This window comes from Papio anubis, chromosome 12 (assembly GCF_008728515.1).
Source record: "Papio anubis isolate 15944 chromosome 12, Panubis1.0, whole genome shotgun sequence".
NCBI classification, from domain to species: Eukaryota; Metazoa; Chordata; class Mammalia; order Primates; family Cercopithecidae; genus Papio; species Papio anubis.
In genome coordinates this window covers 111,075,748-111,213,859 of record NC_044987.1, presented here as the reverse complement: position 1 = coordinate 111,213,859, position 138,112 = coordinate 111,075,748, and the positions used below count along the sequence as shown (strand labels likewise).

Below are 138,112 nucleotides of genomic sequence, written 5' to 3'. Positions count from 1 at the left end.
GAAAGCTACAATTGAAGATGAGATTTCGGTGGGGACATAGCCAAACTATATCAGGCCACATAGTGAGACCCCATCTTCGCAAAATTAGTCAGGTGTGATGGTGCTGGTTACTTGGGAGGCTGAGGCAGGAGGATCACCTGGGCCCAGGAGATGGAGACCAGCCTAGTCAACAAAGGGAGACCCCATCTCTACAAAAAATAAAATAATTAGCTGGACCTGGTGGTCCCAGCCGCTCAGGAGGCTGAGGTGAGAGGACTGTTTGAGCCCAGAAGGTTGAGGCTGCAGTGAGTCATGATCACACCACATGACTCCAGACTGGGTGACAGGGTTAGACTCTTTCTCTGAAAAAAAAAATTTTTTAAACTTTAAAAATTTAAAGTTATAGGCCGGGCGCGGTGGCTCAAGCCTGTAATCCCAGCACTTTGGGAGGCCGAGACGGGCGGATCACGAGGTCAGGAGATCGAGACCATCCTGGCTAACACGGTGAAACACCGTCTCTACTAAAAAAATACAAAAAAACTAGCTGGGCGAAGTGGCGGGCGCCTGTAATCCCAGCTACTCAGGAGGCTGAGGCAGGAGAATGGCGTGAACCCAGGAGGCGGAGCTTGCAGTGAGCCGAGATCCCGCCACTGCAGTCTAGCCTGGGCGACAGAGCAAGACTCCATCTAAAAAAAAAAAAAAAAAATTTAAAGTTATAGCTTTAAATTCAAGTAACCAGCATAGTGAACCCCTTTTCTCAGGAAAAGGCCATACAGCAGAGGGGTTAAGCAGGTTGGCCATGCAACTAGGCTGCCTGGCTCCAAGCCCCACCTCCCCCACTAACCAGCTGAGCCACGTTGGGCAAGTCTCATGACTTTTCTGCACCTCAGTTTCTCAGTTCAAGGGGGGCTGACAAGAGTGCCTTTGCTCTTCCTTATGAGAAAGAAAGGAGGTAAATTAGAAGCGTGCTTCACACACAATAAGCGCATATTATTAGTCTCAGGATAAGACTAAGGAAGATACTGATTGGCTAAAGGAGGCATTGTCTTGGGTATCTTCCTGACACTGACTGGGACACAGAGCATGTGACCCCAGTTCCCTGAACCTCCCAAGGCACTGTCAACGGACGATAGATGTGGCAGGGATGTCCGGTGTGGATTTTTGAGACCTGAACTTAAGCACACGTCACTGCAACAAAGCATTACCTCTGCATATTGATGACCTCTTTTTTTGTTTTGTTTTTGACGGAGTCTCACTCTGTTGCCCAGGCTGGAGTGCAGTGGTGCGATCTTGGCTCACTGCAACCTCTGCCTCCCGGGTTCCAGTGATTCTCCTGCCTCAGCCTCCCCAGTAGCTGGGTTAACAGGTGCCCACCATCACACACGGCTAATTTTTGTATTTTTAGTACAGACAAGGTTTCACCATGTTGGCCAGGCTGGTCTCAAACTCCTGACCTCAAGTGATCTGCCCGCCTTGGCCTCCCAAAGTGCTGGGATTATAGGCATGAGCCACCACGCCCGGCCTTGACAACCATTTTTTATGTGACAAACTGATAAGTACTCAGAGAAGGCAGTTAAAATCTTTTGCTCTCTCCACCCACATGCATATAGCTTTGGCATTCTCAATCCTGGTTAATATCAAAGTTCAAAAAGAACTTTGTCTTTTGATGAAGAATTTCATCTTCATTTTCGATATAAATGACATCAAACTGAGCATCCTTTTATTACAGCCTAGTCACAATCAGTTCCATTTTTCTCAGTGAGGAACTGATTTTTAAACATGAATTTTTGTAACTCAGACTACTTTTACTCGTGCTTTATTTTCACTTAATTTATTTTTTTTTCCCCCGAGACAGAGTCTTCCTGTGTCGCCCATGCTGGAGTGCAGTGCTGTGATCTCTGCTCACTGCAACTTCCGCCTCCTGGGTTCAAGCAGTTCTCCCTGCTTCAGCCTCCCGAGTAGCTTGGATTACAGGTGCATGCCACCACACCCAGCTAATTTTTGTATTTTTTAGTAGAGATGGGGTTTTGCCATATTGGCCAGGCTGGTCTTTGAATGCTGGACCTCAAGTGATCCACCCGCCTTGGCCTCCCAAAGTGCTGGGATTACAGGGGTGAGCCATCGCACCCTGCCAAATATTTTATTTAAAAAAAATGTATGTGAGACAGGGTCTTGCTCTGGCACTCAGGCTGGAGTGCAGTGGCGCAATCACAGCTCTCTGCAGTCTGGATCTCCTGGGCTCAAGCGATCCTCCCACCTCAGCCTCTGGAGTAGCTGGGACTATAGGCACGTGCCACCACGCCCAGTTAATACATTTTTAAAATTTTTTGTAGAGACATGGTTTTGCCATGTTGCCCAGATTGATCATGAACTCCTGGGCTCAAATGATCCACCTGTCTTGGCCTCCCAAATTGCTGAGATTATAGGGGTGAGCCACTGTGCGCAGCCTAAACATTTCAAAAAAAAAATAAATAACTCGTTGTAGTTGTTTTACATTTGTTTTTATAGTCACAGATATGTTTTTGTTTGTTTGTTTGTTTGTTTTTTGAGGTGGAGTCTTGCTCTGTCACCCAGGCTGAAGTTCAGTGGCGTGATCTCAGCTCACTGCAACTTCCGACTCCCTGGTTCAAGTGATTCTCCTGCCTCAGCCTCCCGAGTAGCTGGGATTTACAGGCATGCGCCACCATGCCCAGCTAATTTTTGTATTTTTTTTTTTTTAGTAGAGATGGGGTTTCACCATGTTGGCCAGGACGGTCTCGACCTCCTGACCTCATGATCTGCCCACCTCGGCCTCCCAAAGTGAGGAGATTACAGGCATGAACCACCATGCCCGGCCACAGATATGTTTTTTGATGAGATGCCAAACAATCCAATAGGAAAATAAGTTTTTAAAAATAAATGATGGGGGAAAAATAAAATAAAATAAAAATGATGGGGGCTGGGCATGGTGGCTCACGCCGGTAATCCCAGCACTTTGGGAGGCCAAGGCAGGCAGATCACTAGAGGTCAGGAGTTGGAGACCAGCCTGATCAACATGGTGAAACCCCATCTCTACTAATAATCCAAAAAAAAAAATTAGCTGGGCGTGGTGCTGTGCACCTGTAGTCCCAGCTACTCGGAAGGCTGAGGCAGGAGAATCGCTTGAATGTGGGAGGCAGAGGTTGCAGTGAGCTGAGATTGGGCCACTGCACTCTAGCCTGGGCGACAGAGTGAAACTGTCTCAAAAAAATAAAAATAAAATAAATAAATAAATGATGGGGCTGAGGCAGAGGCTCAGGCCTATAATCCCAGCACTTTGGGAGCCCAGGGAGGAAGGATCCCTTGAGCCCAGGAGTTTAAGGTCAGCCTGGGCCACATAGTGAGATCTTGTCTTCACAAAAAAAATGTTTTTTAATTAGCAAGGTGTGGTAGTGTGTGCCTGTGGTCCCAACTACATGGGAGATGGAGGTGGGAGGATCACTTGAGCCCAGGAGTTGGAGGCTTAGTGAGCTATGACCATGCCACTGCACTCCAGCCCAAGGCGTGACGAGTGAGACCCCTATAAGAAGGCAGGGCATGGGCCGGGCGCCGTGGCCTGCCTGTAATCCCAGCACTTTGGGAGGCCGAGGCGGCGAAGGTGATCACGGCAGGTCAGAGAGATCAAGACTATCCTGGCTAACACGGGTGAAACCTGCCTCACTAAAATACAAAAACTGGGGCCAAAAGCGGTGGCGGGCTGTTTTCTGTAGTCCCAGTGCCACCGGGAGGTTGAGGCAGGAGAATGGCGTGAACCCGGGAGGCTGAGCTTGCAGTGAGCCGAGATCCCGCCATTACACACTCCAGCCTGGCGGCAGAGCAGACTCATGCCTCAAAAAGAAGGCAGGGCAGGAAGAAGGGAGAAGTAGGGGGAAGGTGAGGGAAGGAAAGAAGAGGGAAGAGAAGGAAAAGGGAAGGGAAGAGAAGGGGAGGGAAGGCATGAGGGGAGGGAAGAGATGAGGGGAGGGAAGAGGAGGGAGGAAGGAAGAGGAGGGGGAAGAGGAGGAAGGAGGAGGGAGGGAAGAGTAGGAGAAGGGAAGGGAGAAGGAAAGGAGAAGGACAAATACTTAACTGGGCAGAAAGGATTTCCAAACAGCATGGCAAAAGGACTGGTATGTAAGATATATAAAGAATTGACTCCCACAGCTGGATGCAGGTTCACTACCAGATCCCAGCACTCGAAGACAGAGAGCAGGCAGATTGCTTGAGCTCTAGGAGTTTGAGACCAGCCTGGGCAACATGGCAAAACCCACAGATATGGTTTGAATTTGTGTCCCCACCCAAATCTCCTGTTGAATTGTAATCCCAGTGTTGGAGGAAGTGATTGGATCATGGGGGTGGATTTTGCTGTTCTTGTGATAGTGCTCTCATGAGATCTGGTTGTTTAAAAGTATGTAGCACCTCTTCCTTCACTGTCTTCCTCCTTCTCTCCTCTCTGGCCATGTAAGACGTGCTTGCTTCCCCTTCACCTTCCTCTGGGCTATGATGGTAATTTTCCTGATAAGTCTCAAGCCATGTTTCCTGTAAGCAGCTTGCAAACTGTGAGAGTCAATTAAACTTCTTTTCTTTTTCTTTTCTTTTCTTTTTGAGATGTAGTCTGACTGTTGCCAGGCTGGAGGCAGTGGCATGATCTCACCTACTGCAACCTCTGCCTCCTGGGTTCAAGCAATTCTCCTGCCTCAGCCTCCCAAGTAGCTGGGATTACAGGAGCGGCAGAAAATCACCACCACACCCAGCACTAATAGGATAGACAAAACCAGAGATAAAGTTGTCTGGAGCTAATGTGTGGTGAGGCACGGGGATGGAGTAGGGAGGGAACTTTCTGGGGTGAGGCAATTTTTCCATTTCAGTAAGAGTCTGGTGTGTAGGCCTTTTGTCAAAATTCAGCAAACATACACTTAAGATGTGTGAATTTCATCGTATGTAAATTTGCTGTTAAAAGAATAAACTTTAAATATTGAGACTCCCAGTTAATAAATATACATTTGTGGAAGCTTTTTAGCCAGAGGCTCTGATGTCTGTAATTTGCTTTTAGAACATACCAAAAGGAGGTGGATTACGGTGGAGAGAGGGATTGGAAAGATAAACTGGTATGTGAAGGGTATCTAGCAGAGCAAAAATTAAGGGTAGGTCAGCAGTAGCTCATGCCTGTAATCCCAGCACTTTGGAGAGGCAGAAATAGGCTGATGGGTTGAGCCCAGGAGTTCCCAGACCAGCCTGGGCAACATGGTAAACCCCAGGTGTGGTGGTATATGTCTGTAGTCCCAGCTTACTTGGGAGGCTGAGCTGGGAGCGAGACTACTGGAGCCCAGGAGTGGAGGTGCCAGCAATGAGCTGTGATTACCATCCCGGGAGCATACAGAGTGAGACCCTGTCTCAAAAAGTTACGGGGTAGAATCTAGGTTTAGGAGGCTATACCAGTGCTCACTGTAAAACTCTCACCTCAGCTGTATGTTTGAAATTTTTGTCAAGGCTGTGGCTCAAGCCTGTAATCCCAGCACTTTGGGAGGCCGAGACGGGTGGATCACGAGGCTGAGTGATCGCAGACTATTCTACAATATGTGAAACCCCGCTCTACTAAAAATACAAAAACTAGCCTCGGCGAGGTATGGAGCCTGTAGTCCCAGCTACTGAGGCTGAGGCAGGAGAATGGCGCGTGAACTCGAGGCAGGAGCTTGCAGTGAGCTGAGATCTGGCCACATGCCACTGCACTCCAGCTCATGACAGAGCAGACTGTCTCAAAAAGAAATTTTTATAGTAAAATGTTAAAAATCCTGACAACATTGAATGTATTTGTTTTTAGAGTTTTAATTTAAGTGCCCAGATTTATTGATGAGATTTTTCACTTATAGTTGTCATGTGTAAAAAGCCTTTAAAAGTAATTCATTTAAATAAAAAAGGGGCTCTATTTAAGAAAAGAGACTAAGTGAATATCGGTATAAATGGTCACAGATCCGCAGTGCTCATGAAGGCAATGAGTGAACGGAGTAAGTCTGGGAGGATGAGTAGGGAGTTGGGAACACCACCATCTCTAGGGCAACCTGGGTTTAAATTTCAGCCCTGCTGCCTCCCAGCGGTGTGACCTTGGACAAGCCTCATGTAGGAAATGGGATGATACAATCTCCGAAGGGAGGTCTGCGAGTATGAATGAGAGAACCCAGGGAGAGCGTAGTTTGGAGGCCTCAGTAAGCGGCACCTCCCTCGCACTGAGGGGAGAAAGGCAGCGGACATTCTCTTCTGGGAAAACAGTTTGAGGAATACAACTGGAGCAGGGAGTATATGTGTGTGCACTGGGGCTAGGCAGTGGGAGAGAGTCAAAGATGGCCCACCAGATTGAATGGGGAGTAAGGAAGCAGAAAGAGCTAGTACAGAGCACCCACACCGTCACTTAGATGGCCAACTATTTCTGCTTCTCCAGCACATCCTCCTCGTGAGAAATGTAATGCCCACCCTCGGCGGGGGTGGACGGATCTTGGAGCCCCAGGTTCCAGGACTATGTGATGCAGCTTCTATTTCCTGGAGCACACCTGGGTTTGGGAGTTTGCTTCTTTTAACATCCCAGGTCTTCCAGAGGCCTGGGCAGAGAACCAAGAACTCTCCCCTTTGCACAAGAGAGACAGACCTATGGCCGGGCACGGTGGCTCAAGCCTGTAATCCCAGCACTTTGGGAGGCCGAGACGGGCGGATCATGAGGTCAGGAGATCGAGACCATCCTGGCTAATACGGTGAAACCCCGTCTCTACTAAAAAATACAAAAAAACTAGCCGGGCGAAGTGGCGGGTGCCTGTAGTCCCAGCTACTTGGGAGGCTGAGGCAGGAGAATGGCGTGAACCCGAGAGGAGGAGCTTGCAGTGAGCTGAGATCCGGCCACTGCACTCCAGCCTGGGTGACAGAGCAAGACTCCGTCTCAAAAAAAAAAAAAAAAAAAAGAGAGACAGACCTAATTCATTAAAACTCTTCTCCCCAGCCACAGGGCATCCAGCCACCTGGAAAGCGGGACTAATGCTCCAGGCACACTGAACTTGGGAGGGGAAAAAAATCTGTTATCACAGCGGGAGGCCCAAGACGCCTGTGACTCCTGCACCCGTATAGCTCTCACTGTTAGAAAGGTTGACTCTGAGGTCTGAAATCAGATGGATCCATCAACTGATTTTTTTTTTTTTTACTTTTTTTTTTTTGAGATGGAGCCTTGTTCTGTTGCCCGCCCAGGCTGGAGTGTAGTGGTGCAATCTTGGCTCACTGCAACCTCTGCCTCCCGGGTTCAAGCCATTCTCCCGCCTCAGCCTCCAGAGTAGCTGGGACTATAGGTGTGCACCACCATGCCCGGCTAACTTTTTGTATTTTTAGTAGAGACGGGGTTTCATGGGGTTTGACCAGGCTGGTCTTGAACCCCTGGCCTCAAGCAATCTGCCTGCCTTGGCCTCCCAAGGTGCTGGGATTACAGGCATGAACCATACTCGTTTCTTAAACAATTAGGAACACCCTCTATATGCCAAGGGCTGTGCTAGGCGCCAGGATATAAAGTCAACAAAAAATAGATCTAGTCCTTCCTTGTCTTCATGGGGCTTAAAATTCTGGTGGAGAGACAGGCATTCACGGGAGAACCACCATATGGATTTAAAATGGAGACTGGGTATGGTGGCTCACATCTGTAATCCCAGCACTTTGCGGGGCTGAGGCAGGTGGATCGCCTGAGCTTAGGAGTTTGAGACCACCCTGGGAAACATGGTGAAACCCTGTCTTTACAAAAATACAAAAAATTAGCTGGGCATGGTGGTGGGCGCCTGTAGTCCTAGCTACTTGGGAGGCTGAGGCACGAGAATCACTTGAGCCTGGGAGGCAGAGGTTGCAGTGAGCCGAGATCATACTACTGCACTCCAGCCTGGGGGACAGAGCCAGACTCCATCTCAAAAATAAATGAATGAATGAATGAATAAATAAATAAATAAATAAATAAATAAATAAATAAAATGTAGACGTTAGGCCAGGTGCGGTAGCTCATGTCTATAAGCCTAGCATTTTGGGAGGCCAAGGCAGGAGGATCAGTTGAGCCCAGGAGTTCAAGACCAGCCTGGGCAACATAGTGAGACCCCCATCTCTACAAATAAAAAAATAAATAAATTAGCCTACTTGGGAGGCTGAGGTGGGAGGATTGCTTGAGTCTGGGAAGTCAAGACTGCAGTGCGCCACTGTAGGTTGTGTTAAGAATTTTCATTTTTTTAAGAGCAATGAGCAGCCACACAAGGGTTTTAAGGAAGTGGAAGACATGTTCAGACCAAGGGATTGAAATTCAAGTGACCCTTTGAACAGTAAGTTTGAACTGCATGGTCCACTTATATACCTGCATTTTTCTTTCTTTCATGAAACAGGGTTTCATTCCCATATAGACAGGCTGGCATGCAGTGGTAAGATTATTGTCAATGGTGGCCTACAACTCCCATGGGACTCAAGCACCCACCTAATTCTCAGCCTCCCACGTAGCTGGGACTACAGGTGCAAGCCACCATGCCTAGTTTCTTTTTGAGACGAGTCTTGCCTTGTTGCCCAGGCTGGAGTAGTGGTGCGACTTTGGCTCGCTGCAAGCTCCCACCTCCTGGGTCTGTCATCAGCTATTCTCCTGCCTCAGCCTCCCGAGAGTAGCTGGGACTACAGGCTCGGCCACCACACTCAGCTAATTTTTATTTTTAGTAGAGATGGGGTTTTCTGACCATGTTAGCTGATGCTTTCCCGGGATCTCCTGACCTCGCGGATCTCCCCACCGGCCTCCCAAACTGTCAAGCTGGGATTATGCATGCGTGAGCCACTGCACCTGGCCTTTTTGAGAAGACAGAGTCTGCTCTATTTATTGCTCCAGGCTGAGGCAGTGGCGCGATTCAGTTTTCACGTAACCCTCCGCCTCTCCCAGGTTCAAGCGATTCTCCTGCCTCAGCCTCCCGAGTAGCTGAGACTACAGGTGCACACCACCATGCCTGGCTAATTTTTTGTATTTTTAGTAGAAACAGGGCTTCACCATGTTAGCCAGGATGGCCTCGAACTCCTGACCTCAGGTGATCTGCGCACCTTGGCCTCCCAAAGTGCTGGGATTATAGCTGTGAGCCTTCACACCCGGCCATGCCTAGCTAATTTTTTAAAAAATATTTTTTGTAGAGACAGGGTCTCTCCAGGTTATCCAAGCTGATCTTGAACTCCTCGACTCAAGCAATCCTCCCAACTCAGCCTCCCAAAGTGCTCGGACTACAGGTGTGAGTCACTGCGTCTGGCCTTATACACTGATTCTCTTTCACCTCTGTCAGCCCTGAGCTCCCATCTTGGCCTCCCAAAGTGCTGGGATTACAGATGTGAACTACTGTGGCTGGCTTATACACAGATTTTCTTCCACCTCTGTCACCCCGAGACAATAAAACCCACCCATCCTCTTCCTCCACCTCTTCAGCCCACTCACTGTGAAGACAACACAGATGAAGACTTTTATGATGATCCACTTCCACTTAATGAACAGTAAATGTATTTCTTCTTCTTTATGATGTTTTTAAGAGACAGAGTCTGACTCTGTTGTCTAGGCTGGAGAGCACTGGTGTGATCACAGCTCACTGTAGCCTCGACCTCCTGCCCCAGACCCCCAGTAGCTGGGACTACAAGGTGTGCCACCACACTTGCCTAACTTCAAAAATTTTTTTTGTAGAGCTGGGGTCTCATGCTGTCCAGACTGGTCTCCAACTCCTACCTTAGCCTCCCAAAGCTAATTACAGGTATGAGATGCTGTGCCTGGCCTGATTTTCTTAATAGCATTTCTTTTCTCTAGCTAACTCTCTTCTAAGAATACAGTATATAATACATGTAACATAAAATATATGTTAATCAACTGTTCTCAGTAAGGCTTTTGGTCAACAGCAGGCTATTAGTAAGGTTTTTGGAGAATCAAGGTATACGCAGATTTTCGACTATGCGGGGGTTGGTGCCCCAACCCCTGTGTTGTTCAAGGGTTAACTGCACACTCATTTGGGAGCTGCAGGCAGAGAACAGATTCAAGGGAATGCCAGATGATGAAGGCATATCAGATAGCCGTACCTGTTGTCCATCAGAGAGATGAGAGTACCTTTGACTACAGTGATGGTGCTAGAGATGGGAAGAAGTGATGGATTCAAGAACTATTTTGGAGCTAAGTCAACAGGCCTTGGGTGATAGCCATGGAGGGAGGAGCAGCAGCATAGGACAATTCCTAGCTTGAGCAACTGGATGATTGGTGATGCCATTCACCGAGGCTCTCACGACGAGGGAGTTTTTGGTGAATAGAACAGGGAGGGAGGGTGGCCTGGCTGAGTTTGAAGGGTTTTTCAGCCTCTTTCAAAGGAGGAGTCAAGTTGGCACTTAGATATGCAAGCTGGAGCTCAGAGGAAGACGTGAGAACTGTCCACATATAGGCGGTGATGGTTACCCTGGTATGGGTGAGATCACTAGAGAGAGTATCCAGAGGAGAGAGGAGGCTCCTAGGAGAGCACTGTGAAGAACTCCAAATAGAATGACTGGGAAGACGACGGTGTGCCTCACAGAGGCAGAAGCATGGCTGGAGAGGCAGAAGGAAACAGAATAATGAAAATCAAGGGAAGTGGAGGTGTCCATAATTGGTCGGCGGCAAAGACAAAATTTTAATAAAGCCTATTGGATTAGCAACACGGAAGTCACAGGTGACTTTAGTTAGAGATGCTTTCATAGCATAATGAAGTGGAAACATGGATAGATTAAGATAAAGAATGAGTGAGATTTTAAGAAAGTAGAGACGAGTATAGTCAACCCCTTGGAGAAGCTGGATTACGAAGGGGAGGAAAGGAAAAGAAGAGTCAGCCAAGCGCGGTGGCTCACGCCTGTAATTCCAGCACTTTGGAAGGCCAAGGCGGGCGGATTACTTGAGGTCAGGAGTTTGAGACCAGCCTGGCCAACATGGTGAAACCCTGTCTCTACTAAAAATAAAAAATTAGTTGGGTGTGGCGGCACACGCCTGTAGTCTCAGCTATTCGGGAGGCTAGGGCAGGAGAATCACTTGAACCCGGGAGGCGGAGGTTGCAGTGAGCCGAGATTGCACCACTGCACTCCAACCTGGGTGACAGAGTGAGACTCTGTCTCAAAAAAAAAAAAAAAAAAAAAAAAAAGAAAGAAAGAAAGAAAAGAAAAAGGAGAGTCACTGGATTTGACAAAGAAGCCGGGGCTTGGGAGTAGCACTGAGCCAAGTGGGACAGATGAGCATACAAGAGGCAGGCTGCTAGTGATGGTGCGGAACAAGGTAAGGGTAGAACCCAAAGTCCCTGTGTCACAGGAGAATGGGTGTGCAGATGTGGGAAGGTAAGGGAGTTCCTGAGGGCTTCAATGTCCTCTGATGGAAGTCAGTGAGGTCATGGGAGAATGGAGAGAAGGAAAAGTCACAGGTTTGAGGAATGGGTGGGAGGTTTGACCCAGTCATTGCGGAGCATGGAAGAGCAGACTGGCCAAAGACATACAGCATGTACAAAGGTCCTGTGTCAGGAAGAATTCTGAAACGGTGAGGTTGAAAGACTGACTATCTTAGAGGCTGGACCACAGAAACTGAGGGCCTGGCCAAGATGAGGTCTGATATACTAAGATGTGCCAGCGATATCCTATGAGCCTGCTACACTAAGAGGTACTAGTCAGGATCGAATAGACGATGATGAGGAAATGAATAAAGCATGAAATCCCCCTTGACTTAACACAATGAAGGCTTACTTCTCATTCACAAGTAGTTTGCAAGAGTTTAGGTGGCCCTCCTCCTTCGTGTGCCACATTGTCTGGACGTGTGGTCTCCGGGATGTCTGCAGCAGGGTAACAGCGGGCTGCAACTCAAGATGTTTCCCAGGACCAGGCCTGGAAGTGGCTTTCATTGCTTTCACTTACATTCTATTGGCCGGACCCAATCGCATAGCACCAGCCTTGTTATCAGGGCGGCTCCTTGTTTTTTTTTTTTTTTTTTTTTGAAACAGAGTCTCACTTTGTTGCCCAGGCTGGAGTGCAGTGGCACCATCTCAGCTCACTGCAACCTCTGCCTCCTGGGTTCAAGCAATTCTCTTGCCTCAGCCTCCCGAGTAGCTGGGATTACAGGCACCCGCCACCACACCTGGCTAATTTTTTACATTTTTGGTAGAGACAGGGTTTTACCACATTGGCCGGGCTGGTCTAGAACTCCTGACCTCAAGTGATCTGTCCGCCTCAGCCTCCCAAACTGCTGGGATTACAAGTATTAGCCACTGCACCTGGCCCGGAGAGTCTGCTTCTAATTTCCCACATGCTCAGGGCATTTCCTGGATGCTACAGGAAATGGTCTTTCTATATGCTCAGGAAGAACAAATGGTGTGGCGGGTGGACACCATCATCTCTGCCACAATCCACCCTTCTGTTTGCCAAACCATCAAGTTTTTCTTTTCACTCAGGGAACACACTCACCCTCTTCCTGAGGGACCCAAAGTCCTATCTAGTCCTTATATCTGGCTCAAAGCCCAGGGTCTCCGGTGATGTGCAGTAGTCACTTCTCATCCAGTGTGGCTCTTCTCAGTCCAGTGAGCCATGACCAAAAAGACAGGCAAGTTGCCCCCCTCACCCCGTGCCACACAGTGGTGGAGCAGGGACAGGACTCAGGGGAGACCCGTTCATTAAACGCCAGTGCTGCTCCCCAGGAGACACTCTCCTTATCCACTCTCCACACGGCCCTGGCTCTTCCCTCTGGGACATTCCTCCTTTTCCATCACCCTCTCTGGCTACAGCTGAAATGGGAGTGGCAGAGCCTGTCCTCCCTGGGGGCTGAGCACCGTCCCTCCTGCTCATGGATGATTGGAGGCCCAAGAGTTGTTTTATAGCTGGAACTGTCCAAAGGGCTGGCTCCCGGTTCCTTGGCGATACAATTCTTTACATAGTGAGTGTCTAACCTACTTGCTCTGGTCAGTTTTGTGGGCCAGTGGCCAAGCTCACACGCGCCACGTCTTTTCCTAGATCCAGCTCTTAGGTCCGTATGTTTTGCCTGTTCATCCTTTCTGCCTGGCCTTTCTACTCAACGGCCAGCTTGGGGCTATGTGGAACAATAAATAGGAGGCCCACCTTTAACCTGCCCCTTGTCCTGAGTAACTGCATCCAAGAGAAAAGTTTTACCCGGCTTTTCTTGCCCAGATGAGTCTCATATCTCATCTCTTCCTATCTGGGGTGTAGCAGATTTTCCAACCCCGAAAGACCCTGGGTTTCTGGACTTTATTTCCTTTCATTACTGCTCAAACACCAGGCAATCCTCACCTGAGCTCATCCCTTCCTTATAAATCCTCAACAAATATCAACAAATATAGCCTACAGTAGCCAAGAGAGATGACAAGTTTTCTGCTTTCCAACCACGTTGCCTTTGGCTGTCAGCCTGGAAAGCACATGGGACACCCTCCCAAGTTACAGCAGGCAGTAGTTTTACCAAACATGTTGCTAATGCATAACACAGATATCCAACTTTCCAAGGGTCCTACATCAGTTTGTTTGCTTCTGCCCAAGTGCTAAGCCATTGTCACCATAGGTGTGTAACTCAGTCTCTCTGGGCCTGTTTCCTCATTGGCAAAATGAAGACAATACAAGCAACTTCATCAGACTGCTATGGAATTCAGCAGAACAAGCCACGTATGGTGTTAGCCTAATGTCTGCTCTGGAATAAGTGCTCAGTAAATGTTATTGCTGCTGTTCAAATAGATCGATAGGAATCACGTGTGTTCATATGCGATTGCTATACTAAGTTCACTAGAGTCTGATCTATACTAGGCAGCTGCCTTTTTAAAAATTCAAGGGCGGCCGGGCGCGGTGGCTCAAGCCTGTAATCCCAGCACTTTGGGAGGCCGAGGCGGGTGGATCACAAGGTCAGGAGATCGAGACTATCCTGGCTAACATGGTGAAACCCCGTCTCTACTAAAAATACAAAAAACTAGCCGGGCGCATACAAAAAACTAGCCGGGCGCGGTAGCGGGTGCCTGTAGTCCCAGCTACTTGGGAGGCTGAGGCGGGAGAATGGCGTGAACCCGGGGGGCGGAGCTTGCAGTGAGCCGAGATCGCGCCACTGCACTCCAGCCTGGGAGACACAGTGAGACTCCGTCTCAAAAAAAAAAAAAAAAAATTCAAGGGCCTGGCATGGTGGCTTATGCCTGTAATCCCAGCACTTTAGGAGGCCGAGGCGGGTGGATCATGAGGTCAGGAGTTTGAGACCAGCCTGGACAACATGGTGACACCCCGTCTCTATTAAAAATACAAAAATTAGCTGGGCGTGGTGGCACATGCCTGTAATCCCAGCTACTCAGGAGGCTGAGGCCAGAGAATCGCTTGAATCTATAAGGCGGAGGTTGCAGTGAGCCAAGATCGCACTATTGCACTCCAGCCTGGGCAATAAATAGAACAGACTCCATCTCAAAAATAAAAATAAAAATAAAAAATAAAGAAAAAATCAAATGAGAGATCGACCCATCCAAGGGACAGGATGTTCACTCATGCTGGCCAGTCAGTGATTTTTCTCCCTATAAAGCAAATCTACATGAAAAGCTCTGTTGCCATCTGTATCTGTTACCAATTGCTACAATAATGCTGCATAACAAATGACCCCAAAACTTGGTAACTTAAAATAATAAGCATTTCCTTAGCTTAAAAGTCTGCGGGTTCACAATTTGGACTGGGTTTAGCTGGGTAATTCTTCTGGTCTTCACTGGGCTCACTTAACTGTCAGCTGACTTTGGCTGAGGCAACTGGAGTGACTGGGACACACATCTCATCCTCCAGAAGTCTACCATGGGCAGGTTCTCAGGTGGTGGCAGGGGTACAAGAGCTAAAGGGGAAGTGCTTTCTGAGCCTGTGCTTGCTTCCCAATTATTGATATCTCATTGATCAAAGCAATGAGTTGACCCCAGCGTCAGGGCGGAAAGCCCTAAAAGCTACATGGCAAACAGCAAGGACACAGGGTAAGAATCTACCAGACAGACCTGGCTTAGTGGCTCATGCCTATAATCCCAGTGCTTTGAGATTGCTTGAAACCAGCAGTTCAAGACCAGCCTGGGCAACACAGCAAGACCCTGTCTCTACAAAATAATTTTTTTTTTTTGAGACGGAGTCTCCCACCCAGGCTGGAGTGCAATGGCGTGATCTCGGCTCACTGCAACCTCCACCTCCCAGGTTCAAGCGATTCTCCTGCCTCAGCCTCCTGAGTAGCTGGGATTACAGGCACGTGCCACCACACCCGGCTAATTTTTTGTATCTTCAGTAAAGACGGGGTTTCACCATGTTGTCCAGGCTGGTCTCAAACTACTGACCTCGGGATCCGCCCGCCTCGGCCTCCCAAAGTGCTGGGATTACAGGTGTGAGCCACTGCACCAGGCCCAAAATAAACTTTTTTAAAAAAATTAGCTGGGTGTGGTGGCATGCGCCTGCAGTCCTAGCCTCTCGGGAGGCTGAGACAGGATAATCCCTTGAGCCCAGGAGTTGATCACATCACTGTACTCCAGCCTGGGTGGCAGAGTGAGACCCTGTCTCTATGAAAAAGAAATCTACCGAGGCCGGGCACGGTGGCTCAAGCCTGTAATCCCAGCACTTTGGGAGGCCGAGACGGGCGGATCACGAGGTCAGGAGATCGAGACCATCCTGGCTAACACGGTGAAACCCCGTCTCTACTAAAAAAAAAAATACAAAAAACTAGCCAGGCGAGGTGGCGGCACCTGTAGTCCCAGCTACTCGGGAGGCTGAGGCAGGAGAATGGCGTAAACCTGGGAGGCGGAGCTTGCAGTGAGCTGAGATCCGGCCACTGCACTCCAGCCCAGGCGACAGAGCGAGACTCCGTCTCAAAAAAAAAAAAAAAAAAAAAAAGAAATCTACCAGACAATCATAACTGATTGCTGAGGGTGATTTCAGAACAAAAGAAATTATTTCTGTATTAAAAGTAGGTGTCTCAGAGCTCAGTGGCCTGGTGTCCTCATCTGTGCTGTGAGGATAGACCTGGCATACAAGGCTAAATGTCCTGCTGTCTGCTCTCACAGGGTCAGTACCTAAGACCCATAGAGAGATCCTTGCGTGCCTTCCATTCACTTATCTCTTCTTCAGAGGACCTCTGGGGCACGAGCTCTATCTCACTGATCTCTGCGTCTTCGTGTCTGGCACTGGGTGGAGCACACTGTGCTAGTGCAGACAACTTCTGCTGGGCAATCAATGAAATAAAGCACAAAGAACAGTGAGTTCCTCAAGGACAGACAAGATGCATTCTTCTCCACCCTCAGCATTTAGTGAAGACCATGACAGTGTCTTTCCAATTAGCTTTTGTTCTTCTTTTCTTTCTTTTTGAGATGCAGTTTCACTTGTTGTCCAGGCTGCAGTGCAATGGCGCCATCTCAGCTCACTGCAATCTCCACCTCCCGGGTTCTAGTGATTCTCCTGCCTCCGCCTCCTGAGTAGCTGGGATTACAGGCACGTGCCACCAGGCCTGGCTAAATTTTTTTGTATTTTTAGTAGAGACGGGGTTTCACCATGTTGGCCAGGCTGGTCTTGAACTCCTGATCTCAGATGATCCACCCTCCTTGGCCTCCCAAAATGCTGGGATTACAGGCATGAGCCACTGTGCCCAGCCTTCAATTAGATTTCTAAGCATCACTTTTCCAATTTGGACCAAGACAACTACCTGTTTCTGCTTCTGCTGGAAACACAGTATCTCACACACCATCTATAAAAACCTTCTCACCGCTGCATGACTCTGCTGAGATGGGAGCCCCGAGAGACAGGTGAGTGAGGGTCCTGCTCACAGAGGGCCTGGCCCCAGAACCTTGGGCCTTGGGAGGAACCAGCACCAGTTCATCAGCAAAGGCACTGGAGCCAGTGGGTGCGATAGAGGTTGTGCAACTCATCTTGGGACGTGGAATGAGTTCTATGTGGGCTTCCTAACAGGCACATCCAACTCTCAGAGGCAGCCTCCCACTTGGATAGAAAGGACAGCCAGTGATGGGAAGGCCAGAAAGCATCAGAGCTCATTTCTACTGCTCAGGGTAAGGAGAAAACCCTTGAAACAGGGCAGAACTTGAGCCCTTCCCTCTGGCTCCCCTCCAAATCCACAGGAAGTCTCTGAACTCCAAACTCTCACCTGGAGAGCTAGGCTGCATGTGTCCTCCTTGTAAGGCTCAGGTGGTTAAGTCTGGAGCAGCTGAGGCTGTGACATTATGAGTCATGGTCCCCAGGTCCGATAGGGAGCCAAGAGAGGGTAGCCCAATCTGTGCAAAGTTGTCCACGCCAGCAGTCTTCCATGGACCAAGACAAGATTCAGGATGAAAAGTCGTTAGAAGAGAGATGATGATGGTTTTCATGTTTTGAGGCACGGTAGCACATGGTACCTAAGTGCAAGGGCCCTGGGGCCCACTGCCTGGCTTCAAACCCTAGCCCCACCGCTTCCTATCTGTGACTTTGAGCTGGCAACTTCATCTCACCAAGCCTCAGTTTCCTCATCTCTAAGAGGGGAATCATCATTGCACCTATCTCACGGTATTATGGGATGAAATGATGTAAAGCACTCAGCAGTGTTGGGTACACAAGCCTAACCATTAGCAGTTACTACTACCAAGTGTTACTTGGGGCACAGGGGCTGTACGAAGCTCTCCAGGGGCAGGACTTTACTTGGTCCTTATACCCACACTGTGAGGTCGGGTTCCTTTTCTTTCCTTTTCACAGATGAGAAACAGAAGCTTGGAGAGGTTAAATGACGTGTCTGAGGCCACCCAGCTGATCAATGGGAGCTCCAGGATTCTAGGTTAGGCTTGATTCCTAAACAGCTCCTCTTAACTACTCTATTTCCCCTGAACACGTGTTCCAGGGCATCACCAGAGGAGAACATTTTGTTAAACATTAGCCAAATCACCTGAAATCCACTGGGAAACAGAATGTACATCTTAACGTCCTCACTTGCTGAAAGTTCCATGCTGTGATGTGTTGTTACAGAAAGTGATATATCCACCCTCCCCCACTTTTTTCCTTTTATACTCTAATCTCATGACAGATTATACAATCCCCTTCTTAAAGAAACATTCTCCTCTTTGAAAGGAATATTTGGCACTTTGGGAGGCTGAGGCAGGCAGATCACGAGGCCTGTAGTTCGAGACCACTCTGGCCAACATGGTGAAACTCTGTCTCTACTAAAAACACAAAAATTGGCCAGGCATGGTGGCCTGCACCTGTAATCCCAGCTATTCGGGTGGCTGAGGCATGGAATCGCTTGAACCCAGGAGGTGGAGCTTGCAGTGAGGGGAGATCCTGCCAGTGCACTCCAGCCTGGGCGACAGTGAGACAATGAGACCCTGTCTCGGAAAAAAAAAAAAAGCGTATCTGGGGTCTGAGATCCAGGATCCAACGAAAGGCTTTAACTCTTCTTTTGCAGCTATAGGTGATGATAAATCTACCCATTTCCTTTAAAGATTGATGTTGTCCTGGATAGCTTAAACTTTCTACCACCCCTCTAACAAACTGCTAACAACATTTGTTTCTTAAGTCACACAAAGTACTGCTGGCCTGAAGCCACCTATCCTACCAATGCCATCTTCCCTGACAGGAAAATTCGAACACCACTCCTCATTTCCAGAGGGCTCACTGGGAAACTGTGGTGTCAGGAAGTAGCTTAAGTGGGTACTCATCAGTGTCATCAACTTGATAGCTGTGGGATGGTGAGTCCACTGTCCTCAGATACTACAGAACATACTATTAAGTGGGGCTGTCAGGTCAAAAATCTCACAGACCTGCTTGCCATTTAAGGCTGTTTAGCTTATCATCAAACCTTCCTCTCTTTGTCTAGCCACAAATAGCTACAGATGGACTGAAGGATAAATGTGAGCCCTCAACCATCCCAGCGGAATCTTTTCCCGGTGATGTTTAAAAACATGAACCAGGTCTGTGCTGGTGCCACCCTGGCTGGAGCAGAAGAGACATACCAGATGACCTCCAGATAATGCTCAAAGCCAGTAAGAGGTACTGGTAAGAGGTGCTTCTACAATGACCCCCAAAAGACATACTCTATCTAAGGCACAGACAGCTCCAGCACAAGGTGTTTGGCTCATGGATTTTTAAGACTTAGGATGATTAAAAGGAAACGATGGGAAGAGAACAGCCTTTCCTGACCCAATTTAAGGTGTCACGCGGGGAGCCTGTGCAGGAGGACTCACAAGACCACTTGAGTCGGTCAGGACAGGGCCAGACGCTCATCTGCCCCACGCAGGCTCTGAATGAGGTCAGTAAGCAGGGATATGTCAAAGTAAAAGGAGTGAGTCTAGCTTCTGTTCATCAGGGGTCCTTCGAGGGCTGCTGGCCCTTGCTATATGTTTATTAATTTCTTAAAAAATGCACTGTGGCCAGCCTAGTTTCACTTAATGCCTAATGAAGGGAAAAACTGTTTACATAGCACCCCTGGGCCTGACAACTGAGCAGCTGAACTTAGCAAGATCCTTCACTTTCAAAGATGACACAATCCAGCAGCCTGGGAGGAAAACAATTCCTCTAGAAGCATGCCATTCCCAGGTGAAAGTGGCAGCAATTGAACATTGTGTTAAATAAGACAAAATCAGGCTAAGAAGGGATCAAACCCGAGGGGAAGAAAAGTTCCAACTACATCCTTGGCTACTGGGGTTTGTTGTATAACATGCAAAGGATAAATGGTGCCCGATTCATGTGCACTTCGTACAGTCCAGATCTATGTCTATATATAAACTCTGGGCCTGCTTAACATTCTCCCCAGGGTACCTCAAATGCAGCCCGAGAGAATAGCCAGAGTCTTCAGCAAGCTCCCAGGGAGACGTCTCCTCCCTCGCCTGCCCTGCTTCTGCGAATCTCACTTCCATTCCTCGCTTAGGGGAGAGTGCTAGATTTTTCCATCAAAGGTCTCGTCACCAGGGTCTGTTTTCTCTCTTGTCTTCACTGGGAGGTAAGACACTCTGTGCTTCTATTAATAGGCTCAGCTTTCCAACCTGCAGATGAGACACCCTGGATGTAGCTATGGTGACCTCACTGATATGCCAGGCAATTTGTGTTAGGGACAGGTTTTAAGTCTCAGACTGAGGCTATGACTAAATGCTGACATTCACATCTACAGAGTACGTACTGTGCAAGTTACCATGTAAGAGCTTTGTGTGTTTCATTTCATCTCATCAACTAGCTGAGACAGGAAGCATTATCATCCCCATTTTATAGAAGAGGCAACTGAGGCTCAGGTCAATTCATGTATCCAGCAGGTAAGCAGCAGAGCCAGGATTTGAATGTGTAACCAGTGCACTGCGCTGCTTCCTGAGTGGCCAAGTTCAGATCTACTCACTTGACGAAGCACCTGGCAGATTCCTACCCACCGTGTAACACAGAGGTCATGTCTCAGAACTGTCACGTTTAACTTGCCACAGCTTCTCCAAACAGAGACGTCTATTAAATTTCCAGCAGTAAAGCAGTGTGTTCTAGTAGACAGTTCAGGAGCTTTGGAGGCAGACTGAGCTATACTAAATTCTGCTTTTTCGACTCAATAGCTACCTGACCTTGGAACAAATTACTTCCTCTCTCTGAGCCCACTTTCTTATGTATAAAATACAGATACCACCACCAGTCTGGAGGAGTGCTGAGGCTTTACTGTGATTATGTAAAGGCTACATCTCTTCCCTTTCCTCCTGAGCCAGGGATACTGAAGGGCAGGCAGGAACCATGAGGTGGCTCTGTAGGAACCCTGCAGCTCAACAATGCTGGAAACATGTACGTGTGTCTTTCCCTTGTGCGGCTCCTATAATCACCCACCACCTGCTCATCAAATCTGGCCGACCTTCTGGTCAACACCTTTAGATGCACCTGGTCCAGTTTGGGTGACTGATTCTACTGCCTAGATTACAGCTCTGAGGGCAAAACCCCTCCAGGGAGGGCACCACTAGCAACACAGAAGTCACACAGAGCTTTTAAAAACACTTCTAACTAATTCATTCTAATATATTATTTCTTATGTATTATTATTTAGTCAACTAAAATAACTGTGAAGACTGTAGGAATGAGGGGGAAAGTTTTCTATAGTGCTACATGGAAATAAAACCTGTAATTGTGAATTTGTAAAACTCCATAAACATATGACTATGGGTTATATGAAAACAGACAAAATTAAAATTAATTGTGAGGGCTGGGAAATTGTAAATTTCCTTTTTTCAGTATTCTTTAATAATTCTCTTTCAACTTACAAAGTGTATGTTTTAAAGAAAGCCCAATGATGAAGATGTTGACTCTTAAGCAGCGTGCCTACGCCATTCTTGCCTGTGGCCCTCATTCTGCCTGCTGTGCCTTTGAAGGATTTGGCTCAGGAGGCTGGGATCAGCTTCCCTTCGCAGAAGGAGCCATACCAGGTTGGAAGTGGGGAGTTCCACTTCAACAAAACCCTGGGCCACTGAGGGCAGGGAGCTGCAGGGAGGGCGGGCGGCTTTCCTTATCGCACGCACAGCTGGCTGCCTCTTTTCTTTGAGTACACTTGGGCTGAGGCAATGAGCAAGCACAATTGCTTCGCCTGCAGCGCCCTCTCGTGGCAGACTTCCTCTAGAGATAGCAGCCAGGCAAGGCCTGCATGCCAGCATTGCTGAGAAATCACTTTTGAGGCTCACAGTTGAACAAAAAAGTATGAGAATGAGTCACATTGCACATTTACATGTATGTCCTGGGAAAGGGTTGTGTCCATCACTTGAGGCAGGACCAATGGTCTGGGGTGGGGCAGCTGGGCATCTAAAGAGAAGCTGGAAGCCAAGGCTAACGTCCATCGTAAGTAGTTACCATCCGCAGACTGAACCCCTATGCCAGGCTGTGCAGCACAGCTCAACGTGGCTTTTCAAAGAGGTATTCGAGATCTGGGGCACGCAGTCTCTGCTCTTTGTTTTTGTTTTTAGCAAAGTCTCTCAGCAGGGCCATGACTTCATTTTCAAATATTTCTGGGGCTGGTTTAGCTTCTGCAAGAGAAGAGTGGGCAGAAAAAATTATGCCATAATCAGTCAATGCTCAGGTATGAGAATCTTAAAACTTGAAACATTGGCCAAGAACCACAGATGGATATATAGACTGTCTCCATCCTTCTTCTAAATATACACGATGTTAGCCTATACCAGGGGGTGGCAAACTGTGGGAGCCTATATTTGCAAGTCGTTTTATTGGAACAGCTGCTCCCAATGGTTTACATATTATCCATGCTGCTTTTGTGTTACGACAGCAGAATCGGGTACTTGCAACAGAGACCATATGACTACAAGTAAAATATTTACTATCTGATCCTTTATGAACAAGTTTGCTGACCCCTGGCCCGCACAATCTTAGCCGTACTACTTTGCTTTGCATTTGTCAATTCCATTGTTCCCCAGACATTGTGTTTTCCCTTGCAATGTATACCTTTCTTGAAACAAAACCTCTTTCTCCTTTGTCAATCAGTTAGAGGTCCTCAGTTTTAAGAGACAGAAACTAACAACTCTAGTAAACATAAGCAAAAAGGAATTTATTGGAAGGATATTAGAGGCACACAGAACTGTCATGGGCCTAAAGAACCAGATTTCAGTGAACGGGCAATGAAGATACTGAATCAGAAGAATGAGAAGGTCAGCCTCGGTCTACGGCAGCAGGTCTGGCAGTGCACTGCTCCCTCTGACCTTTCTCTACACCCTCGGGACACTTATTTAAGATGCCAATTACAAGCAAAGCCTCCCACTGCCAAAGCCGAGGAACTGTGCTCCAAAATTACCCTTCCACCAACTCTAGGTATGATGCCAGAAGAGAGAATTCCTCAAAACCAAGTCAGATTCTCCCTTACTCGGCACAGGGCCTGGCATCTAGTGAGGGCTCTGTTTTCATGTGACAATCAAAATAAGATCAAAGAGGTTTTGGCTTCCTCTAAGAATGCAGAAAGTTGGAAAGAATATCACACTCACTGTAACAACAAAAAAAGCCACATAAACTACAAATATCATGACTCTTCTCAAAGATATCAGAGAGCTGAGGTCACAGGGTAACCCAACAGATGAAACCTAAGGAAAAAGAGGCCCTTCAAAGGAGAAACGAGAGCTGTGTACTTGCTCACCTGTGGCAGGCACAGGAATAAGAGACACTGGACATCATACAAATGGGTAAAAGAAATTCAGCTAAAAAAAATTTTTTTTTTTTGGCCGGGTGCGGTGGCTCAAGCCTGTAATCCCAGCACTTTGGGAGGCCGAGATGGGCAGATCACGAGGTCAGGAGATCGAGACCATCCTGGCTAACACGGTGAAACCCCGTCTCTACTAAAAAATACAAAAAAAAAAAAAAAACTAGCCAGGCGAGGTGGCGGGCGCCTGTAGTCCCAGCTACTCGGGAGGCTGAGGCAGGAGAATGGTGTAAACCCGGGAGGCGGAGCTTGCAGTGAGCTGAGATCCAGCCACTGCACTCCAGCCTGGGCGACAGAGTGAGACTCTGTCTCAAAAAAACAAAAAAAAAAACAAAAAAAAATTTTTTTTAAAAATTAATACAGACAGGGCCAGCCTTATGTGGCCCAGGGTAGACTGCAGTAGCTAGTCAGAGGTGCAGTTCCACTATTGATCAGCACAGGAATTCTGATCTGTTCCACTTCTAGCGTGGGCTGGTTCACCCCTCCTTAGGGAATCGGGTGGTCACCTGCTTCTGAGACGTCAACATATTGATGCCAAGCTTATTACAGCAGACACCTGACCGGTATAGTGCACTGCAGCCCAGAACTCCTGGGCTCCAGCAATCCTGCTGTCTCAGCCTCCAGAGCAGCCGGGACTGCAGGCCTGTGCCACTAAAATTTGCAATGAATTGTTAAAAGCCAAGTGTGGAGGCTGGGCGTGGTGGCTCACGCCTGTAATCCCAGCACTTTGGGAGGCCAAGGCGGGTGGATCACGAGGTCAGGAGATCGAGACCATCCTGGCTAACACGGTGAAACTCCGTCTCTACTAAAAATACAAAAAATTAGCCGGGTGTAGTGGCGGGCGCCTGTAGTCCCAGCTACTCGGGAGGCTGAGGCAGGAGAATGGCGTGAACCTGGGAGGTGGAGCTTGCAGTGAGCTGAGATCGTGCCACTGCACTCCAGTCTGGGAGACACAGCGAGACTCCGTCTCAAAAAAAAAGCCAAGTGTGGGCTAGCATGAGTGTATAAAACCACAGATACAGGTTGGGCACAGTGGCTCACACCTGTAATCCCAGCACTTTGGGAGGCTGAGGCGGGTGGATCACCTGATGTCAGGAGTTCGAGACCAGCCTGGCCAACATGGTGAAACCCGTCTCAACTGAAAATACAAAAATTAGCCAAGTGTGGTGGCGGGCGCCTGTAATCCCAGCTACTCGGGAGGCTAAGGCAGGAGAATTGCTTGAACCCAGGAGGCAGAGGTTGCAGTGAGCCAAGATTGTGCCACTGCACTCTAGCCTGGGCTACAAGAGTGAAACTCTGTCTCAAAAAAATAAATAAATAAAAATAAAAATAAAACCCCAGACAAATGGAATATGCACCCACTCACAGGTTCTTCTCACAAAGGTGTGCTCTTGACAAAGACTGGGTAGAAAGCAGGAGGCTAGAAAGAACCTCCCTCATTGATAAAGACCAGGAGGAGGGGAAAAGCCAATGCGGCCAAAAAAATGCACATCCCAGTGCTTTGGGAACCCAAGGCAGAACTGCTTGAGGCCAGGAGTTTGAGACCAGCTTGAGCAACACAGTGAGACCCCATTTCTACAAAAACAAACAAAAATAGCTGGGTGTGGTGGCATGCACCTCTAGTCCTACCTACTTGGGAAGCTGAAGCAGGAGGATTATGTGAGCCGAGCTCGAAGCTGCAGTGAGCTAAGATTGCACCACTGTACTCTAGCTTTGGTAACAGAACGAGACCCCGTCTCAGGAAAAAAAAAAAAAAAAAAGCATAAAGCCCAGCCTGGACTCTTTTCCTCTACCCCTATGGGAGAGGCCCTATCACTGAGAAATCCCAGCTCCAAGACCCAGGACCACATGGGCTACTTGGGACTAAGGCTAGACCAGGACAACAGAGAGTGCCATCCCAACCTCTCCTCTCCTGAACCAAGCATCAGGTGGAAAGCAACAGGAAGGCTGCTGCACTGGGGGATGACAAGAACACGGACAGAGATTCCCTCTGAGACACAGAAATGCAAGGAAGGCTGAGAGCTGAAGGTAGAATAGGGTTTCTCTCAAGAAACCCTTGGCCGGGCGCGGTGGCTCAAGCCTGTAATCCCAGCACTTTAGGAGGCCGAGGTGGGCGGATCACAAGGTCAGGAGATCGAGACCATCCTGGCTAACATGGTGAAACCCCGTCTCTACTAAAAATACAAAAAATTAGCCAGGGGTGGTGGTAGGCACCTGTAGACCCAGCTACTCGGGAGACTGAGGCAGGAGAATGGCGTGAACCCGGGAGGTGGAGCTTGCAGTAGGCCGAGATCGCGCCACTGCACTCCAGCCTGAGTGACAGAGCGAGACTCCGTCTCAAAAAAAAGAAAAAAAAAAAAAGAAGAAACCCTTTGGAGGCCGTGCGCGGTGGCTCACGCCTATAACCCCAGCACTTTGGGAGGCCCAGGAGGGCGAATCATGAGGTCAGGAGATCGACACCATCCTGGCTAACACGGTGAAACCCCATCTCTACAAAAAATTAGCCAGGCGTGGTGGCACGCACCTGTAATCCCAGCTACTCAGGAGGCTGAGGCAGGAGAATCGCTTCAACCCGGGAGGTGGAGGTTGCAGGGAGCCGAGATGGCTGGGCGACAGAGCCAGCTTCCACCCTAAGCACATGTTAACTAACACTAGACACTGGTAATGCAATGAAGGTAACCAAAGCAAAAACAAAACCCAAGCTGAGCTTACCTCCCAACTCACTGACTTGATCCCCATACTAACAGTAAAGCAGAAGCACCCCAATTGTAAGCATAAATACATACCTCAGTCTTTACTGTCTTACCCCAATGTCTAATAATCAACACAAAATTACTACAGACACATACACGAAAGAAGGAAAAACAACACACTGTCAAGGGACAAAGAAATCAACAGAAGCAGATTGAGGGATGACCCAGACGTTAGAACTATCAGACAGGGAATTTAAAATGACTATGACTAATATTAAAGGCGCCCGTGGAAAAAGCAGACAAAATGTATGAACAGATGAGAAATTCTAGCAGAGTTAGAAACTCCAAAAGTCAAACGGAAATGCTAAAAATAAATACAGTAGCAGATATGCAGAATGATTTCAACAGGCTCATCATGAGATTTGGCATCATCAAGGAAAGAATTAGTGGAAGATAAGTCAAGAGATATTATCTAATACAAATTACCCAAACTGATATACAAAGAGAAAAAAGAGTGAAAAAACACAAAACAGAGAACCCAAAAGCTGTTGGACAGACTGAGCACAGTGGCTCACGCCTGTAACCCCGACACTTTAAGGGGCTGAGGTGGATGGATCACTTGAGGCCAGGAGTACAAGACCAGCCTGGCCAACACGGTGAAACCTGTCTCTACTAAAAATACAAAAAAATTAGCTAGGCATGGTGGCATGTGCCTGTGGTCCCAGTTGCTCAGGAGGCTGAGGCATGAGAATCACTTGGACCCAGGAGGCAGAGGTTGCAGTGAGCCAAGATCACGCCACTGCACTCCAACCTGGGTGACACAGCAAGACTGTCTCAAAAAACCAAAAAACCAAAACAAACAACCCCCACAAAAGCTGTTGGACAATATTAAACCATTTAACTAAGTATAACTAGAATCCTAGAGGGAAAAGAGGGAGAAAACAAAGCAGAAGAAATATCTGAAGGGATAATAGCTGAGAATTTTTCAACAATAATAAAAGATGAAAACGCAGATCCAAAATGCCCAGAGAACCCAAAAGCACGATAAATATAAAATAAATACCTACATATATAATATTGAAATAGCTAGAAACCAAAGACAAACTATTGAAAAGATTCAGAAAAAGAAGATACACACAAAGGAACAAAGATACAGCAGACCTGGTCACAAACTATGGAAATGAGAAAACAGCACATGGTAACACAAGAGGGAATGTGAAGCTGGCGACACACCGAAGGTAACCAGAGCAAAACCAAAGCCCAAACCCAGTGGAACTCTTGACTACCTGATCTTGTACACTAAGAGCTGGAGGTAGAAGTATATCTATTTAACAGAAGAAAAAACATTGTGACCCTCAAATTCTATATCCAGTGAAAGTATCTTCCAAAATGGAAAATCTGGCCAGGCATGGTGGCTCACACCTGTAATCCCAGCACTTTGGGAGGCCAAGGCAGGTGGATCACTTGAGCTCAGGAGTTTGAGACCAGTCTGGGCAACATGGCAAACCCTCATCTCCACAAAAAATACAGTAACAACAACAAAAATTAGCTGGGCATGGTGGTGCAGGCCCATAGTTCCAGCTATTATGGAGGCTGAGGTAGGAGGATCGCTTGAGCCCAGGAGGTGGAGCCTGCACTGAGCCATGACTGCACCACTGCACTCCAGTCTAGGTGACAGAGTGAGATCCTGTCTTAGAAAAAAAAAAAAAGGGGGGGGGGGGGGGGGGGGGGGCAAATTTGAAGAGACACGTCACCAAATATACATAAAGGGCTGATAAGCCCATGAAAAGATCCTCAATATTATTAGTCATTCCAGACATGCCAATTAAAGCTATAGTGATATACCAATATATACTTCTTGGAACGGCTAAAAACAAAAATAAAATCCTGATAATACAAAGTGTGGGTAAAGATGTGGAACACCAACCCCTCCCTTCAGGTCCAACACCCTGGCAATCACTGATTTGTCCCTGTAAATTTTGCCTTTTTCAGATTATCATGTAAACAGAATCACATTCTTTGAGCCCGATTATGTACTGAGTATGTACTCTTTGAGTCTGACCTCTTTTTTTTTTTGAGATGGAGTCTCGCTCTGTTGCCCAGGCTGGAGTACAGTGGCATGATCTCAGCTCACTGCAACCTCCGACTCCCCGGTTTGAGAGATTCTCCTGTCCCAGCCTCCCAAGTAGCTGGGATTACAGGCACCCGCCACCACACCCAGTATTTTTAGTAGAGACAGGGTTTCACCATGTTGGCCAGGATGGTCTCGATCTCCTGACTTCATGATCCACCCACCTCAGCCTACCAAAGTGCTGAGATTACAGGCGTGAGCCACTGCGCTCGGCTGAGTCTGACCTCTTTTGCTTAGCACAGAAGTTGGCAAACTATGCCCTGTGAGCTAAGAATGAGTTTTAGAGATTAGATCTCACTCTTGCCCAGGCTGAAATGCAGTGGCGTGATCATAGGTCACTGCAGTCTCTGAACTCCTGGGCTCAAGTGATCCTCCCAAGTAGCTGGGAATACAGCGTGCACCACCAAGTCCAGCTAATTTATTTTTATTTTTGGAGACAGGGGGTCTATGTTGCCCAGGCTGGTCCCAAACTCCTGGCCTCAAGAGATCCTTTGCCTCAGCCTCCCAAAGCACTGGAATTACAGGTGTGAGCCACTACATCCAGCCAAGAATGATTTTTCAATGGTTGGGGGAAAAAAATCAAAAGTATATTTCATAACTGGTGAAAACAGTATGAAATTCAAATTTCAGTGTCCACAATAAGGCTTTATTGAAACACAAACATATTCTTTTGTTTATCCGTTGTCTGTGGCTGCTTTCATGCTACAAAGGTCGAGGTTTGAATAGTTATGAGAGGCTGTATGGCCTGCAAAGCCTAAAATATTCACTCTCTATATTTACTATCTATATTTACCTATTACAGAAAAAGCTTACTATCTATATTTACCTATTACAGAAAAAACATATTAAAAGTTTTATTTATTTATTTTTGAGACAGAGTCTCATTCTGTTGCCCAGGCTGGAGTGCAGTGGCCTGACCTTGGCTCACTGCAACCTCTGCCTCCCAGGTTCAAGCGATTCTCCTGCCTCAGCCTCCTGAGTAGCTGGGACTACAGGCACCCGCCACCACACCCAGCTAATATTTTGTAGTTTTAGTAGAGACGGGGTATTGTCATGCTGGCCAGGCTGTTCTCAAACTCCTGGGAGGCAGGAGTTTTGTATCATTTCTGATACAAATATTGAGACACAAAAACAGCAGTTGCAGAGTGTGGCAGAAATGAATGACACATCCCCTAATATCCAATTTTCATCGATAACAGAATCTCCAACATAGCGGGGCAGATGGAATAGAGTATATTATTTTTCCTTATGGTCAGATGTAGCCAAGTAACTAAGCTGTGGCCAATGGCAAATAAGTGGGAGTATGCTGGATAATTTCCTGAGCGGGATCTACCAAGGAGGGGTATGCACTTCCACACACTTTTTCTGGGCTGAAATGTGAACAGGACAGCTCCAGCAGCTGTCCTGCATCAAGAAGTAGACAATACATGCTAGGATGAAAGAGCAGCAAGTTGGGGTGACCTGGACCCATGACTTTTTGACGCCCCTCTGTGAGCTCTGGAGTGTGCCTTCCTCTGGACTTCCGTCATGAGAAAGACCGTTCTACCTGGTTTAAGCCATTATTGTTTTGGATTTTTTTTTACTCATAGCCAAAGTTAATCCTAACTATACACAGTTAGAATTCATTCCTCATAAAGGCTGTGTCTGAATGAAACTTTTTTTTTTTTGAGACAGTCTCACTCTGTTGCCCAGGATGGAGTGCAGTGGTGCAATCTCAGCTCACTGCAATCTCTGTCTCCCAGGCTCAAACGATTCTCTTGCCTCAGCCTCCCAAATAGCTGAGATTGCAGGTGCCCGCCACCTTCCTCGGCTAATTTTTGTATTTTTTGTAGAGATGAGGTTTCCCTGTGTTGGCCAGGTTGGTCTCAAGCTCCTAACCTCAAGTGATCCATCCGCCTCAGCCTCCCAAAGTGCTCAGATTAGAGGCATGAGCCACCGCGCCCGGCCAGAATGAAACTATTGAGGAGCTCTGGCTATGCAGACTTAGTTGTCTGATTCCATTCCATTTCCAGCATGGTTCTTCTTCAACCTTTGACACTGTGAGCGTCACATACCCTTCCACTAAACTCCTGTTTGCTTAAGTGAGACAGACAAGTTTCTACTCTGTCTTACAAATAAAGAACCTTAACTGTTAAAACAAATTTTGGCCGGGCGCGGTGGCTCAAGCCTGTAATCCCAGCACTTTGGGAGGCCGAGACGGGTGGATCACCAGGTCAGGAGTTTGAGACCAGCCTGGCTAACACGGTGAAACCCCGTCTCTACTAAAAAATATAAAAAACTAGCCGGGCGAGGTGGCGGGCGCCTGTAGTCCCAGCTACTTGGGAGGCTGAGGCAGGAGAATGGCGTGAACCCGGGAGGCGGAGCTTGCAGTGAGCTGAGATCCGGCCACTGCACTCCAGCCTGGGTGACAGAGCGAGACTCCATCTCAAAAAAAAAAAAAAAAAAAAAAAAAACTACAAATTTTATACACTTAACAAAAATTTGAACAGTGTTTGGGTTGAGTGTCTACTTCATGAATAAAAGAAAAAAATTATAGGCCAGGCACGGTGGCTCATGCCTGTAATCCCAGCACTTTGGGAGGCCGAGGCAGGTGGATCACCTGAGGTCAGGAGTTCAAGACCAGCCTGACCAACACAGAGAAATCCCGTCTCTACTAAAAATACAAAATTACCCAGGCGTGGTGGCACATGCCTGTAATCGCAGGTACTCAGGAGGCCGAGGCAGGAGAATCGCTTGAACCTGGAAGGTAGAGGTTGCGGTGAGCCGAGATTATGCCATTGCACTCCAGCCTGGGCAACAAGAGAGAAACTCAGTCTCAAAAAAAAAAAAAAAAAAAAAGAAAGAAAGAAAGAAAAAAATTATCTAGGATACAATTCTAGACTCAAATCAGCCTATTTTCACATTATGCTGCTTATCGTGCCCAGTACCTGTGGCCCAGTAGTAAATATCCCAGTCATTACTAGGCTCATTAATCAGGCGGTCATAGAGATTCAGCTGCTTCTCTGTCATGTGCTGCAGGTGTTCTTTAGCAAAAAGGCTAAAAACAAGAAAGAGAAAAAGAAGAAGAGGTTGAGAAGGCTATGTCTAATAAAAGAGAAGTGACACCAAGAATCCTACTCCCGGGAGTCTCTCTGAACCTACTCTGGCTCAGGAGGCTGCCTGATTTAAAAAAAAAAAAAAAAGGCTCCTAGTCCCATACCTAAGAAGAATGCAGTTTTCCAACATTCCCCTCTTTCTGCTCTCATAGAGCAGGCGGGCTCTTTTGGTTTCTATGGATTCATCAGTTCTCTCCTGCCATGGAGGCAAAGGGATTTCAATCATGTCCTTTTGGGAATCTGTTGGGCTGTCACCTCTGTAGAAGCGTCTGAATGATGTCACGCTGAGCAAAGGAGACAACAGGCTGTGCCTTGACAGAGCAAGCATCTGAAAAGAACAAACCACAAACATCTTTACAGTAATGACAACTATCATCACTATCATTTACTCAATGCTTACTAGGTGCTGAATGCATTCAATCACATTTAGTCATGAGGAAATTATGCTGCTGGCCAGGCATAGCGGCGCATACCTATAATCCCAGCACTTTGGGATGTTGACGTGAGCATGATTACTTGAGTTCAGGAGTTCGAGACCAGCCTGGGCAACATAGTGAGACCCTGTCTCTACAAAAAATACAAAAATTAGTCAAAGTGGGGTAGTCCCACCATGATGCCTGTAGTCCCAGCTACTCAGGAGGCTGAAGTGGGAAGACCATCTGAGCCTGGGAAGGTCAAAGCTGCAGTGAGCTGTGATCGTACCACCGCATGCCAGCCTGGGCAACAGACCCTAGCCCCCCGAAAAAAGAAATTATGCTGATATTGTCCCCACTTTACAGCCAAGGAAAGAGAGGCTCAGGAAGGTTCAAAAACTCACCCCAAATCATCCAAATAGTAACTGCAATTAGAATTAAAATGCAGTCCCAACTGCAAATGTGTCCTTAACCAGTTCCTTTCCAGAAACTATGCTGGCAGAAACAATTTTTCCTTCCTTTGCACTCCCTTAAAATTCTTACTGTATGGTTTATACTCTACTCACTCACCTGTGTCAAATCCTGAGCACACAGAGACAGCATGATCCCTAATCCCCCAAAGGCTCCCAATCCAGAGAAGTGGATAAACTATCAAGATATGATGTCAAGGTGGTGACCTCAGCAAGAGGTGAAGATGGTGGAGTAGGAAACCCCAGATCTTCCTCCCCTGATGGAGACACTGAGCCAACAGCAACAAACAAACCAATTCCCTATGAGAAATCCAGAAACCAGTGAGAGGCTCCTGCTCCCCAGGTGAGCACAAAACCAGTTGCATCAAAGCCAGCAGAACAATTTGTAGCACTCATATGCCAGTCTCTCCCCTCCCTGCCCAAGCATGATCATGAGATAACCCCCAGCTCCTAGCTTCTACCTGAGATGGAAAGAGAAGACTGAAAAGTATGTATAATGTTCGGACCTTTGGGGGGGATCAGGTTTCTGTTTTGTTTGAATCTAAGTACTGACAGAAAAGGGCAGCAGGTTGAGGGAGAACAAAGAACCATGGAGAACAAAGGTGACAGTTTAGACTGGCAAGCACTCACTCCCTCATCACTCATCCTTGGCTCAGTGCAGAACAAGCAGGAGAAAACTCCCACCTCCCAGCTTCTCCCTAGGGAGGGAAAGAGGTGCAGTGTGCATCCAACATTCTAGCTTTTCAGGGGCTCCCTGGGGAACTGGTTTCTGTCTCTAAGCACTTGAAAGGATCTAGCACACTCTAAATGCCTGGTGGCTTGCTGCTGATCCAGAGCTTCCCTGAAACCGCAGAGAAAGGCCAATACAGCCCAGTGGCCTCTCCCAGGGTTAGGGGGAGTGGAGTGTGCATCTAACATTCTGACTTTTTTTTTTTTTTTTTGAGATTGAGTTTCGCTCTTGTTGCCCAGGCTGGAGTGCAACGGCGTGATCTCAGCTCACCGCAACCTCCGCCTCCCAGGATCAAGCGATTCTCCTGCCTCAGCCTCCCAAGTAGCTGGGATTTCAGGCATGCCCCACCACGCCCGGCTAATTTTGTATTTTTAGTAGAGACAGGGTTTCTCCATGTTGGTCAGGATGGTCTCGAACTCCTGACCTCAGGTGATCCACTCACCTTGGCCTCCCAAAGTGCTGGGATTACAGGCGCGAGCCACCACACCCTTGTAACATTCTGTCTTTTGGAGAAGCTACCAGAGGGACTGGTTTTTGTCTTGCCCAGCTTGGGGCACTGATGGGACATGGCATACTCTAAAAGTCTGGAGGCCACCAAAGAAGACAGCTGGGAGACTGCAGCAGCTCCAGAGAAACTGCAGTATCACAGGCAGACACTAGAGGGAGCAAGAAATTATGAGCTCCTGCAAAAGGAAACCGGCAAGTCCCTCTCATTGGGAATTTACATCCACAAGTCCAGAAAAGACACATCCTCAGGAAAGGATCGAGAGGCCCTCAGAATCTCTATCCATGCTGACTGGTGAAGGCCAATCACCAGTATAAAGACGAGGAGAGACAGATGATTTTTCAAATGTAGAAATCACCAGTACAAGTTACCAAGTACATGAATAAAGAGGGAAACATGGTCCAATTAAAGGAATGAAATAAATCTCCAGAAACGAACCTTAAAGAAACAGAAGTATATGAATCACCTGATAAAGAATTCAAACTAGTCATAATAAAGATGTTCAATGAGCTTTGGAAAGTGATGCTTGAACAAAATGAGAATACCAATAAAAAGACAGAAAACATTAAAAAATAACCAAATGAAAATTTTGGAGCTGAAGAATACAGTAACTGAATTGAAAAATTCACTAGAGGCCAGGCATGGTGGCTCACGTCTATAATTGTAGCACTTTGGGAGGCTGAGGCTGGAGGATCACTTGAGCTCAGGGGTTCGAGAACCAGCCTGGGCAACACAGTGAGACCCCGTCTCTAAAAAATAAAAATATATAAAAATTTGAAAATTAGGCCGGGCGCGGTGGCTGATGCCTGTAATCTCAGCACTTTGAAAGGCCGAGGCGGATGGATCACGAGGTCAGGAGGTGGAGACCATCCTGGCTAATGTGGTGAAACCCCATCTCTAATAAAAAATACAAAAAATTAGCTGGGCGTGGTGGCGGGCACCTGTAGTCCCAGCTGATAGGGAGGCTGAGGCAGGAGAATGGCGTGAACCTGGGAGGCAGAGCTTGCAGTGAGCCGAGATCGCGCCACTGCACTCCAGCCTGGGCGACAGAGCGAGACTGTATCTCAAAAAAATAAAATAAAATAAAATAAAATAAAATAAAATAAAATAAACACAAAAATTTACTAGAGAAGATCAATAGTAGACCTGATCAAGCAGCGGAGTCAGCAAACTCAAGGACCAGTCATTTGAAATAAGGGTTTTTCCTAAAAAAAAAAAAAAAAAAAAAGAATGAGAAAGAGTGAAGAAAGCCTTAGGGACTCCATCAAGGAGATCAATATACACATTATGAGAGTCCTATAGGAGAAAGACAGGGGCGGAAAGCTTATTAGAAGACATAATTGGCTGGGCTCAGTGGCTAATGCTTGTAATCCCAGCACTTTGGGAGGCTGAGGTGAACGCATCGCCTGAGATCAGGAGTTCTAGACCAGCCTGGCCAACATGGCGAAACCCCGTCTCTACTAAAAATACAAAAAGTAGCCAAGCATGGTGGCGGATGCCTGTAACCCCAGTTACTGGGGAGTCTGAGGCAGGAGGATTGCTTGAACCCAGGAGACAGAGGTTGCAGTGAGCTGAGACTGTGCCTTCGCACTCCAGCCTCGGTGACAGAGTGAGACTCCATCTCAAAAAAAAGACATAATGGCTGAAAACCCCCAAAGTTGGGGAAAGAAGTGGACATCCAGATTCAAGTCCAACAGATCTCAATTAGCACGAACCCAAAGAAGTCCACACTGAGACATATTTTAATCAAACTGTCAAAAGTCAGAAAAAGCTGGGTGCAGTGGCCTGTGCCTGTAGTCCCAGCTACCTGGGAGGCCGACGTGGGAGGACTGCTTGAACCCAAGAGTTAAATTACAACCTGAGCAACAAAGCAAGACCCTCTCTCTTTAAAGTCAGAAAAGAGACACCAGGGATGTGCATGCACACAGAAATGTGAGGACACAGTGAAAAGGTGGCCATCTGCAAGCCAAAGAGTGAGGCCTCAAAAGAAATCAAACCTGCCAACACCTTGCTCTTGACTTCTAGCCTCCAGGCTAGAAATTTCTATGAGAAAATTAATTTCTGTTTTTCAAACCACACAGGTTATAGCAGCCCCAGTAAACTAACACAGCATGCAATGAAAATTCAGATTACCAAGCCCCACCATAAACATTCTGGATCAGAATCTCTAGGACTGGGCCTTGGTGAATGAATTTTTAACAGCCCTCTAAGAGATTCTGATGCAGACTGAAGGCAGAGATTCCTACTTTCTGTACTAAAATAACATGGTTGAGTAATTTCTACAGAAATAAATGCGGATGGGGAGGACTATCATCATCAGTACAAGGTAGTTATTCTAATAATTGGGATGTCTTATTATTTTAGCCAAATTTCACCCTTTTTTTCCTGTTAGTATCAAGGCAGCATTCCATACAAGAAACAATAATGGCTGTCACATAGTTCCAGGGAATTGTGTGACACTGTTACGAGTGGCGTTAAATAAATTATCACCGGAAATTTCTATTGGAATATATTTGTCTTTGCAGGCAGGAATAGCTCTCTAATTATAAAAAATAGCTGGGCGCAGTGGCTCACGCCTGTAATCCCAGCACTTTGGGAGACTGAGGCGGGCAGATCACCTGAGGTCAGGAGTTCAAGACCAGCCTGGCCAACACAGTGAAACCCAATCTCTACTAAAACACAAACATTAGCCAGGCATGGTGTCCTGTAGTCCCAGCTACTCAGGACGCTGAGGCAGAAGAATCACTTGAACCTGGGAGGCACAGGTTGCAATGAGCTGAGATCGGGCCACTGTACTCCAGTTTGGGCAACAGAACGAGACTCCATTTCAAACAACAACAACAAAAAAATGCAGCCTAGATAGAGCAACAATAACAACAACAAAATCCCCAAAACTCTAAGAATAAAGGTTTCTAAGACATTAAAAAAAATTTATGAAAAATAATTGTATGCTTCTCTGGCTCATGTTTTATATCCTGTCAGTTAAAGACAGTTATCTTTCCAAAAACAAACTGTCAAAAGTCAAAGACAAATTTTGGAAGCAGCAAGAGAAAAAGCAACTTACCACATATGAGAAGGCCTCCAAAAGACTATCAGATTTCTCAACAGAAACCTTGCTGGCTAGGAGTGGGATAATATAATTCAAGATGTTGAAAGAAAAGAATTGCCAACCCAATATACTTATATCTGGCAAAGCTGTCCTTTAAAAACGTTGGAGAAATAAAGACTTCACCAGATAAAAGCTAGGGAGTTCATCACCACTAGACCTGCCTTACAAGAAATGCTAAAAGAAGTCCTCCAAGTAGAAAAGGAAAGACACTAGACAACAAAAGAAAATCACGGCCTATAATCCCAGCACTTTGGCAGGTCAAGGCAGGCGGATCATGAGGTCAGGAGTTAGAGACCAGCTTGGCCAACATGGCGAAACTCTGTCTCTACTAAAAATATGAAAATTAGCCGGGTGTGGTGGCACACGACTGTAATCCCAGCTACTCAGGAGGCTGAGGCAGGAGAACTGCTTGAACCCGGGAGACAGAGGTTGCAGTGGGCTGAGATCACGCCACTGCACTCCAGCCTGGGTGACAAGGCGAGACTTTGTCTCAAAAAAAAAAAAAGAAAGAAAACATAAAGCTCACTGGTAATGGTAAATATATAGACAAATACAGGGCTGGATGTGGTGGCTCACACCTACACTCCCAGCACTTTGGGAGGCCGAGGCAGGAGGATCACGAATTCAAGAGACAGAGACCATCCTGGCCAACATGGTGAAATCCCATCTCTACTAAAAATACAAAAATTAGCTGGGCCTGGCGGCACGCACCTACACTCCCAGCTACCCAGGAGGCTGAGGCAGGAGAATCGCTTGAACCCAGGAGGTGGAGGTTGCAGTGAGCCAACATCGTGCCACTGCACTCCAGCCTGGCAACAGAGCAAGACTCCATCTCAAAAAATATATATATATATATATATCTGTGTGTGTATATATATATAGACAAGTACAGAATACTGTAATACTGTAACTATGGTATGTAAATCACTTTTAATTTTGGTATAGAAATTAAAGACAAAAGTATAAAAATAACTATAAAAATTTGTTAATGGAGACAATATAAAAAGATGTAATTTGTGACACCAATAACATAAAAGGGGTCATAAAAGAGCAGAGTTTTTGTATGCAATGGAAATTAAGTTATCAATCAAAACAGATTGTTATGTTTTACATAAGCCACGTGGTAACCACAAAGAAATACCTGCGTAAGACATACAAGGAAATGAGAAATTCATTTCTCAAACTATGTGACTACAAAAAGAAAAAAAAGTCAATGAAATATAAAGGATGACAAGAGTGGAAAAGAGGAGCAAAAAAGTTGTAAGCCAGAGAACAGTTTACAAAATGGCAACAGCAAGCACGGTTGGCCCTCCATATCTGTGGGTTCCACACCTGCAAATTCAACCAACTGCACACTCAACCAACTGCACACTCAACCGTGGATCAAAAATATTCAAAAGAAATAACAAATAATACAACAATTAAAAAACAACTGAGATATAGTATAACAAGTATTTACATAGTCTTGACATTGTTTTCGGTATTATAAGTAATCTAGAAATAATTTAAAGCATATGAAAGGATGTGTGCGGTGGGGGAGACATACCTAATGTAAATGACGAGTTAATAGGTGCAGCACACCAACATGGCACATGTATACACATGTAACAAACCTGCACGTTGTGCACATGTACTCTAGAACATAAAGTATAATTTTAAAAAAAAGGAAAGAAAAAAAAAGAAAGGATATGTGTAGATTATATGCAACTACTATGCCATTTTATATGAGACTGAGCATCTGCAGATTTTGATATCCACAGAGGGTCCTACAACAGTCATCCCATGGATACAAAGGGATAATTGTACTTCCCTATTTTATTTTATTTATTTTTTGAGACAAGGTCTCACTCTTAATGCCCGGGCTGGAGTGCAGTTGCAAAATCACACCTCAATGCAGCCTTGACTTCTCAGACTCACTCCCACCTCAGCCTCTCAAGTAGCTGGGACTACAGGTGTGCACTACCACCCCTGTAAATTTTTTTAGTAGAGAAGGGGTTTTGCCATGTTGCCCAGGCTGGTCTCGAACTTCAGGACTCACATGATCCACTCACCTCGGCCGCTATTTATTTTAAGTATAAATGGATTAAACTCCAGGCCAGGCACGGAGGCTCACGCCTATAATCCCAGCACTTTGTGAGGCCAAGGTGGGCGGATCACGAGGTCCGGAGATCGAAACCATCCCGGCTAACACGGTGAAACCCAGTTTCTACTAAAAATACAAAAAATTAGCTGGGCATGGTGGCGGGCGCCTGTAGTCCCAGCTACTCGGGAGGCTGAGGCAGGAGAATGGCATGAACCCGGGAGGCAGAGCTTGCAGTGAGCTGAGATCACACCACTGCACTCCAACCTGTGCAACAGAGCGAGACTCTGTCTCAAAAATTTAATAATAATAATAAAATAAAATAAACTCCCCAATCAAAAGACATGAAATGGCTGAATGAATTTCTAAAAAAAGATTCAACTATATGCTGTACAAGAGACATTTTATTAAAACCTGGAAATCAATGGCAAAAGAAAAGCTGAAAAATTCACAAATATGTGGAAATTAAACAACACACTCTTGAATAATCAATGAGTCAAAGAAGACATCAAAAGGAAAATTAGAAAATATCTTGAGACACGCCGGGAATGGTGGCTCACGCCAGTAATCCCAGAACTTTTTGGAAAGCTGAGGCGGAAGGATCACTTGAGGCTAGGAGTTTGAGACCAGCCTGAGCAACATAGTGAGACCCTGTCTCTCCAAAAAAAAAAAAAAAGAAAAAAGAAGGAAAACAACAAAAAACAAACAAAAAAGAAACATCCTGAGACAAACTACAACCCAACATATACAAAATTGTGAGATGCCACAAAAGCAGTACTAAGAAGGAAGTTTATAGTGTAAACGCCTACATCAAAAAAGAATAAAGATCAAGTCCCTGGGTCTATAGGAAAAAAAAAAAAAAAAGAACAAAGATAAGGATGGGGGTAGGAGGGGAAGATAGAGGCAAAGTTCGTTACTTTGTAACAGCAGGATAGGAAAAAAGAATAAGTTCCAGTGCTCTATTACATATTAGAGTGACTACAGCTAGTAACACTGTACTGTGTATGTCAAGATGGCTAGAAAAAGATCTTGAAAAGTTATCACCACAAAGAAATGATAAAGATTTGCGGTGATGGACATGCTAACTACGCTGATTTGATTATACAACGTACACATGTATTAAAACATTACACTGTACCCCCATAAACACGTACAATTATTATATGTCCGTTATAAACAAAACAGAGCTCAAGATACTATGTGAAACCACGAAAGGCATTAAAGACTAAAGAATGGGGAGAAGGGGCGTCCAGAGGAAGTTGGGCTAACCCCGCCTGCGACGTAGGTGAGAGGTGAATTGAGTCTTGGACGATGACTTATCGTTTAAGCAGTTATTTCCAGACCGGCACACAGTAGGCTCACCAAAGAATGGAAGCGACCTTTATTTCCTGAGCTGCAGAATCGGCCTCTCCCTGGGCCTGCCCTTGCCCTAGGCTATCGGGCAGACGAACGCTCCCCAAGATAGAGACCACAGAAGAAGACAAAGCGTAATCCGCGCTGCCGCCCGCCCCGGACGCTAGAACGTTCTCTCTCCTCACCCGCGATGAAATCGAGAACACTGTGGACACCGCCATTTTCCCCACCTGCACCGGAAACCGGCTGCCCGGGCACTTCCGGGAACTCCTAGCCTCACGGCCAGCCGACTACGGCAGCCACGGAGGACCTGAGGCGGAAGGTGCGTCCTTGCGTATGCCGGAAGTGGCGGTGCGTGTGACGCCGGCGGCGGGGGGGCGGGACCTGGGGCGGAGAGCGGTTCGCGCGCTTCGGGCCTAGTCCGGACTCGCCGCTGCCGCCGCCATATTCCCGGTAACGGGGGCGCGCGGCCGGGGGCAGGTTGGGCCGGAAGAGGGGTCCGGGCCGGCGCTGAGGCGGGGAGGGGGTTGGTTGAGATGGGACGGCCGGAGTCTGCGGGCGGAGGGAGGCGCGGGCCTTTGAGGGAGGGGGCAGAGAGAGCGCCGGGCCGGGTGTGTGGGGAGGGAGCGGGGCGGGCCTAGCTGGGGGCGAAGAGTAGGCCTGGGTGGGGAGCAGAGGCGGCTGGAGTAGCTTGACACCCGGGGGCCCTGGCCGGAGCTGCTTTGGGGCCTAGGCAGGTGCGACGGACAGGGGATGCGGGCTTCGCCGCGGTCTTTCTTCGCAACGCGGTCCTAGGGCCCCTAGGAGCCGAAGGTGGGACTTTTCCGTCGCGCCATAGGCAGCTGCGGCGCCGACGCGGCGCTACCCGGGTCGGGCCCGAGGGTGATGGGCAGCGACCCCCGGCGGCCTGGGAGAGCGGGGGGCGGCGCGAGGCCGGGGGCGGGGCGGAGCGGGTGGGGCCGAGCTCGGGCCGCTAGGATGCTGCGTCTCTGGAGATGGGAGGTTAGCAACCATTGCCCTCCTCCCAGGCCAGGACCCTCATGCCTTCTAATTCTTGCATTTTTCCGAATCCCGCAGTGGCATCTTCCTTACTTTGTCCATCCTCCGGGCTCGCGATCTTCCTTCCGGAGCCATGTCAGAAGGAGTGGACTTGATTGATATATATGCTGACGAGGAGTTCAACCAGGTGAGGGGTCATCAGGAGCTTTGGGATTTTCCTTGATCATCTGAGGAATCATTTTCAGCAAACTGGCAGTGGTTTCAAGCTGTACCAGTTCTAGGCTTGAACACGCGTCTATCCGGTCTAAAATTTTTCCCCTGCAGAAACTTTAAAGACTACACTCCGTTCCTCTTTATGTTAGTTTGAAGCTCCAGGCTTAATTTTAAAGGCTTTGATTTAAGAGCAAATAAAAAGCAGGTGTAATAGAATGGTGAATCAACCTGTAGAATTTACTCCCCAGGAAGCCAAAGTTGGATGTCAGACTAACCACACTTAAAAATCGAAAGTACATTTGCTACAGTATTCATGAGGACAGTGTTGATACCTGTTCCTTTACATTTTCAGCCTGCAGCTGGAGAAGTATAGTCCCCTCCACCGAAACAGTGCAAAGACAAAGTAGAAAAGATAACTTTAACATTTAGTTTCAACTCCATTCCAATTAAGTTTTACTTGCTTTTATAAGTAGTTTGACTCCAGTCATGAGAAGTCCACAGGCATTTTGGTATAATAAATTGTATTGATTAACTTTAGTCTTTATCTAGAGCTGGGCACGGTGACTCTTGACTGTAATCTCAGCTGCTCCAGAGGTTGAGATGGGAAGATTGCTTAAGGCCAGGAGTTCAATACCAGCCAAGGCAACATAACAAGATGCAATCTCTACAAAAATGTAAAAAAAAAAAAACACAACCAGATGTGGTGGCTTGTGCCTGTAGTCCCATCTGCTCTGGAGAGTGAGGCAAGAGGTACTCCCTGAGCCCAGGAGTGCAAGGCTGCAGTGAGCCATGATTGGGCTGCTGCACGCTATCCTGGGCAACAGAGCAAGATCCTCCTGACTCTTAAAAACACAAGAAAAATTCTCTCAAAGGAATAATCTTCCATGCAGTTCAGTTTTTCCGTCTTGAGGTCAGTTCTCAAGAATGTTCCAAAGTTTCTATTGAAAACTTACTAATACGTTGCCTGGGTTATTTTCAGCACCATTCTACATAAGTTAAGCTGGCTCTTCCCATTTGCATCTTCCAGTGGGTACACATAAGGACCTGGTAAGAGCGAGTAATGAATGTGCTAGAAAAGGAATGTTCCCTGGTTGGACCCTGACTTTGATAGAAGGCAACAGAAGAGGCGGATACATGCCATTTATTTTTCACTTGGCATAAGTTTACATTAAAGTCAATTTTTTGATGCATTATGGATTTGTAACGTGGAAATTATAAACCATACACAAAAGTAGAATAATACATTGTACCCATCATACAGCTTCACCAATTATACATTTTAATGGCAGGTTTCTTGTCTCTGCTCTGGCTAACTATGGTCCTTTAAATATAGCTGCTGGTTGTCTTAAATACATGAATTTTCCTCTTTTTTTTTTTCTTTTTTCTTGAGACGGAGTCTCTCTGTCACCCAGGCTGGAGTGCAATGGCGCGATCTCGGCTCACTGCAACCTCTGCCTCCCAGGTTTAAGTGATTCTCCTGCCTCAGCCTCCTGAGTAGCTGGGACTACAGGCGTGGGCCACCACGCCTGGCTAATTTTTGTATTTTTGATCGAGATGGGGTTTCACCATGTTGGCCAGGTTGGTCTCGAATGCCTGACCTCGTGATCTGCCCGCCTTGGCCTCCCAAAGTGCTGGGATTACAGGCGTGAGCCACTGTGCACAGCAAAACAAAATTTTAATTTTAAATAAATCGAATAGTTATGGATAAAAAAGTTCCAGATGTTAATTTAGTTACAAAATCATTGTTTTCCATATTCACTTGAATCAGACTTTTACTACCTTAAAAAAAAAAGAAACAGTCTTGCTGTGTTGCCTAGGCTGGTCTCTCAACTCCTGAGCTTAAGTGATTCTCCCACTTCAGCCTCCCAAACTGTTGGGATTACAGGTGTGAGCCACTCTGCCCAGTTCAGACTTTTTGCAGATTATGTTTTTCCCCCACTAAGATAACAAGAGCGCTCCTTAGTTCTTCTCTTTTTTTTTCTTTTTGAGACAGAGTCTTTCTTTGTCGCCAGGCTGGAGTGCAGTGGCACCATCTTGGCTCACTGCAACCTCCGTTTCCCGGGTTCAAGTGATTCTCCTGTCTCAGCCTCCTGAGTAGCTGGAACTACAGGTGCACGCTGCCACGCCCAGCTAATTTTTGTATTTTTAGTAGAGAGCTTCACCATGTTGGCCAGGATGGTCTCAATCTCTTGACCTTACGATCCGCCCACCTCGGCCTCCCAAAGTGCTGGGATTACAGGTGTGAGCCATCACACCCAGCCGCCTTCTCTGTTATTAATGAAAAGTTTTTCCCCTTCTAATTTCTTATCTGTGGATTGATAATGGTGCCATTCATTTCATTTTGAGAAATAGGCAGAATCCATTGTCCAGTGGAACTGCTTTGTTAGAGTAGAAGTTATTGACCTCGACAGTTTGTTCTCTGGGCTCCTCTGTTAAAAAGGACTTTTTTACAGGTCTAAGACAGGCTAAAGATAGTATGTGGACTTTAATAGATGTATATATCCAACAGGCAATATTTGACACGGGGCAAGCTGAAGAAAGTGTGAATTTTGAATATCTTATGTTTTGTGGAAGGTGATGGGATGAGTGCTTCCCCCCCACACACATGCAAATTAGTTATTTTTGACAAAGTTAGCGTTAGTGTCATCTGGAACCTACAGAATTTTTTTTTTTTTTTTTTTTTTTTGAGACGGAGTCTCGCGCTGTGTCACCCAGGCTGGAGTGCAGTGGCGCGATCTCGGCTCACTACAAGCTCCGCCTCCCAGGTTCAGGCCATTCTCCTGCCTCAGCCTCCGAGTAGCTGGGACTACAGGCGCCCGCCACCACGCCCGGCTAGTTTTTTGTATTTTTAGTAGAGACGGGGTTTCACCATGTTAGCCAGGATGGTCTCGATCTCCTGACCTCGTGATCCGCCCGCCTCGGCCTCCCAAAGTGCTGGGATTACAGGCTTGAGTCACCGCGCCCGGCCGGAAATTATTTTAAAAAAAAACAAACTTTGGCTACAATTGTTAGAAGCTGGCTTAGTCTGAAGGCACCCAGTACAAATTGTGTTTTAGAATGTTTTAAGAATGTTACCGATTTCGCCCCAGGCTGGCCTATGCACAGGAAGCCTTTCATGTGCACTTTGCTCCCCAAGGAAAATTAATATTTTTCCTAGATGGAACCCTATGGTGCTTATTCCCAGATCTCTTAGAGCATTTGCTGCAAAAGCCTTTTTTGCCAGAGCTACTTTATTCCTGTAACATAGGGAGTCCTGGGATTCACACTGGCTCTCTTGGACCAGGGAGAACTCTGGAAAGGTGACTGAGATCAGTTGCTCTGCTGGGAGTTTTGGCTTCTCATACTGAGACAGGCTTTGCACAGTGTGCCCAGTTCTCTTCCTTACGTCCATCAACAAGTATTTATTTATTGAGCTACTTGTGTTTGCTAAGCGCTGTGCCAGGACTAGTGAAGTAAAAGGAAAAAAAAGGGTCCCTGTACTCAAAACAGATTCCACTCCTGGTGGGTAGGGGTGGTGGACAATGGCAATGTACAATGAAGGAAAAGGAGGGTGTAAAGTGAGAACTGTGGAAATGGTCATTATAAAGCCAAAATTTTTGATTAAGCCTTGGTTACAATTAAAAGAAAAAATGGTATCAAGTTGGTTGCTCTGAGAAAAATAAATCCTAGGCTAGTTACTTCCCTCAGTGGGATATCAGGAAGAAGGATGGAGGGTAGGAACATTGAGCAGACAAGTGGAGAAGATCTTACTTAAATTGAAAATCACACACCTCTTTTGTTTACAGAGAAGCAAGAAGTTTCATGAGACAGTCACAGTTCTTTCTGTGCTATTGAACACAAAATTATTTGAGATAGTCGTTCAATATTAAATATATGTTTCATGTTTAATCTCCCTGGAATGAAACTTTGAACATCAGTGCATGTAAAATGTACTTTTCACTTAATTTATAGAATTTGATTTTAGTTTAATCTATCACTGCATAAATCGCCTGAGAAAAATCTCTGGCCCTTAACTGTGTTTCTGTTTTACTAGCTGAACAAGTAAAATGAATTATGATGCTGGGGGATTAAAATCCAAACAATTTGATACCTTGTTTCTTCAGTAGAACCCTCAACAGTCTTGCCCTGTGCAGTTCCCACCAACTTCTTTGAACTGAGACTCTATGGCCCACAGAGACCATTTAAATCTTGTGATAATTTTGTATTCATTCAATCCTTTTGTTTCTAAAAGTGGTAGCCATACCAAGATCCTCCAGGATCTAGTCTATCCTATTTTTTAAGGGATCTTAAAACAGTAGATTGGTTGCCTAGGCTTACAGTATGAAGGGTTTCCTGGTGATGCATTTGGTCTCTGAGCTGTCCAAATCTGCATGTTAGTCCACTACTCAATTTTCAGTGATGATTTTTACATTAGAAATTTTAGACACATATATCTGAATTACAGATACTGCATGGAAGGGAGTCTCAATTTGGTTCCATTTGATTATCTGAGATAATGTGTCTCCTTATTCCCTTTAAGTTTCATTTGAAAATCCTTGATTTAAAAAAAAGAAGGCTGGGTGCGGTGACTTACTCCTGTAATCCCAGCACTTTGAGAGACTGAGGTGGGAGGATCACCTGAGGTCCGGTGTTTGAGACCAGCCTGAAACCCCGTCTCTACTAAAAATACAAAAATTAGCTGGATGTGGTGGTGCACACCTGTAATTCCAGCTGCTCAGGAGGCTGAGGCAGGAGAATTGCTTGAAGCCAGGAGGCGGAGGTTGCAGTGAGCTGAGATCTCGCCACTGCACTTCAACCTGGGTGACAAACTGACACTCTATCTCAGAAAAAAAGAAGAATCTTGGTGTGAAGTAGTGCTTTCTAAGGATTTGAGCGTTGGATAGGATCAAGTGATGTGTATAAATCCTTTCTCTACCTTGAACCACAGAAGCAACTCACCATACCTGGTACATGAATAGAAGAGTGATTTCGTCTAGAGTTAGGATGGTTTGAGACATACGAGCTATGAAATATTTTATGGTGATTACTTACACACAAAATGTTTTCCAACTTATTAGCCCTAGCTGACCTCATCTTACTTTATTATCCACCCTGTCCTCTGCAGTGTTAGCTTCTCTCCTCATTCTTTATATGCTGATCCTTTTTGTGTACAATCCTTTCTTATGGGTTTGACTACATGGAACAAGCTTCCTGTGCTTATTTGCCTCACTGATTCCTTTTCTTGTTAAGTTGCCCCCTAAAAGTTTACTCTCTCTTGCTATTCTTTTTCTAACATTTTTAGAAGGGTTAAGCTCTCCTGGTGGGTTTCCTTTTTTTTTTTTTTTTTTTGAGACAGAGTCTTGCTCTGTCGCCCAGGCTGGAGTGCAGTGGCCGGATCTCAGCTCACTGCAACCTCCGCCTCCTGGGTTTATGCCATTCTCCTGCCTCAGCCTCCCGAGTAGCTGCTCCTGGTGGGTTTCTTAGAGTGTTTATAATATTTGAAATTATTTATATGCTTCAGGAAGTAGAATCCTTCCCCCTTCTCTATCAGAACAACCCAAGATTATTCTCTTAGTGTGCGTTTTCTTCCACTGTACTTCACATAAACTAAAAAACTAAAAGATTGTTTCCAAAGGTTCTTATAATACAAGGATTGGTCTAAGAGTAAATTTTTTAGTGAGTCTTTTTCAGATCACTTCAGAATTAGCAGTTCTTGCCGTGATATTGGAGGGAGAAAGTTATGGGAGTTACCTGTCTTTAGTTGCCTTGAAGAAAGTATTTCTTCAGGGTACTGGACAAGTGGCTCAACTTAGGTGCCTCCTTTATTCTCTCTTTAAAAGAATAGCAATGTGAAACTGCTGTAGGACCCTTAAAACACTGAACTACTTGCTGTCTCTGTCATTTTGGCAGCATTGTCTTTAGCATTGTTTGAATGTTTTGTCTAATTCTTGCAATAAAAATAAAATATTTGTCTAATCCTTAAAAAGATTTCTCTGAGGCTAGGCACGGTGGCTCACGCCTGTAATCCTAGCACTTTGGGAGGCCAAGGTGGGCAGATCACGAGGTCAGAAGTTCGAGACCAGCCTGACCAACATGGTGAAACCCCATCTCTACTAAAAATACAAAAATTAGCTGGGCATGGTGGCGCGCACCTCTAATCCCAGCTACTCAGGAGGCTTAGGCAGGAGAATCGCTTGAACCTGAGAGTTGGAGGTTGCAGTGAGCCGAGATGGCGCCACTGCACTCTGGCCTGGTCAATGGAGCAAGACTCTGTCTCCAAAAAAAAAAAAAAAAGAGGCCGGGTGCGGTGGCTCAAGCCTGTAATCCCAGCACTTTGGGAGGCCGAGACGGGCGGATCACGAGGTCAGGAGATCGAGACCATCCTGGCTAACGCGGTGAAACCCCGTCTCTACTAAAAAATACAAAAAAACCTAGCCGGGCGCGGTGGCCGGCGCCTGTAGTCCCAGCTACACGGGAGGCTGAGGCAGGAGAATGGCGTAAACCCGGGAGGCGGAGCTTGCAGTGAGCTGAGATCCGGCCACTGCACTCCAGCCTGGGCGACAGAGCGAGACTCCGTCTCAAAAAAAAAAAAAAAAAAAAAAAGACAGAAAGATACGATTTCTCTGAGATAATTACGTTGTAAAATCCTGAACACTTTTTTTTTTTTTTTTTTTTTTAATAACAGGGTCTAACTCTGTTGCCCAGGCTGGACTGCAGTGGTCCACTCATGGCTCACTGCAACGTCAACCTCCCAGGCTCAAGTGATCCTCCTGCCTCTCAAGTAGCTAGGATTATAGGTTTGTGCCACCATGCCCAGCTAATTTTTGTATTTATTGTAGAGATAAGGTTTCACCACGTTGCCCAGGCTGGTCTGAAACTTTTGGGCTCAAGCAGTTTGCCTGTCTCTGTGTCCTAAAGTGCTGGGATACAGGCGTCAGCCACTGCACCCGGCCTGTAAAATCCTAAACATTAAGGTCCCATATTGTAGTAGTAGTAGTAGTAGTTGTAGTTTAGGGGTTTTGGTATATAGTAATATATCACATAGGCAGAATGTATAATTTGCACATCTTCTGTAATACATATTCATATTATAAATGCTCACTGTGATACAGTTTATGGTATAGGTTCTTGTCGTATTTTCTGGCCCTTATATTTTAGAGAACTTTAACTGTTTTTTGTACATCATTGAATATCGGCTGGGCATGGTAGTCACCCCTGTAATCCCAGCACTTTGGGAGGCCGAGGCCAGTGGATCACTTGAATCCAGCAGTTCCAGACTAGCCTGGGCAACATGGTGAAACCCTGTCTCTACAAAAAATTTGAAAATTAGCTGGGCATGGTTGCGCATGTCTGTAGTCCCCAGTTACTTGGAGGCTGAGGTGGGAGGATCACTTGAGCCCAGGAGGTTGAAGTTGCAGTGAGTTTTAATTGCACCACTGCCCTCCAGCCTGGGTGACAAAGTGAGACCCTGTCTCAGAAAAAACAAGTACATCTCCTAGATACATGTCATGGTAATGCATTGGGTCTGTATGTCATTTAAGAAATAGAACTTAGTAGGGGAAAACCACTGTTGTTATTCCCTTCCCTTTTATTTATTTTTTATTTTCTCTGATGGAAAGATGGGATTGTATACAATGAGTTTAGAGCTTTACTAAATCATTTGTACCAATCAAGGGATTTAAATCAGTAACTCCCAATCTTTTTTGCATTTTTGTACCCACTTTCATGCTTTTCCTCTGCATTCAGTTTCTAAATAAATTTATTATTAAATAGACAAGTGAATTTTATGTAACACTTGATTTTGGAAATAGCATAAGATGTTGAAAATAAGTTTTCATTAGCTTATCTTAGATGTGGTCTTTAGAAGTTGACCTTATTGATCACAGCAGCCCATGCATCTCATTATGCATTCTTTCTTTGCTTGCTTAATCATCCAGTGCCTTTTGATTCTTGCCAGTGGCTAAAGCCATAAACTTTACAGACTGTTACCAGAATCTTGAGAGAAAAAAAAATGTACATAATCTGAATTAAGTGATACAGTTTCAACAGGAAGTTTTTCTTACCTTGTTTCCTAGGGTAGGACAAGGAAGTTTTGTACATGTTTTATCAAGTATTTAACTGGATTGTAATAAACTAGAGTGAAACAGAATGAACAAAATGAAGTTTGCAAACCTACCTTTGCCAACCCCTCATCTCTTAGGACCCAGAGTTCAACAATACAGATCAGATTGACCTGTATGATGATGTGCTGACAGCCACCTCACAGCCCTCAGATGACAGAAGCAGCAGCACTGAGCCACCTCCTCCTGTTCGCCAGGAGCCATCTCCCAAGCCCAACAACAAGACCCCTGCAATTCTGTATACCTACAGTGGCCTGCGTAATAGACGAGCTGCCGTCTATGTGGGCAGCTTCTCCTGGGTGAGTGTGGGTAACCAAAAATGCTTATGGGTGGGCTGGAGGGAGAGCACTGGGAGGTGATGGCATTTTCAGAAACCACTGTTGCACTGTTTTGTGCTCTGATGGGGTTGGATTTCTTTTTCCTGGGATCAGGTTGGATTGATCTCTGAAAGAGAACTATCCTGAGGACGTACTGGTGCCGAAGAAAGCAATGATTAAGTGGGTAGTTGCTTTTTCTGCCATCTTGTTACTGCCCCTGACCCTGGGGCTTTATGTCTAGCAGGGTCATCTGTGGGACGAGATTTCAGAGTGAACACCTTGAACTCTTGGTGGTCATTAGATGGTCCTGTGATAATGGTGGGTGATGGGGATTAAAGACCTTGATAACTCTAGTATACTTGGGGTAGGTGGTGACTGTTGTTCTGCAAGTTATTTTGTCATGTTTTGGGGCTGGTGGTGGGGGTGGTTTTTCCAAGTTAGAAAATATATTTACTGTGGGGAAGTTCTGGCAATGGTCAACTCTAGCCTGTCAGATCTATAATTAAAAAATTGCTAGCTGTCAGTGTTTGAACTGATGACCAGCCAGTCCAAATGGCAGTCAAAGTTACAATAAGTTTTAATCTTCTCAATCTCTAAAGATGGGGATTGGGGGTGAGTGGGTTTGGAATTCTGTATGGGTGAGGACAGTAAGAAAAGTCTGCACTAACTGAAATATTGCCAGGCTTTTGAGTTTCCTCTGGGGGGCTTTAGTTGTGACTAGAATCCTGGGTTTGGGGGGCAGGGTCTGGGACATTGGCAGGCGGGGGTATAGCTCTTGACATCTCTTCCTTTTCCATCTTGCCGGCCCCAGTGGACCACAGACCAGCAGCTGATCCAGGTTATTCGCTCTATAGGAGTCTATGATGTGGTGGAGTTGAAATTTGCAGAGAATCGAGCAAATGGCCAGTCCAAAGGGTGAGGTCTGGATTTGAGAAGCCCCTTTTAATTTGTAACCATTGGGATAACAGATCAGCACTATATTTTGGCCCTGAATTTTAATCCCTCCCACCCCTGGCCCAGCTTAATGCCTTGGTTTTGGCAAACTGCCTTAGAAAGGGACCTAGCTGTAGTGTGGTAGAACATTTATCTCTTAAGGGGCGAAGAATACTGATTTTTAATTCCAAAAAAACAAAGATTTAGGCTCTTTGTTGTTAGTAGTGCTGTGTGTGTGTTTAGTTTAGCAAGATGTCCTTTGCTTTATCAATTCTTACTAAAAATAGAAGAGAATTTCTTTTTTCTTCTCTTGGTTGTCTACAGATTTCATTCATTTTTAATTTTTCCTTCCTAAGGTATGCTGAGGTGGTGGTAGCCTCTGAAAACTCTGTCCACAAATTGTTGGAACTCCTACCAGGAAAAGTTCTTAATGGAGAAAAAGTGGACGTGAGGCCGGCCACCCGGCAGAACCTGTCACAGTTTGAGGCACAGGCTCGGAAACGTGAGTGTGTCCGAGTCCCAAGAGGGGGTACGTGGAGACCATCTGTATGAAGGGGGGGATGTTTGTGGGTTTGTTTTCTGTGGTGTAGGCTCAGCCTACAGTGTGGATGAGTTTGGGGGAGGGTGATGGTGGTTGTAAGTGGTGTCATGGTCGACAAGTAGTCCCCAAAATAGGTCTGTATAGAAGAAAGAGCATTGTGCTGGGAGTCAAGCAGGTTCAGGTTGTAGTTTGGTTCTGCAAATAATTCATTGTGTGACCTTGGCCAAGTCACTTTACTGCTTAGGGCCTGTTTCCCCATCTGGACTAGTGACATGATATTTAAAGTTCCATCAGCTCTAAATTCTGTGTTTCTGTCTAAAAATTGGCATATGGTGAATGGGCTTAATTTTTAAGACATGCCTCTCTATAAATTATCAAGAAGCAGCCACCCTAAAATGTAACTAAAAGGTGCCTATAATCTTTTCATAAACGTTAATTGGAAAGATTCTGTAAGGAATCAACCAAGAGGAGTGGTGGAGAATAAGAATTGAACAATATTTCTCCAGCATTGTCCAGGGGAGAGGGTGCTCTTTTGATTACCAAATGTTTTAGTCTGTTTGGCAGGTATATCCCATTAGTAAAGTTAGAGGCTGGGCGCAGTGGCTCACGCCTATAATCCCAGCACTTTGAGAGGCCAAGGTGGGTGGATCATGAGGTCAAGAATTTGAGACCAGCCTCACCAACATGGTGAAACCCCCATCTCTACTAGGAATACAAAAATTAGCTGGGTGTGGTGACACATGCCTGTAATCCCATCTACACGGGAGACTGAGGCAAGAGAATTGCTTAAACACGGGAGACGGAGGTTGCAGTGAGCTGAAATCAGACCACTGCACTCCAGCCTGGGCGACAGAGCAAGACTCCGTCTCGGGGGTGGGTGGGAGAGTTAGGGGCTGGGCGTGGTGGCTCACACCATAATCCCAGCACTTCAGAAGGCCAAGGCGGGCAGATCACCTGAGGTCAGGAGTTGGAGACCAGCCTTGGCAACATGGCAAAACCCCGTCTCTACTAAAAATACAAAACTTAGCCGGTTATGGTGGCACATGCCTGTAATCTCAGCTACTTGGGAGGCTGAGGCAGGTGAATCTCTTGAACCCCAGAGGTGGAGGTTGCAATGACCTGAGATTGCACCATCACCCTCCAGCCTGGGTGACAGAGTGAGTCTCAAAAAAAAAAAGCAAGCTACACCAGACTACCCTAGTTTGAGGACAGTTTCCCTTACATTCATCTTACTCTCTTTATTCTGACTGTACTCACTAAGCCACTTTCTTAATGCTAATTTGGTTTCCCAATTAGGGTCTCCTACTGGGGAGAGTACTAAATACTCCGGTTTGCTTGGCAGTTATATTTTTCATTGTAAATTAATAAATTGGTGTTCTGGTTTATGAGTGAGTCTCTTGTGAGTTTGGTTAGCATGAATCAGTCTCCTACGGCCTAGTCACCCCGGTTGAAGCAAGTTTCTGAATCTGAGAAACCTGAGGACTAGACCTTGGATTTTCCTGACCTGATAAAGTGCAGCCACCCTGCAAGGCCCTCCCTGAGACAGTCAGCCACCCTTATTTTCTTTTGCTACAGTGGGAGGAACAGCAGAGTTTCATCACCAATGTTCTGTCACTGCTTAGGTCCAGCTCTCAAAATAGTGCCTTGTATTGATTGGGTTTATCCTCCAAGTAGAAATAGGACCACTTTGTTCTTGCATAGGAACAGCTGTTCTTTTAACTAGATTGACAGCCTAGATAGATTTGGTGTGAACTCTTACTGCTCCATGTTAGAAGGGACACACTTTTCTTCCTTGACAAGTATTTTCAAGTCCCCTCTGTTTTGGAGTCTTTCTGTAATTCACCGCTGACCTTCCTTAGGTATGTAATTTTACAGTTGTATTGGGAATAACATTCCTACTTCTACTCAGCTGCTTTTCATGTTACCTTTCTTTGCTGAAAAGATTGTAGTAACTGAGTGCAGTTTTTCTTTGTCGTGCTGATAAACCTGGGCTCTGTTAATCACTAAGTAAAGCTGGTGGACTTTCTCTGCATAAAAATGGTTGCCTCTTTTGGGACTTGTAGCCATAGATAAAAAACAGAATCCTGCCGGGCGCGGTGGCTCAAGCCTGTAATCCCAGCACTTTGGGAGGCCGAGGCGGGTGGATCACGAGGTCAGGAGATCGAGACCATCCTGGCTAACATGGTGAAACCCCGTCTCTACTAAAAATACAAAAAACTAGCCGGGCGTGGTGGTGGGGGCCTGTAGTCCCAGCTACTCGGAGGCTGAGGCAGGAGAATGGCGGGAACCTGGGAGGCGGAGCTTGCAGTGAGCCGAGATCGCGCCACTGCACTCCAGCCTGGGTGACACAGCGCGAGACTCCGTCTCAAAAAAAAAAAAAAAAAGAAAAAAAAAAAACAAAAAAAACCAGAATCCTTGCAGATGTGACAACAGTAGTAGCTGGGGAAGTGGTTAGCTGTCAGATGACACTTGCCTAATACCTTTTTGTTCTTCAGTTTGAGAGAACTCTAGGAAAGAGCCAGTTGCCATGTGTTTGAGACATGAAGAACAAGACAGCACTGACGCTGTTTCTGCAGTAGAGAAGTCTAGGTGGTTGTCAGCATAATTGATTCCACCTTAGGCTTTACTCAGGAGCTGGGATTAACTATCGTGTTCTAGTTTAAGGAGCACTCTTTCCCTCCACACTTGCTGCCAATGGCATCTTTCTATTTCTAAGACTTCCCTGGGGCCATGTGATCTTGTTCTATTGGATTCCACATTAAACAGGCTTAAACTGTTAAACTGGAGAGAAGGAACAAGTTTAATCAAGTGACTTGACAGTGTCAGAATCCATGCTTCCAGCTGTTTAAAACATGTTCTGAGCTCCTGTTGTGCACAGCACCATACTGGCATGTGGTGATGGTGTTCCTGTTAGGCTGCCCTGAGGAGTAGAGGATTTTGGCCATTTTAGCAGGAGTTCCCCAGATTTGAGACATGGTTTGTAGCAAGCTTTTGCTAAGCATCCTTACTGTCAGCTGTGTGTCATGTGCTCATGCTGTGGGCAGATCTTTTATTGGCCTATCTCCCAATTTTTCTTTCACTTAACCTCCAATTGTCTAGTCTTTATGCGTGTCTCTTTCTCACCCTGATTACTGGTTTTAGTATGTAAATAGAAATGTCATCCAGTTCCTGCCACTCCCTCTCTTCCCATAAATTCCCTAGCCAACACCCTGTGGCAAAGAGAACATTTTAAATGTGCAACAGGAAGAGGTTAACTAGTATTAGTTCAAGGAGAGAGGTCCTGAACTCTTCAGGAGATGTGGGGTTTCAAGTCAACTGCAATTCACCTGAACATCAGTGAATACTGTCATTTTCTCATGGGCTATCAGGATCCTTCTACATTTAAAAATAGAACATATATGTAAGGATAAATTAAATCTGTTCTGAAGCACTTCTGGAGTTCTGGATGAAAAACATTCTTTGACAGGATTTAGGACGATACTGTTTTTTGGATTTAATGTCTTTGTCTTTACTGAGTTGCTTCTGACCTTCTCTGAAGCCAAAGAAAAGGCAGATGATTTTACCTTCTTAGCCACTTTAGTCACCTTCCTCTGTAGGGTGTCTGGTAACTCCTGAAGGATGAACTGGTCCTGTGGGTTTGTGTAAAGCCTGGGCAGTAACGTTAGTTCTGTTTTGCTTCATAGGAATACCTCCACGGGCCCATTCCCGAGATTCTAGTGACTCTGCTGATGGACGGGCCACACCCTCTGAGAACCTTGTACCCTCATCTGCTCGTGTGGATAAGCCCCCCAGTGTGCTGCCCTACTTCAATCGTCCTCCTTCGGCCCTTCCCCTGATGGGTCTGCCCCCACCACCAATTCCACCCCCACCACCTCTCTCCTCAAGCTTTGGGGTCCCTCCTCCTCCTCCTGGTATCCACTACCAGCATCTCATGCCCCCACCTCCTCGATTACCTCCTCATCTTGCTGTACCTCCCCCTGGGGCCATCCCACCTGCCCTTCACCTCAATCCAGCCTTCTTCCCCCCACCAAACGCTACAGTGGGGCCTCCACCAGATACTTACATGAAGGCCTCTGCCCCCTATAACCACCATGGCAGGTAAGGACTATCTTGTTCCTTTCAGATTTGAGCCAGGGTTAACAAGTGTGTTAAGCATTGTATTCTCCCTGAGAAAGTGAGCACTGAATCCTTGTTCTTTCCCTTATGGATATTCTGTTGTCACAGCATTGACTCCTGGGAAGTAGTTTACAATTTGTTAGTGTTTTCATTTGATGTTTTGATTGCATCTTAACCACTTGACCCAAACCATGTCCTTTATACCCCTTTTAAAGGTACTTAAATTAAATGCTGGAGCAGGTATTGTGAATGCTACAGATGTCTAGCATTGTTGTGTGTTATGCCAAAATTACAAAAGTATTGTAGAGTACAGTAAAAATAATAAGGGGTGTGAGCAATCAAGGATGGTATTTTCTTTGTACAGCCGAGATTCGGGCCCTCCACCCTCTACAGTAAGTGAAGCCGAATTTGAAGATATCATGAAGCGAAACAGAGCAATTTCCAGCAGTGCCATTTCCAAAGCGGTATCTGGAGCCAGTGCAGGTAACTCATGCTTACCTTCGCTGCCTTCTCCTTAACCTTACTTTTTTTCCTGATTTTGTCATTTCTGCTGGCAAAAGTTCAACAAGATAAAGTTGGAGTACTGTAGATATCAAGAGCGGCACACTTTGAAGAGCAATATGTAACCTGATTTCTTGGCCTTGGGGAAGTCCGACTGTATTACTTAGCCTGTATCTAGGCCTGCCCTCATGAAAACCAACTTAATGCCTGGAATATAAAGAATTAATACAATCTCAATATGGTATTTGCTGTAGAATGAAATTCCTGCCTCATGGAAATCTCCATCTCAGTGGTTGATCTTTAGGTTTAGTGTCTACCGAATACCAGATATAGACCCTAGGTTTTTTTTAGGAATGATGTCTTGACTGGATAATGTGTTTTTTTGTTTGTTTGTTTTGAGAGGGAGTCGCCCAGGCTGGAATTCAGTGGCGCAATCTTGGCTCACTACAACCTCCTGGGTTCAAGCGATTCTCCTGCCTCAGCCTCCTGAGTAGCTGGGATTACAGGCACTTACCACCACGCCCAGCTAATTTTTTTTTTTTTTTTTGTAGAGACAGGGTTTCACCATATTGGCCAGGATGGTCTTGAACTCCTGACCTCAAGTGATCCGCCTGCCTCAGCCTCCCAAAGTGCTGGGATTACAGGTGTGAGCCACCACATCTAGCCTAGATAATGGTTTGCTATGAAATCCCATTACATTTGGGAGTCTAAGCAGAGCTGGTAGGTAGCCTGTTCTAAAAAGAGGGAAGTCTATAGATAGTCATCTTAAAGCATGTTATGCCCTTACAGCAAACTTTTGCCCTGCTCTCAGTAGTAAGTGGGTAGAACCAGCAGCCACGATTCTGAAAGCCCTGAGCATAAGATCTTTGGTTTCTAAAAGAAGAGGCTACAGGAAGTTTCAGAGTTCTGGTCCAGTTTTCACATCATGACATTAGCCGTATTCACTTCCTTCCTGCGCGTTCCCTACATGAATGTAAATGTCTGTAGATTATCAGATCTCCTGAGAAATAAGTTAGCCCTAAATATTACCATCTGCTTTCCCTCAGTTTTCATCTTTGCATCATCCTGCCAAACTTTTTTTTTTTTTTTTTTTTTTTTGAGACAGAGTCTCGCTCTGTGGCCCAGGCTGGAGTGCAGTGGCACGATCTCAGCTCACTGCAAGCTTCGCCTCCCGGGTTCACACCGTTCTTCTGCCTCAGCCTCCTCTCCGAGTAGCTGGGACTACAGGTGCCTGCCACCGCCACCAAGGTTTTTGTGGGCTTTTTAGTAGAGACGGGTTTCACCCTGCAGTTAGCCAGATGGTCTCGACCTCCTGACCTCGGATCCACCAAGCTACCTCCCAAAGTGCTGGGATTACAGGCTTGAGCCACCGCGCCCGGCCCCCATCTTGCCAAACTTGAATCCACAGAGTAGGTTAAAGACAGAAAGTATGTATGTTCCCTTCATTTTTTCCCACCAGAAAAATCTACATTGACATCTAAATTAATCTTTTTAGGCCAGGTGCAGTGGCTCATGCCTGTAATCCCAGCACTTTGGGAGACCAAGGCGGGTGAATCACTTGAGGTCAGGAGTTTGAGACCAACCTGGCCAACATGGCAAAACCCCTTCTCTACTAATAATACAAAAATGAGCCAGTCATGGTGGCACATGCTGTAGTCCCAGCTACTTGGGAGGCTGAGGCATGAGAATTGAGAAGTGCTTAAGTGCTTGAGCCCAGGACGTGGAGGTTGTGGTGAGCCAAGATTGTGCCACTGCACTTCAGCCTGGGCGACAGAGTGAAACTGTGTCTCAGAAAAAAAAAAAAATTCCTCTTTTTAAATTCGAAAGTAATATATACCCATGGATTATATGGGTTAAATACACAGAGCAGTATAAAGAAAGTACTCATTGTTCCTTCTTCCTCATCAACCCTTTCACACTAAGATGATCAATAACTGAATCTTGACCTCCTTCCCTTTTTGTTGTTCTCATTCCAGTCATTCAAACCACAAATACTTATTGAAGGTGCCTACAAAAACAGGCAAAAATTCCCTGCCAGGATGGAGCTGATGTCTTCATATTCTTGAGCCTCCACTGGACAGTTTCTCCATAGTTTCTATTCTTGTTGCCTTGCACAGAGGAAGCTGCCAGGCTTCATTTTCACTGGACCCCTGCCTAGATTCATATTTTCTTTGTATTAACTTCTGTCCTTAATGCTCTTGACTTAGCTTGGAAAAGCAAAGTGCAGGTACCCGCCCCATGACCACTATCCCTGAGCCAGGCATTGCTCAGAGTTGGGAAATGAAAGGTCTAGTTTTTTATGACAGCATTATTATTATTATTTTTTTTGAGACGAAGTCTGGCCCTATTGCCTAGGCCGGAGTAGTGTAGTGGTATGATCCCGACTCGCTGCAACCTCTCCCTCCCAGATTTAAGCAATTCTCCTGCCTCAGCCCCCCAAATAACTGGCATTATAGGTGCATGCCACACTACCTGGCTAGTTTTTGTATTTTTAGTAGAGACCGGGTTTCACCATGTTGGCCAGGCTGGTCTTGACCTCTGGCCTCAAGTGATCTGCCCACCTCGGCCTCCCAAAGTGCTGGGATTACAAGTGTGAGTCACTGCATCCAGCCATAATTTTTTTAATGTATACATATACTACACATATGTATTTTATGTAAATAACATATATACACATACACATTTGATTGTAGGTTAAAAATAATTTGTAGAAATACACATTGTTTAGAAAGTCTCATGAGGTACAGTGGCTCATACCTGTAATCCCAGCATTTTAGGAGGCCCAGGCAGGAGGATCACTTGAGGCCAGGAATTTGAGACCAGCGTGGTCACCATAGTGAGACTCCATCTCTACCAAAAAAATGTGAAAAATAAGCCAGGTGAAGTGGCAGGAGGATTGCTTGAGCCCAGGAGTTCAAGGATGCAGTGAGCTATGATCATACCACTGCACTTCAGCCTGGATGATAAAACAAGACCCGTCTCAAAAACAAAATAGTCCTCTATACAAGGACCACCAATAAGACCACCTTTTATAGTTTAGTATATATTCCTCCAGAATTTTTTTTGTGCATATGACAATTTATATATAATTTTTATTGTTTTACAAAAATGGGATATGGTTTTGAAATTTGCTTGTTTCAATTAGTATATTCTGGACACCTGTTATATCAACATATAAAATTTACTGATCCTTACTAAGTGCCTGGCACTGTGCTAATGGCTTTACATGGATTACTTTGTTTACATACAGGTTTACCTCCTGCTTTTTAACAACTATGTAATACTCTATAGAACCAATGTTCCTTTATATAGCCAGATCCTATTGAAGATAATAAACAACACTAAAACACTGTTAAACATACACACTTGTGAACAGAAGTTGAAAATTTTTAGTAGAATTGCTGGCTCAAAAAATATGCACATTGTTTATTTTAATAGATGTCAAATAGCCCCTGGACAGCAATGTGTCAGTTTGTTCATCTGAAAACATCTGTCAGATTCTAAACCGCTGGAATATAGGTGTCATCCAGTTTTACATTTGCAACATCTGCCTCGTCTCTTTTACCGTGGTTGTTTAGGACAGCTAGCTACTCTTGGTTTGTGTCCTCCTGAGTTCTCCTTTTGGTCCAGTTAGTTTACCATCTCTCCTCACCCTTGGCCTTTCTCATTCATCCTTTTTCAGGGGATTATAGTGACGCTATTGAGACGCTGCTCACAGCCATTGCGGTTATCAAACAGTCCCGGGTTGCCAATGATGAGCGTTGCCGTGTTCTCATCTCCTCTCTTAAGGACTGTCTTCATGGCATCGAAGCCAAGTCCTACAGCGTGGGTGCCAGTGGGAGCTCTTCCAGGTGAGTTGGTGATTGTGTCCTCACCTACCAGCCCCAAGCAGCACTCTTCCAGGGATAGGGAGTATGGACAAATGGAGCCCAGGGAATCTGGGAAAGACCTGGCTGAAAGTCTGGACCTAAGCCTTCATGTCTTTATGGGGAAGAAACTAATCAGATACTTTCATTAATAAGTGTTGTAACATCTGGAATCTGGTAGGTGAGGCGTGGGCTCATGTAGGAAAAAAATACAGAAAGGTATTGTTAAGAACATGGGCTTTGGAGTGCTACAAGCTTGGATTGGAATCCCAGTTCTGCTGCTAACTCTCTGTATGACCTTCTTGCATATGGAAGTTAGTTAACTTTCCAAGCCTCATTTTTCTCATTTTTTAAAACGGACAATGATGGTATTTATCTTATAGACCTGCTGTAAAGATTAGGTCAGATAATCCATACAAAACTATTAGCACTGCACCTGATAAATTATGTTCTCAACAGATAAATTTACCTGTTAATCATCTTCCCAAAAAAGACTAGTCCTCAAAGAGCTAAAATTCTCAGACAGTGGGCCTATGATAGAGTAATAGAGGAGTAGTTTAGGCAAATATCGGAAGACACCAAAACACCACATTCTTTCGGAAAGAATGTGGTAGGCCCTCTGAGTGAGGCTGAAGGATCTTTCTAATTAGGAAAAGACATCGGTCCCGGGAAAGGTCACCTAGCCGGTCCCGGGAGAGCAGCAGGAGGCACCGGGATCTGCTTCATAATGAAGATCGGCATGATGATTATTTCCAAGAAAGGAACCGGGAGCACGAGAGACACCGGGATAGAGAACGGGACCGGCACCACTGAGAAAGGTGGGAGAAGCCCCGTTCCTGGCTGCTGGGGGATCTTTTATTAAAAAAAGATTTATAGTGAAGAGTTCTCTCTCTTTAAAGCAAAAGTAAATGCAGCAAGGGTAGGGGGAACTTCTGATTTGCATAACTGGAATTGCAGGGCAGATTTTCTGCACATTTGTGGGGAATCTGACTCTGAGATTCAGCTCTTTCTGAGATTTCTGCTTGTTTCTTAACTGAAAAGCCTGGTATCTGAGTGAGAGCATGGTGTCTGCATTCAGGCACCAATTTGAATCCCAGTTCCTCCACTAATAATTGGCCATATTACTTTCTGTTCCACAGTTTCTTCATTTGTAAATGAAGATAATAAAAGCAACTGTCCCAATGACTTGCTAAGTTTTAGTGTGAGAGTCCATGTAGACCATTTAGCACTCATGGTACCTGTCACATAGTTCTCAATAATTAATAGCCATTGTTATTATTATTATGAACTTTCAATTAAAAAAATTAGGAAAATTGACTAAGAATAGTAACGCCATTGCCTACTTAGTTTTCAAGGTGCAACATTAATGATTTTAAGAATTAGGCTCGGTACAGTGGCTCACACCTATGATCGCAGCACTTTGGGAGGCCAAGACAGGAGGATTGTTTGAGCCCAGGAGTTCGAGACCAGCCTGGGCAACATAGGGAGACCCTGTCTCTACAAAAAATACAAAAATTAGCCAAGTGTGGTGGTACACATCTCGTGGTCCCAGCTACTTAGGAGGTGGAGGTGGAAGGGTTGCTCAAGCCCAGGAGGTCGAGGCTGCAGTGATCTGTGATTGCACCACTGCACTCCAGACTGAGCAAACAGTGAGACCTTGTCTCAAAAAAGGTGGGGAGGAGGGGTAGGCGGGTGCCTCATGCCTGTAATCCCAGCACTTCAGTAATTTGGGAGGCAGAGGCTAGAGGATCACTTAAGCAGGAGTTTGAGACCAGCCTGAGCAACATAGTGAGACCCTATTTTTTTTTTTTTTTTGAGACGGAGCCTCACTTTGCTGCCCAGGTTGGAGTGCAGTGGCATGATCTTGGCTCACTGCAAGCTCCGCTCCCCGAGTTCAAGCCATTCTGCCTCAGCCTCCCCAGCAGCTGGGGCTACAGGTACGCCTCACCACGCCCACTGATTTTTCTATTTTTACTAGAGGCGGGACTTCACCATATTGGCCAGGTTGGCCTTGAACTCCTGACTTCGTGATCAGCCCACCTTGACCTCCCAAAGTGCTAGGATTACAGGTGTGAGCCACCACACCCGGCTGATACCCCATCTCTTATTAAAAACAAACAAACAAAAAGAGGCCGGGCGCGGTGGCTCAAGCCTGTAATCCCAGCACTTTGGGAGGCTGAGACAGGCAGATCACGAGGTCAGGAGATCGAGACCATCCTGGCTAACACGGTGAAACCCCGTCTCTACTAAGAAATACAAAAAACTAGCTGGGCGAGGTGGCAGGTGCCTGTAGTCCCAGCTGCTCGGGAGGCTGAGGCAGGAGAATGGCGTGAACCCGGGAGGCGGAGCTTGCAGTGAGCTGAGATCCGGCCACTGCACTCCAGCCTGGGCGACAGAGACAGACTCCATCTCAAAAAAAGAAAAAGAAAAAGAAAGAAAAATTAGTTTATTTAAAAGATTTTGAAAATTAATATGCTTTAGTCCGAGAGGAGAAAGCTGATCTGAAAAATTATCTTTTAATAGGTTTAGGGGCTTTGTGGTGGATAATTAACCTCAACAGAAGGGTTTTTTGCTTTTGGAAAAGACTTAGTGACAAGGTTGTTTATTTTGTTGTGTTTTTTGTTTTGTTTTGTTTTTGAGACAGAGTCTCACTCTTTTGCCCATGTTGGAGTGCAGTGGCGTGATCTCGGCTCACTGCAACCTCTGCCTCCTGGTTTCAAGCAGTTCTCTGCCTTGGCCTCCCGAGTAGCTGGGATTACAAGCGCCCACCACCATGCCTGGCTAATTTTTGTATTTTTAGTAGAGACGGGGTTTCACCATCTTGGCCAGGCTGGTCTTGAACTCCTGACTTCGTGATCCACCCGACTTGGCCTCCCAAAGTGCTGGGATTAAAGGCGTGAGCCACCGCGCCTGGCTGTTTTGTTTTGTTTTTTTAAATAGACACAGGGTCTTGCTCTGTCACCCAGGCTGGAGTGCACTTCCGTGAGGCACTATCATGGCTCTGTAACATCAACCTCCTGGGCTCAGGTGATCCTCCTGCCTCCGCCTCCTGAGGGCTAATTTTTAAGTTTTTTGTAGAGTCTCGCTTTGTTGCCCAGGCTGGTCTTGAACTCCTGGCCTCAAGTGATCCTCCTGCCTCAGCCTCCCAATGTGCTGTGGAATTATGGGCATGAGGCCACTGTGACTGGTTATAATTTTCTTTTGAAGCAAAATGAAAGCAGGAAGCTTGGAGAGAAAAACTGTTAAGTAATGGAGAAGTTCAGTTAAGATTAGTTGGATCCAGGAGCTCTGGCTGTGTCATCCAGACTTTATCTGCATCTCTCAGCTCTGCTTTTCTCTGTTGCTTTCATTCTTAGACAGGCTCCATATTGGTAGGGAGTCAGAGGGGATGCTGCATCTTTAGGTTGCATTCTACCAGCTTAGCAATCCCAATTGAAGGAAAGCTTCTGGAAAGATCGTTTCTAATATATAAGCATATAGGAGCAGGTGTTGACTCTGCTTCTATGGAAATCTTTAAAATAGGCCAGACTGGCTAGGGGTCTATCTGTAGTTCCTGGAGGCCACTGCGTGACCCAGGTAACTTCAGGGTCCTTTCTCAATTTTGTGGTTGCAGATTGTCTCTAGGACTTCTCATTTTTCTGTCTCATATCAAGTACATTAAGAAGATGTCCTTGGCTGGGCGCAGTGTCTCACGCCTGTAATCCCAGCACTTTGGGAGACCAAGGTGGGCGGATCACAAGGTCAGGAGATCGAGACCATCCTGGCTAACACGGTGAAACCCCGTCTCTACTAAAAATACGAAAAATTAGCCGGGCGTTGTGGTGGGCGCATGTAGTCCCAGCTACTTGGGAGGCTGAGGCAGGAGAATGGCGTGAACCTGGGAGGTGGAGGTTGCAGTGAGCCGAGATCGCACCACTCTACTCCAGCCTGGGCGAAAGAGTGAGACTTTGTCTCAAAAAAAAAAAAAGAAAAAGATGTCCTTGATCTTTTGCCTGCTTGATCTAAAGTAATGGTAATTGAAAAGGAAGGTGAGGGGAAAGAATAGTAGTTCTGTTTGGTGTTTTTGGGATGGTGATGTCTGGATGAAGAAGGAGAAAGAAACTCTCACCACCTTTGAGCCCCTGTAGTTCATGAGCAATAGCTGGAATGTAAATAGTTGGAAAATACTAAAAACCAAAATACTCCTTTTAGGTTTGGCTACTGCCCTGTATCTTGTTCTTTGGCCATTAGCTTAAAAACATTTATAGCCAGGAATTGTTTTTATCTTCTCCCAAAAGAGGCAAATAAGTGGGAAGATGAAAAATTACTAGTATTTTTGTCTCTGTTCTCTGTTGTTAGCCACTCATTTATTCCACAAAATCCTAGAGTGCTTAACATCATTGAAATCTAGGATAACTCATGTAGAATCAACAGTTAGGCTGTGGGTTCTAGGTACTTCTTTCTAGATTTTGCAACAGGTTGAGTTTGGGGAGATGCCCACGTATCCTCTGGAAAAGCAGACACTAATGTAGATGGAGACCACAAATAACTTTGGCCTAACTCAGTCTCAGGTGGGCCTGAGGGCAGGCATTAGAGTAGGTCTTGGTCCAGTCCTCACTCCGTTTTCTTGTTTTGAGTCTGCACAGTTGCTGGTGTTACTTGTGGATTGAAAAGCACATGTAGGCTACAGTGTATGTCTTTTGGAGCTGACTGGGATGAGAGTGACCAGGGAGGTGATGGCTGACCTGTGCAGAGCATGAACTGTCGTCTTTGGGGCTGCATTCAGTTTAGTAGTTAGAACATGACTGCATGTCACCATTCCTGATGGCTTTGCTCCTGACAGCCCTAGGACAGGGAAATTACCAGCGAGATCCACTGATCCAGCAGTAGTTTGAGAATTAAACATCTCAACCTGAGTCTTTAGCTGTCACTTTGCATTATTTCTTCCACTTATAAAATGGGGCCAGGCACAGTGGCTTACTCCTGTAACTTCAACTATTTGGGAGGCCGAGAGGGGCAGATCACTTGAGCTCAGGGACTGGCCTGGGGAATATGGCAAAACACTCGTATCTACCAGAAATACAAAACTAGCTGGGCATGGTGGTGTGCTCCTGTAGTCCCAGCTACTTGGGGGGGCAGAGGTGGGAGGAGTCCCAGCTACTTGGGGGCACTGAGGCGGGAGGATCGCTTGAGCCCGGGAGATGGAGGCTGCAGTGAGCCATGTTTATGCCACTGCACTCCAGCCTGGGCAATAGAGCAAGACCTCGTCTCAAAAAATAATAGTAATAAAAATAAAATAAGACGAGACTATTTCTCCCATTATGAGGATAACTCTCTTTTGGTAACTTTGAAAATGCCGTAACAATATTGCCTAGAAAACAGTCATTTGACTTGTGTAGGCCCATGACAAGATGGGAAAAATTAACTCTGAGGCACGTTTTCTACTTCCCCACTTTTCCTGGTCACCCCTTTGATATGGTGGTTATTTCATCTGAATAATACAGTCTAAAAGCACTGAATCAGGCACCCCAAGAATGTCAATTTCTTACATTCTCACCCTAAGGACTCTTATTTCCATCTATAGTGACCAAGTAATGGCTTAGGAAGTTTCATGTTGGGAAGATGGTACATGGTCCTCATTTATAGCAACCTTTTAGTTAGAAATGAATCGTATTTATATTCTATGATGACAGGTGTTCCGTGAGAGTGAAAGGTACATTTTGTTCAGAGGCAGCAATAGAACAGTAGCCTTCTTTGTCCATCTTTTCTCAGCATAGGACCCAGTTCTGGGGCCTGAAGGCTAATTGGCCCAGTGAGGGAATCTCTGATTTCTGCCTGCATTCCAACATTGGCACCAAAATGTAGCCATGGAGATTTAAGAATTGAGTGCTGTGGCTTGCTTCTCTTGGTGTACAAGTTATTCTCTGCAACCTGTGTCTTCAACTTTTTGTAGTTCTCAACTATGTCAGTTATCTCATTATTTTAGGATATTATGCTACTTGAAATATAGTCATTCTCACCTCTTTCCTATACTCATTATCCATTGAAAACTGAGCTTTCTCTTCAATTTGGATCTAATTCAAAGATTCAGAAGCCCTAATGGTATGAAATTGAGTGCACTGAGGGCTTCAGTTTTCCCTTAGAGAAAATGGGACAAATACCAGCCTGCATAGGTGTTTAGACAGGCCAGGAAGGCTTAGGTCATATAGATTCTGAGGACCCAAGCTGAAAATAGTGTCATTTCGGTGTGTAGAAGGATCAGGGAGGACGTAGATGTCTCCTCTAGGTTTTATAAGGCCACTTTACAGAAGTAGTTATGTAAAAGGTAAACATTTGTGTGTAGGCTGTGTTGCTGGTTTGGGCATTAGGAGAAATTCTAATTCCTCATTTTCCCTTTGACTATTAATAATGTTTTATATGCTCAGACTGACCATACCACCACCCACAGATGGATATTGCAGCATTGGAACAGGGGCTGAGTGTACTAGGAACTTTGTTTGGTGGCCATGTGACAGGTGGCTTAATAGACCCTTATTTTTGGGTAAAAGTTGTGTTTTTTTTTTTTTTTTATGAGACGGAGTCTCGCTCTGTCACCCAGGCTGGAGTGCAGTGGCGTGATCTGGCTCACTGCAAGTTCTGCCTCCTGGGTACATGCCATTCCCCTGCCTCAGCCTCCCCAGTAGCTGGGACTACAGGCACCCACCACCACGCCCGGCTAATTTTTTGTATTTTTAGTAGAGACAGGTTTCACCATGTTAGTCAGGATGGCCTCAGTCTCCTGACCCTGTGATCTGCCCGTCTCGGCCTCCCAAAGTGCTGGGATTACAGGCATGAGCCACCGCGCCCGGCCGGGTAAAAGTTCTTAACTGCATTTAGGTTTCTTCCATGCTCTGCTTTCTGTTCTGGCCTGGCCACGTGACTCCTGCTTAGTGTTAGTATGTTTCCTGGTTCCTCACCCATGGCTGTCATGCGAGGAAAGACTTAAAAATCTCTTGAGTTTTAGTACATCTTGGAAAATCTCTGGGGCTGTGTTTGTGCATACACGTACTCATAAAAGCACTTTTAGCCAGGACTCCTTTAAAAAGAAAAAAAAAAAGGATTTAAGAGTTTCCTGTGTATGTGCATCCTGCCTGCTAGAACCTCTTGGGTGTTTGGGGATTAATGGATTTGGTTGTGTACATACTTGTTTCCTTACCACTAAACCTCCCATTTCCAGATTTTTCCCCCTTCCCCTTAAGGTAAGCTATGACTTGCACAGAATAGATTTCTGAACCCATATTTAAACTCACCTTATTCCCTTTTAGTAACTTTTCTTGAAATGTGTCAGAGTTTCCATACTTTGGCAGCCAAAGTCTCCTTTTCAGTCAAACTTTCAGAGACCTCATTTCATTCTGTTTTTTCACCTAATCTTTATAGTGGATGTCACTGCTTTTTTTCTCTCTACACACTGTAGCTTCTCCTCCAACCATTCCTCACCACTTCTAGTGTCAGACAATGCTGCTTTGTTTTCCCAGGCTTGCATTCTCTGTCTGCATTCCCTACTTCTTATGTTGTAGCGTTAGAAAATGTGTGTTTTATATAAGCCCCTGTCATTCAGAAAGTAACCTCTAACTTGTGTTTTCTTTCTTCTCTTCTGATGTTCTCATTGCAGGAGTCTGGTTGGAAGCAAATGTTTTTTTAATGGACTTGCATCTCCTCACCTTGATCAGGACTAAAGGACGGAGGCCGCCCCACCCCCTTCCCTTTCCTCCAAACCCCTAACTCCCTCCAGACACCCAGGGAATACCCTCTGCCCCACAGGATTGAAGACTGCTTGGCAGCCCTCCCAATCCCACAGCTCCTGTTTGCCAGGGGAAAGAACCTAAAGACTTCGTGTGATTGGGAGGGGTGGCAGACAGGAAGAAAAGAACATGTCCAGGCCCCTGGTCTCCATAGAGAATGGTGCTTTGTCCAAGAAAACGTATGAGTTTCTGATTCTCCGGGAGCAGTTCAATGGTGAGGTTGATGGGAAGACTTCCTTCCCAAAGAAAATAGATCCTCCATGCAGGATCTAGGAGAGTGACTGGGTGTGCCAAAATATGCCCAGGGTCCTGCCCTCAGCACTAGATTTAATGGGGCCAAGAGGGTCCAAACCCCCTTGCTAACATACCACTTCTTTGTTTAACTCCTTTACCTTCCCAGCCCTTTGAGGAGGGACCATGAGAACAGAAATTACCTTATGCAAAGCTACTTCTGTTCCTGCTTTCCCTCTCACGTATTGACGGTTTATTTCCTTGACCTCCCAGAGGGCTGAACTCTTTCAAGTCTGCGCTGCCCAGCCTTCTCAGTGGACTTGCCCCTCCTAAGCAGAGAAGGCCTATGAGGTTGCTTTCTGCTGGGAAGCCTGGCAGAGCCAATTACCACCCTCTGCTGCTTAGTGCTTGGGTACCTCTTGCAATAACCAGCTCTTAGTTGTTCCCTTTCCCTGGGGCTTTTCCATTTAACACATGGAGCCCTTCCCCCAGAAGGCTACTTCCTTGTTTTAGAGGAAGGTACTGCCCATTGGGAGATGGGGACATTGGGACCTCAGCAATGAAGAACCCTTGTGAAGTAACCAGGAGGAATGGGGAAAGAAGCAAGTTGGGCAGGATATGGCCTACTTTCATAGGCTTTTCTTCTTTCAGGTTTGATGTAAGCATGGGCTTGCATCCCCCAGGTACATACTTTTACTTATTGTGGGATAACCTGGCACTAGTAGGCAGGTAAAGTCACAAATTTGGTGTCTTTTCACCTTTTGACTGTTGACTTAATAGCTCCTCTCACTCTGCCTGGAGATACTTCCTGCCTCAGATGAGGAGCCAGAAGAAACAAAGCCCGACTTGAATGAACTCAGCTCAAGAGTTCTAAGGACCAGCATTCTGGGGGCCATTTTCTCTACAGGCAAATGGAATTGCTTTTCCATAACATCCAAATTGTAATGTGGTTGCTGCTGAAGGAGGAGGCAGCAGCGAGGTCCTGCGGTACCCATGGGGTGATGCTACTTCTGCATGCATCTACAGGGCATCTGACATCTAACATGAGATGTGGCATGTGAGATGAGACTTGGCATGTGAGACATAGGGTCACTAGAGACCCTTCTGGGTCAGAGGAGAGAGACTGAATTGGACTAAACCCTTCCTCTGTTCCCAGCACGTTTCTCATATAGCCCTCAGTCACTGAGGGAGTCCCCCGCAGGGTTGGAGAGGCACATTCCCTTGGGACAGAGGCTACAGGTTGGAGCTTTTTTTCCCCTGTCCCCCAATCCCATCCCCACCTCCACTTCAGAACATGGCACCCCACCCAACTGGCCAAGTGTTAAGTGATGTGCTTATTGAGAGCAACTCCGGGTGTCTTTTAAAATGTAGAGAAAAACAAGGTGACAGTTTAAGGAAAAATATATATAGAATACCAGAAATGCCGTTTGCCCGGAGAATTTTTTTCTCCCCATTTTTGTTTTGTTTTTACTCTCAATGACACAATTTTTAGTTTTATTTCCTGATAGCAAAAGGAAAAAAAAACACCCATCCCTCAAAAAGGCCAAGGTCCCGTCCCCCTGTTGTCGGTGATTTGTTTGTCTTTCTGATAGGTTGAAAATTGTGTAATAAACTTGATGACGCTGTCAATCTTTTATACTGCATTGTATTTTTTTCCTTTTGTAACAAAATATTTTTAAATAATAAATGGGGTGTGAGCTGTTTTATGGATTCTGCATTGAATAGATTTGTTGAGGTGTCTGGGGTATGGGCATGGGCTGATGTAGACACACGAATACCGTGAAATGCCAAGTTCTTAGCCAGGATTGCATGTCAGGCAGTGATACGTGGCTTTAGTTGACTGTGGAAAGCCTCCTAAGAGACCTCTAATGCAAACCTTTGGAGGCATCCCTTAAGGTTTAGCTTTTTTCCTTGGCCATCTAAACGTTTAAGCTGGTTAAACTTCCAAGTTATTATCCTTTACCCTTCAAGATTCCTAAGACTTATTTTCAGAGCAAATGTTCTACCTTGTACAGTCAAATTCCAATGTCAAGTTCAAGAAGGGAAGAATCTTTTGATAGGAGTTAGAAGACCTGACTGGTAGTGCCTAGTTCACCACCTGTAAATATGGACAAGCAGTGTAACCCTGGTCTTTTTCACCTACAAAATGAAAATAATAGCTGTTCTGCCTTCTGCACGTGAATGTTTTAAGAAACAGATAACAAATGTGAATGTTTTATAAACTAAATATGAGGAAGTATATAGTGTGGGTGATCTTGGGCTCCAGAAAAGCTTTTGGCTTTAAAAAGCCAGGTGAAGGAGGGTTCAATGATAAAAAAGTGAGCCACAGACCAGATGATAATGTGTATTGGTACCAGGAATGGCAAGATGAGTGTAAAAACAAGCTTTAGGAGAAGAGACATTCCATAGAGGGGCTATCAAGATGTGAAACTTAAAGGAGGAAAAAAAAGTAGTTGGAATACCTCAGAATGTAAACTATTACTTTCAAATTGGGTTCCATGGTAACCCACATCTTAGTTGTACCTCATGCTTGCTAAGACACCTGTTCCTATGCTGTAGCAATCTCTAGTTAAGGTCTAGGTGTCTGGTTTTTATGCCCCAGATGACTTAAAAAATAAATTGTGAGGACTGGTAGCTTAGAGGCAAAATTGAGCTGCATCTAGGAGGTACCATGGTGGTGTAGAAAAGGAAGGACTTTATGGTTACTCTAGGTTCAAATCCCAATTCCATTTCTAAGCTGAATGCCCTTGGACACATGACAACATCTGATAATTTCCTTCTGCCTCATAGGATCATATGAATGAAATAACACTGCCAGGCACTGGATGATTAGTAGTCTCCACAAGCTGCTGCCATGGTATGGAGCCAGAATCTGAATCTGTGTCCTAAATGCTTCCTAAACTGGGCCAGACCACTGCAGTCACTTGCTGGTTCTAGCCATGAGTGTGAGTAGCTGAGCAGGCCTCTGCCAGTTTATGCCCAGGGCCTGTTGCTTTGCTCAGTTCTTGCCACTGTCCCAGAATGTTGGCACCTCCAGTTCTGTGTGGACTGTAAAGCGCTTCCCTTGACTCTAGTGAGCACAGCCTCTGGCCACGATAAATCTCAAAGACTAGCTACACTGATTCCTGTCCTCCACTGCCTCAGTTTCTGTTGTATGTCTTAATCACGTGACTAACTGCATCTACACAGGTGGTTCCATCAAGCATCAGAAAAATGAACGTTTATCAAGCAGCCCACAGGAAGCACAATGTCCTAAACCTCCACATAACCATCCAGTAAACAAGAGGACTTCCTATTCCTAATCACAGCCTCATTTTCAACCATCATCCTCATCCTCATATGAGGATATGGAATTTCCTTGATCCGGACAGACTCCTAAGGCAAGAGTTCTAGTTCTACCTGTTAATAACCAGATGTGTGGTGCTGGTTACATCACTTCTCACCTCTAAGCCTGCAAAGTCTGGGGTTAGACTTGGTTCATCTCTAAGATAGGTCTTTAAATTCTAATGGATTTTATAAGGTGCCCTTAAACTTCCAATTGAGCCTTTCAATCATTTATCTATATTGCTGTGGGGGTGAGCTTAACCAGTGAACCTCTAAATTAAATAGGCCATACAGAATGGGCTCTCTTCCAGTTTGATACCAGTGATTTCTTCAAAACAGGGATAAAGTAGCAGAAAATTGCTATTAGTGGGATTTGTGATTATCAGGGCAGTTCCTATTGAAGGTTTTGTTACTGTTTCATGGTTGATTAGATCTATCTACTCTGGTTTTTGGATAGTCCCCAAGGGCAGCTGGGAGGCAAGGGCACATAAGGGGTAGGAAACAAAAAAAAGCATCAGTGCTTTGGACAGCAGAGCCCCTCAGGATGAGAATGAGCCTGATCATAGTAAGAGTTAAAAACCAGCATAGAATGCTTAAAGTTACATTTTACTTTGAGTAAGAGCAGATAATCTAGGATTCATCTGAAAGCAGACAGAAGAGCCTCAAGGTTTTCTGAAGTAGATTCTGTCACGGCTCCTCGTGGCTTCTTGGAATTAAAAAACATGGCCACTGCTGGGTGCAGTGGCTCACACCCGTAATCCCAGGACTTTGGGAGGCCGAGGCGGGTGGATCACCTGAGGTCAGGAGTTCGAGACCAGCCTAGTCAACATGGTGAAACCCTGTGTCTACTGAAAATACAAAAATTAGCCGGGCGTGGTAGCGGGCACCTGTAATCCCAGCTACTTGGAAGGCTCAGGCAGAAGAATCGCTTGAACCTGGGAGGTGGAGGTTGCAGTGAGCCGAGATCGCACCATTGCACTCCAGCCTGGGCGACAAGAGCGAAACTCTGTCTCAAAAAAAAAAAAAAAAGAAAAAAAACCACATAGCCACTACCAAGAAAAACAGGACTAATATTAAAGATGCTTACTTGGAGAAAGGAAGTATACATTGATCTAGAGTGACAGTTCTCCAGCTTAAAAAAAAAAAAAGTGTTCCTTTTATGTTAATTCCAAATTTTGTTTTTGAGACAGGGTCTCACTCCTCCACAAGGTGGAGTACAAACATAGCTCCCTGCAGTCTTGACCTCCTGGGCTCAAGCTATCCTCCTGCCACAGGCTCCTGAGTAGCTGGGACTACAGGTGTGCCTCACTACACCTGGCTCATTTTTAAATTTTTTTTTTTTTTTTTTTTTTTTTTTTTGAGACAGAGTCTTGCCCTCTGTCATCCAGGCTGGAGTAGAGTGGCGCAATCTCGGCTCACTGCAACCTCCGCCTTCTGGGTTCACGCCATTCTCCTGCCTCAGCCTCCCAAGTAGCTGGGACTACAGGCGCCCACCACCACGCCTGGCTAATTTTTTTTTTATATTTTTAGTAGAGATGGGGTTTCACCATGTTAGCCAGGATGGTCTCAATCTCCTGACCTCGTGATCTGCCTGCCTCACCCTCCCAAAGTGCTGGGATTACAGGCTTGAGCCACCGCGCCTGGCCGAATTTTTAAATTTTTTAGTAGAGACAAGGTTCTCACCATATTACCTAGGCTGGTCACAAATTCCTGGACTCATGTGATCCTCCTGCTTCAGCCTCCCAACGTGTTGGGATCACAAGTGTAAGCCACTGTGCCAGGCCTCAAAATACTAAAATAAGTGACCAAAAAAAAATCAGCTGGTTGCAGTGGCTCACACCAGTACTCCTAGCACATTAGGAGGTAGAGGCAGGACTGCTTGAGCTCAGGAGTTAGAGACCAGTCTGAGCAACAGAGTGAGACCCTATCTCTACAACGAATACAAAAATTAGTTGGCTGGGCACGGTGGCTCACGCCTGTAACCCCAGCACTTTGGGAGGCCAGCAGGCAGATCACGAGGTCAGGAGTTTGAGACCAGGCTGGCCAGCATGGTGAAACCCCGTCTCTACCAAAAATACAAAAAAAAATTAGCCTGGCATGGTGGTGCACACCTGTATTCCCAGCTACTTGGGAGGCTGAGGCAGGAGAATCGCTTAAACCCAGGAGGCAGAGGTTGCGGTACGCTGAGATCGTGCCACTGCACTGCAGTCTATCCAGTCTAGGTGACAGAGTGAGACCCCGTCTCAAAAAAAAAAAAAAAAAAAAAAAAAGCCAGGCATGATGGTGTGTGCCTGTAGTCCCACCTACTTGAGAGGCTGATGTGGGAGGATCGCATGAGCTAGGGAGGCAGAGGTTGCAGTGAGCCAAGATCATGCCACTGCACTGCAGCCTGGATGACAGACTGAGACACTGTCTCCAAACTTTAAAAAAAAAAAAGTTAGTTTAGAATACGCTTCTTCCAGTTACACATGGCCCACTGGAAAAGAGCTAACAATTCCCTGTAAGAAGAGTGAGACCAGATGCTGACTTTGGGGCAGAGTGAAGCAAATAAGCAGTCTTTTGCATGATGAGAGACTTGAAGAAGATACAGAGGATGGCAGTGCATTCAGGGTTTAATTTAGGCTGCAGCTTGGGGAAGAAAATCAGTGGTCATCACTGCCTTTGTGTGCACACTGTATCACTAAGCAAAGCTCCTGAGAACAAACCGCTGGGATAGTCACGACCCTCTCTTGGAGTAGATGAATTCTAGGGACAGGTGCCATAAGGAAAGGCTGCAACTCCCACAACAGAAAATACATATTTATTAAAAATAAAGTTAGTTTCATGATGACAGTAGAAAAATAACACTATGAGCTACTAAAAACGTTCTGGAAACTCAGTCTCCGAGGACTGGGGTGAGAGGCTTTCGCATCACTCTGGAAACCCACCAACATGAGGCTCTCTGTGCTCATGTGGGACAGGTATGGCACAACTCATACAGGGAGCATGTGGCTCAGGTCCTGCTTGAAGCCCAAGGAGCCTAGATGGTCCACACGAGATGCTCTGGCCACGGTGATCAAAGAGGAGAACTTGAGGTCAGCAGGGGACTGGTTCTGAGAAGGGGCAGGATGGGAATAACCTTGCCCGTCCCTATGCTGGAGTATAGAACAGTCTCTCGAGTTGATGGTCCTGGTTTAGAAGATGGCACCCACTGGCCTTATGCTGAGTTGCTTGCCCAAATGTATGTGCTGAAGAAAAGCCACACAGCCTTTCTCAGGATAACTTGCCCCACCAATTCTCACTGGTGTGGCTAAAGTACCAGAAGCAATATGTGTGGTGTCAGCCTGATGGGCTGTTGGCTGAAATTCTGTACTTCAAATTCTGTTCATACTGATGGCAGAAAGAAAGAAAATGTTAAAAGACCAGTGAATGAGAGTAGCTGGCCTCAACTGTTCTATATTCCAAGTCTCCTGGCCCCAAAGAATAGGGAGAGTATCCTCCCTGAGTGGGAATCGATCTACCTACCCTAAACAGGAAAGGCAATCCACTAGCCACCCCTTTCCCCCACTAGAGAAAAGTCTTCTAGATCCCTTAGGCTTCAGAAGAATACTGAATCCCTCCCTGGGATGGGAACCCAACCCTCTGGTGATGAGAAATGGTCCCTCAGCGAAGCAGTACCTGGAGAAAGCAGCCAAGGTGAGCACCTCAAGTAAAAGCTCTGAGCCACAGAAGAAGAGCAAGATGCCGTTCATGATGGCTTCCAGGCGGAGTACATAGGTCTGCAGCAGCAGGTAATAGGAGGCCATCATGGCAGATGGGAAGGTCAAGGCCACGCTAATACTGAGTGGCATCTTTCGTTGGCAAAGGTTTCCCTTTGTACCTGTGTCAGACAGAACCCATGGAGTCATCTCCAAATGGTCTGCTTTTCCTGGTCCAGGGGAAAGATGTGGGAGATGTGATGGAATGGCAAGGCACAAAAAATGATCCTGAGTGGGGTGCACAGATTTATAAATGGGGTCCCACTGTACTGAAAGTTTGAGGCTTGGCAGAGTTACAAGATTAAAGTCACTTAATCCAGAGGTCCTGCTTCCAGTCTGGTCCCCACTCAAGGGACAATGGGATCTTTATTTGGGAAAAAAAATTTTTTTTTATTATAAAAATAATATATAATCATTAAAAATTTTTTTTTTTGAGGCGGAGTCTTCACTCTGTCGCCCAGGCTGGAGTGCAGTGGCACCATCTCAGCTCACTGCAAGCTCCGCCTCCCGGGTTCGCGCCATTCTCCTGTCTCAGCCTCCCGAGTAGCTGGGACTACAGGCGCCCGCCACCGCGCCTGGCTAATTTTTTGTATTTTAGTAGAGACGGGGTTTCACCGTGTTAGCCACGATGGTCTCAATCTCCTGACCTCGTGATCCGCCCGCCTTGGCCTCCCAAAGTGCAGGGATTACAGGCGTGAGCCACCGCGCCCAGCCCATTTAAAAATTTTTAATGGCCGGGCACGGTGGCTCACGCCTGTAATCCCAGCACTCTGGGAGTCCGAGGCGGGCAGATCACGAGGTCAGGAGATCGAGACCATCCTGGCTAACACGGTGAAACCCCGTCTCTACTAAAAATATAAAAAAATATAGCTCAAGCCTGTAATCCCAGCACTTTGGGAGGCTGAGACGGGCGGATCACGAGGTCAGGAGATCGAGACCATCCTGGCTAACACGGTGAAACCCCATCTCTACTAAAAAATACAAAAAACTAGCCGGGCGAGGTGGCAGGCACCTGTAGTCCCAGCTACTCGGGAGGCTGAGGCAGGAGAATGGCGTAAACCCAGGAGGCGGAGCTTGCAGTGAGCTGAGATCCGGCCACTGCACTCCAGCCTGGGTGACACAGTGAGACTCCGTCTCAAAAAAAATAAAAATAAAAATAAAAAAATAAAAAAATTAGCCAGGCGTGGTGGCGGGCACCTGTTCCCAGCTACTCCAGAGGCTGAGGCAGGAGAATGGCGTGAACCTAGGAGGCGGGGCTTGCAGTGAGCAGCTATCATGCCACTGCACCCCAGCCCGGGGAACAAAGTGAGACTCTGTCTCAAAAAAAAAAAAAATTTCAACACAGAAAATAATTTTTGAGTATACAGAAAGTGAAAGGCCTCCATGTCCCTGCACCCTGAAGATTATTAGAGAATGATGTGTATTGTTTCAGATTTTTTGTATGTATATATTCACATATTACTATTTATTATTATAAAAATAGAAGCATACTCTACATCCTGTTTCACAACTTATTTTTCCCCACAGACATTTTTCCACACACATAGCTACCTTAATTTTTTTTTTTTTTTTTAGATAGTGTTTCATTCTGTCACCCAGGCTGGAGTGCAGTTGCATCATCATAGCTCACTGCAGCCTCAAACACCTGGGCTCAAGGGATCTTCCCACTATAGGTACACATCACTATGCCCAGCTAATTTTTTTTTTTTTGAGACAGAGTTTCTTGTCACCCAGGCTGGAGTGCAATGGAGCGATCTTGGCTCACTTCAACCTCCACCTCCCGGGTTCAAGCGATTATCCTGCCTCAGCCTCCCAAGTAGCTGGGATTACAGGTGCCCGCCACCATGCCTAGCTAATTTTCATATTTTTTAGTAGAGGCACGATTTCACCATGTTGGCCAGGCTGGTCACGAATTCCTGACCTCAGGCAATCCACCTGCCTCGGCCTCCCACAATGCTGAGATTACAGGCGTGAGCCTGGCCAATCTTTATTTTATTTTTTGTCTCACTATGTTGACTAGGCTGGTCTCAAACTCCTGGCCTTAAGCAACCTTCCTGTCTCAGCCTCCCAAAGTTCTGATTACAGGCGTGAGCCACTGCATCTGGCCTTAACTGTTCTTTTTTATTTTTAAATTTTTTAAATTTTTTTATTTTTTGAGACGGAGTCTAGCTCTCTTGCCAGGCTGAAGTGTAGTGACGCGATCTCGGCTCACTGCAACTTCCGCCTCCTGGGCTCAAGTGATTCTCCTGCCTCACCCTCCCTAGTAGCTGGGATTACAGGCACACGCCACCACATCCAGCTAATTTTTGTATTTTTAGTAGAGACGGGGTTTCACCATGTTGGCCAGGATGGTCTTGATCTGACCTCGTAATCTGCCTGCCTCGGCCTCCCAAAGTGCCGGGATTACAGGCGTTGAGCCACTGTGCCTAGCAACTGTTCTTTTTTAATGGTTATATCTAAGTCCGTTGAATCAGTGCCATAACTTATTTAACAAGCCCATATGGACAGGTTTAGTTTGTTTATAGTGTTTTGATGTTACCAAATTTTTGGCAATAAACATTCTCATATAGTTATCTTTGCATATCTGTGGAATTTTTTTTTAAATCTAGTTTTAGAAGTGAAATTGTTGGGGTTAAGAGTAAAATATTACATGGTAATAACTATTACTGAAAAGAGTTGTACTAAATTAAATTACCACGAAAGTATATAACAATCTGTTCCCTACACCCTAATACTGGGTGTTATAAATCTTTATCTCTGCCAGTCTGATGGGTAAAAAACATTACTTTGTTTCAATTTGATTTTTATTAGTGAGTTTGAGCATCTTGTCAAGTTTTACTGGTTCTCTAATTATTTTTACATGAACTGCCTATTAATGTCTCTTACCAAATTTTTTTTTTTTTTGATTCTCACTTTGTCGCCCAGGCTGGAGTGCAGTGGGTCATCTTGGCTCACTGCAACCTCCGCCTCCTGGGAGTTCAAGTGATTCTCCTGCCTCAGCCTCCCGAGTAGCTGGGATTATAGGCGTGCACCACCACAACCGGCTAATTTTTGTATTTTTAGTAGAGATGGGGTTTCACCATGTTGGCCAAGCTGGTCTCAAACTCCTCACCTGCCTTGGCCTCCCAAACTGCTGGGATTACAGGCGTGAGCCACTGCGCCCGGCCAATATTTAAATTTATTTTGTCTTTTCCTTAGTGATTTATGTGAGCCTTCTTTTATCCTTTCTTATGTGTTGCAAGTAATTTTGTTCCTAAGTTTGTGCTTTAACATTTATTTCAGGGATGACATATTCTAACAAATAAGGGTTTTGCTCTGTATTTCTGGGATTATAAAACTTGTCCTACAGGGCAAACATGTTGGCTCACGCCTGTAATCCCAGCACCTTGGGGAGGCCAAGGCGGGAGGATTGCTTGAGGCCAGGAGTTTCAGACCAGCCTGGGCAATGAGGCAACACACTGTCTCTACAAAAAACACAAAATGAGCCAGGCATGATGTCGCATGCCTGTGGTCCCAGCTACTCAGGAGGCTGAAGTTGGAGGACTGCTTGAGCCCAGGGCTTCAAGGCTGCTGTGCGTTATGATCGTACCACTGTACTCCAGCCTAGGTGACAGAATGAGACCCTGTCTCAAATAAGTAAATGTTTAAAAAACAAAATCCGGTCAGGTGTGATGGCTCACACCTATAATCCCAGCACTTTGGGAGGCCAAGACAGGTAGATCATGAGGTCAGGAGATCGAGACTATCCTAGCCAACATGGTGAAACTCCATCTCTACTAAAAATACAAAAACTTGCCAGGCATGGTGGTGGGCGCCTGCAGTCCCAGCTACTCAAGAGTCTGAGACAGGAGAATCACTTGAACCCGGGAGGCGGAGGTTGCAGTGAGCCGAGATCGTGCCACTGCACTCCAGCCTGGCAGACACAGTGAGACTCTGTCTCCAAAAAAAAAACAAAAATCCAGCCAGGTGCAGTGGTAATCCCACCACTTTGGGAGGCTAAGGCAGGCGGATGACAAGGTCAAGAGATGGAGACCATCCTGGCCAATATGGTGAAACCCCGTCTCTACTAAAAATACAAAAATTAGCTGGGAGCAATGGTGAACGCCTGTAGTCCCAGCTACTCGGCAGGCTGAGGCAGAAGAATCGCTTGATCCCGGGAGGCAGAGGTTGCAGTGATCCGAGATCGTGCCACTGCACTCCAGCCTGGCGATAGAGAGAGACTCCATCTCAAAAAAAAAAAAAAAAAAAATCCTACAGAGATCCTTATTCAGAGAATTGTTAGGGATCTTAGTACTGATCTGTGCGGGATACGCTGCCTGCCCTGACATAGAGTTACAACTGAACCTGCTCCCCCAAGAATACTAGTGAGAAGAACCAGGCACTCCTTTTGCTGTTAGGCAGCTGGGAAGGAATCATCTAATATCCCATTCTATTGCCCATCTCTAGCCTTACAGAGCAACAAACAGGTAAATCCTGACCCAATGTATGAAGCAGCAACTTGAAACTTCAGAGAGGGAGTAATGGTATATACAGATCCAGTCTCTGATAGTCAACCTAGGTGATGTACTTTTCTTGTTAATCAAGTTACAGATACCAGCTTGTCTCATAAAGAGTGGAAATATTCTCTGGACAACACTCACCAAAAAACAGGCGAATTACTTCAATTCCAAGATAAAGGAGGAGCATCACCACATCCAGTACTAGGTTAGCTGTTGGATATGGTAGCAGAACACCTGCGAATACAAAAGCCAGAGTTTGCAAATAGCATAAAACAGCATCCACAAGAACTGCCACACACTTGAGACATCAGTCTCAAGGACATCAGTCTCAGCTTTCCATGAGCTAGTTAGTGAAATGTGGGCATTATTACAGCTGCAGGATACATAAACTCACAGTGCGACCCAGGCTTATTATTATGCCATTTTACTCCTAACTCCAAAAGACTCTGGGGACTCCTCTCTCCAGAATGAGTGGATGCACATGGGTACACGGGCCACTGAATAGTTTCTAAGGGTCATCAATGGGCTTACAGTGGAGCTCAGCAAAGACCACTGATGTGGGCAGAGTCAGAATGGAGAAGCCCACATTTCCCAAACTCAAGAAATTCTTGCTGAGGGGATGCCTATGGAATCATACTCAAAGAAGCCATCTGATGAGGAGGCCTGCCTTGCAGCGACAAAGAACCGCAGGGGGCAGAAAAGAGCGGAAAATAAGAAGGTTCTTGGTCGGAGTTGGCTCTGAGCTGAAGTGGGGAAGGGGTGCTGTCGTCAAGCCCCATGCCTTCCTTACCTTTATACAGAAATATGAAAAGTTCCAGCAAGAAATAGGTAGCATTATACCACGCGTTCAGAAAGAACAGGATTTCCAGCGGGGTGGAGGACAACCGTTTACCTGAAACAGCAGCACAGAAAAGTGGGATGGGCAGGAAGGCAGCTCCCTCTCTGCTCCTATGGGTTGGTGTCTAACTGGGGAAACCAGACGCCGCAACTAATGGGACCGGCCACTCAGGGGCACTTCTGGTTGCTGATAATGAGGGTCGAGGGTACGGGGTGGATGTGGAGGGGGCTTCCCTCGTTTCCCAGGAAACACCGCGAAACTCGACTCTTCGGCTTCAGGAGTAAAAGTCAAAAGGTAACTCGCAGCTGACAGACATCTCAAAGATCTCACCCTGTCACTATTTGGGAGGGGAAGTTGGGGCGTGGAGACCAACAGATTCGTACCTGAGCCATCCTAGAAGTGGCCCAGCCAAGGATCTGCGGCTATTTGAGCCACGCACCTTGAAACCTTCAGGGACCCAGGGTGGGCGGGTCCGCGGAAGCCCGCTTTGGACCAGGGAGGCGCGATGTCCCTAACGCTACAGAATGGAGGGTTTAGGTCAAGCTCTGGGACAGAGGTGCGAGGGAGGGATCAAAGGGAAAGGGACCAGCGACTCACACACCTCCGGAATCTCACCTCGCGGCGCCATCTTCAGTCCCCGTGGAAACTGCGTACGCTGCCACAGCGGCTCCCGGAGGAGCGCGGCGCTGCCGGAAACAGGGACTGAGCGGCCGGGGTTTCCGGCCCCTCTGCCCGCCCGCGGCACTCTGTGGTCACCCGGAGCGGGACGAGCTCGGGCCAGGCCGCAAGTGGCCCTCGCTCGGATGTCCCCTCTCCAGACCTAAGGGAAAACAGTGACCGCCCACGACGCCGTCGTCTGCAGGAGCTCGGGGTTGTGGGGTAGGACCCTGGAGGCCCTTGGGCTACCGGGCGTTGGGGGAAAGTGGGCAGTTGTGACAGTGTTACCAGGAGACTGGCAAATAGGTCCTACTCCCACGATTCCCATTTTTCGACGGACGACGAGAAACGGTGTGAGCAACGGATCTCTGCAAATGCGGGATGGGAGTTAGCATTGGTCTTTTCTGCGGCCGATTTACCTACCAGGTAGAGACACTAGGGAAATAGAGCGTCCTTTCCAGGAGCACACGTAAATAAACTGAAACGAGTCACCACGCGATCCCTAAAGTGGTGCAGTGGGAGCTGAGAGGACAAAGTGCTCCCAGGTGGAAATCTAAGTTAGTTTCCAAGAGACGGCCTGTGAGCTGGGCTTCAAAGCCTGCCTGATTCGGGTTTGCAGCGGTAAGAGCGTGTTGCTGGCCGGGCTTAGTGGCTCACGCCTGTAATCCCAGCACTTTGGGAGGCCGAGGCGATGGATCACCTGAGGTCAGGAGTTCGAAACCAGCCTGGCCAACATGGCGAAACCCCGTCTCTACTAAAAATACAAAAATTAGCCAGACGTAGCGGCGCGCGCCAGTAGTTCCAGCTACTTGGGAGGCTGAGGTAGGAGAATCGCTCGAACCCAGGAGGCGGAGGTTGCAGTGAGCCGAGATTGCGCCACCGCACTCCAGCCTGGGCGACAGTGAGACTCTGTCTCAAAACAAACAAACAAACAAACAAACAAAAACGTGTTGCTGCAGGCAGGGAAGTGCAAAAAGAAGCGTTTTGAGAGGACTCAGGTTGACTTGACTTGGCTGTTAGCCCGTTGTCAATCAGGGTAAAGCCGGAAACAGATGGCACGCTCCAACCAGGTAACCTGAGGAAGGTGACTAGGCTTTATTTTATTTATTTAATTTTATTTTTGAGACGGAGTTTTGCTCTTGTCACCCAGGCTGGAGTGCAATGGCGCTATCTCTGGTCACTGCAAGCTCCACCTCCTGGTTCAAGTGATTCTCCAGTCTCAGCCTCCCAAATAGCTGGGATTACAGGTGCCCCCCACCACACCCAGCTAATATTTTTTTGTATTTTTAGTAGGGACGGGGTTTCACCATCTTGGCCAGGCTGGTCTCAAACTCCTAACCTCAGGTGACCCCCCCGCCTCCCAAAGTGCGGGATTACAGGCGGGAACGACGGGAACGACGGCCCGGCCAAGAGTGACTAAGCTTTAAGCCAAGTGCTGTACCCCTCGCTAATTGGGATGGGATGGGGCAGTAATTGTTACTTCTAGGCTTAAAAGGGAAGGGCCTGAAACAATTCCCTGAAGCTGGAGTAATATGTGCATAGAAGGCCTCCCACTAGGAAACCCTACACTCTAGGAGGCTAGTGGAGAAATAGCAGGGACCTCCATTTCCCTTCCCTCGTCTCTGATCTCTGCTTGTGTCTCCCACTGGTACAACTTAACTGCAAGCTGGAGGGCAAGGAAGCCCTTAAATACATTTTTTAGGGTCAGTAGGAAAGCACAGAGCACAGAGGTTAAGGTGGAAAGGGATCCAAATCCTGCTTCCCCATCTTCGCTGCCTACAAGACAAGAGACATTAGACAAATTCCTGCTCTGAGCCTCATGGAAAGAAAGTGGGCCAGCTGCACCGGCTGCGGTGGCTCACACCTGTAATCCCAGCACTTTGGGAGGCCGGGGCAGGTGGATCACCTGAGGTCAGGAATTCAAGACCAGCCTGACCAACATGGTGAAACCCCATCTACTAAAAATACAAAATTAGCCGGGCATGGTGGCGCATTCCTCTAATCCCAGCTACTTGGGGGTCTGAGGCATAAGAATCGTTTGAACTTGGGAGGCGGAAGTTGTAGTGAGCTGAGACCGAGCCATTGCACTCCAGCCTGGGCAACAAGAGTGAAACTCCATCTCAAAAGAAAAAGAAAGAAAGTGGGCCAGCTGCTTGTTTTTGTAAATAAAAGTTCTTTGGAGAACATCATCATGGTCACTTACTTACATGTTATTATATATTGCAGCTTTCATGCTGTTATGGCAATGTTAAGTAGTTGCAACAGAGACTACATGGCCCACAGCCTTAAATACCATCTGACCCTTTAAGAAAAATTTTGCTCACCTATGTCAGAGTATGCCACAACGTCACAGATGCCAAAAGCTGACAGTGAGGCCAAATTACTGATGGCAAACAGCAGGAACATCAGCATGGCAACCTGGGCCCCCTGCTCCCAAGTCCTATGAGTGACACAATGACCCCAGATGGTGCTGCACTCAAGGAGTTATGCCACAGCTTGGCAGAGTCCAGAGCCAAAGGCTCAGTACCTGTTTTAGCAAGCAGCAAATAAAGCCAGGCCCCTTCCACTGGGGTGGGAGAAATTACACTGTCATCACACTATGGTCACTTTGGTCTACTTAATTGCAATTGCTTGTGGGCTTAGTATCAGGAGACAGACTTTTCAGTTTGACATAGTAAGAACATGCAGGGATGCTTAGGACCCATATAAGACTGTCCCAACAGCCAGTGCCCTTGCTAAATTGATTATTTCTAGGAGGCTTGTTATGTACATGATCACATCATCAGTAAATAAACACATTTTTACTTCTTCCTTCTCAATCTCTGTACCTTCAATTTCTTTTTCTTGCCTTATTGCACTGGCCAGGACTACCAGTGTAATGTTGACTAGAAATGGTGATGATGGATAGTCTTGTCTTGTTCCTAACCTCAAGGGAAACATTCAGTATCACACCATTAATATGGTGGCTATAGGTATTTTTTGTAGACACTCTATCGGATTAAGAAAGTCCCTTATTATCCTAGTTTGCTAAAAGGCTTATGATACATTTTATTAAGTGTGTTCTCTTAATCTATTGAGAGGACTATATGATTTTTCTCCTTTATTCTGCTGATATGAATTACATTGATTTTCAGAGGTATGACCAACCATGTCTTCCTGGAAAAAATTTTAAAAACCCATTTGCTTATGATACTGTACAGAAAAAAACTTAACATAGCAGACCTGAGGCTGCTGTCTTTGGAGAGGCCTAACTGCAAGGTTGAGCCTTGCCTGGTGTAAGGGAATTTGGCTTTTGGGAGTGTTCCCACCAATTTAAAGTGGCTCACAGTGCCTAAACTGCACAAACAATGTGGCTTATGCTAAATACCTGTTCTCCTTCTCAGAGTCTGGAGTTTTGAGACGTGTTAGGCAGAGGGTGCCTTCATGATCAGCTCCCAATAAAAACCTTGGGGGCTGGGTCCAGTGGCTCATGCCTGTAATCCCAGCACTTTGGGAAGCTGAGGCAGGAGGATCAGTTGAGCTCAGGAGTTCAAGACCAGCCTAGACAATATAGTGAGACCCTGTCTCTACCCAAACAAAAAAAAAAATTTAGCCAGGCATGGTGGTGCACACCTGTAGTCCCAGTTACTTCGGAGGCTGAGGCAGGAAGATTGCTTGAGCCCAAGAGGTAGAGGAAAGAGGCTGCAGTGAACCATAACTGTCTCAAAAACAAAACAAAACAAAACAAAAAAAACCAGCTTGGACACTGAGTCTCAAGTGAGCTTTCCTGGCAGACAACATTGCACGTATGTTATCAGAATTTGTTGCTGCAGGAATGATGAATGTCTTGTGTGATTCCCCCGGGAGAGGCCTCTTGGAAGCGTGCTGCTGGTTTCTCCTCGATTGCGCCCCATGTACCTTTTCCCTTTGTTGACCTTGCTTTGTATTTCACTGTAATAGATCAGAGGCCTGAGTACACCTGTATGCTGGGTCCCGTAAGTCCTCATAGCAAATCATCCAACCTGGGCATGATCTTGGAGACCCCCGACAAAGATGTGTTATCCTTTTTATATGTCACTGGATTTCACTTGCTAATTTTGTTCAGGTTTTACATATGTTCATGAGAGAGATTGGTCTGTAATTTAACTTTCTTTGTCAAGGACCTGCTCAAGGGTGGGTATCCAGGTTAAGGTGCCTTCATCAAACAAAGCAAGAGGTGTTTCTTCTTTTTCTATTCTCTGGAAGAGATAGTAGAAGCTAGGTAATATTTCTTCTTCAAATATTTGAAAGAATACACTGATGAAGCCATCTAAACCTAAAATTTTTGGTGGGGGGAAAGTTTAAAATAATGAAATCCCTGTACTATATATAAGAGCAGTCAGATTTTCTACTTCTCCAGCAAGGTTTGCGTGAATTTGTGTTTGGGTAAACCTTGAGTAAAGTTTGAGTAAATCATTTTGTATACATTTCCAGATGTATTGGCGTGAAGGTTTTCATAACATTCCTCAATTCTTTTTTTTCTTTTTTCTGTATTATAAGTCACTAGTCGGGCCGGGCACAGTGGCTCACATCTGTAATCCCAGCACTTTGGGAGGCCAAGGCGGGCGGATCACTTGAGGTCAGGAGTTCGACCAACATGGTGAAACCCTGTTTCTGCTAAAAATACAAAAAAATCAGCTGGGTGTGGTGGCGCCTGCCTGTAGTCCCAGATACTCAGGAGGCTGAGGCAGGAGAATCGCTTGAACCCGGGAGGCAGATGTTGCAGTGAGCCAAGATCATGCCACTGCACTACTCCAGCCTGGGCAACAGAGCGAGACTCTGTCTAAAAAATAATAATAGCTAATTAATTTTTTAAAATTAGAAAAGTCACCAGGCAGTCCTTAAATATTACTTAATGGATGTAAGAACTGCAGTGATGTCCCTTTTCTTTCATATTTTTTCTTCAATAGTTTTGATAGGTGTTTATCAATTTTATTAATGTTTTATTTTTGTTTTTTTATTATTTTTTCATGAGACAGGACCTCACTGTATCGCCCAGGCTGCAGTGCAGTGGCATGATCTTGGCTCACTGCAACCTCTGCCTCCTGGGCTCAAGTAATTCTCGTGCCTCAGCCTCCCAAGTAGCTGAGACTACAGGCATGCACCACCACATCTGGCTTTTTTCAGTAGAGACGGGGTTTTGTCATGTTGCCCAGGCTGGTCTCGAACTCGTGAGCTCAGGCAGTCCACCTGCCTTGACCTCCCAAAGTGCTAGGATTACAGGCATGAGCCACCATGCCTGGTTTATTATTATTATTATTATGAGATGGAGTCTCACTCTGTCGCCCAGGCTGGAGTGCACTGGCGCAATCTTGGCTCACTGCAAGCTCTGCCTCCCGGGTTCATGCCATTCTCCTGCCTCAGCCTCCCAAGTAGCTAGGATTACAGGCGCCCGCCACTGCACCTGGCTAATTTTTGTATTTTTAGTAGAGATGGGGTTTCACCATGTTGGCCAGGCTGGTCTCGAACTCCTGACCTCATGATCCACTCTCCTCAGCCTCCCAAAGTGCTGGGATTACAGGTGTGAGCCACCATGCTGGCCTTATTAATTTTTTAAAAAACAGCTTTTGACTTTCTTTTTCTTCATTGTATATTTGTTTTCAATTTTACAGATTTTACTCTTTATAATTTCTTTCTTCTTACTTTATGTTTTTTGTTTTGTTTTTGTTTTTTGAGACAGAGTCTCACTCTTGCCCAGGCTGGAGTGCAGTGGTGCGATCTCAGCTCACAGCAGCCTCCACCTCCCAGGTTCAAAGCAATTCTGCTGTCTCAGCCTCCCGAGTAGCTGAGATTGCAGATGTGTGCCACCACACCCGGATAATTTTTGTATTTTTAGTGGAGATGAGGTTTCACCATGTTGCCCAGGCTGATCTCGAACTCCTGACCTCAAGTGATTTACCTGCCTCAGCCTCCCAAAGTGCTGGGATAACAGGCGTGAGCCACTGTGCCCAGCCGGCTTCAAAGTGTTTTCTAATTTCCCTTATGATTTCTTCGACCCATGGGCTATTTATAAGTGTATTTTGTTTTATTTATTATTTTATTTTATTTATTTTAAGACAGAGTCTCTGTCACCCACGCTGCAGCGCAGTGGCGCGATCTCGGCTCACTGCCACCTCTGCCTTGCAGGCTCAAGCTATTCTCATGCATCAACCTCCTGAGTAGCTGGAGCTACAGGCGCGTGCCACCATGCCCAGCTAATTTTTGTATTTTTAGTAGAGATAGGGTTTTGCCATGTTGCCCAAGCTGGTCTGGAATTCCTGGGCTCAAGTGATCCCCCAATGTCGGCCTCCCAAAATGCTGGGATTACAGGCGTGAGCCACCACGCCAAGCCTTATTTAATTTCTGAATATTTAGTGGTTTCCTAGTATGGCAGCTATCAACACATTGCCTCAGCTCCAGATTCACTCTCAGTACCTGTGCTGTTCCATGATAACCGGGTGGACGCTAAGCATTTATCCCTTACAGTGAGTACAGTGTTAAGCTTTGTCAGCAGAGGGCACTAGAGGGCTATTGCAGAAACAAAGAGGCTCTCGTCCGGGTTCCAGTGTGCAGCCTTCGGATTTTTCTAAGGAAACCATGGAGGTCAACTATGACCATGATTAGTTACAAAAATGATCAATTACAAAAACGAGGACTGTAGTAGCAATGCATGTTCTTCTTTGCTTGTTACATACATGGGTTTATTTGTATGTACTGACCATGTCTTCTTTTTGCCTCCCTTTGTTATTTTATGTACAAATTGTTGGAGGTCAACTTTACAATCTAGTTTTTAGGTAATAGACTGTTTAATGGGATCATGACAAATTTGTGGAGTAATCTAACCAGCTATGGATACAGCGACTGTTTCGACTGTATGTCTTATTTGGGGGAAGGCTGAGAACTTCACTTTTATAGAGGAGATATCTTGTTAGTAGGAATGTAGCTACTAAGGGAGTTCAAAGTTTGTGTAAAGAGTGCATATGGTAGTGGGTAGCCGGAAGAATGGTCTCTGCCAGTTACCTTTTTTTTTTTTTTTTTTTTTTTTTGAGACAGAGTCTCGCTCTGTCCCCCAGGCTGGAGCATAGTGGCCGGATCTCAGCTCACTGCAAGCTCCGCCTCCCGGGTTTACGCCATTCTCCTGCCTCAGCCTCCCGAGTAGCTGGGACTACAGGCGCCCGCCACCTCGCCCGGCTAGTTTTTTGTATTTTTTTTTTAGTAGAGACGGGGTTTCACCGTGTTAGCCAGGATGGTCTCGATCTCCTGACCTCGTGATCCGCCCGTCTCGGCCTCCCAAAGTGCTGGGATTACAGGCTTGAGCCACCGCGCCCGGCCCAGTTACCTGTTTTTTTGCCTCTCAGCTTCATTATTTACCCTTCAGTGTCTGTTAAGCGATAACTGGACTCGAAGCATTTCTCCCTACAGTGAGTACAATTTTAGGCCTTGTCAGCAGAGGACGCTAGAAGGACATTGCAGGAAGGAAAGGGCTTGTCTTCTGGTTCCAGTGCACTCCTAACTAGGGGCTTTGCTCCGTTGTCCATCAGCAGGGCACGCCTTGGGAGATCTGCTGGTGCTCTGCTCCAGCTGCACGCCCAAAGCTGGCACTCCCTTGGCAACTTTGCCGATCTGGTCTAGGCCCCGTGACCCACTTGCTGTGGACTCCCTGTGATGGTTGCCGCTTACTCCAGGCCCTCCGCCCGGGGCAGCTCCCTAACTCTGTGCACCTGCCCCCTAGTCTTGGCTTACCTATGCCACGGATGGTTTTCCCCAAAGCCCTGCAGGCATGGACAACGTACGCCCAAGGCTGTGCCCCCAACTTCCTCTGCGCGTCTGCTCATCAATCTGAGTTCTTGTGCATCCCAGAGGGTTGATTCCCATCCTCCATACCCTGTGTGGACACCGTGCACTCCAAGCACATGGAGCACTCCAGCTCTTTTGATGCATCTGTCTGACAGCCGGGGCTCACCTGTGACCTGGAAGATTGTTTCCTAGGGGCCTCCCAATGCGGGTGCTGTATGCTCTGGGCAGGTGGTGTCCGCATGTGCTCTGAGCACCTGCCCACAAGCCTTAGCTTGCTTTTGGCCTGGAGGGTTGTTTCTTGCCTGGCAACTGTGAACCAGCTCTGGCCTGGGCTAATCAGTGAACTTCACCACCCACCCAGTGGGCGGCATACAGTGAAGTCTGAACCCCAGCCTTGGGGGTGGGGACTCTACTGAGTTTGTCCTTCCTTGGGTACTTTCCTCTTTACTTCCTTATAATTCTTCTCATTATAGTTTAATACTTTTTTACTTTTTCTATTTTTTAAAAAATTTTTTGAGACAGGGTCTTGCTCTGTTGCCCAGGCTGGAGTGAAGTGCTGCAGTCATAGCTCACTGCAGCCTCGACCTCCTGGGCTCAAGCAATCCTCTTGCCTCAGCCTCCCAAGTAGCTAGGACTATAGGCACATGTCACCATGCCTAGCTAATTTTTTCTTTTTAATAGAGACAAGATCTTGCTATATTGTCCAGCCTGGTCTCAAACTCCTGGTCTCAAGTGATCCTCCTGCTTCAGCCTCCCTAAGTGCTGGGTTCGGCTGGGCATAGTGACTCACTCCTGTAATCCCAGCATTTTGGGAGGCCGAGGCAGCCAGATCAGTTGAGGTCAGGAGTTCGAGATCATTCTGGCCAACATGGTGAAACCCCGTCTCTACTAGAAATACAAAAATTAGCCGGGTGTGGTGGCACATGCCTGTAATCCCAGCTACTTCGGGAGGCTGAGGCAGGAAAATCGCTTGAACCCAGGAGGCAGAGGCTGCAGTGAGCTGAGACTGTGCCACTGCACTCCAGCCTGGGCAACAGAGCAAGACTCCATCTCAAAAAAAAAAAAAAAAAAAAGGTGTTGGGGTGACAGGTGTGAGTCAATACACCCAGCCCTAGTAATTTTTTTTTTTTTTTTTGAGATAGAGTCTCACTCTGTCACCCAGGCTGGAATGCAATGGCGCCATCTTGGCTCACTGCAAACTCTGCTTCCCAAGTTCAAGTGATTCTCCTGCCTCAGCCTCCCAAGTGGCTGGGATTACAGGCATGCCCCTCCATGCCTGGCTAATTTTTGTATTTTTAGTAGAGATAGGGTTTCTCCATGTTGGCCAGGCTGGTCTCCAACTCCTGACCTCAGTTGACCCACTTCGGCCTCCTAAAGTGCTAGGATTACAGGCGTTAGCCACCGTGCCCAGCCTATCTTTTGTTTTTGTTTGTTTGTTTGTTTTTGAGACAGAGTTCAGGCTGGAAGTGCAGTGGTGCCATCTCGGCTTACCACAACCTCTGCCTCTCGGCTTCAAGCGATTCTCCCTGCTCAGGCTCCCAAGTAGTTGGGACTATAGGCACACGTCACCAGGCTTGGCTAATTTTTGTATTTTTAATAGAGATGGGATTTCACCATATTGGTCAGGCTGGTCTTTAAGTCCTGACCTCAGGTGATCCACCTGCCTCGGCCTCCCAAAGTGCTGGGATTATAAGCGTGAGCCACTGTGCCCAGCCTTGAGATACTATTTTCACTGATGTTTTCATATTCTTGTTTGTTAATTCCGATATCTGGACCATCTCATTGTTGGTGGCAGTTGTAAATGTTGGAGACTTGTTTCTGTTACTTTTCTCCAAAGAGTGATGATTCTTTAATTTTATCAGGTGGTTAGCTCAGTTACATATATACTGCAGTCACCCTTACTGAGTTGGCAGCTCCAATCCTCAGTTTAGATCTTTTTTATTTTATTATTTTATTTTTAGAGATGGGGGATGATTCCTTGCTATGTGGCCTACACTGGTCTTGAACTCCTGGCTTCAGCCTCCTGAGTAGCTGGGATTATAGGTGCAAGACACCACACCTGGCCAGTTTAGATCTTCTGTCTTTAACTGAGCTGCGTGGAGTCTGAGTTGCCTGTGTGGGGTTCAGAGCTTGGGTGGAGGTGTGGGCAGATGGAATGTGGGGATTTCCCTCTGTGGCTCTTTCCTTTCTAAGATTCCCATCTTCCTCTCTAGTGGTTTCAGTTGCTCACATGCAGGACCCTGTTTAAATATTGAGAAAGAGGCCGGGCGCAGTGGCTCATGCCTGTAATCCCGGCACTTTGGGAGGCCGAGGTGGGCGGATCACGAGGTCAGGAGTTCGAGAACAGCCTGGCCAACATGGTGAAACTCCGTCTCTACTAAAAATACAAAAAAAAAATTGCCGGGCGTGGTCGTGGGCGCCTGTAATCCCAGCTACTCGGGAGGCTGAGGCAGGAGAATCTCTTGAACCCAGGAGGTGGAGGTTGCAGTGAGCTGAGATCGCGCCACTGCACTCCAGCCCGCGTGACAGAATGAGACGCCATCTCAAAAAAAAAAAAATTGAGAAGGAGAAAAATCTTTTATCTGAGGAACATGGGTCTCTTTAAATTGTCAGGCTCAGAAATGCATTTAAAAACATAGCCACGGTCACGTCTCATTTCCCCCTTGAGTTAAATAATCACCTCTTGAAGCCACTTGCTATGTGGACTCTAGACTGACGCCAAGGAGCCATAAAATACCATAAACCCGACAGTTCAACAAGGTATAGCCAATCACGAACCAATGTTCCTTCTGTAAATCAATGATAATTCCTGACGAACAATTTTATAACTACTCCCTCTCTTAATTAGCTTGGTTTAATTTTTTTTTTTTCTTTCGAGACAAGGTCTTGCTCTGCTGCCTAGGCTGGGGTACAGTAGTGCAATCACAGCTCGCTGCAGCCTCAACCTCCTGGATACAAGCAATCCTCCCACCTCAGCCTCCCGAGTAGTTGGGACTACAAATGCATACCACCACACCCAGCTAATTTTTAAAATTTGTATGTAGAGATGGGAGTTTTCCTATGTTGCCCAGGCAGTCTCCCAGAGTACTGGGATTACAGGCATGAGCCACTGCATCTGGCCAGAATCTTTGCTCTTGAATACACTCTTTAAAATACATTCTGACCCTTTTGATTATTTTAAGTTAATGATATTTTGTTTATTTCTTCCATATTTTCCTTTTTTTTTTTTTTTTTTGAGATGGAGTTTCACTCTTCGCTCTTGTTGCCCAGACGGGAGTACAGCGGCACCATCTCAGCTCACTGCAACCTCCACCTCCTGGGTTCAACAGATTCTCCTGCCTCAGCCTCCCAAGTAGCTGGGATTACAGGCATGCGCCACGATGCCTGGCTAATTTTTGTTTTCCTCTATTGTTGACTCCTTGTCTGCCTTTTTTAACACTGAGATCACCTATTTCTATGTCCTAGTTTTTCTCTTGTTTTATTGATATGGCCCTACCTCTTAGCAAGCTAGTAATTTTTATTAGACCCAGAAATTGTCTATAAAAACTTACAGATGTTTTTTTCTTCCACCCTTTCCTTGCTAGGCAGATAGAATGGGTGCTGATCACTTTAACCCCCTCAGGGACTTTATGGTTTGAGGCTGCACTACAATTTTTTTTTTTTTTTTTGAGATGGAGTCTCATTCGGTCACCTAGGCTGGAGTGCAGTGGCGTGATCTCGGCTAACTGCAACCTCTGCCTCCCAGGTTCAAGCGATTCTCCTGCCTCAGCCTCCTGAGTAGCTGGGACTACAGGCACGTGCCACCGTGCTTAGCTAATTTTTTGTACTTTTAGTAGAGACGGTGTTTCACCATGTTAGCCAGGCTAGTCTCGATCTGACCTTGTGATCCGCCTTCTTCCTGATTACAGGCGAGCCACCACACCTTGGCCTCGTACCTTTTCACCCTGGACAAATTTCAGTCCACCTGTTTCATCCTGTTCCAGTAAGAAGCTCCTCCGATATCTATATGAAAAGCCCCAGCCTGCTAATCCTTCTGCCCAGGTGGGTCCTGTAATTCCCTTTTGAGCACGGAGTCTTGTTTGTAGTCTGGCTGGAGTGCAGTGGTCATCTCATGCCTACTGTCCTGGCCTCCGGTCAGCTTATTCTTCTGCCTCTTAGCTCTCTGAGAAGCAGGCTGGGACTCATAGGAGTCCGCTTCACCTCGGGCCTCCAAGCTAGGTTTTTGTATTTTAGTAGAGACGGGGTTTCACCATGTTAGCCAGGATGGTCTTGATCTTGTGACCTCGTGATCCGCCCGTCTCGGCCTCCCAAAGTGCTGGGATTACAGGCTTAAGCCACCGCGCCCGGCGTGGGTCCTAAATTCTAATCTTCATCAGTATCAGTCAGAAATTCTACTCTGCTTCTCAGAGGTTTGGTTATTTTATTATTATTATTATTTATTTTGAGACAGAGTCTTGCTCTGTCACCCAGGCTGGAGTGCAGTGGCATGGTCACTGCACCTCCGCCTCCTGGGTTCAAGTGATTCTCCTGCCTTGGCCTCCCAAGTAGCTGGGATTACAGACACACGCCACCAGGCCTGGCTAATTTTTGCAATTTTAGTAGAGACAGGGGGCTCACCGTTTTGGCCAGGCTGGTCTCAAACTCCTGGCCTCAGATGATCCACCCACCTAAGCCTCACCAAAGTGCTGGGATTACAGGCATGAAGCACTGCGCCTGGCCGGAGGCTTTGATTTTTATAACCTCTAGTTCTACACAGCTTCAGAATTTGGCAAATATCTTAAGGAAAAATTCTGTTATGTTTTAAAGGCTCTTTGACGTCCTGATTTTCTTCCTTCAGGGCTAGGAGATGACTCAGCTCAGCTGGCTTTTCTGCAACCTTGTCTGGGCAATGCTTGGATTCCTAGCCTCTTGCTCAATCATAGAATTAGTAAATGCCCCGGGGAGGAATCTGTGGCAATTGTCAGCTGGCTTCTCTATGATTCTCCCTACTCTAGAATTTTAGGCCTGCTGGTCCTTCTTTCTTCACCAGCTCTCTGAGAATATTAAAAATATGATTTTTAAACATTATTATTTAGGCTGGGCGCAGTGGCTCATGCCTGTAATCCCAACAGCTTGAGAAACCGAGGCAGGCAGATCACCTGAGGTCAGGAGTTCAAGACCAGCCTTGCCAACATGGCAAAACCCCGTCTCTACTAACAATACTATATATATATATATTAAATATTATATATACATATATATCTCTCACGCCACTGTACTCCAACCTGGGCAATAAGAGTGAAACTCCATCTCAAAAAAAAGAGCCTCAAATCTGGCTTTTCTAGTTCGTCACTGGAGTGTTGGTCAGTTAGAAGAATGGAAGTCTCTAAGGCCTTTCAAAGTGCTTTCTTCCACCAGGTGCAGTGGCTCACGCTTGTAATCCCAGTACTTTGGGAAGCCCAGGCAGGAGGATTGCTTTAGGTCAGGAGTTTGATACCAGCCTGGGCAACAGTAGGAAGGCCCCATCGCTACAAAAAAAAAAATTAAAATTAGCCAGGTATGATGGTATGTGTGGGTGTTTTCCCACGCTGACAAATTATTCAACATTAGCTGGGTGTCCTAGAATTCGATTCCATTCTGACACTACATGGAGTTAGCATCAGAGCCCACAGGTTAAGTAAGGCTCAGTCCCACAAGAATGCCCCCACTTCGGCTGGGCGCGGTGGCTCAAGCCTGTAATCCCAGCACTTTGGGAGGCCGAGACGGGCGGATCATGAGGTCAGGAGATCGAGACCATCCTGGCTAACATGGTGAAACCCCGTCTCTACTAAAAAATACAAAAAAACTAGCCGGGCGAGGTGGTGGGCGCCTGTAGTCCCAGCTACTTGGGAGGCTGAGGCAGGAGAATGGCGTAGACCCGGGAGGCGGAGCTTGCAGTGAGCCGAGATCGCCCCACTGCACTCCAGCCTGGGCGACAGAGGGAGACTCCGTCCCAAAAAAAAAAAAAAAAAAAGAATACCCCCACTTCAAATGCTGATCGCAAGTCTGGCTCTGTGGTACTTCTGACCCGCTGGCTATGAATCAGAGATTCCCACAGCCCTCTCCTTGGGTTCAGTAATTTGTTAGGATGGCTCATAGAACTCAGGAAGACAGTTTACTTACTAGATTGCTGGTTTATTACAAAAGGAAAGAACTCTAGAATAGCCAGATGGAAGAGATGCATAGGACAATGTATAGAAAAGAGCCAGGGAGCTTCCATGTCCTCCCTGGCGTAGACCAAAAGTAATATTCTAAGTCCCCTAATAGACTGAATGAACCCTCCTCTCGGCCAAGGGGATTCCAAACTAAACCTGAAAAACTAGTTCAGGTCGTAATTGGAAGAGGTGTTTGGACATGCTTCATTATACTCTCCTCCCTTTGGAATTCAGGCACAATTGACCAGTGTGAAAGGAAAATAAATCTTGGATCGCCAAGTTAGTGTAAACCCAGAAAATTTGAGACAGTTCTCAGTTAATTTAGAAAGTTTATTTTGCCAGGTTGAGAACACATGCCTGTAACAACACAGCCTCAGGAGGTCCTGACAACATGTGCTCAAGGTGGTCAGAGCACAGTTTGGTTTTATACATTTTAGGGAGACGTGAGACATCAATCAGTATGTGTAAGATGTACACTGGTTTGGTCCAGAAAGGTGGGACTACTGTAAGCAGGGGAGTGGACTTCCAGGTCATAGGTAGATGAGAGACAACCAATTACATTCTTTTGAGTTTCTGATTAACCTTTCACTGAATGCACAATTTACATGTGAGAGGAGGGTAGAGGAATAGTCACGTATGCCTTAGTCTAGCTCAGTGAAACAATATGGCGGGACAACTCAAAGCAGGGAGGGGCTTACAGGTCATAGGTAGACAAAAGACAAATGGATGCATTCTTTTGAGTTTCTCATGAGTCTCTCTAAAGGAGGCAATCAGATATGCATTTGTCTCAGTGAGCAGAGCAGTGACTTTGATTAGAATGGGAAGCAGGCTTGCCCTAAGCAGTTCCCAGCTTGACTTTTGCCTTTAGCTGAGTGATTTGGGGGCCCAAGATACTTTCCTTTCACATTTCCTCCTTTTTCTTTTTAAAAATCTTTTAGAGAAAGCATTTTAGAAAAAAATGAGTCTATCGTCTCAGGTTTCATCTGATCTGTCATGGCTAGGAAGGTTTATTTCTAGACAAGTAGGTCCTGAGTTATTAGGAAAACTCATTTTTAGAAAGTTGTGAAGTGTCATGTCCTATGAAGAGAAAATGGAGGAGGAAGGGAGAACAACAACAACAAACAAAAGCACAATCCTGGAAAATCGCTATAAGCCACATGACTCTGAAGGTTATACATCGGTAGGCAGGTATGTAAGTGGCTTACGTCTGTAAATAGTTGCTGTTACTTTCTTCTGAAGTTGTCTAGATTCAGTTTGCAGGGCTTTACGAATGCACAGCTTAGTTTTCCGTGACTCTAAATTAGAAAAAAAATGGAAAAAAGAAGAAAAAAAATTGAAAACATTATTTTGAAGACTTGTAGCCAAGAAAAATTAGAATTCAGTCCAAACTGGCCGGGCGCGGTGGCTCAAGCCTGTAATCCCAGCATCTTTTGGGAGGCCGACGGCTGATCACGAGGTCAGGAGATCGACCATCCTGGCTAACACGTGAAACCCCGGCCCCCTACTAAAATACAAAAACTAGCCGGGCGCAGGTGGGCGGGTGCCTGTAGTCCTCCCAGCTACCTCGGGAGGCTGGGAGGCCGAGAGCCGCGGATCCCGGGAGGCGGAGCTTGCAGTGAGCTGAGATCCCGCCACTGCAGTCCAGCCTGGTGATGAGCCAGACTCCGCCCCCAAAAAAAAAAAAAAAAAAGAATTCAAGCAGTCCAAACTGTAGAAAATAATAAAATTGAATAGTTGAGCCGAGCGCTGTGGGAAGCTCGTCAATCTCAGTGACTCCCTTTGGGAGGTCGAGACGTGGCGATCATAGCGTCAGGAGATCGGTGACCAGCCTGGAAGCATCGGTGAAACCCCGCCTCTACTAAAAATACGCTGTGTGCAACTACCGGCGAGGTGGCGGCTTCAGTCCCAGCTACTCGGGAGGCTGGAGCAGGAGAATGGCGAGACCCTCGAGTGGAGCTTGCAGCGCGAGCTGATCTCGGTTACTGCACTCATCTGGCTACGCATAGCGCCGAGACTCCGTCTCAAAAAAAAAGAAAAATATTAGGGCAAGACTAGACTTCTAACAACAGGTGTGCTATAGTCCTTGAAACAGTTTTTCTCTTTCCAGTTTTCTTTTTTTTTGAGATGGAGTCTTGCTCTGTCATCCAGGTTGGAGTACAGTGGCATGATCTCGTCTCACTGCAACAGGAGAATTCACGCCATTCTCCTGCCTCAGCCTTCCCAGTAGCTGGGTCTACAGGTGTCCGCCACCACGCCCAACTAATTTTTTGTATTTTTAGTGGAGACGGGGTTTCACCATGTTGGCCAGGATAGTCTCCATCTCCTGACCTTGTGATCCGGCCGCCTCGGCCTCCCACAGTGCTGGGATTACAGGCGTGAGCCACCGTGCCCGGCCGAAACTTTGTAGTGCTTTTGAGACAGAGTAGAGACGGGGCATGGCTTCAGCTCACCCCCACTACAGCATCCTTTCATGCATCCCCACTGACCACAAAGCATCCTTTCATGCATCCCCACTGACACCTCTACCTTGCTGATGTATCCACTATTGCCAACGCGTTAGTCATACAAAGTAAATTGCCATTTTGTATTCATCTTCTGTGCTCTCACAATGTTTATCCAGGCCTTTTACTTAGAATTCCGGGAACCGGCCTTAGGAGGTCCAAAATATCAAACCAACATTGTGTGTGGAGTGTCCCTCCTCAGGAAAGAATACAGATTTGTTGCCATTGGCCAGACCACCTGGTGGTCCATTATTCAAGATAACCCTCACAACAAGATGCTGACCTGCACACCCTACCCCTCATGTGCTTTGCTCAGCCCAGCCTGCCTACCCTACCCGAGGTCAATTCCAACACTTTGCCTAAGAGAAAAACCCTGCAGGCTTTTTTCGGAGTCAGTCAGGGAACTCTCTCTTTCATTTGTGTTGTGTACCTTATGCCCAGGCATAAGCTCCAATGAAGCCTTGGTGGCAAATTCTTTTAGCCTCATGTCAACTTCTATAGGAATGAGAGTTAAGAACTTGTGGTTGGTGGCCGGGCGCGGTGGCTCAAGCCTGTAATCCCAGCACTTTGGGAGGCCGAGACGGGTGGATCACGAGGTCAGGAGATCAAGACCATCCTGGCGAACACGGTGAAACCCCGTCTCTACTAAAAAAATACAAAAAACTAGCCGGGCGAGATGGCGGGCGCCTGTAGTCCCAGCTACTCGGGAGGCTGAGGCAGGAGAATGGCGTGAACCCGGGAGGTGGAGCTTGCAGTGAGCTGAGATCCGGCCACTGCACTCCAGCCTGGGCGGCAGAGCGAGACTCCGTCTCAAAAAAAAAAAAGAACTTGTGGTTGGTAACCATTTCCCACTTTGATTCTGGGCTTAGTCGCATGACTTGCCTTGATCAATAGGAGTCTAAGAGATACAAGACAAGCACAGGCTTGAAATGGGGTTGCACACGGGACTTCCTGCTCTGCCACTGGCATGTGAGCAGACACAGGCTAGTCTGTGGGAAGTGAATCCTGCAAACCAGAGCTGAGTAACCCATCACTCCAGCTGAGGTCATTGCAGGCTAGCCAACTGCCAATGGATCCCAAGGCCATCACAGATGCCTAGTTGACCTGCGGCTGACCAGACACATGAGTGAGCCCAGCTGAAACCACCCACACACAGCCTTGATCAGCTGAACCCAGGGCAGAGAGCCTGGCAGCTGTTTATTGCTGTATGCCCCTGAACTTTGGTGGTGGTCTGTCACACAGTATTCCGGCAATAGAAAACTGATACTATGGACACATGAATTTTAAAAATTGCTTTTGCCAAAACTGGCTAAGGAATATTTTTATTCTTCTGAGGGCAGTTAAGGTTTCTGATAAGGAGAGTCTGAACAGAGCACAGAAATCTGGAACTCCAGGAGTGGGGGATGCAGCATCAGATTCCATCTTGAATTTCCACTAAAATACTTTGTACTCACAGTGGAACTCAATAAAGACCTGTATTTCATCTGTGGCTCAGTCTTCCCTTGGGTCAAGTAGATGCTAAGCTGGACGTTAGCACGCCTCTTAACCATGAAGAGATCTAGCTAGACAGACAGATTCCACCATTTATGGAACAAGAATTCAATTTATTCTCTATTTATTTATTTATTTTATTTTTTATTTTTTTTGAGACGGAGTCTTGCTCTGTCCCCCCGGGCTGGAGTGCAGTGGCCGGATCTCAGCTCACTGCAAGCTCCGCCTCCTGGGTTCACGCCATTCTCCTGCCTCAGCCTCCCGAGTAGCTGGGACTACAGGCGCCCGCCACCTCGCCCGGCTAGTTTTTTGTATTTTTTTAGTAGAGACGGGGTTTCACCGTGTTAGCCAGGATGGTCTCGATCTCCTGACCTCGTGATCCGCCCGTCTCGGCCTCCCAAAGTGCTGGGATTACAGGCTTGAGCCACCGCGCCCGGCCTATTCTCTATTTATAAAACATTTTTTAAAAGTGCCTTGGGTATAAAAATCTAAATGTCTGCGGTGTGATCGGTCAGTAGCGTGTAACTATCACTCTTCGCATCCTTTGGTCACTGGGAGATCCTTTGGGCTGGGAGGTCCTTCTGTCCCAGGCTAAAGGAAGAGCTTCACAAGGGTAAGAGCCACAGAATCCTCAGCAAGAAAGGCGGGTCAGGGAGAATGAATGGTACAGAGAGGAAAGGAAGGAAAGGGGGTGGAACGGAGGTAGGAGGCAAGGAAGGGATGCCGCACTGGAGACCGATGGGGACACTCTGATTTGCAAGAGGGAAGATCTTCCTTCTTGAATGCTGAACACAGCTGGTCTGAACCTTCCTTGGAAAGTCCAGCTGTTTCCTCATGCATAGGGCCAACTCTCCCTGCAGAGCAGCAAACGTAGCTTCTATCAGGAAGGAAAAGTATCCATCAGTGTGACAAGAGGTCACCTTCGAACTTGCATGAACTCCTTGCGCAGCCACAAAGAGTCCTGGTAGAAGTGAGGGTCGCCTAGTCTTATGGCTGTCCGTTTATAGAAGTAGCAGTACAACACTGCCGCTGCAGGGAGGAAGCAGAAGAGAAGCCTCAGGGGTGCTCCTGAGTATCATTTCAGGTTAAGAACAGAACCTAATGAGGCTGGGCAGCTCTGCCTCCTGATTTCCCATGGTCTTCCAGCAAGGGCAGGGGCAGTAATCCCTCCTGTTCCTGGTGTGGCTGTTGCAACCATCCCAAACCAGCTGGGACAGGGCTGAGAAGCCGGAATCAAGGGCCTTACTGAAAGAGACACATGTGGGACCCAAGAGAGGCCTGATCTTGCTCTGGTCCTTACCTAGTCTCTGGAATACAAACAGCGTTTGAAGTCCATCTGTCCATATGAAGCTGTTGGAGTTTTTCCAGCGTAAGTTCTGAAGGAGATGTGAGACACACAAAAGTTAATGGCCACAAGAGGCCCTAATGTCTCCAACTTGGTTAGCTGCAGATGCCAGTTGGTTTAAAATCACGCTAACCTCTCCCTCCTTTCTACAACCCCAACGAGTGTTTCTCGAAGGAGCCTCAAGCTCCCTTTTTTGCTGCAAAGGGAATATCCTTTTAACTTTGAGGGAGGAAGTATGAACTAAGTTATTTATCCTCTTTCATTCCATAACCTTTGCCAAGGAGAAATGATATACTCATTATCTCAGGAGTTCAGCTGGTCACTGTCTTGCCTTGAAAAACGCTGGCTCAGCTCTTGTCAGATAAAGACTTTGGTGCACTCAGGGTTTAATGAGATTAACGGCTTTTATAGTACAAAGCTAGGACCTATTTTGGCTGCAGGAACCAGAGCACAGAATCCTCTTCAGGAAGCACCCAGAGACTCTGGTGTTGCTTTGCTTCTTTCCTGGGAGTTCTACTTCTCTCTGTGGAATCACAAGCGCAACCTAACAGGGGGTTCGGGTGTGAAAGTGGCTTTAATAATGAAGTGACAACTACAGAACCCTGAGGTTTTTTTTTTTTTTTTTTGAGACTGAGTCTGGCTCTGTCGCCCAGGCTGGAGTGCAGTGGCCGGATCTCAGCTCACTGCAAGCTCCGCCCCCCGGGTTCACGCCATTCTCCCGCCTCAGCCTCCCAAGTAGCTGGGACTACAGGCGCCCGCTACCGCGCCCGGCTAGTTTTTTGTATTTTTAGTAGAGACGGGGTTTCACCGTGTTAGCCAGGATGGTCTCGATCTCCTGACCTGGTGATCCACCCGTCTCGGCCTCCCAAAGTGCTGGGATTACAGGCTTGAGCCACCGCGCCCGGCCACCCTGAGGTTTTAAAGAGTTCAATTCAATCGAGTGCATGAGAAACATATAAGATATTCAAAGAGCTGGAAGAATTTGTGAAGCAGAAGAAATCTGAAACCATGGACACTGGATCTGATCTGAGGCCTATGTTAGAACCAAAGGGAGGCATCTTGGAGGCCGGTTCTCCTAGTTAAAGTGATGGGAGCTCGGCAGAAGGCATGGAGCGCTCAAGGGCAAGCAGCAATCCTGCTTGGCTACTTCCCAGAAATGTCCACTGCCTACAGCATTAGCCATGGGGCACTGATGCCTAAGAATAACCTGTATTGACATCCACCTGCCCAAATAACTAATGATGAAACACATTCAACTACCTGTTTTAGCCCTGGTAGGCCTGTTTGGGGCAAAGGTGAATTGCATGTTCTGGAAGAGTCCGGTGACTCTTGGACAAGGCTGTTTTTCAACACTTAAGGTTGGTCAAGAGCACCTTATGAAACTCTCACATGCCCAGAGCTCCAACTCAAACCACTTTCATTTCACCTGTTCTCTATGAAGGATTGCCTGAGATGTCAAACAATGAAGCTGAGTTCCCAGAGAAAAGATATCCCAGTGGCCGGGTGCGGTGGCTCATGCCTGTAATCCCAGCCCTTTCGGAGGCCGAGGCGGGAGGATCACGAGGTCAAGAGATTGAGACCATCCTGGCCAACATGGTGAAACCCTGTCTCTACTAAAAATACAAAAATTAGCTGGGCATGGTGGCGTGTGCCTATAATCCCAGGTACTCAGGAGGCTGAGGCAGAAGAATTGCTTGAACCTGGGAAGCAGAGGTTGCAGTGAGCTGAGATTGTGCCACTGCACTCCAGCGTGGCGACAGAGCGCAACTCCGTGTCAAAAAAAAAAAAAAAGAAAAGAAAAGTTATCCCTAGCCCTTTAGGGATTCAGGAATTCAGAGTTCAGGCTGGGTACAGTGACTCACGCCTGTAATTCCAGCACTTTGGGAGGCAGAAGCAGGAGAATCGCTTGAGCTCAGGAGTTCGAGACCAGCCTTGGTAACATAGTAAGACCCCATCTCTATTTAAAATAAAAATTAAAAAAAGAATCCAGACTTCCACTCTTACCATGACCCAGACATGAAGGGAGATGCTGAGGGCAAAGTACACAGCTGTCAGGATGATGGTCCCTTTGAACTTATGGAATAGGAGGTTGACCAGGCCAGCCTGGAAGACGAAGGTGTTGAAGAACATGAGGAAAATGATGATGATGTTGAAGAGGACTGCAATATCCTGGATGCTGTAGACATAAAAAAAGTACAACCAATGGAGGCCTGTGTGAGGACCCAAGAGCAGGTACTATGTCCTGAGGGACACCACGAGGCCTGTCCTTTCCTGTGAGATAGGCATCTGACATCTTAAACCCTCACAGAGATAACATGGGTTTTGGGACCTGAATGACAGGAAGCTAAAATTACCTAAAATTACCCACTGGCCCCATCAGTTAGATTGCAGTCCATAGTCAAGGCTTTCCTGCTCTGATACTCTCTTTATTTTTAAAATTTCTTCCATACATAGTCCTATAGAAGATTCTCTGAGACTCTTCTTTTTCGAGACAGGGTCTCATTCTGTTGCCCAGACTGGAGTGCAGTGGTATGATCACAGCTCACTGCAGCGACTTCCTGGGCTCAAGTGATCCTTCCGCCTCACCCTCCTGAGTAGCTGGGACCACAGGTGTGTGCCACTATACTCAGCTAATTAAAAAAAAAAATAGCTCATGCCTGTAATTCCAGCACTTTGGAAGGCTGAAGTGGGTGGATCACTTGAGGTCAAGAGTTTGAGACCAGCCTGGCCAACATGGCAAAACCCCATCTCTACTAAAAATAGAAAAATTAGCTGGGTGTGGTAAATTAGCGGGGTGTGGTAGTGCACGCCTATAATCCCAGCTACTAGGGAGGCTGAGGCAGAATTGCTTGAACCCAGGGGGCGGAGGTTGCAGTGAGCTGAGATTGTGCCATGCCACTGCACTCCAGCCTGGTGACAGAGCTAGACTCCGTCTCAAAAAAAAAACAAACAAACAAACAATTTTTTAGTAGAAACAAGGCCTCACTATGTTGCCCAGGCTATCTGACACTCTTAACATTTTTTTTTGTTTTTGGAGATGAAGTCTTGTTCTGTTGCCTAGGCTGGAGTACAGTGGCATGATCATGGCTCACTGCAACCTCTGCCTCCCAGGTTCAAGCAATTCTCCTGCCTCAGCCTCCCAAGTAGCTAGAATTACAGGCATGTGACACCACGCCCATCTAATTTTTGTATTTTTAGTAGAGATGGGGTTTCTCCATGTTGGTCAGGCTGGTCTCGAATTCCTGACCTCTGGTGATCTGCCCACCTTGGCCTCCCAAAGTGTTGGGATTACAAGTATGAGCCACCGTGCCTGCTTTTTTTTTTTTTTGAGATAGGGTCTTTGTCACCTGGTTGGAGTACAGTGGCATGATCATGGCTCACTGTAGCCTTGAACTCCTGGGCTTAAGTAATCCTTCTACCTCAGCATCCTGAATCACTGGGATTACAGGTGTGTGGCACCACGCCTAGCTAATTTTGAAAATTTTTATTAGGTAGGGACAGGGTCTTGCTATGTTGCCCAGGCTGGTCCTTAAACTCCCAGCCTCAAAAGATCCTCCTGCCTTGGTCTCCCAAAGTCCTGGGATTAAGGGTGTGAGCCACTGTACCCAGCCTACTAATAACTTTAGACACTAAATCACCACTGTCAGGGCCTTTGAATTGCTTGGGTTCAACTTTCCAGAGTGCCTTACTGCACGCACATGAAGAGCACAAGCTGGATGACAGGAGCCTTTCGGAGCAGTTCTGAGAAGGAATTGACAAAGAGGTCATAGGACAGCAGCAGGAACTGCAGCGAGAGCACCAGGCTGTAGTTACTGGTCTGGAGCATCTTCCTTCTGTTTTCTTGGGCCCCCAAGGGCACATCCCACAGTTCCCAGAAAACAGCTCCTGGCTCTCTCCCTACCACTAAGGGAGATGCTTCTAGTTCCTTTGAATCAGAGCTGTTTCCCTTGCTCTAAGGCAAGCACCTGTTGGGGCGAAAAAATAAGCAAGGTTAGAAGTGTATTAATACCATAAACATTTACTGAGGACCTACTGTGTGCCAGGTACCACTCCAGTCACATGGGATACTTTAGTGAAAAAACCAACAACCAAAAATCCCCAAGAAGTCATTTATTCTAGGACCTTCACCAACTTTTCTCCATGCCTGGAACCTTCTAAATGCAGAGCTGTCTCTAACCAAAGGAACCTAGTAGTAGTATTGAGAAGAATGACTGCCTGGTCATGTAGTAGCAGTGGTAACAAAAATGGCAGCAAATCCTTACACATTGCTTACAATGTGCCAGGGGGTGTTCTACAAGCACTAACATTATTTAAACCTCACAAGGTAGATGATATAATACATTATTACCTTCTCCATTTTACAGATGAGAAAACTGAGGCCAAGAGAGGTAAAATAATTTGTCCAAGGTCACATCGTTAGTAAGTAGCAGAGATGGTATTCGGATGCAGGCTGCCTGGGTCCACAGTTTGTGCTCTTAACTACTAGACTTAAGCTGTCTCTTACAGAACTAATAGACCGATACTTAACTAGGCAGGAAAAATGCCGGCACAGAAGTGTGAAGTGCCTGTGTGAAGTGCGGTAGGCAGAAAAAGCAGAGAGGAAATAGGGGTCTCCCGGAAGGCTTTATCTTTAGGGTTATGGTAGCAACACAGTGGCAGTTGTTTCTTTTCATCTATTCCAAGACCCACAGGTTGCTCTGGGGGTGTCCTATGACCCTGCTGCTGTGCCAAATCTATAAAGAAATTTCAAAATGCTTTGAGTATTAGCGATTAAATTAGCATCGGTAAAATGTTTTGCAATGTATAAGCTCTTTTCATATTTCTAACCTTACTTAATCCTACAACCATCTTGAGAAGTAGCCATTATAATGTATATTATCCCCATTTTACACAGAGGCTCCAGAGGGTTAAGGCACCTCCTCCACCTCAGCTGGTGAAGTCCCACCTTACTGGACGTATGTACGCGGTTTCCTCATTCATTATATATATATATATATATATATATATATAATGAATATATATACACACCCACACATATATATATGGAGAGAGAATATATATACACATATATATATATGGGGGGGGGAGAGAGAGAGAGAGAGTCTTGCTCTGTTGCCAGGCTGGAGTGCAGCGGCATGATCTCGGCTCACTGCAACCTCCACCTCTCGGGTTCAAGCGATTCTCCTGCCTCAGCCTCCCGTGTACCTGGGACTACAGGCGCGTGCCACCACGCCTGGCTAATTTTTTGTATTTTTAGTAAAGACGGCGTTTCACCATGTTAGCCAGGATGGTCTTGATCTCCTGACCTGGTGATCCGCCCGCCTCGGCCTCCCAAAGTGCTGGGATTACAGGCGTGAGCCACCGCGCCCGGCCGCATTAAATAATACTGATAGCTAGGTACCCACACCACGATCAACTTGTCAACCAAGATCATTTCCTTTAATCCTCCCTACAACTCTGCAAGGTGGGAATTATTCCCATTCTACAGGAAAGGACACAGGAGTCAGAGTTCAAGGCATTCCTCCAGGTCTCAAGTCAGCAGAACCAGGCTTCGTAACTGCGACGCCAAATCCGTGCTCTTAATCACTACTCACAGGCCACCATCCAGGGCTGTTTTTGAGGATCCGTTATGCAGAAACGCCCATGGCTGTCTCTACGTACGACGATCCCCTCCAGTTTAGGGCAGTGGGGATTCGCAAGCTCATGAAGCTCTTTAATTCGTCCACCGCTACCTGCCGCCTTCCCTTTGTACCTAGGGCAGTATTCTTCACGCCTCCCAATCCATTTAAAAACAAGGCTTCCTTGGCAAACAACAACAAAGCATAAAACCCAAGCCCAAAACAACAGCACCAAAAATGCTGACTTCTGGTCTCTTAACCCACTTCTCGTCAATCACTCTCACCTCCAAACGCCAACGTCGGTTGTCATGGGGACACCGTTCCGGCTTCCGGAAGCCGGCTTTAAATTCCGGAAGTAAAGAGAGGACGCGGGCCCCGTCTGTGCCGTGCTGCCTGCTAGTCCCCGGCTTTCTCTTCCCGCTCAATGGCCAGTCCGGCCGCCATGTTGGAGCCTTCGCCGTTCGGGGCGCGGCCTGCTCCGGGCCCTCCCAGCTACGCCGCTAGCTGACTTAGGGCTCCCGTCCACACTGCGCATGGCCTTGCTTAGGGCCGGCTAGTGGTGGGAGGCTTCGCGTTCACCTGAGCGTTTCCGTCCCCTCTAGATGGGGGATGAGAGGCGAAGCTGATGAATCACAGCAGTCCTGGACCCTGACTTCGGACCTGGGGAAGAAACGCCGAGGAGGAACGGGAGTTAGGGGGCTAGCACCTTGGCGCGCTGGGAGCCGGCCACCCCGGGCTTCTGGACTTCACTTCCCAGGAGGCCTCGCGCGCGACTGGAAGTGCTGCGAGCCTATAAGAAGGCGAGCCGGCGCCAGCCCGCTGTAGGCATTCAGGGCAGTGTCTTCTGCATCTCTTAAGAACCTCGGGAGCTGCAGCTCTGGCGCCTGGTAGCGAGAGGCGGGTTCCGGAGATCCCGGCCCCACTTCGTCCCACTGTGGTTAGGGGTGAGAAAGATCCCGGTCTGGGAGTTCAGGGACCTGGGTTCGAATGCTGGCTCCGCTGCTATCTCGCTTCGCACTGTCGCGACCCCCTTGCTCGGCCTCAATTTTCTCTTTTAGAAAGTAGGCACCTTTCTCCGCGCTCTTCCTTCCAACGTGGTGGTTATAAAGGCACAAAAGCTCTTCAGAGGGCACAGAAAGCAGCTTGAGCTCCTCGCCCCAATTTTCACCCATTGTTAGCTGGCACGAGCACCCAGCAGAGGAGTCAGGGATCACCCCTCGGGCGCCTGGAACGGTTCTTTGGTCACCTGAGCCGGACCTAGGCACAGGCTGAAGTCCGGGTCTGTAATTATTCCAGTGCTAAGGGGTAACTTGTTCACCTACCTCCTTGGCTGGAATATTGAGCCCCTCACTCCTGATGTTCCGCCTTTAACAGAAGCTACCGTTGAGAATAAGGAATCCTCAGAGCTGAGAGAGAGTGGACCCGAATTCCTGTACCAACCCTGCCACTTACCTTGGCAAAGTCATTTTCTCGTTTTGGGCCCCAGTGTCACAGTGTTTTTGATTTGTAAGATGAGGGTTTAGGACTTATATCCTAAGTCTGGTCCTCAAGATTCTTGAAGTACCCCAGTCCATCGGGGAAGGAGAGCAGCAAACTGATTCTCTACCCCTTCATTTATTTGTGGTTCTAAATTATAAAAGTAACACTGCAAGAGTTTGGAGTAGAGCCTTTTTCTTTCTTTTTTTCTGAGACGGAATCTCACTCTGTCGCCCAGGCTGGAATGCGGTGGCATGATCTCGGCTCACTGCAACCTCTGCCTCCCGGGTTCAAGCGATTCCCCTGCCTCAGCCTCCTAAATAGCTGGAATTACAGGCACCCGCTACCGCGCCCGGCTAATTTTTGTATTTTTAGTAGAGATGGGGTTTCCCCGTGCTGGCCAGGCTGGTCTTGAACTTCTGACCTTATGTGATCTGCCCGCCTGGGCCTCCCAAAGTGCTGAAATTACAGGCGTGAGCCACCGCACCCACCCTGAGTAGATCCTTTTTCAAAGACTAAGGGCTGGATGGGAACTAACATTTCTTTTTTTTTCTTTTTTTTCTTTTTTTTTTTGAGACAGAGTCTGGCTCTGTTGCCCAGGCTGGAGTGCAGTGGCTCAATCTCGGCTCACTGCAAGCTCTGTCTCCCAGGTTCACACCGTTCTCTTGCCTCAGCCCCCCAAGTATATGGAACTACTGGCACCCGCCACCATGCAAGGCTAATTTTTTGTATTTTTAGTAGAGACGGGGTTTCACCATGTCAGCCAGGATGGTCTCGATCTCCTGACCTCGTGATCTGCCCGCCTCAGCCTCCCAAAGTGCTGGGATTACAGGCGTGGAGCCACTGTGCCTGGCCGGGAACTACCTTTTCTTACCCCTGGACCTGACCTGTTTTAGCTCAGCCGGGAGAATCCTTTTTCGCAAGAAATTAATAATATTTTGTGACGTGAAAATTATGTGAAACTGAGACTTCAGAGTCCATAAATAAATATTACTGGAACACAGCCGTGGTGCTCATTTCTTAAGATGTTTATGTGGCTGCTCTTGCACGGGCAGAGTTGACGACATAGTTGTGACAGAGACCATGTGCTCTACAAAGCCTAGAATATTTACTACCTGGACCTTTACAGAAGAGCTTGCTGACTGCTGCCTTAGAATGGGGCTCTGCAAAGTGAGGGCACAACAGGAGGCCGAACCATGGTGAGCACACCCTGGGATCACAGCCCAGCCTGCCCTCTTAGAACAAATGAGAGGATATTTTCAAGCATTTGCGTTGCAATTTTCACTGGTTTCCTTTGTTTTTGAGACAGGCTAGCTCTGTCGCCCAGGCTAGAGTGCAGTGGTGTAATCTCAGCTCACTTCAGCCTTCTCCTGGGCTCAAGCCATCCTCCCACCTCAGCCTCCTGAGTAGCTGAGACTACAGGCGCATGCCACCACACCCAGCTTTTTTTTTTTTTTTTTTGTGGAGATGAGGGCTCACTGTTGCTCAGGCTGGTCTGGAACTTCTGGGTATTTATTTATAGACAGAGTCTACCTCTGTTGCACAGGCTGCAGTGCAGTGGCGTGATCTTGGCTCACTACAACCTCTGCCTCCTGGGTTCAAGCAATTCTCGTGCCTCAGCTTCCTGAGTACCTTGGATTACAGGCTCATGCCACTGTGCCTGGCTAATTTTTGTATTTTTAGTAGTGACGGGGTTTCATCATGTTGGCCAGGCTGGTCTCGAACTCCTGACTTCAGGTAATCTACCTGCCTTGGCCTCCCAAAGTGCTGGGATTGCAGGCATGAATCACTGCTGGTCCTTCACTGCATTCTTCCTTTTCTCCTGGTTTGCTCTATTTCAGGACGTAGGAGGGCTTATCTGTGTATTGTGAGCAGGGCAATATAACTCTGCAGCTCTCTGTCAGGGAAGTGTGCCCAGGGTCTATTCTAAGTCTGTCACAGAGCAGTAAACCAGGACCTCTTCTAGGGTATGGCTTCAGATCCTTTTGGACTACATTTATTTTTTACTTTTACAAAGGAAAAAAAAAAAACAGTTGTGGAAGTCGATACTGTCAGATGAGTGAGCCTGCTGATCAAGATCTCTTATATTTCACTGAGGGATGGAGAGTGTTTTAGGTGAACATCTGGTGACCTGAAACGTCCTCTGCCCTTGGAGGAATTGAGGAGGCAGTTCTAAGGCTGGGTAGTAAATCTCTTGAGTTAAGTAGTTGAGTCACAAAGCTTCTAGGAGCTGGTGGCATGATTTGCTCCTGCCAGCTTCATGGAAGCTTTTTCCCCCCAGTCCCTGGACCTTCTTTTCTTTTTTTTGAGACAGTCTCGCTCTGTCCCCCAGGCTGGAGAGCAGTGGCATGATCTCGACTCACTGCAACCTCCACCTCCAGGGTTCAAGCAATTCTCCTGCCTCAGCCTCCCTAGTAGCTGGACTTATAGGTGAGTGCCACCACACCCAGCACATTTTTGCATTTTTAATAGAGACACGGTTTCACCATGTTGGCCAGGCTGGTGTTGAACTCCTGACCTCAGGTGATCCGCCCACGTCAGCCTCCCGAAGTGCTGGGTTTACAGGCTTGAGCCACCGTGCCTGGCTGGACCTTCCTTTCTCAGAGATTACTGCCAAGTTGGGTCACCTTGTGAAAGTCCAGCATTTTCACCTAAGTAGGTGGACCCCTAGCATGGGGAGAGCTGGTATGGCATGACTGAGGGCCACTGAGAGGCCTGGGCAGGCACAAGGAACATGAGTTGCATGTTTTTGTTAGTAGTTAGGATGAAGTGCGTGACAGCAATGACTAAGAATTCTATTTTTTTTTTTAGACGGAGTCTTGCTTGGTCGCCAGGCTGGAGTGCAGTGGCGTGATCGCGGCTCACTGCAACCTCTGCCTCCCGGGTTCAAGCAATTTTCCTGCCTCTGCCTCCCGAGTAGCTGAGACTATAGGCATGTGCCACCATGCCCAGCTAATTTTTTAGTTTTAGTAGAGATGGGTGTCGGGGTTCACCATGTTGGCCAGGATGGTCTTGATCTCTTGACCTCATGATCTGCCCACCTCGGCCTCCCAAAGTGCTAGGATTACAGACGTGAGCCACTGCACCCAGCCTATTTATTTATTTGTTTATTTATTTATTGAGATGAAGTTTCGCTCTTGTTGCTCAGGCTGGAGTGCAATGGGCGCAATCTCAGCTCATTGCAACCTCTGCCTACCTAGTTCAAGCAATTCTCCTGCCTCAGCCTCCTGAGTAGCTGGGATTACAGGTGCCCACGACCACGCCCAACTAATTTTGTATTTTTAGTAGAGATGGGGTTTCACCATGTTGATCAGTCTGGTCTCGAACTCCTGACCTCAGGTCATCCACCTGCCTCAGCCTCCCAAAGTGCAGGATTACAGGCGTAAGCCATTGCGCCTAGCCAAGAATTCTAATACTTGACTTCTACAATGTGCTACATTCATTTTCTCACTTGATCTGCCAACCTGTGGTCAAGTAAGCGCGTGGGCCTTGAAGCTAAACATACAGGATTTGGAACTCCCCACCCACTCACTGGGTCCTCATACTAATTACTTCTCTCTCTCAGCCTTAGTTTCCTCATGGGTAATATGCCTCCCAGGGTTAAGAGGAATAAATGGGATCTTGTGTGTAAGGCTCTGGCGCTTGTAGCTGGTGTTCGTTATTCTTATTGTTCAAGTATTCTTATTGCCACGTCTTTCTTGCAGGTGAGTCCTGCAAATGTTAAGCGATTTGCTCAAGGTGCCCATTTCGCAGGGATTGGAGCCCAGGCCAGTTCTCTGAGCCTATCATTAGGGCTAAAGGTGAGCAGTCAAGTGTTTTACCTCCATGGGGGCTATTGGCTATTTCTTCTCTCTATTGGCTGGTTCTGAGTGAGGGGCCTCAATGCAGGAAGCCACATTGTTGCCTTCTTGGTGTGAGTCCATGGGACAGGGTGACTACCTTGATGCCTGGGCCCGTGCTGCCTACGTATTAGCTGAAAGCAGGGCCAGTCCTGCGGCTTTGCCCACTTGTCTAGGGTTTAAGAGCAACTGCTCAGGGCTTTAAGCATTTGCCATGCCTGAAACCAGAGTTGGTTTCTGGGTTTATCAAGGACTTGCGGAAATCTCAAAATAAATCTCTTGCTTTCTGGACCATGAGTTGTTGCTTCCTCTTTTCTTCTCTGGACTTTCCCCAGAGGAAGAGAAAGCAGAAGTCTCAGGGCTGGAGACAGCTGAGGGGGATCAGCTGGTTCAAGGTGTGGAGTGTGGGCAGTGGAGTGAAGGCCTGGTTACCTCTCCAGTGAAGATTAGCCCCGTAGCGCTCACTCTCTGGGGAAGAACTTCTCTGACTTCTTCCTGTCTAGTGTAATAGTGGGGTGTTTGCTCTTTTCAGATTGTAAGTTTCGCCTTCTTACATTAGAACCCAAGGCCTGGGCATTTGCGTGATTTAGCCTGGATTTTCATTCCTGTCCCTTTTTTCCTGGGGGGTGTGGGGTGGTAATTCTTTACCTTCTGGTCCTGTGAGGGGAGAGCAATCCCAGGACTCTGGGCCTTGGGGCTTGGCATCTGGCCTTCACCACGGCCAGCCACAGCCTTGAGCTTGCTGCTCTGTCTGGGCACTGCCAGGTGCTGGGGTGGGGCCTCAGTCATTGTGACTGAAGATCAGGCCCACCCAGACATTGAGGCCTCGGGGGGGGGGGGGGGTGGTGCCCAGGCTGATGCAAGGGAACTGAAGCAAAAAGATTCCGTCCCACAGGTCAAGAGCGAAATCAGTGTTACGTCCTTTAGCCAGAGAACTGGGTGCACCTGAGCCAGTGGAGACTTGTGACTTCTCCTTCTTCCAGGAGTGCATGATCAGAATGGCGTCGGGATGGTTCTACCTGTCCTGCCTGCTGCTGGGGTCCCTGGGCTCCATGTGCATCCTCTTCACTATCTACTGGATGCAGTACTGGCGTGGTGGCTTTGCCTGGAATGGCAGTATCTACATGTTCAACTGGCACCCAGTGCTTATGGTTGCTGGCATGGTGGTATTCTACGGAGGTGGTGAGTAAGAGGTCAGGAAGGGAGGCGGGGTAGGGCCCAGACTGGGTAAAGCTGCACTTTCCCTCTCCAAGGCTGGCCTTTGTTAATGTTGGGTTTGGGGCTATGTGGGTAGGGTGGGTTGGGCTGTCTCTGGGCCCAGCTGTCATTTGGGGGAGGAAGGGGTTAAGACTGGGGGCATCTTAGAAGGATGGCTTCACAGATACTCTAGGGCAGGAGTTGGCAAACTTTCTGTAGAGGGTCAGATAAATATTTCAGTTTTGCAAGACATAAAATCTGTGTTGCAGGTACTCAGCTCTGCCACTGTATTGTGAGAGCAGCCATAGACAACAGATAAACACTAGTGTGGCTCATGTGTTCCAATAAAGCTTTATTTGCAAACATAGGTAGCGAGCTGGATTTGGCCTTTGAGCTGTAGTGTTGTGGTTTTTTTTGGTTTTTTTGTTTTTTTTTTGAGACGGAGTCTTGCTCTGTTGCCTAGGCTGGAGTGCAGTGGCGTGATCTCGGCTCACTGCAAGCTCCACCTCCTGGGTTCACGCCATTCTCCTGCTTCAGCTTCCTGAGTAGCTGGGACTACAGGTGCCCACCACAACGCCCGGCTAATTTTTGGTATTTTTAGTAGAGACGGAGTTTCACCATGTTAGCCAGGATGGTCTCGATCTCCTGACCTCGCGTGATCCGCCCACCTCAGCCTCCCAAAGTGCTGGAATTACAGGCGTGAGCCACCGCGCCCGGCCTGAGCTGTAGTTTTTAACCAGCTCTAGAGAACAGGAGATTGAAGCCTCTCATGGTTTAGTCAGGCCACTGAATGAGGGACTTGCTTGCTTTTCCGGGATCTATCTTTTTTTTTTTTTTTTTTTTTTTTTCTTTTTTTGAGATGGAGTTTTGCTCTTGTCACCCAGGCTGGAGTGCAGTGGCATGATCTTGGCTCACTGCAACCTCTGCCTCCTGGGTTCAGGCTATTCTCCTGCCTCAGTCTCCCAAGTAGCTGAGATTACAGGTGCCTGCCATCATACCTAGCTAATTTTTGTATTTTTTAGTAGAGCTGGGGTTTCACCATGTTGGTCAGGCTGGTCTCGAACTCCTGACCTCAGGTGATCCACCTGCCTCTGCCTCCCAAAGTGCTGGGATTACAGGCGTGAGCCACCGTGCCCAGCCTGGGATCCATCTTTGTAATCTTTGTCCCATGCTTTCAAATCTATGCTTTGGGGCCCCGATGAGCCTCATTTTCCCCACTTGCAAAATGGGAATACAATGCCATTGATGATAGCAGCCTATCATGTGCAGTTCACATGTATCATCCCATTTTGTTCTTACAAGTTTGTGAGGTGGGCTCTGTTATGTCCCTTTTACAGATGAGGAAATTGAGAGTTAGAAAGGAGAGGCCAAACAGCTAAGAGGCAGAGCCTGGATTTGGACCTATGTTGCCTGACCTTAGTACCTGTGTTTTTGACAGCCAGCCTCAGTTGTAACAATTCAGTTTGATGAAATAATGACTGTCACGATGCTTTTTAGCCTGGAAACCGCAAACAAGCTGAATTTATTATTGTAAAAATAGAATGAGAGGTCTAAGAAACCTGCTTCTCCCCTCCACTTTTTTTTTTTTTTTTTTTTTTTTTTGGGAGACAGGGTTTCCCTCTTTTTCAGGCTAGAGTGCAGTGGGATGATCATAGCTTGCTGCAGCCTTGAACTGTTGGGCTCAAGTGATCCTCCCACCTCAGCCCCTAAGTAGCTGAGAGTACAGGCATGTGCCACCACGCCCGGGTAATTTATTTTTATTTTTATTTTTTTGTGGAGACAGGATCTTGCTATGTTGCCCAGGCTGGTCTTGAACTTCTCGCCTCCCAAAGTGCTGACATGAGCCACTGTGCCCAGCCCTCCTCCCTTTTTAATTTGAATCTATTTATTTTTTTCTCTCTGTGGCCCAGGCTAGATCGCAGTGGCATGATCATAGCTCACCGTAACCTCAAACTCCTGGTCTCAAGCAGTCCTCCCACCTTGGCTTCCCAAAAAGTGCTGGAATTACGGGCATGAGCCACGTTGCCCGACCCCTCCTCCCTTTTTAACTGGCCCTTCTCTCCTCCCTTCGTGGCTGACTGTTATCCCACAAATTATGGGAGGATAAAAGATGCCAAGGAGTTGATACCAGTGCCCTAGCATTTCCTGTTCCCTTGCTGGGAAACCGTGTAGGATCCTATCAGGGTTATTCCCTGATGTCTGGGTGAGCACGAGGGGAGAGGCTGAGCCCTGGGACTGCCCTCTCCTGGATGCTGAGCCCTAGGACTGCTCTCCTGCAGCGTCACTGGTGTACCGCCTGCCCCAGTCATGGGTGGGGCCCAAACTGCCCTGGAAACTCCTCCATGCAGCGCTGCACCTGATGGCCTTCATCCTCACTGTTGTGGGGCTGGTTGCTGTCTTTACGTTTCACAACCATGGAAAGATTGCCAACCTCTACTCCCTGCATAGCTGGCTGGGCATCACCGCTGTCTTCCTCTTCGCCTGCCAGGTGGGTTCTCTGCGCTCCTCCTTGAGGTTCCTAGAGCCATGAGCTCTGGTTGGGGGTTCACTTGCATGAGCACCAAATATTCCTTCTGCTCACTGCCTGGAGAGAGTCTTGGAGGTTGTATCCTGTAGAATTGACAGTTTCTTCAAGGGCTGTGGGAGGTCAGTGGCCTGAACTTACTCTGTTCCTTTTTTTTTTTTTTTTTTTGAGACGGAGTCTCGCTCTGTCGCCCAGGCTGGAGTGCAGTGGCCGGATCTCAACTCACTGCAAGCTCCGCCTCCCGGGTTTACGCCATTCTCCTGCCTCAGCCTCCCGAGTAGCTGGGACTACAGGCGCCTGCCACCTCGCCCGGCTAAGTTTTTTGAATTTTTAGTAGAGACGGGGTTTCACTGTGTTAGCCAGTATGGTCTCGATCTCCTGACCTCATGATCCGCCCGTCTCGGCCTCCCAAAGTGCTGGGATTACAGGCTTGAGCCACCGCGCCCGGCACTCTGTTCCTTTTATCCCTCCCATTGCCCATCTCTTGTCCCAGAGCCCTCTCTGCTAACTTTGTCATGGCACGTACCATGCGGACTCTAATCAGCCATCTGGCTTCCACTTTCCCCACTCCCACCTCTGTGAACCAAAAGAATTCTAGAAGTGCTTCCCATATTCTGATCTCAGGCCTGTGCAAGTGAGGAGTTTTATGAGCAAGGACTGGAAGGAAGCAGAGACAAACAAGGTGGTTAGGTTTGCTGGGAGTGGGATGGTAGCTAAGCATGTCATTTACTGTTCTTGTTGCTTGGGTAATAGGCCACATTGAGGAAGCTAGCATGGTGGTGGGCAATGCCTGGTGGGAGGGTCTGAGTTGTGAAAGAAGATCCAGGGAGTAGAGATGGGGAGGAGGCGCTGCTGGGGTGGGCTGTGCTTTGGTCACACACAGCACAGTTGGGTGCGTCCTCCCTTTTGTCCACAGTGGTGCCTGGGCTTTGCTGTCTTCCTCCTGCCCTGGGCGTCCATGTGGCTGCGCAGCCTCCTGAAACCCATCCACGTCTTTTTTGGAGCCGCCATCCTCTCTCTGTCCATCGCATCCGTCATTTCCGGCATTAATGAGAAGCTTTTCTTCAGTTTGTGAGTGCAGTGGGGTCCCCAACTCTAAGGTGAAGAGGAGGGAATAGGGTCTTCAAAAGATACACCCTGTGATCACAGGACTCACCCAAGGGAGGAGAGCTTTTGGGGTTGGGCCCATTCCTGATCTGGAAGGTAACAGAATTGATCTTTCTTTAGGTTGAAATTGGTAAGTCAGCAGATATTTATTGAGCATCAGTTTGATTTAGCACCTGCTTTGTGTCAGAAACTGTCCTAAGCACCTTACATTTAATCCTGTCAACCACCCTACATCATTGGTATTGTTGTCATTGCTATTTTCTTTTTTTTTGAGATGGAGTCTCGCTCTGTTGCCCAGGCTGGAGCGCAGTGGCACAATCTTGGCTCACTGCAACCTCCACCTGCCGGGTTCAAGCAATTCTCCTGCCTCAGCCTCCCAAGTAGCTGGGTCTACAAGAGCGCGCCACCATGCCCGGCTAGTTTTTTGTATTTTTAGTAGAGATGGGGTTTCACCATGCTGGGCAGGCTGGTCTCAAACTCCTGACCTCGTGATCCGCCCGCCTCAGCCTCCCAAAGTGCTGGGATTACAGGCGTGAGCCACCGTGCCTGTAATGCCATCATTGCCATTTTCAATTGGAACAGATTCTGCAATAGGACTGTTCAGGTAAAAAGGAAAAAAAACAAAACAAAACAAAACAAATGAGGGAACAGAGGGGTTACGTAAACTTACCCAACGGCACACATCCAGTAAGTGGCAGAGCTGAGGCTCGGGTTAGGCAGTCTGACTCTAGAGCCTTGCATGCCTGACCACTACTGTCCATTTTTTTGAGGCAGTGGGGTGTAGTGAAAAGCAACTAGGACTTAAGGTCAGACTGTGGTTTCGATCTTGGCTGTGCCATTTACTAATTATGCATCTTTGGGCAAGTTAATTTCATTGCTTTGAGCTTCAGTTTCCTCATGGGTAAAAGGATTATTACAGCTGGGTGCAGTGGCATGCACTTGTAGTCCCAGCTACTAGTGAGGCTGAGGTGGAAGGAGTCCAGCCTGGGCAACGTAGGAAGACCCTCTCCTTTTATCCACGCCCCTCAAGAGATAGCATCTCACTCTGTTGCCTAGGTTGGAGAGCAATGGTGTCACCATAGCTTACTGCAGCATCAAACTTCTGCACTCAAGCGATCTTCCCAATTTAGCCTCCCAAGTAAGCTAGGACTACAGGCATGGACCACCTCACCCAGCTAAGCTTTATTTTTGTAGAGACAGGATCTCACTATGTTGCAATGTTGCACAGGTTAGACTGGAACTCCTGGGGTAAAGCAATCCTCATGCCTTGGCCTCCCAAAGTGCTGGGATTACAAGAGTGAGTCACTGTGCCTGGCTCATTATACAAATATTTGCAGGGACTTAGAAAGGGTGTTAAAATTCTACATCACATGTGGCCCCGGGAAGGTTTTCTCACCCTCTCTTAGTGACATCGAGTCTCCCACTAGACAAAAATAGGTGGAAAAATCTCTCGAGGGCTCACATTGTTTTGTCATCTTCAGGAAAAACACCACCAGGCCATACAACAGCCTGCCCAGTGAGGCGGTGTTTGCCAACAGCACCGGGATGCTGGTGGTGGCCTTCGGGCTGCTGGTGCTCTACATCCTTCTGGCTTCATCTTGGAAGCGCCCAGCGCCAGGGATCTTGACCGACAGACAGGTATGGGTTCCAGTCCCACATTCCAGGGTGAGACAGGGCCAGGTTTAGAGAAGGATCTCCCACAAAAGGCTGGGGCCTTGACAAGAAGACTAACCCTGTGGCACAGTGGGAAACCAAGTAACTTGAGGGTGGAGTTAGGGTGGCTGATGGGGAGCACTGGTTCCAAACCAGCACATCCCAGCGAAATGCTGGGACTCCCCAGGGTCTGTCCATTGGGCGACAGAATTTCCCCCCAAATTACTGTGGTTCTGTGGGGTGAAGTGTGGCCTTATCTTCTTCCCCAAGGAAGGGCTTGACTATGACAAGGGTGTGTGATTTCTCCTTTACCAGCCCAGGGGCTAGTCTAGTGGGATGGGTACGTGGTGACCAGCTGAGTGCTCGGAGCAGATCTTGATGGGATGTAGGGAGATGGGGTGTGTACCAGGCTCAGGGACTTTGGGGCTTCCCTGAGGGATGTGGTGGCTTGGGTGGGGACCACCCTGCAGGTTAGGGGTCTCTCTGAATAGCTTGGGCCTGGTGTGACTCCTGCATCATGTCATTAACTCCTCGGCATCTGCCTGTCTTTCCAGCCCCTGCTGCATGATGGGGAGTGAAGCAGCAGGAAGGGGCTCCCAGGAGCTCCTGGTGGTGCAGCCTGTGTCCCCCAGAAGCTCTGCTCTTCCCAGGGCTCCCAGCTGGTTTCAGCAGGCAACTTTCTTCGAATGCTGGGCCCAAACTTCTTGCCTGGGTACTGGGCCTGCCTTCTCCAGCCGCTTGCTGCCTGTCTGCTTTTCTTGGTGGCTTTGGCTTCTGTTCTCCTTGGCATCAGCCTCTCAGGTCCTCCATTCACACGAGGTCCTCCTTGCTCTGGCCACTCTTGCTGCTCCTGTCTGAAGAAATCAGACTGATTTCCTCTTAAGACTCCTAGGGATGTGGTGAAGAGCTGGGACTCAAGTGCAGTCCACGATGTGAGCCATGAGGGAGGTGAGGTGTGCATTTCAGTTAGGCTGCCCCGCCACAGAGCAGGCTTCATCTGCTCTGCCATCCAGCCCCGTCTGGATGTGAGGTGGGGTGGAGACATCATGGGGTGATTGCAGAAGCGGGGAGTGGCGGCCCACACAGCTTCTGCTGAGGAGCTGACTGCTCTGAGCTGTTCTGTTTCGTATTGCTGCTCTGTGTCTGCGTGTATTGTGATCGTGCGGCTCCACCTCTTCCAGCTGCTGCTACAGCCGAGGCCTGGATCCCGGCCTTTCCCTGTGACTTACATGCCTGTCACCGGCAGGCAGCCCTACGAATCCTGGTAACCTGCTCTCCCAAGAACAGAGCCTGTCCCCAGATGTCCCAGTAGCGATGAGTAACAGGTGGCTGTAGACTTCCTTTACTTCCCCTTGCTGGATCAGGGCCTTCCTGCCTCCTGCTGGGCAGATCTGGCCTTGCTCTCTTGGCAGGGCCCCAGCCCCTCTGATCACTGCAGCTCACCATGCAACTGATGCCAAAGTTGTGGTGTCCTGTGTGCAGCAGCCCTGGGAGCCATTGCCACCTTCAGAGGGGTTCCTTGCTGAGACCCACATTGCTTCACCTGCCCCCACCATGGCTGCTTGCCTAGCCCAACCCAGTGTTCTGTGCCATGCTAGAGCTTGAGCTATTGTTCTTCAGAGGAGGAAATACGGTGGGGAGGGGGAAGGGTCTTGCTCCTCTCCTAAGTGTTGCTGCTGTGGCTTTTTTGCCTTCTCCAAAGACGCACTGCCAGGTCCCAAATTCCAGACTGCTGTGCTTAGTAGGCAAGTGAGAAGCCTGGGGTTTGGAGCCCACCTACTCTCTAGCAGCATCAGCATCCTACTCCTGGCAACATCAGGCCAACTGTCCGCCCCAGCCTCACATTGCCAGATGTTGGCAGAAGGGCTAATATTGAACATCTTGATTGGCTGGAGCCTTCAAAGCCACTGGGATGTCCTCCAGGCACCGAGGTCCCATGACCAGCTCCCTGTCGCCATAGGGGTAGGCATTTCACTGGTTTATGAAGCCCGAGTTTCATTAAATATGTTAAGAATCAAAGCTGTCTTTGTTCAGGCTGCTATAACAAAAATATAATAGCCTGGGTGGCTTAAACAACAAGCGTTTATTTCTCACAGTTCTGTAGGCTATAGACATCCAAGATCAAGACACTGGCAAATGTGGTGTGTGGCAAGCGCCAGCTTCCTCAGAGACTGTCTTCTCACCGTAACCTCACATGGTGGAAAGGGCGTGAGAGCTCTCTGGGGCTCCACCCTCATAACCCAACCACCTCCCAAAGGCCCCACGTCCTAACACTACCATAGTGGGGGTGAGCCTTTCAACACAGGAATCTGCGGGGGGGACATATTCATTCAGTCTCTAATAGCAGCCCTCTGATGAAATGATGCTGTGGTTAAATGAGTTCTGGGCCAATTTGTAAAAGCCTCAGGACAGGTCTGACCCTCACAGACCTAGGGAGGGGCCAACTGGAAGGCACCAAAGATCCACATGATCCTCTGTCTTCATGGAATGGCATGTGTGGATTCACATGCAGCTCATTTATGTGCGGATGTCCTTAATTGCTAATGGCACTTGCTTATCTCACGAGGAAGGAAATTTTTCCTATTTCATAATCTGAGAAAACAAGACTCAAAAAGGTTAAGTGACTAGGTTGAGGTCACCCAGCCAGGAAGTGACAGAGCTGGGATCCACAGGCCACCGTCTGAGGCCAGCCTCCTTCGCAGCTGCTGGGCACACACCCCTGTGCAGGACGCCTTGTGGTCAGGGACATATAGTGCAGCTGACAGACAGGACCCTGGGTAGAGAAGCCCAGGCACTGGGGGAGCCTACAGCCAATTTGGGCGAAGTAGGTGACGGGGGTTGGGGGGCACAGGAAGCTGTTTCCTACCAGCTAGTGGTGAAGCAGATGACCTGGGAGGGGCTGGGGGCCCAACCCTTGTGATAACTCCCAGTGAGTGAGCACTTGGACTGTGCTGGGCTTCATCTTCATCAGTTCATTGGAATCCTTTCATGTCCCCGTGAGGTGGGTACCATTCTGATTTTACAGATCCCAAGGGGCTAAAAAATAGGCCTTAGCTCATGTAACCAGGTTAAAGCAGAACCAGATTTCAGATCATGTGTATAAGTCAACAGCCAGTGCCTTTAACCACTCCCTACCCTACATGCGTGCCAGGCACGTGCTATTGGTCTCCACATGCACAGAATGCCCCTTCTCACCCTAGTGCCATCAGTGATTGCTCTAGAAAGAGACCTAGGGGCTGGCTTGGCCACAGCCCTCCTCTCCCCTCCCCTCCCCTCGCTCTGTTGCCCAGGCTGGAGTATAGTGGCATGATCACGGCTCACTGCAGCCTCGACCACCTGGGCCCAAGCCATCCTCCCAACTCAGCCTCCCGGGAAGTTAGGACTACAGGCACACACTACCATGCCTGGCTGATTTTGTATTTTTTGGTAGAGCCAGGGTTTCACCATGTTGCCCAGGCTGGTCTTGAACTCCTGAGTGTAAGGGATCCCAAAGTGCTGGTATTGCAGGTGTGAGCCACCATGCCTGGCCTGGCTGCATTTTCTGATCTACAACTGAACCTTAGACTATGATGATTTATTTTCCTTCTGGTGTCCCAAATGCCCATTTGACTCCCAAGGAGCCAATGAATTGTTAATTCGATGCTGAGAAAAGCCTCCCTACCATTCTTAAATGAATCAGGTGTGTGTACTGGAAAGGGGACAGGTCGGGGGTCTTGGTGGAAGCAGCCCAGCTGAGGAGACACTGATTTAGGGGCTCAGGTAATAAAGATCTGCCTGGTAGAAGATGGCTCATGATGCCTGTAGCCAGGGCTGTGGGCCCCTTTGTTTACATGCATGGGAAAAGGTCCCTCAGAGGAGGCAGTGGCTTTCTTGCTTCCATGTATTATAGTTTATTAACTTTCTTTTCCATGCTCATTGGGATTAAGGTGCAGAAGGCATTTCACAGAGAGTCTTAAAACCAAATTAGGATTGCCAGATAAAGGCTGCACAAGGAAAATGCCTTATCTCTGAAGCCCAGAACTGGCAGGGGAGGGCATGACCCAGGGACTCCACCCTCTCACAAAGGGAAAGGGCATGCTGGAGAGGCACGGGGACCCACTCCAGCTCGCTCTGGGTGCTGTCTGTAGTTCTGGAAGCTTGGTGGAGGATTTCCTGCTCAACTTAGAGGGTGGGCCAATGGAGCCAGGCCAGGGGAAAGTGACGGTTGGAAGGCAGAAGTGACAAAGGCCACCTCAGCACAGCAGTGAGAGGAGCTGAGGCCAAGGGAGGCAGTCATACACCCTAGCTCTGCAAGACCTCCAGGATGGCCCGGAGGATGGCAGCAGCTGCCACTGCCCCGGGGTCTGGCTGCTCCAGCCGTGCTGAGCTGATATAACTGGCTCTTCCGGCTCCAGCTTCCATATTCTTGGTGGCCTCTGCTGCAGCTTCGGCACTCTGGGGGATGGGGTGTGGGAGCAGGTTCAAGGGCAGGCCATCAGGCCTCCTCCTTCCTGCCATGGGCAGAACGTCTCTGCCGTGCAGCCTGGCCCTGCATGCTCTTGCCCTGGCTCTGCCAGCACCCTCTGCTCTGTCACCAAATGGAAAGTTACCTCTCATCTACTTCCAGCAGGGAAAAGGGTCACCATTCACTGAGGCCCTGTTATCCCAGGCAGTGTGCAGGGCTCTACATATTTCCTTAGCCACATAACCACCTTCTGAGATAGGTGCTCATCTCCATTGTACAGAGAAGGAAACTGTGATCCAGGAAGGTTATTAACTTGCTCAGGGTCACATGGAGACAGGAGTCTGGTGGCTAGAAGCCTGTCTCCCTGGGTGGCTGGGCCCAGCCTCACTCACCTTGACTGCTTTGGTCAGGACTTGCAACAGATCGGCTCCTGGGCTCTTCCAGGCTTGGAGCTCCTGCCCTGCTGCCCACAGAGAATCCAGCTGGACAAGGTGAGGGAGAGGGGGCTGAGCACAGGCCCTGCAACTGAGGGTGCTCTTTAGGGTTTACAGGCTCAAAAGGAGAAAGGTCTAGGGCCACAGCCCGAGTACACACCATAGTCCTGTCCCCTGGGGCAGCCTTTCCATACCTAGCAGGGAGAGAATGCAAGAGGTTCACTATAGGGAACCAAGGGAATCACTCTGAGGGTGGGGCTAGGGCCTGGCAGGGGGCAGATGTCACCAACCACCTCCCCCAGCCCACCCCTGGTCTGATGCACAGGGCCCCGGCTCACTTCTGCATGGCTTCCAGGCCAGCATCCATGGCAGCAGACCAGGCTGGGAGGCTGGTCTTGACCTTGAGGGGCTGGGCAGCCGCAGTCAGGAATAGGCCATAGAGCTGGGGAGGATGAGAACACTGAGCATGTGGTGCTGGCCTGGACCCCAGCCGGCCCAGCCACCTCCCTGTCAGCCCTTCAGCCCCTAGGCACCCACCTACCTCCCTGTCAGCCCTTCAGCCCCCAGGCACCCACCTACCTCCCTGTCAGCCCTTCAGCCCCCAGGCACCCACCGCTCCAGATGAGCCTCCCATCTTCTCCAGGAGCAGGACAGACAACTTGGAGAGCAGCTGGGCAGGGCTGGCAGGGGGTGGGCCCTCCTTCAGCCACTCCCGGATTGCTGCAGGCACAGAGAGACGGGGAGGAATTCAGAGACCCTCCCTCCATCTGCTAGACTTCCAGCCAGCACCAATGACGGCTGGAAAAAGCTGACAGGGAGGTGAAATGAAGGCTTCCCAAGATCCCTTTCCACATTCAGTGTGCAGTCTAGAGAGGGGCTGGACTGTAGAACCGAAAGGGGCCTGGGGAGGTGAGGCCTGCCTCGAAGCCCCTCCACCTGACACTGTGTACTCCACTTCCTGGCTTGGTTTTTTCTCCTTAGCCCTTTGTGCTAACATCCTCAGTTTTACTGATTTATCTTGTTGACTGTCTTCCACCCATAACATAAGCCATGAGGGCGGTGATTTCTGTGTGCTCTGTTCACTACTGTATCCACAGTTGAGAGCAGTGCCTGCCCCATGGCAGACACCAAATACCTTTTTCTCGAATGAATGATGCTGGACAGTTAAGAGCTTTTCACTGGTCTGGGTAAACTGAGAAAAATAAGGACAACAGAATATGTTTTGCTTGAGTTGTAAGTTATTCACTGTGAAGGATTTCATTTAATTCTAAGATAATAACCTCATACATTTGTGCTGTTAAGAAGGTCACTGTCGGCCAGGTACAGTGGCTTATGCCTGTAATCCCAGCACTTTGGGAGGCCAAGGTGAGCGATGGCTTGAGGTCAGGAGTTAAAGAGCAGCCTGGCCAACATAGCGAACCCTGCCTCCACTAAAAACACAAAAATTAGCCAGGCGTGGCTGCGCACGCCTGTAATCTCAGCTAGTCGGGAGACTGAAGCAGGAGAATTGCTTGAACCCGGCGGGACGGAGGCTGCAGGGAGCCGAGATCACGCCATTGGACACTCCAGCCCAGTGACAGAGTAAGACTCCTTCTTAAAAAAAAAGAAAAGTCCCTGTCTTCAAGGCAACAGGTGGAAGGGGGGCTAGGGTTTTGTGGATGGCCTAACTTGGAAAAGTCCCTGGCACCAACCTCTGGCCGCACGGCTGTGGGTGGTGCCACAGTCGCCATCACCAGCAGCCCGGTCCAGGGCATTCAGGTGTTCCTCCAGGCCCAGGAGGGTGCTGCACACCCGTTCCAGCACCAGTGCCATCCGCTTCGAGGCTGAGCCTAGAAAGGGAGGATGGTGAAGAACAGGCCCACCAGGCCCTTCTCACAACCACACTTGACTGGGGTAGGAGATGTGGGTGCCAGGGCCCCTACCCACCCCACCGCATACCCCTGCATCCTTTGGGAAGCCTGTCCCTTCCCCAGAGGCAGGAGTTGGTACCTCCTACAGCAGTGGAATCAAGGGCCTCCTGGGGCTCGGCAGGGGCTACCCGGTTCCGCTTCCGCCCAGTAATGGAGACTGCGGCCACGTTAGGCCAGGCTACTGCAGTGGTTTCAGCATCTAAGAGCAGCAAGATAACTCTCTTAGACATGGCTGTCCAGACAGGGATTCAGCAGGGCTTGGACCCCTCCATCCTGGCCCTGGTGGACTGGCTCCCTCAGCAGCCTTGGAGGAAGGGAGTCCACCTCAACAAGCATGGACTGAGTGCCTACTGTGTACAGGGGTATGGAGAGAGGGTCCCTAGGAAAAGGGTCAGGCCTATCTGAGGAGGATCCTAATACCAACTCCTCCTAGTACCAGTGACAGCTGGAGAAGGCTGGAGAAGCCTAGAAAGGTCCTTCTTCACAGGCTGCAGAGCCCTGATTGTCATGGTCAGCCCTGATGGAGTCTCCAAGTCTCCCTGACTCCTTCCAGCTACAAGGAGCCCTGGCTTGGGTGACCCCAGGTTCCAAGTCTCACCTATCAGTTTCAGGAGAGGCTCATCCACCAGCAGGAGGGTGAGAGAAATGCCAGGCATCTCCAGTGCTGACATGAAGGTGCCCACCAGGGCACGGGCAATCTTCACCCCGCGGCCCTCTGCAATACCAGAGCATGGCGGTCCAGAAGGGAAAAATGGGCATCAGGGAAAGAAACAAAACAAAAGCAAGGACCTTGGAAGCTGGGGCACTGAGGTCAGGACGGGGATGGCCTGATTTTCTCCTGGCAGGCATCCCTCAACCCCACAAATGACCATGTTCCCTGGAGGTGTCCCCTACTTCACGGCAGATGAGCAATTACAGGTCTCATTTACTCAGTTCGTGCCAGGTGCTGGGTGCTGTGTGGAGTGCCTTACATATGTTTAATCTCACTTAATCCTCACAACAACGGTATCATGCAGGTACCATTATTATTACCCCAAATTTGCAGACAAGAAAATAAACAGAGGCTCAAGGTATCCAGCAATTAGGTGGCAGAGAGACGATTTAACTCAGACTTATCCGACGCACAGTCCGTGTTCTCTGCCATCACAAGGCCCTCCCTCAGCCCTTTCCAGAGGGCTGCAGGCTCCCCTTCCCAGTGCATGGCTCACCCAGGGAGCGAACGGCAGCATCGGCTATGATGCCCAATTCCAGGAATGACAGGCCACCCAGGTTGTTGACCATCATCACAACTGAAGAGCCTGTGGGTAGACATGACACCCCAGGTGAGACCCTCTGGGCGTCTCCTGCCCAGAGGTGTAGGAAGGGTTGGGAGACGTGGGCGAGAGGCTACCCACCGGGCTGCACAGGCACATGGGACGCATTGGTGGTGTCTGTCATGTGGTCGAGCATGAGTTTCACAATCTCATCAGCAGTTGCCATCTGTCACAGGGAGCCAGGAATGAGCTACATCTGGGAGGCCTTGGCCTTAGGGTGGCCTGCGCCAGGGCGACCACTTACCTTTATCCGGCGCACACCAGCTTCCCCGTGGATCCCTGCAGATAGACATGGTCACTGCTGACCCACTCAGGGCCTGGGGATTTGCTCATCGTTTTTATCAAGGACCCACACAGTGCTGGACTCACACAGTAAGCGGGCGGGAGTCGGGGATGGAAAGGGACAGAATAATGAAAAACATGGTCTCTGTTCTCTGGGAGCTCGTGGCTTGGTGGTGGAGATAGCTTTAACTGGAGGTAGTCAGGGTGGAAGCACAGGGGAGGAAGCAGAAAGCTTTGCAGCCAGGGGATCTTTGAAGAGCCCTTGAAAGAAGGGTGTATTCTGGCAGGGACAGGAGGACCTGGGAATGGTAGGCAAAGGGAAGGAGGTGGGCAGCGTACAGAGCTCCACGTGGCCAGAGCCCTGGGTGTAGACGGCAAAGCCGGTAGGAATCAGGTAGGTTGGGCCAGGCTGGGCCTCAAATGCCCAAGTAAAAATGCTAAGACCACCTGGGGAGAGGAGCAGGTTGATGGCTCTCAGGGTATACAAGGTGGGCAAAGTCCAGGGCTAAGGGGCAGGCAGGGCTGGGATGGGCGGCCACAAGCTTACCCAGGCCCAGCTCCACCTCATCGGCCGAGAGCTCGAAGGTGGGTTTGGAACCAGGGACGCTGCAGGAGGATAAGCTCACCCCCAGGGTACCTATGAGAAACAAGACATGAAGGGATGACTGTTCCACTCTCAGCACTGGGCATCAGGAAGGGCTGCAGCAGCATCTCAGAAGCCCTGCCCACAGACACCCTCTTCTCTGAGAAAGCTGCCGGACTCTCCACCTCAGCCATGGTACCCAAGGCCACCAGTCCCCAGGAGCTCCCCCAGGGATACCTTCCCTAGACCCCTGGGAAATAACCTGGGGAGCACCGCTAGGCAGCCAACAGGAACCTGCTCCTCATCCCGGGGATGTCCCAACCTTCCCCACTCTCCTGCCCAACTCCCAGGCTGGCACTCACCCATGGCCTTGGCGACCACGTTCACCCGCTTTGTGATCTCCTCCAGCCCCACACCTGCCTCAGCCAGAGCACCTGCCACCTGCAGCCATACAGAGTTAAAAGCCCCAGCGGGGCGGGTATCACTGTACCACGTGGGGTAGAAGACAGGCAGGGGGTGAGTTTCTTGTTGGGAAGGGGGAACCTCTTATGATTTCCACACTCAACCTGGCCCATCACATTTAGGGCAGAAGAGCAAACTCCTGCCATTCACATTGTACCTGCCAGAAATCTTCAAAAATTCTAGTCTGTTGGAGTCAGAAGAGACTTTACAAATGGGGAAATGGACCCAGAGAGGGGAGGTGACTTGTCCAATGTCACACAGCCAGTGGGTGGCCAGTTTCCCAACTCTAGAGTTCCAGAGTTCTCTCTCCCATAGCCTTGCTATTGTGGGTCACTTTACCCATCTATCCATCCATCCATCCAGTCAATTTTTACCAAGCATCTAGCATATGCTGAAAAGGAAAAAAGGCAACTAAGTCACAGTCCCCACCTTCAAGAACTCACAGCCTGGAGAGAGGCTAGGGAAGCAGACACGCACAGATGGAAAATTTATGTGAGGTGGTAATTACAATTACACTAGGAGGGGCTGCCAGCCAGCTCAGGGTACTGGGGAGATGTAGATCAGGGAGAGCCTTCCAGGTGGGGAGACATCAGAGTTGGGCCTCTGCAGAATGGTAGGAGTTAGCCAGGCCAAAAGGAGGCTGGACAAGGAAAGAATTTTCCAGGCCACAGACACTGCATAAGCAAAGCCAGAGATGACCCACAGCCTGGCAGGTACAGGAGCTGGCGTGAATGGACCGTAAGAGTAAGGCAATGATGGCAGGGTACGGTGGCTCACGCTTGTCATCCCAGCACTTTGGGAGGCCGAGGAGGGCAGATCATTTGAGGTCAGGAGTTCGAGACCAGCCTGGCCAACATGGTAAAACCCCATCTCTACTAAAACTACAAAAATTAGCCAGGCGTGGTGGCAGGCGCCTGTAATCCCAGCTACTGGGGAGGCTGAGGAAGGAGAATCGCTTAAACCTGGGCGGCGGAGACTGCAGTGAGCCAAGATTGCGCCACTGCATTCCAATCTGGGCAACAGAGTAAGACTCTGTCTCAAAAAAAAAAAAAATTAAAAAATAAATAAATAAAAGAAAATTTAAAAAGAGGAAGGCAGGGATGATGGGAGATGAAGGTGGGGAGTCAGGGAGCTGGGGTGAGGGCTTGTGTTGATTCCAAGGACCCAAGAAGGCTTTCAGTGGATGAACCTAGTCAGATACACATTTTAAAAAGACACCTCTGGCAGTCGTGTGAAGAATGGATGAGCAAGACCAGAAGGCAGGAAGCAGCAGGGGAGCCCAGTGAGGAGGTGGCTGCAGCCATTAGGCATGAGCAGATGACCCCCGAACCAAGGCAAAGCAGGAGGGCGGGGTCTGAGGAGGATGTGTGTTATATACATTCGGGAGTAGAAGCACCAGAACTGGGCAACTGATTGGGTGTGGAGAAGAGAAGGGCACGAGTCTGGGAAAATGCCTGTATCTGGGCTTAGGTAGCTGAGGGGATGGCGGGGCCTTCTGAGATCAGGGAACACTGGAGAAAAAGAAGTAGCTTCTTGGGGAAGGGCTGGAAAGGTCCAGTTACAGGGTGCTGCCAGGCAAGGGAAGGCTGGAAGGGGCTGGCCAGTCTCTGTGTCCCCAGTGGAAGCCTACCTTGTGTATAAGCACCGTGCCACACAGCCCCCGCCGGCCTGCCTTCTTCAGGACGGTGAAGGCGCTGTCATCCCCGATCACCACCATCTCCACCGGGATGCCTTCAGCCCGGGCCTGCTCCCTGGCCAGTCCGAAGTTGAGCCGATCCCCAGTGTAGTTCTTCACGATGAGGAGGGTCCCCACTGTGGGAGCAGCCGGCAGGGCTCAGCACCCTTACTGTGCCCTCCCCGCCGCAGCCCCTCCTGCATGCCAGGCTTACCTGTGCCAGCCTGGGCCACTGCCCTGATGGCTGCCAGGATGCTGCCCACTGCTGGGGAGGTGAATACGGCTCCTGCGATGACCCCGGTCAGCATCCCCTTCCCTATGAAACCTGGAGGTGGAAGGGGTAGAGTGAGCATGGCAGGTGGGACTTGCGCCTGTAGTCACTGGGGCTTCCCATGCTCCGGGGGTCATGGTTTGGTGAGCCCTACTGTGTGCTTGGTGCTCAAAGATCCCCCAGGTCTTCAAATGGCTGACTCCTTCTTAGGAGGCACCTTAGAGAGGCCTTCTGGGACCTCCCAGCCTGAAGCAGTCACCAACTCCCTCCCCAGGGACGCACTGTTCCTTTGCCCTGTTTTACTGTCTGTACTAAGTCACTTAGCACCCTCTGAAATGATCTCATTTCCTTTCGTGTTTACCTGGCTATTGTCTATCTCCCCTAAGTAGAATAAAAGCTCCACGAGGGCAGGGACCTTGCCTGTCTGCTTCATTGCTGTATCCCCAGTGCCCAGTACAGTGCCAGGTACACAATGGGCTCATGAGTGTTTGCCAAATGAATGGATTTTGCTGAAGGAAGACAGGAAGGGGACAAATGATGCGCATCCTAGTCCCTGCCCTCCAGCAGCCCTCAAGGAGAGTTCGCGTCCCTGGCTCCAGGTGTGGGACACAGCAGGTGGGAATTCAGAAGAGGGGTGCTGCTCTAGGCTGGAAGAGTCAGGAAGTCTTCACGGAAGAGGGGGTGGGTCTGCTGGGCCTGGAGGGTCCAGAAGATTCATGGACTCACCGACTCTCAGAGCTAGAAGGACTTGAGGGATTGTTTGGCCCAACTTCATAGTTTTGTAGATGTAGAAACAGATTCAGAGAGGCCGTGATGGGCCCCTGATCCCAGCCGTAGGGAGTGGGAGAGTGGGAAGCGGCCCCAGTTCCTGACTCTGGGTTGGGCTCTGTCCTGCACCTCATGGCAGCACTGAGGATCTCACAGGAGGCCCTGTCCACTCCACCAGTACCCCCTGCCCCACCCCAGGGTACTCACCAGCATGGGCAGGCTCATGGCCAGAGCCCCCACCCGACAGCAGTGCCACCCGGCCCTTGAGGCTGTCCAGGTCAGAACGGAGGGCCACGCGGTGGCCCTGCAGGAGCTGCAGGTTGGGGTTGCAGGCCACCAGGCCAGCAAGGGCGTCATCAGCACAGCCAGCCACCGAGTTCACCAGCTTCTTGGAGGTCTGCAGGGGAGGAGTGAGAAGGATGTCAGAGCGTGGTCAGCACAGACACCCCCATCCTGCCCAGCCACACTGCTGTTGTGTAGACCCCTCTCCTGCATCCACCTACGAACTCCAGGAGCGCAGGACTTCCTTGAGTTGGGTGACAGGTGGGTATTTCTGTGAGTTTTCAATAATGTGTGACTTTCTATTCAGTACCTAATTTATGAAGTGTCTTGCACCATACCTTCAATTTATTCTGAAAAAATGGCTGCAATACAAAGAAAATGGGGGAGTTGTTGTCTGCAGTGTAAAATATTTTAATAAAACTGGGGCCCAACACCTTCTTCTGTCAAAAGGAAGAAAAGCCCCAGGCTGAGGCTCCAATGCTGGGGGAGGAGCTGAGCAGGTTTCACAGCCACCGCTGCTCCCTGGTGCTCCAATGTGGGACAAACATTTCCCCAGCCTCTTGGCATGCCAGGCCCAGCACTAGACAGTGTGTAGAGATAACAGCCCAGGTTCGGTGGCTCATGCCTGTAATCCCAGCACTTTGGGAGGCTGAGGCAGGCAGATCGCTTGAGCCCAAGACTTTGAGACTGGCCTAGGCAACATGAGACTCCATCTCTACAAAAAATATGAAAAATGATCCAGGCATAGTGGTGCATGCCTAGAGTCCCACTACTGGGAATGCTGAGGTGGGAGGATCGCTTGAACCTGGGAGGTCATGGCTGCAGTGAGCTGTCATCGTGCCACTGCACTCCAGCCTGGGTGAGAGTGAGACTCCATCTCAGAAATAAAAAAAGAGATAACAACGCTATTCCTGCCCTCAGGGGAAACACAGCAGAGGTCACAACCATGTGTGGTGGGCACCGCTATGCGAGGAGTGCACGTGCACCATGGGAGCATGGAGGAGGGGCCGCAGCCTCCTGAGGGGCCTGGACGTCTCTGTGAAGGATAAGCAGGACCGGGGTAGGCAAAAGGGGGCAGGAGGTATGGGGGGAGGGAAAAGGGAGGCTCTTCCAGCCAGAGGGGGAGCATAAGCCAAGGCCTGGATGAGTGAATAGTGTGGTGGTACCAGGAAGCATGGTTGACCAGCAGGGAGGAGTGAGGAGGAGAGGGCTGGCCACAGGCAGCCTCAGGAGGGGTTGTGGGCAGGCTGGTGGAGGGTTGCAGAGCAGCACCGCCAGGCTTGGCTGAGTGGATACGGGGTGCAGACAGAAGTGAGTAGCGTGGGGGCCAGAATGGAGCGTGGCTTGAGCTCTGCTGTTACAGGGACTTGGGTTCAAATCCCACTTCTGCCTCTGATTAGCTGCCGGAACTCAGGGAAGATAACATCGTTGTTGGGAGCTATAATTCTTCCTCTGTAAAATAGGGATTTACTAGAACAGAGTATATGCCCGTGATATAGTGGAAACTCAATCAAGGAAGCGACTCCCTTTTTCAAACAGGCTGTGAAAAGCCTGAACAAGGGCTGTAGCCCCTGGTTTTGTCCTGAAGACAGAGACTGGGGCACAACCTGGACTCAGAGGGCTGGGCTCCCACCGCCACCTGGTGGCCCAGTGGGAACCTGCAGCTGAGCCAGGACCTGGCAAGGTGAACTTCTGGCTGTGGCTTCTTCCTGACCCCGCTAGCACCAGCTCCTTTGTACAAAATTTGGCTCTGTTGCCTCCCTGCCAACCTGTCCTGCACCCAGCCAGGGCCAGGGCTAAGCCACCTGCTTCAGAGTAGCCTAGGTCTGTAGGGAGCGAGAAGAAGAAGAAGATTGGTTCCATTTGCCGAGCAGTGACTAAGCGCCAGGCTCAGTTCTAAGTGTTTTTGAGCATGTCTCATTTAATCTTCCCAACAAGCCGGGTGTGGTAGCTCATGCCTGTAATCCCAGCACTTTGGAAGGCCGAGGTGGGCGGATTACCTGAGGTTGGGAGTTCAAGACCAGCCTGACCAACATGGAGAAACCCCATTTCTACTAAAAATACAAAGTTAGCTGGGCGTGGTGGTGCATGGCTGTAATTCCAGCAACTCAGGAGGCTGAGGCAGGAGAATCACTTGAACCTGGGAGGCAGAGGATGCGGTGAGCCGAGACTGCGCCATTGCACTCCAGCCTGGGCAACAAGAGCAAAACTCCGTCTCAAAAAACAAAAAAACAAAAACCAAAAACAAACTTCCCAACAACCCTATGGAGGAAAGATGAGCCCAGTGAGGCAACTGAGGCACAGTTAAATGATTTTGCCCAAGGTCACACAGCCAGCAGGTGTCCAGGTCTGCCTGGCTCCAAAGCTGGTTCCCTTTTGGCCATATCATGCTGCTTTCTCAAGGGGCTGGAGGGAGGTGGAGGGTGACGGAGGTGGAGGGTGACAGAGGTTGCCCTAGAAAGGGCATGGGCTTGTGGCTCTCAGAGCCTATCAGGGACTGGAACATACAATGAAGTGGTGAGTTGGCCTCACTCCAAGCCCAGCCTCCAGCACCACTACCCTCCAAGAAAGTGGCCTGCTCCCCATCTTGATAATCTGTCTTGCCTGAGATTTTCAACAATCCCTCTGCCAGAGCCAGAGGAGGGTTTAGGGACCAGTGCTATCCCTGGTTTCAGTGGCCTGAGAGGATGGAAAAGGAAAGGAAGTCAGGTGAGGCCTCCAGGACTCTGCTTGATCAACACCACACAACCACTAGGGGTAGGCCTTAATTTGCCTTGTAATGCAGATGAAGAAAAAGAGGCTCAGAGAGGTCAAATCTTCTGCAAAAGGTCATGCAGCTGGTCAGTGGCAGGCTGAAATTTGAATCCAGATATGTTCAAGGCTTGTTTTGATTCAAATCAGTGGGCCTGGAGCAAAGCCCAGGGACATGGCCAGCCTCCCACACTGTAGATCCCAGCTCCAGACCGGCCCACATAAGCCCCAAGGTTAGGAACAGTCACATGATCATTCTTCATGGTTCCTTCTGTGACTGGTACAGTATCTATTACAGAGCAGGTAACTGTTACTGTTTCACTTTGAATGCAAGACCCAGATAGGGAGCACAACGGCTCTGAAGGGACTCAAGAGGCTGCAGCCCCAGGCCTGGCTGGGACCAGTGGCCTCCAGGAAATGAAGAAAAGCAGGGATCAGGCCCTGGGAGAGAGGACCCTCTCTCTTCACCTGTGAGCCTCAGGAGGCAGGAGCATCTCTCAGTCAAGGTGTAAGCAGCTCTAGCATGCCCAAGGCCGGGATCCTGCTTTGAGACCATGCTGCCATTCCCCTACCCCGGCCCTGTATGACTCACCATGGTGGGGAGGCTCTGAAACAGGCTGAGTTCACACCGTCGCACTGAACTGCTGGAGGATGGACAATCCTGTGCTACCCGGGTCTGAGTACAGTGGAGGCAGCAGCAGCACCTGCAGGAGTGGGTAATGGTACAAGCTGCAGAAGGCACTCACAGCCGACTGGCACAATCACGCTTAAGCACCCTAGTAATTAGGGAGCTGCCCCAGACTTCGGTCCAAGTCCAAACTCTAGTACGTGGGCTACGGATGGAGAAGAGTGCGGGGTTGACCAAGGTTCACGCCTGCACTTGGCTACCAGAAGACAGATCAATCCATGTCAAGCACAGGGCTGCCTTTATGCCCAGGAACAGCACCCACTTCATCACTAAAGAACAGTGATCCTCAGAATAACTATCTTTTACACGGGCATCACATGCAGTGAAAAAGTTAACAAAGCTCTTCACACGCTTGCCCTCACTGTCCTTGGCACCAAAAGGGCAGGGAATGGGGGGAGCTAGCCAGGTTTGTGACCCATTTTACTTCCGGCAAACAGACTCAGAGAGCTCTAGGGACCTGTCCAAGGTCATACAGGTAGGAGCCAGGATCTAAATCCATGTCTAGTTTTTCTACCAGGAGTGCGTGTTTACTACTGATAATTCCGTGCCTCCAAAGTCAGGCAGAGTCTCTGCTGTGGCAAGGGCAAGACGTAAACCACGATGACGTTCTAGCTTTCCTCAGTTCAGCCTGGTTCAGCCGCGTGTTAGCCTCTGTGTGGGTGCACAATAGGAAGAATCAACATAGCTCTGCCTCAGCCTACTTGGGGTTGGGGGTAGGGTCTTAGGTAAACCAATTCCTCCCTAAGCCTCAGCTTCCCCATCTGTAAAATGGGGGTTGGCTCCTCTCTGGCATTCTGCTAGTATGCCAAGCCATGTGGTTCTCCTCTTGTTCCCGGGGAGCCTGTTTGATGTGGGGCACCCTGGAGGCTGCAGGGCTCACTGCCCTCCTGGCTCATTAAGGTTCCCTACGGAGAAATGTTGGTTTTGTGTTTGAGGTTCGAATTTGTAGAGTAATAGGGGCACCAATCACGTTGGGCAAGCAGACCAGTGGGCCTTTTGAAGTCTGAAGAATCAACGCGCAAAAGGGAGGAGGTGAGCCGGTGGTCGTTCTAACGTCAGGCGAGGGCACCAGCTGGATCTGGAGGAACTGAGAGAGTGAAAGGAAGGCAGGCAAGGTTCTAGTCTGGGATGTGCACGAATAGCGGTCGTCTCCCTTCCCTCTCTAGGCCTCCGCAGTCCTTCCCGTTCCAAAAGGAGGAACAGCCCCGAGGGCTCCTGGAGCAACGGAAGGAAGAGGACTGGATGCGGGGAAGGGCAAAGGGCGCGGAACGGGGTGGGGAGTCCGCGGGCGAGCTCCGAGGACACTGGCGCACCTCCCCCGCCAGCTCACAGCCGCATCCGCCACCTCCGAAGGCTCCGCGACTTCCCGGGGACCCCCAGTGGTGAGCTCTCATCCGGGTCCTGCGGGCGCTGGCGGAAAGAGGCGAGGCGGCGCCTCCGGGGGCGGGGCCTCCTTCGGTTGGCGGCCTCGGGCTTCGGGAGTCCTCCAAGAGGCCAGGTGAGGCCGTCCCGTGATGCCCCGCGCCCCGGCCGCTCTGGCCTGCAACGTGTCTCTGGGGCGGAGGCAGCGGCAGTGGAGTTCGCTGCGCGCTGTTGGGGGCCACCTGTCTCTTCGTTTGTGTCCGTGTCTCTGGTGTCGCGCTCGCGTCCCGACGAGCCGCTCTAAGCCTCGACATGTCGTACAACTACGTGGTAACGGCCCAGAAGCCCACCGCCGTGAACGGCTGCGTGACCGGTGAGGCTGCCGGGGCCGGAGACCCCGGCGAGGGAGGGAGCTGGGGGGACCCGCGGCCTAGGGAGGCCCGCGGTCCCCGGGGCGGCCGGGCAGGAGTCGGCTCGGCTAATGGAAGGCCCTGGCGGCCGAGGAACCTCCCCAATCCCGCGACCTCGAAAGAGCCGTCCCAGTACGCGCTTTTTGGGGCTTGGAAGCCGCTCTCGAGGGTCCCTTTTCGTCCTGGGGAGGTCACTCGGCCTCGAGGACAGGGCGGGCCCAGTGAGACAGAGGAGTGTGAGTTGGTTGTGCGGTGTTATTTGGCCCGGAAGATTGGCCTCCTGTGGCCGGGAAAGGGGGAGGTGGTAATGGCGACTTTGGGGTCAGGATTTTCCTGTGGGGAAGTCTGGGGGGCCCAGGAGGTGGAGGGATGTGAGGAATGCCCGCATTATCCTACAGAGGGAGAGGAGCCCTCTTCAGGCTAACCCCTTTGCCTGGGGCAGTTGTTTACATGAGGGCCGTGCTAGAGAAGAGGGTTTGGTTTGCCTGGCCCAGTGCTGGGTTTTCCTTATTGACGATGCGCTTGGACTGTTAAGGACACCGAAGTCCAGAACCCGGGAAGAGTCCTCTTAACCCACATTCTCAGCTGAATATGCCGACCCCAAGCTTGCATGTTTATATACACCCTAATCACGATTCCAAAACAAAGCTGTTTTTCAGAGTTGGAGGTAGCTGAGTGTGGATGGGGGTATTGGTAGACTACCAGGAGGGCAGGGAGTGTGGACAAAACAGTGTTTTCGTGTAAAGCTCGGGGACTTTTCATTTGACTTGGTCTGTCAGATAAAAGTTTTGTGAGACTTTAGATGAACACTGGAAGAAATGAACACTTTCTCCGGCATTCTCAATTAGAGCCTGCCACTGTAACCGTAATAGGAAGAGTAAAATTTGAGGGACGAGAGCCATGAGAAGGGATTACGAAGTCATTGTCAGTTGGAGGACACACGGCTCTTAGGTCCAGTCCAGTTTTCTTAGTCTGATTAGGAAAGTAGCTTTGTTGAATGCATGAACTGAGACTCTTTGAGGTGCCGGGTATGATAAGAAGGGGAGTAGTACCTGGAGGGAGTTGGAGAAGTATGTGAAGTAAATGAGAATTTTGGAGGTATTTAGGCATAAGTGATAGGATTATTTTGAAGGGATGGGAGGCCCTTCCCCTGAGTTCAAAAGTTAGACGGTCTGTTCTTTCAGGACACTTTACTTCAGCCGAAGACTTAAACCTGTTGATTGCCAAAAACACGAGATTAGAGATCTATGTGGTCACTGCCGAGGGGCTTCGGCCCGTCAAAGAGGTGGGCATGTATGGGAAGATTGCGGTCATGGAGCTTTTCAGGCCCAAGGTAAGTGTTGCAGTTGGGACAAGCAGTGGAGGGAGAACTGTTGGTTGTAGGTTGTTTTCTGTTATTTTTGTTTATTTATTTTCTTTGAAACGGGTGTCTCACAGTGTTGCCCAGGATGTCTTGAACTCCTGGGCTCAAGCAATCCCTCCGCTTCAGCCTCTGGAGTAGAGTAGCTGAGGGATTGTAAGCATGCGCCACTGTGCCTGGGCTGTGTTACATTGTTTTGCGAATTCTTGGGATGGGTGGAATATACCTTAGGAGAGAAACTCTCTTCTCTTTTTTCTCTCTTTGGATGGCAAATTTCAGTATGTACTCTTGACCAAGCTTTCTAGAAGTAAAAGGAGAGATTTATTAGGGAAACATTTATGAAGTTGACTTCTTTAGGAGACAGAAATTAAAGCAGTTTGTTTCAGAGGATAGGTTACAGAGTGGGGCAGTCCTGGCTTCATTCCTTGTTAATTCTGACTTTAGGTGTCACTTGAGGCATCTTTCAGATCAAGTCCCCTGGGTTATTTTGAAGATGAAATGATTCGGTAACACAGGGCCTATCATATAGCAAGCATTTAAAGTTATGTTAACAATTACCAGGCTGGATGTGGTGGCTCACGCCTGTAACCCCAGCACTTTGGGAGGCCAAGGTGGGTGGATCACCTGAGGTCAGGAGTTCGAGACCAGCCTGGCCAACATGGTGAAACCCTGTTTCTACTAAAAATACAAAAGTTAGCCAGATGTGGTGGCATGCGCCTGTAATCCCAGCTACTTGGCAGGCTGAGGCACAAGAATTGCTTGAACCCAGGAGGCGGAGGTTGCAGTGAGCGGAGATGGTGCCCATTGCACTCCAGCCTGGGTGACAGAATGAGACTCCGTCTCAAAAAAAAAAAAAAAAAAGAACCAAACAACAACAACAACAAAACAATTACCATCAGTATTTTTATTATTTTAGTGCAAATGTATTCACCCAAATCACCACTACATTCCTTTATGATGTCCTAACTGAATCTGGCAAGAAAGTAGTGGGTTCAGAATTTTAATTATAACCCTTTGAACAAAACAGTAATTTTTTGGAGTCTGTGTTAAATAAGTAAGACTTTGTTGATCCATTTTAGCTTCCGTTGTTATTCCCACATTTTTTTTTCTCTTTCTTCAAATACTTGGAGAGGAGTGGAGGCATTACATTCATGTTTCAGAATTTGAATGGGATGATTGAGATTAGCTTGAGATTGAAATAGATGAAGACTTTGTATATAGAACAGAGAGATGGAGAATAATGAAAGTGAGAAATAGATGTTTACCAGCTTCAGTTCTGGCTTTTTGTACGTGCCCTTAGGGTGTATGTGTACCTAGTGTGGGTTACAAGCTCACCATGTATTTTCTCTTTAGGGAGAGAAGAATTTGGAAAATTCTTAAAGAATTTGGTGTGCTTAAAGACTAGACAGGTTGTTCCTGTTTTAAAAAGAATCTCTTTTGATAGCATAACATTGGTTTCCAGGGGGAGAGCAAGGACCTGCTGTTTATCTTGACAGCGAAGTACAATGCCTGCATCCTGGAGTATAAGCAGAGTGGCGAGAGCATTGACATCATTACACGAGCCCATGGCAATGTCCAGGTGAGGTGGCTGCTTTAGGCTGACAAAAGTTTTCTAAGTAGGACTGTCATGATTCATGGAAAAAAATTAAAATGCTGGGGGCAGCTCGCTATTTGATCAGAGAAACGAGGAGAAGACACTATGGGTTTGAGCTTTTTGGAGAAAAGACTCCTTTAATTCACTCAAGGCCCAAGGGACAGAGCAATAATTCATTGAGATTCAGTGTTTCGTGAAAAAGACATGCACTGACATTGGGGCTCCAACTATTTGGCCTATCAAATAGATCCATTAGTTTTACTTCCTCTCCTAAAGTTTTTCTTTGCAAGTGGTGCCCAGTGTCCTCTGTTGCTCTGTGGATGTTGAGGTTCTTCCCTAATCCCAATTTTGTTTCTCAGGACCGCATTGGCCGCCCGTCGGAGACCGGCATTATTGGCATCATTGACCCTGAGTGCCGGATGATTGGCCTGCGTCTCTATGAT

General features: G+C 47.9%; 7 protein-coding genes across 32 annotated transcripts in view; 3 read left to right on the top strand and 4 right to left on the bottom strand.

Moving 5' to 3' along the window:
• Positions 1-21,174: 21,174 nt before the first annotated feature.
• On the bottom strand, positions 21,175-40,049 carry SDHAF2 (succinate dehydrogenase complex assembly factor 2). 4 transcript variants are annotated; one of them, XM_003909732.4, is made up of 4 exons: positions 39,917-40,049; positions 31,176-31,399; positions 30,904-31,013; positions 21,175-21,974 (listed from the first exon to the last, which is right to left on the bottom strand). In XM_003909732.4, the coding sequence occupies exons 1-4, from the start codon at positions 39,950-39,952 to the stop codon at positions 21,844-21,846; spliced, it is 501 nt and encodes a 166-aa protein (XP_003909781.1). In that variant the 5' UTR covers positions 39,953-40,049; the 3' UTR covers positions 21,175-21,843. The 4 variants fall into 4 exon arrangements, with proteins under 4 accessions (XP_003909781.1, XP_009184151.1, XP_009184152.1 ...); XM_009185887.4 differs by having other exon boundaries at positions 39,741-39,966; XM_009185888.4 differs by lacking the exon at positions 39,917-40,049 and adding an exon at positions 34,336-34,393.
• Positions 40,050-40,072: 23 nt separating this feature from the next.
• Positions 40,073-69,011, top strand: CPSF7 (cleavage and polyadenylation specific factor 7). Of its 10 annotated transcripts, none has more exons than XR_637161.2 (11): positions 40,073-40,184; positions 40,809-40,917; positions 49,123-49,341; positions 50,171-50,274; positions 50,649-50,821; positions 54,517-54,931; positions 55,314-55,432; positions 59,133-59,301; positions 59,967-60,134; positions 66,947-67,990; positions 68,088-69,011. XR_637161.2 is itself a non-coding variant. In XM_009185896.2 (11 exons), exons 4-10 carry the CDS (start codon positions 49,675-49,677, stop codon positions 60,127-60,129), a joined length of 1,146 nt encoding a protein of 381 aa, XP_009184160.1. In that variant the 5' UTR covers positions 40,149-40,184; positions 40,809-40,917; positions 49,123-49,341; positions 49,604-49,674; the 3' UTR covers positions 60,130-60,134; positions 66,947-69,011. The 10 variants fall into 10 exon arrangements, 9 of the variants coding, with proteins under 9 accessions (XP_003909777.1, XP_003909778.1, XP_021781358.1 ...); XM_009185896.2 differs by adding an exon at positions 49,604-49,677 and having other exon boundaries at positions 40,149-40,184; positions 66,947-69,011; XM_009185894.3 differs by adding an exon at positions 49,601-49,677 and having other exon boundaries at positions 40,157-40,184; positions 66,947-69,011.
• Positions 69,012-73,409: 4,398 nt separating this feature from the next.
• On the bottom strand, positions 73,410-81,277 carry TMEM216 (transmembrane protein 216). Of its 3 annotated transcripts, none has more exons than XM_009185900.4 (5): positions 80,307-81,277; positions 79,658-79,759; positions 79,009-79,101; positions 74,289-74,490; positions 73,410-74,000 (listed from the first exon to the last, which is right to left on the bottom strand). In XM_009185900.4, the coding sequence occupies exons 3-5, from the start codon at positions 79,052-79,054 to the stop codon at positions 73,985-73,987; spliced, it is 264 nt and encodes an 87-aa protein (XP_009184164.1). In that variant the 5' UTR covers positions 79,055-79,101; positions 79,658-79,759; positions 80,307-81,277; the 3' UTR covers positions 73,410-73,984. The 3 variants fall into 3 exon arrangements, with proteins under 3 accessions (XP_009184164.1, XP_017803815.1, XP_009184163.1); XM_017948326.3 differs by having other exon boundaries at positions 74,289-74,538; positions 80,321-81,277; XM_009185899.4 differs by having other exon boundaries at positions 80,321-80,629.
• Positions 81,278-94,641: 13,364 nt separating this feature from the next.
• TMEM138 (transmembrane protein 138) lies at positions 94,642-105,928 on the bottom strand. Of its 6 annotated transcripts, XM_017948331.3 has the most exons (6): positions 105,569-105,679; positions 103,365-103,631; positions 101,671-101,842; positions 99,622-99,697; positions 99,242-99,350; positions 94,642-95,624 (listed from the first exon to the last, which is right to left on the bottom strand). In XM_017948331.3, exons 2-6 carry the CDS (start codon positions 103,490-103,492, stop codon positions 95,609-95,611), a joined length of 501 nt encoding a protein of 166 aa, XP_017803820.1. In that variant the 5' UTR covers positions 103,493-103,631; positions 105,569-105,679; the 3' UTR covers positions 94,642-95,608. The 6 variants fall into 6 exon arrangements, with proteins under 6 accessions (XP_017803820.1, XP_017803821.1, XP_021781362.1 ...); XM_017948332.3 differs by lacking the exon at positions 99,242-99,350; XM_009185904.4 differs by lacking the exons at positions 94,642-95,624; positions 99,242-99,350 and adding an exon at positions 98,701-99,198.
• Positions 105,929-106,088: 160 nt separating this feature from the next.
• LOC100999754 (cytochrome b ascorbate-dependent protein 3) lies at positions 106,089-119,099 on the top strand. 3 transcript variants are annotated; one of them, XM_017948330.3, is made up of 7 exons: positions 106,089-106,228; positions 110,465-110,560; positions 111,583-111,781; positions 114,076-114,284; positions 115,237-115,391; positions 116,909-117,065; positions 117,635-119,099. In XM_017948330.3, the coding sequence occupies exons 3-7, from the start codon at positions 111,589-111,591 to the stop codon at positions 117,656-117,658; spliced, it is 738 nt and encodes a 245-aa protein (XP_017803819.2). In that variant the 5' UTR covers positions 106,089-106,228; positions 110,465-110,560; positions 111,583-111,588; the 3' UTR covers positions 117,659-119,099. The 3 variants fall into 3 exon arrangements, with proteins under 3 accessions (XP_017803819.2, XP_021781361.2, XP_021781360.2); XM_021925669.2 differs by lacking the exons at positions 106,089-106,228; positions 110,465-110,560 and adding an exon at positions 111,005-111,134; XM_021925668.2 differs by lacking the exons at positions 106,089-106,228; positions 110,465-110,560 and having other exon boundaries at positions 111,559-111,781.
• Positions 119,100-119,146: 47 nt separating this feature from the next.
• TKFC (triokinase and FMN cyclase) lies at positions 119,147-134,404 on the bottom strand. 5 transcript variants are annotated; one of them, XM_017948328.3, is made up of 19 exons: positions 134,274-134,364; positions 133,929-134,158; positions 132,848-132,959; positions 129,430-129,619; positions 128,398-128,508; positions 128,139-128,320; positions 126,409-126,487; positions 126,011-126,100; positions 125,426-125,460; positions 125,263-125,347; positions 125,077-125,166; positions 124,467-124,583; positions 123,897-124,067; positions 123,650-123,787; positions 122,572-122,678; positions 122,297-122,400; positions 122,119-122,152; positions 121,917-122,006; positions 119,147-121,514 (listed from the first exon to the last, which is right to left on the bottom strand). In XM_017948328.3, exons 3-19 carry the CDS (start codon positions 132,848-132,850, stop codon positions 121,362-121,364), a joined length of 1,779 nt encoding a protein of 592 aa, XP_017803817.2. In that variant the 5' UTR covers positions 132,851-132,959; positions 133,929-134,158; positions 134,274-134,364; the 3' UTR covers positions 119,147-121,361. The 5 variants fall into 5 exon arrangements, with proteins under 5 accessions (XP_017803817.2, XP_017803818.2, XP_009184170.2 ...); XM_017948329.3 differs by having other exon boundaries at positions 134,257-134,344; XM_009185906.4 differs by lacking the exon at positions 133,929-134,158 and having other exon boundaries at positions 134,257-134,354.
• A 41-nt stretch (positions 134,405-134,445) lies between these two features.
• DDB1 (damage specific DNA binding protein 1) overlaps positions 134,446-138,112 on the top strand; it is a 34,638-nt gene continuing 30,971 nt past the window's right edge. The window contains exons 1-4 of the mRNA XM_003909737.3: positions 134,446-134,678; positions 135,900-136,048; positions 137,538-137,654; positions 138,029-138,112. The exon at positions 138,029-138,112 is cut by the window's right edge and continues 138 nt beyond it. Coding sequence (XP_003909786.1) covers positions 134,618-134,678; positions 135,900-136,048; positions 137,538-137,654; positions 138,029-138,112 — 411 coding nt within the window. The 5' untranslated portion in view covers positions 134,446-134,617. The remainder of the gene's footprint in view (positions 134,679-135,899; positions 136,049-137,537; positions 137,655-138,028) is intronic.

What these genes read in the sequence shown, in the direction of transcription:
- LOC100999754 (XM_017948330.3), top strand. Translation starts at nt 111,589, where the DNA reads ATGATCAGAATGGCGTCGGGATGGTTCTACCTGTCCTGCCTGCTGCTG. An exon ending in GGTGGTATTCTACGGAGGTG is followed by an intron (nt 111,782 to 114,075) that starts GTGAGTAAGAGG and finishes GCTCTCCTGCAG; the next exon opens with CGTCACTGGTGTACCGCCTG. An exon ending in GGATCTTGACCGACAGACAG is followed by an intron (nt 117,066 to 117,634) that starts GTATGGGTTCCA and finishes CTGTCTTTCCAG; the next exon opens with CCCCTGCTGCATGATGGGGA.
- CPSF7 (XM_003909729.3), top strand. Translation starts at nt 40,864, where the DNA reads ATGTCAGAAGGAGTGGACTTGATTGATATATATGCTGACGAGGAGTTC. An exon ending in GCAAATGGCCAGTCCAAAGG is followed by an intron (nt 50,275 to 50,648) that starts GTGAGGTCTGGA and finishes TTCCTTCCTAAG; the next exon opens with GTATGCTGAGGTGGTGGTAG. An exon ending in GGTATCTGGAGCCAGTGCAG is followed by an intron (nt 55,433 to 59,132) that starts GTAACTCATGCT and finishes ATCCTTTTTCAG; the next exon opens with GGGATTATAGTGACGCTATT.
- TMEM138 (XM_009185904.4), bottom strand. Translation starts at nt 103,492, where the DNA reads ATGCTCCAGACCAGTAACTACAGCCTGGTGCTCTCGCTGCAGTTCCTG. An exon ending in CCCTTCATGTCTGGGTCATG is followed by an intron (nt 99,698 to 101,670) that starts GTAAGAGTGGAA and finishes CATCTCCTTCAG; the next exon opens with AACTTACGCTGGAAAAACTC. An exon ending in GTTTGTATTCCAGAGACTAG is followed by an intron (nt 99,199 to 99,621) that starts GTAAGGACCAGA and finishes CCTTCCTGATAG; the next exon opens with AAGCTACGTTTGCTGCTCTG.
- SDHAF2 (XM_003909732.4), bottom strand. Translation starts at nt 39,952, where the DNA reads ATGGCGGTGTCCACAGTGTTCTCGATTTCATCGCGG. An exon ending in GAAAACTGCATTCTTCTTAG is followed by an intron (nt 31,014 to 31,175) that starts GTATGGGACTAG and finishes TCTTGTTTTTAG; the next exon opens with CCTTTTTGCTAAAGAACACC. An exon ending in TATTTACTACTGGGCCACAG is followed by an intron (nt 21,975 to 30,903) that starts GTACTGGGCACG and finishes CTTCTCTTGCAG; the next exon opens with AAGCTAAACCAGCCCCAGAA.
- TKFC (XM_017948328.3), bottom strand. An exon ending in CGTGGTCGCCAAGGCCATGG is followed by an intron (nt 126,101 to 126,408) that starts GTGAGTGCCAGC and finishes TGTTTCTCATAG; the next exon opens with GTACCCTGGGGGTGAGCTTA. An exon ending in TGCTGCCGTTCGCTCCCTGG is followed by an intron (nt 124,584 to 125,076) that starts GTGAGCCATGCA and finishes CTGGTATTGCAG; the next exon opens with AGGGCCGCGGGGTGAAGATT.
- TMEM216 (XM_017948326.3), bottom strand. An exon ending in TTTCATATTTCTGTATAAAG is followed by an intron (nt 79,102 to 79,657) that starts GTAAGGAAGGCA and finishes TTGTATTCGCAG; the next exon opens with GTGTTCTGCTACCATATCCA. An exon ending in AGTAATTCGCCTGTTTTTTG is followed by an intron (nt 74,539 to 79,008) that starts GTGAGTGTTGTC and finishes CCCCTGGACCAG; the next exon opens with GAAAAGCAGACCATTTGGAG.